This window comes from Strigops habroptila, chromosome 13 (assembly GCF_004027225.2).
Source record: "Strigops habroptila isolate Jane chromosome 13, bStrHab1.2.pri, whole genome shotgun sequence".
NCBI classification, from domain to species: domain Eukaryota; kingdom Metazoa; phylum Chordata; class Aves; order Psittaciformes; family Psittacidae; genus Strigops; species Strigops habroptila.
The window spans coordinates 7,099,930-7,242,067 of record NC_044289.2 but is presented as its reverse complement, the minus strand read 5'-3'; the positions used below and the strand labels follow the sequence as shown (position 1 = coordinate 7,242,067).

The following is a 142,138-nucleotide window of genomic DNA, read 5'->3' as shown; positions in this document are numbered from 1 at the left end:
GTTGAAGCTCAATGGCCTTTAGCCAAGAGTGTTCACACCTGCTTGCCCCACAGCCTGCGCTTTAGAGTGAAGAACGCTTTGCTGATGCTGGTGACAGTACACCCATTCATATTTTAGCTCATTTTTCAACTGCTTACAAAATATTTCATGCAAAATTCTAGTACTCTTTCAGTTCTCACCCATGCTGCATCCAGCGATGCACCCTAAAACTAAAAAAGTTAAAACCCCACATTAGTGAAAACATGACAACTTTTATATTTACTCCTCTGTGACACAAGATGGCACCAGACACTTCCTTAATTTCAGGCTATCAAAAAAGTGATATCAAAGCAGTTTAAATTTGAAGGGCCACAGATAAGGGTTTAAATGAGATAGTGGTTTAAATGAGATAAGTCAGAATATGATGGACTCTGTAGGGGCTGTGTCCAGGGTGTGCACCAGCTCACGTGACTGGCTGGGGCTCAGCACAGGAAAGCAGTAAATGCTGAAAGATTTGAAATTGCAAGAAATTGGGTGAGGAATCAAAAGGAGACCAGAAGCAATCCTGGCCTTTTATAGCCTCTGAGGGCAACAGTGAGGTTGTTTTTCTAAAAGCTGTGGAACACGGCTGCACCACCCATATAATGATGTGTAAAAGGATTGGGAAGAAAAGGTCCTCCATGGATAGCCTTTTCATCCTATAGGCAGCTCTATGACAAAAGGATGCATCTTCTCCTGTAACCTCCATTTGAAACTTAAATCTTTATTTCAATCAAAAGAGGTATTTTGGTTTTGTCAAAAGCCAATATTAAAAAAGATTAAAATAGATGGCAGCTGCTTCCTCACTGTCCCCACACTTCGTTCTGGCCAATGCACCACGTGCAGGGACAGCCTAAATATGGTCACATCCTCTGTTTTCATTGTTAGTCAGTGAATCACAGGGAAAAAATAAATCAAGAGGCTTCCACAGACAGCCACCGTTAAGTGATTGTTGTTGGCTGAAACCATGCAGGCAGCTGTCTATCTGTTCTGCGCACACATTTAGTGTCGTTGCAGGCTTTAAACAGGAGCGTTGAAAATATAACTAAGTGCTCACTAAAATCCTCACCTTCTATAAACATGTAGTGGTGTAATTTCAAGCTCAAGCAAGGCAGTTAATCACCAAAACTTCAGCAAGCACATCTGAAAGCCCAGCTTTTCTGAAGAGGGGGCTATTATTATCAGTAACTAAAACAAGTAAGCACAAGCCAGATTCCTAGATGCTGGCTTTAAAAATAACTAATAAATCTGGTGCTCAAATGTGGCTTTGGGCAGCCTCTTTTGGCACCGTCTCTGAAAGCGCATCACCGAGAAAACAGACCTGCAGGCAGTGCCCTGAGAGGCAGCAGCAAAAAACTCAAGAGCTGAAAGGAGCTCCTGTCCTGACAATTTTCTCTCCAGAAAGTATTCGTCATTTCCTCTGTTTTACCATATAGGGCGCACTCAGCTACACTCTCTTCTGTAATTTTAGCTACAGCTGTTATATAGAAACAACAGCCACCAATGTTTGCCGTGGCAGGTTATTACTAAAAGCCTTTTTAAATTCCAGCCTGGGTGTTACCACGTTATTCATCATCAGGCCATTTGCTGTGCAGTGGAAAGAGCAAGGGGGAGTCTGCAGAGCTTGGCCATATTCAGTCACTGCTGTCCACCTAATACAGAAAATGAAGGAAGAGGTTTCAAGAAAAATAGCTACTCTGCTATAGAGAAGAAAACACAAACCTGAGACTCACAGACTGAATTAGCTTACTTCTCTGCTTTTCACAGTGAGACGGAATATAAAGCTACTTCTGGAAAGAAAAGTGTCTTGTGGTTAAGATACAGCAATGAGGTACTTGTAGCATTAAATCTTATATCTCCACTGCAAATAGGCAAAAGCAGTATTTTATTCCCATTCCTACTCTGACATTTAATTAGCCAGTGAAAGAAAAATAACTCACTGGGCAGCGATGTGTATTTCTCGCAGTGACAGATCTCTGGGCAACCTGTTAGCACATAGTCTCCCCAGATGATCCACACAAGCCTTTCAAGTTGCTATTATTTGGAGTAGGAAAGGCAGCATTGGCTCACATAAAAAAACCCTTAGAAATATTATACCTATAATATTATGGACACTATATATATATATAAATGAATTAATGACAACCAGTCCATAAGACAAAAGGAACACTAGGGCAGAGATTAAACGTGAGTGGAAGCACTGGAAGTAGGAAGGGTTTAATGTTCTCTCTGCCTCTCTGCAAATGTTTGTCCGGCAGCCACAAATATCCTTTAAATGTCATTGGAAGAGGGAGGTTCATTGGTTTTTTAGTGTTCCAGCACCTGCATTCTCTGGGACACTGGCCTAGAAGAGCAAGGTTACAAAATTTCTGAGTAGTTTCTATCAGTCAACAAAAATATCCTTGGTGAATTCAGCTGAAATTTTATTATTTCTGCCATCAGTTGTTGTTCAAGATGAACAATAGGTGTAATCCTTTCGTTACAACAAGTTGTGAATATTGTCACAATATTCAGGAAAACAAAAACTTAATCTTCGCTTATCTTAAGCCAGATGGGAAAATGTGCTATTCAGAAACACCTAAAAATATGTTATTTTTAAAATACAAAGAAAGATGGGTAAATAACTTGCTGCACTTGAACTGAATAAGAAAAAAGAAGCAATAAATCTATGAGACTAAATGGTTGTCACTTCTCTTTCCTATAATAGAAAATTTCATGAACATTTGCTTTCCAAATATACTTTACTTTCAAAAATCAAGAAGATTCTGTTTTTAACAGAAAATATTCAATAATCACAGTGTATTTTAACATTACTTGAAAAAAAAACTGGCTCATATGGCAAATTTCAGAATCTAGAAAAGGGAATTTCTCTAACCCTGATAAGCCTTTATGTCCCATTTATTTTCTATTGAAGGGCAACAACTCCAAGCTCAAAAACGGCCTTTGCTGTTGTTTCTAGTTACCCCAAAATACGAGGTGTTTGCCTCTGCTCTAGGAATCATTTGCAAAAATCAATGTTGATAAAGCACTGCTGCAGATTTTTTTTCAACCATAAGACAGTATCTTTCAAACCCAAAAAGACTACAAAAGAACAAGGCAAAAGTAATAATAATTAACATAACAGGATAGGTTCCAACATTCTTATCACTGTCTTCACTGAGAGAGAGGAAACCACTTAGCAGATGGACTTTCCCAGGGATTTCAGGAAAACCCCATATGTTGAAATGGGAAATAACAACCAAGTAAATACTTGTGGGACGTTTTCCCCCACTTTCTTTATCCATTTTTTTTTTTTTTTTTGCTCTAAGATGGCTTAGCCAGCCAAGAATATTTCTTTTGCAGTCTTCAAGGGGAGCCATACACAGATGGGCAGATACACAAATAGACATTTTAAACTGCCTGAAAATGGTACTGCTTCATGCGTAGGAGTGGCTGGCGACAGACACAGCATACAGTCCATCTCTAGTATGGGAGGAGCGGCAGCATCAGGGGAGGAAAAAATGCTTCAGTTTTTCTGGTTGTGGGTTTTTCTTATACGAGCATTTTTTTCTGCAAGGAAGCAACATCAGACTCGAAGTGCAGCAACAAGCTAAGGTGCTTTAAACATTAGCAGAACAATCTGTGTCAGTATCCATTCACCCACAGCAGCTCAAGTAAAAGCATCTTTAAATGCTGGTCTTCAAAGTCTTCCAGTTATCTACAGTGCCAGGAATGAGGTCAGGCAGGATTAGGTTATTAGGCATTAAAAGGCCAAATGCATCCACTGCTCTGCCCTGGTGCTGCAGGGCAGTGAGGTTTATTAAGATGAGAGCTTCCAGGAGATGAGGAAGATATTCCAAGGATACTTGGCAATGATGAAGCTGAATAGCATAACGCAGCTGGCTTAATCACGTCTGCTTGTCTCTCCACTCTGTAAATGAGACGACAAAACTGATACTTTGTGTTATTCTCAAGCCCTTAAAATCTCTGAATATGACAAAACACCTGCAGGTGCTGGTAAGTGATTTGCAATCAGGTCTGCTTTGTCTCCTACTACCCTTTCATGAAAAGGAAAATCGTATAAAATATCCAAAAGTTAAGTCTGTTTAAATTAACCTTTTAACTGGCTGAAATTATAGAAACATTCATCTGAAAGCCATCTCATCACAATCACTATTTCATCTTCTTTTTCCTCATCACAACGCTGTCTCTTCATTTTCAGTAATGGTGTTTTTTGCTCCAGCCAGGTTTGAAAGAATATTCAGCAGGTCACAACCTAAATAATGCAAACTGCTCATGCTATTGCCTTCTAAAGGGTTTCAGATGGTTTTGTCAGGTGAGGAACTACTCTTCCAATTGAAAATCTTTTCCAGTATTCTGGAACAGACATACACATCTTCCATTGACCTCAGCTGTTGCTAGATTACCTATGGACACAATTGTGAAGTGGATGAACTACAGTGTCTTAAAAGAACACTGTTCTCTCCAATATTGCTTCTGATATCGAGTACCATAAGTGATTCTGCAGTCTTTGAATCTGACAGTGCTGAAAGTGCTCTCAGAAAGACATTCAAGAAAAAAACATTTTAGTAGAAAGCGCTTAACCATCTGAAACAGCCATGGTGAAGTGCCCAGATGGAGAATTCAAGGACATGTTTGCAGGTATTTCCAAATCAAAGCTTGTAAAATAAAGGGCACCCCAAAAACGTGCACAAAATTCAAAACCAGTGTACTTTGCATTGCTAAGATAGAATATTTTTCTGTCAAAAAAAAGAGCAGAGGTCTCCAAAAGCATTTCATTCACCGTTTTGGCTACTTGGAAGTGCAGGACAGTAATAATCACCTGCTGTGTAAGAGCAACCAACTCTTCACTCTTCTCTAAATTCTGCTAAAATTTTCATTTTTTTCTGGCAAAAACTAGTGTTAAAAAAACTGAAAATAAAGGAAAATTATAGTCATTTATCAGCTATTACCCTGACGTGTTAAAAAAGCTCTTTCATTGAAAAATATCACAACGGAATTCTCTCTAGAAAACTCTATTATCTACATGTATCAGTAGAAGTTACTCTTTTTAACTTTCCCTGAAGATTAGATAGTTCAAGTATTAAAGAAACAACTGAACAATAATATTTTAAAAAAATCTTACAATATTATCTTCTTTGTAAAACATGACTAAAGTTTTTACCAGTTAAACTGGTTCATTTCTGCAGGTAGTTAAAGCAGCTAGAACTTTGACTTCATCACAGCAAATATTTCATTAATTGTGCTTTATTTCTTAGAAAGGGACTTATTTTAGGGTAAAATAATGAGATAAACAACGTGAGACATCTAGATATACTGAATTCCTACTTTTTACCCTTTTATGTTTTTGCTTGGGGTGTGTTGCCCTGGCGTGTTAGAAAGGGCTGCTTATGATCCTCCTAAGGCTAAATCTGCTTGAAGTGAAATATGTGTATCATCCATTAGCAGTGTATTGATTAGATAATATTTTTATGTTTGTAAGCCTCTAACAGGGAAGGACAGCCACTGGCAGACAAGCAAAACTGATGGCAATTGTGTACTAGAGAATACTTTTAAGAAATGGTCTGCTAGTTCAGAAAGTTTTATGCTGCCCAGAATTTGAATGCAAATCTCTGACAAATACAGGCTTAAATTATGAAAGCATGCATCTGAAGATAAACTTTTTCATCTTTTCAGGCAAACGAAGAAAAGGAAAATACGTCTTGCACATGCTGGGCCAGAGCTGTAATCTGTAGAATACAAAAAATGCTTTTTCCCCTGAACCCCTTTCAAAAGGAGGTGGCCACTGCTAAATATTGTCAAATCTGGCCACAGTTAAAAGAGTGTAGCACTTGTAGGTGTCAGTCCAGTAGGCACAAAATGCTGGTATCTGTGTAAAGAACCAACTCAAATTTTGAACTCTACGTGCATTCAAAAGATTTCTATTGCTCACGCAAGCCAGACCCGGAAGACTACCTCCACAATCCACCTCCAGTAAATCACTGGGGGCTGAAGAGCACTGCTGTATAATCAGAGCACAGGAGGTTAAGTTCTCAACTAAAACACAAAGTAAAACAAGCATAAAATTCATCCCTTGCCTTTATAAAATTTGGGGGTGTGAAGATTCATCATAAGAAAATACATTAACAAAAACTGTCAGAAAAAGAGAAGGATAATTCTGGAATCCAAAACCACAAATATTTCTTACCATCTATTTGATCATTAAAATACAATAGTCTAAATGAATCAAAGTCACACCCACTTGGTGAAAGAGATTCCTCATCATCTATGAGGAAAACTATAGTTCAGGGATTTGGGACTGAAGGCTGAAAGAGTAAAATATGAGAAAAAGGTAATATATTTACCAACGAGAGCTGACAGAGCAAGGGACTAAACTCAATGCTGCAAGAGATATTTTCCCTTCCCACGAACTTATTCTCCCCTGACCTGTGGCCCCAGCTGCTGTGTGACTTGAACAAGTCATCAGAAACAGAGAGTAGATGAGTTGCATAGCAACTACAGGGAGAGAAACAGCACACGGCAAGATTAAAAAACAATGTTGACAATTACAACTGTGAGTTTCTTTTGTAAGTCCCAGGAATAACGGAACACTGCAGAGAGATGACACTTCCCTCTGGGTATCAAATAAACATACTCTCACAACATTTGCAGTGAAGGCTATATAATGTAACATTACTCATGGACTGTAAAGCCCAAAACAAGAGGTGAGAAGGGAACTTTACTCACCAATTAAGAAAAATATCACTTTCTGACTATTTATGGAATAGCAATGAAACAAAGATCCAAAACCTTCACTAGTCCCACTCAACCCGCATGATTTCCGTCACATACCTCCCCTGAATAACAGTCCTGAGCACAGCCCAGGCACAGTTTGTTTCCCCCTCAAGGACTTGAGTATAAGAGACAGGAACAGCTAAGCAAAAGGAAAAATTTGGCATGTACACCCACTCACTTCATATCTCTTCAAACTTTCTCTTCACCAGGTTTTGGTGGAGGGAAGAACGAGACCAGGAATTATTTCATTTTAAGTGCTCTGGGTAGCAAAAAATTGCCATGGTTTTGCTTCCCTACCCAAAAGAAGTGGACTTCGCTCTCCAGCAGATTGAGGATGTGAATGTCTTTTTTTAACATTTAATAAGTTGCCACCCCGCAGAAGTAATAGAGAAATTGCCAAGAAGCAAATTCACTGCACCACTGAGGTGGATATCAGAGCAACCTGTCTAGTTTGCACTGCAATAGACACTATCAGTAACTATATCTCTGGAAACGAAGCAGGAAATGGCAGCTGAGGGGCAGCAACTTATTGTACACTGCTGCAAAATTTCAGATCACTTAGGTTTTCCAACACTGAGCAGAGAAATCTTTTCATACTTTTGGAAAACAACACCTATCTTGTTGCTGTCTTTTGTGCGACCACAGCTTCTTGTCATTTTTGCAAAGACCTTACAGTAAATTTGAAATTGCAACCACATACATGAGGCTTTAGCCCACTATTTTTAGCACTTAATGGCAAAGCTACTAGTGCCATTAATCCACTTCAGGCTATAACGTTCAATTTCTACTTCAAATTGCATCTCAGTGCAAATGGTGGCTCGATTTCTGCTGCCGGATACATTCAGAAACTCATATTTAATGCTTCTGATTCTCAGATTCAGCTGAAACCCAGGGAAATCTGTACCAGTCTTTAGAAACTGTGGCAACAAAGAATGGAGCACTCTGAAATCTGTATTTAGAAGATTAATACAGTGTATGGCTGAGACTAGTCAGATCGGAAGACAGGACTGAAAAGTAGATCATTCTCATGAGCTGGTAAACATGTGAGGGCCTAAAAAGCGGAGCCACTCCATCAGCAGGTAATGCAGAACCAAACCAGAGGATGCTATTCCTCCATTGTGAGGTCTCCTGCATGAATGGGACATGAATGGGAGTTCTGCCTTTGGTCCTGTCCTCATCCTGGGAGGATAAAACCTCCACATGCCTCTTCAGAGGACAGAACTCAAAGACAGAGCTGTCAGGGAAACACATGTGCCCAGCCTTTTAATCACAGGCTCCTCCTCGGATGGAAAGACAACTTTTACAAAGCCAATGATAGTCATTATGTCTTGAAATCACTATTTGGCATGCACTCTGTCAGTTCGAGAAAGCTGTCATTAGGCACTGCATGGGAGAGACATAGATTGCTCTTTTAAGCTGTCTGCTTTAAAGTATATCACTGTGAATTGAGGGAGAGACTTCGAGAAACAAATCAAGATCTTTAAAATTTTAAGTGGACAACTTGGTGGGCACGCCCCCAGCTATTTTTTTCGCATTAAAATTACTGAACTGGATATTGTCCTTGCAAATTAGCATCTGGAGTCTGAATCTGAGTTTTGTTGCCTCTTGATATTGACTTGTGGGTGCATGATAATAATTTTGCTCAAAGTACATCTGGAAAATATTTATGACTTTGTAATTTAAGAAACTTGTATTAGAAATGCTGTACATTAGCACACATTGCACTGTGTGATTTTGATTCTAAAGTACTTCTGCAATAACATGAGTCATGAAGTATACAGCAAGCACTTTCAGAACCAAAAGTCAAGGTAAATTCACTACAGATACATAGTCTGAGTTAATTATGTGCAAGAAAAAGCTACCTTATGCTTCCTGTTAATATATGATAACTGAAAACCAGCCTCTTCCTGCATAGGCTTCAAATCAGCGCAATTCCAGTAATGATCAGTTATCACAGGGGGGGCTCCTGTGAGAAAGAGCAGCTGCCAGGGAGAAAGATTAACTTTGAAAGAGTAAATAAATGAGGAAAGGGCACATGGAAACATATTTCATTTCTCCAGCATAGGTTTCTAGCTGCTCAGCAATTCTATTACTGTTGCTGAAGGATATATTGGCCTGCTGAAACACTGGAGACAGACCCAGCAACCCGATAACACGCTGGGACAGAAAAACTCATCCCACAGCTCTGTGTCTACATAAACTGCCCAGGAAGATTACAAGAACCTTTGTCAAAATAAGTCTGATATTGGAGCACTACCACAAACCCATCATTTACTCTTAGGAATAAAGGACTTTTCGGAGATTTAAGGGAAAATGTTCAAGAGCAGTTAGTTCAGAAGGCTTCAGGCTGTTGCAGGTGCTACTGAGAAACCTAGGCCAACATTAGGAGTCCATTCTCATTAGCTGAGTGACAGTATTTAAAAAGTAATAAAATAAGAAAAGAAGTTTAACTATGGCACTTGACCTCGAAGAATTCTGCCCCTGAGGCCAGAGCTGCCAGAGATGGTTTAGAAGTTCGGTTAAAAATAATTTGCATTTAACTTCCATGTAATTGGTCTAATAACCAGCTTAAGCTCTGGCTCTCCTGGGATGGCCCTTCTTTGCCAGTACAGCAGTTCACACTTGTGCAGGCAGGGAGAATGGGAGGCAGAGGAGGATCAACTTGCCAGAGCTTGTTAAGGCTTTAGGCTGGCTGACATCCTTCCGTAGAGCTGGAGCTTCATGGCACACCCACCCTTTGCTTCACTGGTGAGCAAGCAAAATAAACAAACAAAACCCAAAGCATTTGTGGGTAAGAAATGAAACCTCTGGGAGCTCATCTCTGATAAAACCAGTATGACCTAGCTGAAGACAACCTTCAGAGCATCACAGCAACTAGGCGTATTATTTGCACCCGCACCCAATCTGTGCTACAGCTTGCCCTCAAGCTGTTTTTATCACAAGGTCAAAGCCTGAGTGAGGCCAGGACAGCCTCAAGAGACGCTTTTATGGACTCAGCTCAGTGCTCAGCCAGCTCATTTGAGCCAGGCAAGAAGAGCTCTGGCTCCAGGCAGGAGAGAATCCGTGGGACAGAAGCCAGAACAGCGTGCAGGCACTCCAGACACAGAGCACCCTTAGCTGTCTGACAAAATAGGCAGGACCCACCTGTCCAAAACAGCCATAAAGTTCTGCATAAAAATCCCGTTCTTCTTGCCAATCTAAAGGTAAATCCATTCTTTTCGGTATCTGCAGAGGGCGCCAGATATTTTCGTATCTGTTGGAGCCAGCGGTGGGGATGCTTTACCTGGTGCTTGTAGCTGTCAGTCAGAAAGGTGCTTGCTCTCTAATGGCCAATGCTCTGCACTGAGGATTAAGTAGGAGTTGTTTTTTGCTTTCATGCACGTATAAATCCCCTAGTTCTCTGTCCCTTTCTTGACACTGCAAAAGCAAGAGATATTTCACTGAGCTGCAACTTACTGACAACAGATATGCACTAGTCCCAGCAGACAATACCAGATGAGAAACCTCCCCTGCTTTTGATCATCAGAAGAGCTAGAAACAGCAATGTGCTTCTGATTTTTCCCTTCAGAGAAAACTGATGTCTGCAAGATTTGAAGCTTACTTTCTTATAAAGAAGAGCGGCCTATGACTGACACAAAACTCATTGTGAATGCAGATTTTTGTGTTTCTGCTAGTATGAGCAACTAAGGAAAACTCCTGCGTGACTTCGTCCCATGTGCACAGCAACAGCTGAGGATTTCTTTTCCGTTTTCTCTTTCTCCACCCTTTTTCCTTTTTCAACCTGTGCTCTAAGTCCTTAATCACCTGTGAATTCCACTCCTTTGCTGAAAATGAATGCCACACACTTTGCATTTTCATTTCAGCCTATGCTGTTTAATGTCACTGAAGAATTCAATGACTCAATGCTGAACAGAAGTAGCGATGGATTTTGTGAGCAGGTCTTCATAAAAGCAGAGGTCTTCTTGACTTTAGGGATCATCAGCCTCCTGGAAAACATCCTTGTAATTCTTGCAGTGCTGAAGAATGGAAACCTACATTCTCCCATGTATTTCTTCCTTTGTAGCTTGGCTGTTGCAGATATGTTAGTGAGCATGTCAAATGCTTTGGAGACTATCATGATTGCAATCCTAAGCAACGGCTATTTGATCATTGATGACCACTTTATTCAGCATATGGACAATGTTTTTGACTCAATGATTTGTATTTCTTTGGTAGCCTCAATTTGCAGCCTCTTGGTTATAGCCATTGACAGGTACATAACTATTTTCTATGCTCTCCGTTACCATAGCATCATGACTGTTAAGAAAGCTTTAACTCTGATTGTGGTCATTTGGATTGCTTGTATAATCTGTGGTATCATTTTCATTGCCTACTCAGAAAGCAAAACTGTCATTATCTGTCTCATCACCATGTTCTTTACAATGCTCTTTCTCATGGCTTCCCTTTATGTCCACATGTTCTTGTTTGCACGCCTGCACGTTAAGCGGATTGCAGCCCTCCCTGTTGACGGTGTGCCCTACCAGCGTACCTGCATGAAGGGAGCCATCACCATCACTATCCTACTTGGTGTCTTCATCGTTTGCTGGGCACCTTTCTTCCTTCACCTCATTCTCATAATTTCCTGCCCAATGAATCCATACTGTATTTGCTACACTTCACATTTCAATACCTATCTTGTCTTGATAATGTGCAACTCAGTAATTGATCCACTCATTTATGCTTTCCGGAGCATGGAGATGAGAAAGACTTTCAAAGAAATAGTGTGTTGCTGTTATGGCATGAGTATGGGACAGTGCATGCTGTAAACATCCAGCTCTGTGTTGAGAAGAGAGAGGATACACACAATAGGTTTATGAATATACATATGTATCTAGATATGTATCTATATACATAGATATTTCTGGCTTAAAAGCATTGCCTGAAGGAAAAGCAAAGGATAAAAACAAAAAAACCCAACTAAATACATTGATTCATACTTTTCGAAATGAAAGCCAGATTCGACCAAGTTATTTGAAACTATTTAAATAACAGAAGACAATCTGAAGTGGCTTACAAAATAGCTTAAGAAACTCGCCTGAAAGTGAATAGTACCTTATAGAGAATGAAATAATATTCTCTCTGCCATTGATTTGTACCTGTAGCTTTATCTCGCTGCTATTATCAACAGGTCAGTGTTTGTAAAAGATTCCATTAGTAACCTCTGTGGAAAGCTTTACACTCGCAGGACAAACCAAAACAGCAGCAAGTAACAGCATTGCTTTACACATCCGACCCTGCCTCCACGTTTTATTAAAAGAATAGTTTGACATAAATCTTGCTTGCTATAAAACAACCTGAGTAAAATTTTTGACATGTGAAAATGAACCTCCGTCTTTTACTGAAATATGTTTTCAGTAGAAATCAGTTAAGTGAAAAGGACCAGCTAATGTATCAGTTATAGTGTGACTGAAACAGCTGCCTGATAGATGTGCCTCTTATGAAGAGGGCATTTACATAATTTATTGTGACTCAGGAGGATCACATCCTCAACTTTAGATTTATTTTTTTAAACTGGAACCACTGATACATGCTGTATTTGATATGTTAATAAAATGAAGTCACAGAAAAGTCCTTTTGATAAATTTTCATAAATGAGACCCATCCCTAGGAAACTTTGAAGACTAAACAGACCTGACCATAAGGAATAGGGAAAAGGAAAATCATTCTAATTTAGCTTTGTGTAAAAGCTACAGGAAGGTATCCATTTGTTTAAGTTAGGTTTGTGGAAGAAATAAGATATATATGGCAGATATGTGCATTGAGAAATATATATCACCTGTTAGTCTCTTTTTACTTCAAGAGCTTTACACGGAGATGATGGACACTCCTGTACTGGGAAGAAGAAAGCAACATGCTGTTGCAATCATTTTCAAAGCCTGTGTGCAAATTGGTGGCATATAAAGCATGCAGTAATTTAGTCTTTGCTTCTGTTTTTTATAGGAATAAACCATGCAAGTGGCCTTCAAATAGCATAATCTGTTGCAACTGAGCACAGGCTGATGTGATTTGTATATAATACAAATTATAGGCAGTACCACAGATAATGCCAGGCTAAGAAAACTCTCAGCTTTTCTGAAGTTACTTAGCAGCTTTCTGGTATCTCACTTTTAGGAGGGGCAGTAACCTGAAGTCTTCAGGGTTGTCTAATGCTTTCTAACACCCAAAGGATCTCATTTGACTAACAGCTTGTTATGGGGTTTTTTTCCATTTGAGTGCAATTTCTAGTTTGTTGTCATTTGTGGGTCTCCTCTCTGTCAGTTTAGGAACTCCAGACCAGGGACTTCCCATTACTCTGCCTAGAAGGTCTGCATTCACACATTATTCATAGCACAAGGTCCCTCTGTAGCATGTGGCAGAACAGGCAGCTATAAAATTCTCCCAAATTTCAGATACACACCAGAGAAAACCCCAGCAAATGGCAAATCCGAGTGCTTTCAACATTATCTGCATATTGGTTGTACCCATATCTGTTCTGTTAGCTTAGCCTGTCTTATTCTGAATCACTTGCTGTGTTGCATTAAGATGAACCGAAACAAATCAGCATAGAAAAACACACAACTGGCCCACATTATTCACTCGACTGTAACTACTTGTAAAGAAATCTCTACCTGTTTTTAGTGTTCTGTAACTTTATATTCTGGATCATATTTTGCTATGATATTCTGCCTCAGGTTATTGTGTATTTAGCTTTAATTGCACCTAATGTTCTACTTATTTATATTTTTAAAAGTGATTTTAGTTGTCACAGATTCATACTATGCTTTGCCTTTAAGCAAAACATATATCTGTTGAATAAAACAATCTGAAGATATCACTGTGAATCATGTTTGCTTCTCTCAGAGCACTATGCCACGTCAAATTACAGTCATGATCATCTGGATCACAAAACTAGAAATAAATAAAGTGTAACAGAGCTCAAAAATCATCTAATTTTGCAGGGCTGTACTCTAAGTAAACACCACTGCAATCACTTTCTGTGGAACTGATCTTAAGACATCACTAGGAGGGGAGTCCTGGTTCTGGCATTCAGACATCCTCAGTCCTCAGGGACAGGGCTGAGGCTCAAGTCGGGACTCAAAGAGAAACAAGAAGACTGAGGCATCAGCAGAAGCCCCCCCCAAAGATTATAATTTTCCCAGCAGCACACCCTGTACACATGTACATAGAGCAGAAGAAAGATATCACAGCAACACACACTAGTACAGGGAAGCAGTCCTTAACGGATGCTGGTACCCAAGAGCAACATTTCTATCTGCTGAGAATCTTCCCTGTTTGTAATTGCACTGAAAAGTGAAGCCTTTGAGTTTTTACTATTAAGCTAATATACAATCTGTTTATAGGAAAAAACGTATCTTCCTTGGTAAGCGTGCTGGGCTGAACAAGATATCTGCAATTTCCCCTAGATAATATGAGAAAAGGCAGACCGAGCTAATATCCTTTTCATAGAAAGGTGTCATTTATATAGATTTATTGATTCATATTTCTGCAAGAAAATTAGGCAGTTCATGAACACTGTGGGATTACCATTTGCTCAAGACTTGTAAGAAAATCCTCCTATATTCAGAAAAATATTTGAATTTCCAGTAGCATGTTTTATCCTGCTGAGTCAATTCAACACTATAAATCTGCAAATTGCAGCCAGATTTGCATCTTTTGTAAAATATTCTGCACAATGCAGGCAATTTTCCCGTCAATTAGTGTCTAAATATTTTATGATTGAAAGCATTTGCCCTGATGGATAAATAGCAAAATTCAGCAGAGAATTCTGAAGTCAACCATGGTCATCAGTAAGGCCATTAGTACAAATACTTCATTACCTCTTCACAGGTATAAGGTTGCTTCTATTTGTTGAAGTTGGAGTGGGACAAGAGTTAGCTACTTTTTTGGTATCTATACCTAAAACATGACAGTGATTTTAAAGTTCACTCACAAAGGAATATGGCTTCAAAAAGTACACTGGAAGCCCATGTGCTGGGCAACACATCCCAATCCATGTTCCAGACCTCCAAGACAGTATGAGAGAAATATGGTAGCCTGGGCACTGCATGGTTACAGCAGATGCAACAGTTCCAGAAGAGCTTTTTCCTTCCTCTCTCCACCATCCAAGAGCAGAGGTAAGCGGCACTCAGACCAATTGATGATCCCTTCTGAATAAGATATAGAAATGTGGACAACATTCAGTGGGCTACAGGCTGCAGAGCAGGGGCTTACATAGCTTGTATTAGCAATCTGAAAGTCAGCTCCAGATATCACTGCAAATGTTGCTACCAAGTCACAACAGGGCTCAGTGGTATTCCCTCCTCAGGAGTGCTCTGGGTTCTGGTATGGACTTAGGTTTTTATCACAACTATAACACAATGTTCAACAGGTTTCCAGGAGGAAGGAAGAAAGCATAGCTTTCAAAAAACACTTATAAAGAATAATAAAAAGAATCTATATCCATATATATCTCTGAAGAACATTCAAATGATGCTGTTCTGTTCATTTTTGAAAGTTAAAACTTAAAAGGTTAAAACAGAGCCTTGTTTTTAAGTGATTCAATCAATAATGTACACTAAGTGGACAAAGTCATTGAGGAAGGAAGATAAAGCAGATTCTTATGGCCAGAGCTACACAAGAAGCCCATTTGCACTGGGGAAGCTCAATACAACTGAGTAGCACAGCATCAGAGCTGCACATTTCATTGTGTTCTTCCCTAGGCTGCCACATAAAAGAATCACAACTCAAGTCAGGCTTTCCTCTGATGAATGAAAATAAGCTCCATCAGATTCATTTCAAAGAGTAAAACAATGCTTTTGTCGGTTTAAATCGACTTGGGAAACATGCAATTTTTTTATTCTTCTTGCTTAAAATTAATATTTTAAATTTTTTTCCAGAAATAGGCATAGGGAAGCTTGCTCCAAATCTATTTTCATAACCATCCACCAACTTAAAGTCACCATTATATATTTCATAAGTAATTTAAATCGTAGCACAAGATTATGATTATTTATCACAATCATAACATGCTTCTTAGAGTCAACCTAAAATCACTGATTAAGGTACCAACACAGGACCTTACTGCTGACACCAGTGCTGATTTGAGCAAAAGGCATATTTCCATAACACTCACTGCTTCAGCGCTATGCAGAATAGCCATAAGCTGCCGGATATGGGGAAGCCGATATATCACAGGTGCATTGGAAATATCTCAGAAATGATAAAAACTGGAATGCAGTAAATTTAATGGTTTTGCAGTGATGCATTGGTCAATGGGGCAGAAGTCCAGATGCATGTACTTAATTAGGAAGTCTTGAACCTGGACATTTAAGTGTTACGTCAAATTTATGTAATAATCCCATTATTCTGAAAGCACTAGTGACAAAATAGATCTAATCTTTATTCTTACCTTTTTAAATGACTGTGCACAAGAAGAGAACGCTTCCTTTTTCTGGGATGGAAATCTGTTTAATATCTGCTATTTTGCTGGCATGATTAGTCATAACGGCAGAGTTATCATTATCTACCCTAACATTTATGAATTTCCAAGGTCTTTGTGTCTTGTTTTACATATTTCTTTGCATATGAAAACCACACAGCTAGTCCTTTCATGATTACAAAAAAAGCAGAAGTGCTTGGTTATTTTCTTAAAGAATCCATAAATACATGAATTTACTTCTCAGACTGTCTCCTTTAATAACTAAGAGTCAGTATTCACTTTGAAGCCTAAGTGGTACAATTTTGGCTTGTTCGATATCTATTATTGAGTCAAGAACAGAAACAAACAGAAATAAAAAAAGGAGAGAGCAGTCCTCATCCACTGTAATGGGTACAATAAAAAGCACAACACTTTCAATACATTACTGATATAATCACTACAGTTGTAAGACCACACACTGGGAGCAAGCTGCAACTCAACTACAAACCCAGAAGACGAACACGATGGACTTGACACTACTCTGTACTAACATATAAATATTATAAACATGTATTAATTGCGGTAACAATAAATATTAATTTAAACAGGATGAAGACTTGCTTTTTTAAAAATGAACACCTATACACTTCAGAAACACTTCTAGCTATTCAAATTCACTAACTTACATTGAATTAACACGGAAGCAGAGGTAAACCTGCAGATATGGCAATGAACATTTTTCAGACATGCATTTTTGCACAGGTATAAAAAAACTGTAGGTGAGGCAGAAAAACTGCAGACCATCCATATGCACCTGATATTACACGTGTTCCCTTTCAGATTTGCTCACTCAACACAAGACCATTTTTTACAAGAAGTTGGGTAGCAATTGCAATGCTCTTCATTTTCAAAAACTATGCTGCTGAATCAAGCAAACCAAAGGGGCCATTATACTGAGTGAGTTGATAATCAAAGCAGTGAAAAGGTGCGGCCTGGAGAATCACTCTAAGCAGCTATTTCATGTGATGGAATAAGCAGTGAAGGCCTATTAATATTAGGGGTCCATATCACATCTTCACGCAGTTTTGCGATTTTCTGTGTATGACCGAAAGCTGCATCAGAAAAGCATTCAATTGCAATTCAGAATAAGTGCATTAAGAAACAGATTACGTCTCTGCCATTAGCATTCAGCTGTGAGGGTCATCTCAGCACTTCGTCTCTAAGTGTATTTAATTCTTCTCATTATAATATCTTACCTCATGGTGGTGAGTATTCCTAAAGGCTAATGTTGTAGGAAAACAGTTGCTCTGCAAAGAGTTGCTGAAGAACATGATTCTCTCTTACACACTCTCTAGAATGAGGACACGGATTCACCATACCTATGCCAGGATCAACTTTCTTCTTCAGCGACAGAGGGAGAGCTAATGGGGACTGTTAAAACATTGTGCTCTAAATGTTTTTACCTAATTACTAGTTTTTTCAAGATAAGCAGCCATGAAAAAATTTATATTCAAGGACAAACAGAGAAGGAGCATGATTTTTTGAAATAACTTGCTTTGGGATCTAAAGATTCTTTTTACCTCAAATTCAGTTAAAGACAGTGATTTTCCATTCAACATTGTAGACCTTGACCTTCCCAAAATAAAAATGAAATCATGAAAACTTTACAAGTTATCCTTATAAAAAATCTTCAAAAGATGGACAAAGTCAGAGTGAAGTATCTCTATCCCTTTCCGTTATGCCATTGCTCTGAGATCATAGAGAAAACCTGGTTCTGAGATTGATCAAACACTGGAAGACCTGGAGTTCCAGCACTGCAAGGAGGCAGGAGTCCCAGCATGCAGTGAGAAAATTCCATGAGTCATTGCAATTCAGCTGTTCCTCACCACCATGACCAAGGCCTTTAAGAAAATATTAGGAAAAAGCAAGAGACAAGCAAAAGCTGGGGAATTATATTCTGAACAGTTGTGCAAAACAGCTACTGGAGGCATGTAGTGACATTCAAGACACAGGAGAAGGCAAGATCTGAGGATCTGATACCTTTGGTGCCTATCAACAGACAAGAAACAATACCTGTTAAATCAACAGTTAATACAGATTTTTGTCTGTATCATTTTTGCTGTCTTGCTTCACAAAGCCTTCATGCTACTCTTTTTGTGAGCTTTTAAGAACAAAGCACCTCTTCACATAACACTTGTCTCTCAAGATGAGGCAGAAATTACTCCGCATTTTAGCAAAACACCAGATCAGTCCTTGTAGCCTTTCACTGCCTGCCTCTTCATTGCAGTCAACTACACGGTACCTGTAAAACGATTTTGCATTTAGTTATCTTAAAATCGTACAGCACGTACTTGGAAAAGTGCTCTAAATCAAGGACTCATCATTTATAGTTCTGAAGTGGTTTATGACAGTAAATAAAGATAATATTTTCAAATTCTCTGCATGAAAACAATTTAGGTAGACTTGAGAATTCAAAACTTCTAGTAAAACCAATCAGGAAGCAGGATTGAACATGAGGCATGCAGTAAAATTATCTTCATATGTATGAAAGCAATTAATTTATTTACATATGCAGTTGATGTTAAAAAGTTAAACCAAACAATGCGCTACTCTCGTAACAAAGTGTACTGCATTATATTTTTATATTTAGGTACTAGGCCATCTATTTAATCAGAAAGGCATATTATATAATGCAAAAGTTATTCTGTAACATATAGAGAAGCTCCTAAACTGTTAATATACTACCACACTTGCAGCCAGATATGAGGTGGGTGGCCTTAGTTTTTGCCTATGTGACCATACAAGTTTTCATTTCCTTCTGGGTCAAGAATGTGTAAATCAGTGGCTGTGATCATGTATTCCACAACAGCTATCACAGGCACCATTAACCACATTCATATCCCTCATTTGAGAAACCATCTGTCACAAATCTAATACAATTCCAGTAATGAAATCCATTTGCATAGAAAGTCAAATGCTTAAACAAGTTTAAAGAGTATTAATCATCCAGTTTTTCTAAGAGATCATGGGCAAAGTAAATCAAGGTGGAATTTAATTTATGGTGATGGCCTATGTAAATTGCATGAAGTAAAATACCAAGAAGAAAATTTGGGTATGCCTGGCACAAGTTTTTGAATACCCAAACAGATAGTGCATATGTTAATAAATGAATTTACTAATTATTGGGGACGGGGAGGGATTTTCAAAAAAAGCTTTTCGCTGACTAGTAGGGTCCTGGCATATTTCATTCAGGAGTCAGAGCATACCACATAAATTTGTCTTGGCACAGAGTCCAAAGCTCTTCCCATTTTAACCAGATATCTGTAAGCATAGCCTGTTTCTTCTGAAAGACAGAAGTGACTGCCTCAATACCAAAATCATAAAATAGGTGCTACTTAAAAGCACAAAACAAGGGAGAACACTCACTCTGCATTACGCAATGACCTGACAACTAGGTTCCAGGGAAGGGGAAAAGCAAAGACAGGAAGAGTGCCCATCAGCAGACACCAAAGCAGTGTTAAAACTTTTTTTTTAAGCAGAATCATCTAAAATTCTCTGAAATCAACCTTCCTCTATCAAGGGACACCACACTGCTCCCTGTAACATCTATCGCAGCAGGCAGTCACAAACAAAAGCTGACTACAAGATGCTCTTATGGTCATTTGATTGCTACTCTCTGTCTCTTTGCTGGCCATGTCGGTGTATACAACCTTCTGCATCAAATGCAGTCATCGCAATTACCCTTTTCTCTGTAGTGATGGCTATTGTTACTCAAATGATTAACAGCTGAACAGACAAATAATTCACCTGATTTCCTAAGTACTATTTGACACTACTCTTTTTGCAATGCGTAGAAAATGGGAACTTCACAGAATGAGGGCTAAGCAGAAAGAAAATCAATAATCCATGTACACAACTGGCATAAACCTGCCATTTCTATAAATAAACAGACGACTGTGAGGCTAAAGTTCATGTGCTGATAGTAATTTGCACCCAAAGTAGCAGGTTCAGGTGCAGGAGTAATTCTGAGACACTTCATACAGGCTGATATACAGTGGAGAGTACAGTAGTCAACATTTTAAGTCAAATCAGGTAAATGCAATTAGTCACTAAAACATCACATTGAATTATTTATGGTATCAAAGAAGTTCTCATTGACTAAAATTAGACTAGATGAAGCAGAAAAAAGAGCAGTGAGAATTTGTAACAGGAGTATATTTCAATAGTAAAAGTCTTTAAATAATGAGTTATTTTTCTGTCCTGCTAATTGGATTTAGATCAGAAAACATGGGATTTTTTTATTTGACCAGGCAAGCTATGTTGAAACTGAAATTATATAGAGGCATATACATCTGAGAGCATATATGATTTGATTTGTGGGTGTAATAACAATGCAATATTGTTTCCACTACAGATCCATATCATTTATTCTCATTAACAGATGACCTAGCATGCAATTTGATAATTCTATCACATTGTTATTGCCTAAAATGCAAATATTTTTTGTTGTCAAAAAAAGTATCTTAAATTTATAAACCAGATACGTCATAAATTCTGTTAAAGATAATAATTATGAAAAACTAAATTTTAAATCAAAAGTTAGAAGAAACGATAGACATTGGGAAAAAAAGCAATAAGGCAGTGATTCTCTATGAAGAGAAAAGAAATAGTGTTCCTTTTTCTTTTTTCCCCAAAATTTTTACACATAATTAGTTACAGAATCTGTTGAAATAAAATTAGATGGTGCACAGATAAGTTACTGAATATTCTTTTTGACAATGAGTTCACCAATTAGAAAAATATGATGTTCTCAGAGTTTCAATTCATCGTTTTTTCTTCTCATCTCAAATAACATTAAACTTGTTTAGATTAGATGTCTACCACCTCTGATCATTTATTGCGTAGTGTCACTAGGAGCTGATATGTCATGTAAAGATTTTTTCTCTTGTATTAAAATACCTATCTCTGCATTTATACATATATATGTACAAGCCATACATTCATTTTCCTTATGAAGGCACATATTGAATCAGCCACTGACCACTCATAGAAAATCTGGAAATAATTGTTTTTTGCAGTCATGTTTGGTCTTTGCATTTGTTATTTGTTTATGTTCTTTTAGTAAGAATTTAAGCACTCCCTGTTCTGCTGCCTGTCTTTAGCTAGTTTGAATTAAAATGTGAAAAATAAACGAGATCCACAGATTTGCCATGAGCATTTTAAACCAAACTGGCACAAAGCAATCTAAAATTTACTTAGGAAGATTAACACTACCTACTTCTTGTGGGAAGCTTAAATCTCAATGATTCTCTTCTAGACTCTCTGTCAACTTACTCTAACTGCTATTTCAATTTTTATCACCTTATTTTGTAGAGCTAAAAAATACAACTATTCTATGTGATAAATTGGGAAACAACACTTATTTCTTTTTTATTTTAAAAGCATGCTGTGGCCTTCAGATTGCTGGGAACATTGAGTTCTGGAAGAGTACAGGATTTTAACTATAAGCACCACAAAATGTGGACTGGTGTGTGACCCCTGAGCAAATACAGCCAAAGTGTCATTGCAGATCTAACTCAGCATTTCTGAAGAGCTCAACGTCCTGTGCAAAGCATTTCAAGTAGCTCGGTACTGCTACATGGCAGAGCAAAAACCTGCAGTTTAAGCTCAGTGGGATGACTTGTGCAAGCCAGAGAACATGATCTAGCTTTTGTTATGCATTACATCTGCAGAGAGTTTGCACATCTTTTCCCCAGATCCTCACATATCACGCCGTTCACAGATGGCCACCACTATCAGTTTAATGCTTACAAGCAGCTTGCTGTGCCGCAGCATGTGTAAGATCAGAAGCACTCAGCAAAAGCACTATCCTACAGGAGTGCCTGACTTTGAACAGATCTAATCAGCAGTTCAGACAGGGCTGCCTTCTCCACCTGGCCGGAAGTGTTTATAGAAAAACAATATGTTAGCATTTCCCTGACATTCATGCTAATAAACTGTGGAAGGAAATCAAGCATCAGGAAGCAAAACAACACGTAATTGCCATAGACAAGTACTGCAAAACAGCCAATTTGTCTGTGATTCAAATGAAAAATTACTATTACCCTGCCTTGATTTGCTATCTTCTGCATCAGAACCTGTAATTAACCATATTCCCAGTCCAGACGTTAGAAATAGTACAGTTTAATACTCAAGAGGAAGTGGGAATATTGACATAATAACTAAAGTCTATATATACTTTTTAATATTTGCTTCCTTTCAAGGGAGGAAAATTATAATCATGAATTCAAATCTGACAAAAACCTCAGGTTTAAACAGTTAGATATTACCATGGGAAGGGTCACTCAAGTCGAAAAAGATAATCATTGAATGCACCTATATACATTAAATGACAATTAGAGAAGCTTCTTATTAAAACAAAACACAAAAGGCTTTCTTGACACCATACTGTAAGATACTGGCAGGTTTTTTCTCTATTCTGTATAAGCAAATGCTTCAAGTCCTGACTGATTACACTGGCCAACTACAGACTTCCAAATAACCTTCAACAAGAGTAAAAGAAAAAATTGAGAATGTCACCTAATCTGAATGGGGTGAATTATTAATGAAGGAATCGTTGGGATTTTGCCTAATGATAAAAAAAAATCCTCTATGGAAAAATTATCGTCAGTGCTTTTGTACCTGGTTGTCAGGGGCCTCTCCATCATATTGCCAAAGAATCTTGTTAAACAAGGTAGTTCTTGTTCAACAGCGGGAGTGGGACCACCTTGAAGACACTACAGCAGTACAGGAGGCCCATTCCCTTAAAGACTCTTCTGAATTTGGCTGACAAAATGCAAGCTTTTACAACCACTTTCTCAGAATAAAACTAAACTTCCTGCAGTTGATGGCCAAGTATTTTGAAGGAAGTGATCATGGAGAATAAACGAGAGCAAAGACATCTTCAGAGCATCAGCATTTCTTACACCCATCAGTATTTTCTTTCAATGCAGCTTTTATTCGTTTATACCAATTTTACCTTTCATGTCATTTTTTTCAGGAAGCAAAGATTTGTGCATTGGTTGTCTCCTGGCTGCTCTTGTTTATAACATGTTGCCATAATTCCAGATTCCTGCTTCTACTTCTAGTATTCTTGTTAGAAAAGGTGTGACTTTTTTACAATAGATATTCTCTTTGGGGTGCTCCTACAAAGCAAAAAAAACCAGGCATGAGGTTCAAGATTTTATTGCTGAACAACAAGAAATGGTCATCCAAGCTGACTCCAGTGTACTCACACTACGCCCATCTCTGATGTGCTGTCTCTTAAAGGTTTGCCATAATGCACTTGATTGGAATTTTTTTTCTCCAACATAATTAAAGGAAGAAAGCCTGGAAAGATACTGCCCTCTCTGCAGACAAAACAACCTACACTGTTTCCTGAGTTACATGACTCTCTTTAAAATAGAAAATGCAGAAGGACTTTCTGACTACTGCTACAAAGAAGTAATGAATGCTTGAGAACAGTGTTAGCATGAGGAGATCAGCAGAACTGCCAGGTGGGTGTGCAGGATCTGGCCTTCAGGACACTGGTAATTTAAGAGAGGAAGGCCTGTGTCATTGATGGTGAATATTTCATGCTAAATTTTTTTCTAAAGAGACCTGTTTTTCTCAATATCTCATTCCAACTGCTATTTCACAATAAAGGAAAAAGCTAAAATGCATGCAGAGTTTTGATGTCCTAATGACATTATTTGATAGATTGATCAGCTAGAGATCAGCCCTATTTGATTATCAGCCTTCTCCATAAGGGTTCAAGCAAGCTCATTTAAGAGGAACTGCAGGAGAGGCACAAAGCAACAGGCCTCTCTAGCCTAACTGAAGAATTATCCAGCTTACCGCACCTTCCCCATGCTTTTGATTGCCTTTGATGTCATAAGCTCCATCATAAGCTGTGGTTCCAATGGGATATGTTCTATTTGGAAAGCACAACTGTTCCCAGTCTAATATTGATGGTGTATTTCATGTCAAAGCTCATGTCATGACATCACACAGCTCATGTCAAAGACCAGCAGTTATTATATCAGCACTCATATAGCAGCACGCCACAGATCATGAAAGGCACATACAGGCTCTTGTACTAGACTTATTGCTTCCCTTTCTTCACATTCTGTTTCCTTCTCACCCAGGGGATAAAATAAATGTTTTATGAAATTAATGGTTCATGAAGATATTTCTGCACTACAGGGATAAGGAGATAACTACAGAGTAGTCAAGAAAGGCAAAAAATTCAAAGAAGAACCATGAAAACTTGGTTCCCTTCTTTTCTAGGACCTACTGAAGCAAAATCCTGGAGCCGTTTGATTTTAACACCTCTACAATCACTGGAAAAGATCTTTCTCCCAGAACTGTCAGCAGTAGGAGGTAATTGAAGGACTTTTAATATAGTAGTGTTTTCAAGGAAAACTTGTTTTCAGATACCTGCTGAGCAGCATAAATATATTCATTCTGGTTATGCTGACACAGTCAGCCAAGCACAGACCTCCAACAGGGACTGTTCTCACTCACTGTTGCTGAGGATGCTTTTATCATCTTTGAGTATAACTCAATAAAAACATTTCTGATTTGCTACAGTCCCAGAAAAAATTGGTTTGGAGAGTCCACCTGCAGCCAGATTGCAGAGTTCACTACAAGCATGTAGGAAATAAATAGAAACCAGCAAAGAAAAATCATCTGTGTAGGTTTTTTTTTCATTATGGTGAAAAAGTTATTCTTCATGGCAGCTTTAAGTGAGGCACTACAATAATCATGTTAACACTAGAGATGGCTAAATATTTGCAGCCATTTAGTTGTGTGGCACAGCAAAAGTAATTGATCTTCACAATAAGAAAATCAGGTAGACACTCAAAACCCATCAAAGTAAAATGCATTGAAAACATTCTGACGACCAGCTCTGGATAACCTCTTCCAAACTGTGCCAGAGCTTGGTTTTGGTGGAGCTCTGGAATGTGTTTGGAAATATTTTGCAGAGTGTATCTAGGCAGTATATGAGTCATTCTTTAACAAAGAAAATGGTGGTTATGTTTTTCCTATTGCTCTGAAAACCTTCCAGCTTCTCTTGCATCAGCAGATGCTTCAACAATAAAATAGCTTTGTGGCCTTGTCACTTATGTGAGTCCCATTCTTTGAAGACTTTGGCAACATGGAGGAGTCCTTGTCCTTCTTTGTCTTCCAGTGACGTGCCTCATCACCATAAAGTGACACTATAGTGTAAAAGTCGAAAGCTAGGCCTTCCCGGTGTCTTTTAGATGAATGGAAACATTTCAGACAATAACACTTTTTGTTTCCTGTGCTGATGGCGTAGATGTTATGGCAGACTGCAATCTAAGCCACTTGCAGTAACCATTTAATGCTTTAATTTTTTTCCATTATATGTAATTTGGGACTCCTGGACAGGGAATTAGGGAGTGCATGGATAACCAACATAGCTAAAAGCTTTGCAATTAGCCCAGTACATAGTTCAGTGCAATTAACATTAGTTTGTATCTACAGTTTTTTAAACCAGATCCTAAAAGACCAAGCAGTACTTCTCTTTTAAAATAATTTAAGCATCACAATAGTCTCAAAATTCCCATTGCAATGGAGAAACTCTGAAGTAGGTTTCTTTCCACAAGCATCACTGCAATTAGAGCTGCCCTGATACTGCTGCAGCAAGTGTGGGGAGAAGAATGTGGACTTTTGTGACCTGCCCATTTGAAACCAAGGTCAAGTTATGAGGCCCTTTCTCCCTCTAAAATTCTCAGGGAATTAAGAATTTTTATGAGAAAAGTGAAGTAAGATAACATAGACTTTTTAATCATCTGACCCTCTACCCTGTGCCACACACAGAGATAAAAGTCTTAAGAAGAAAAGAAGTTATGGCATCCACATGGCATGGTGGAACATATATACACATCCTCTGGGCACACTCCTACCTGAGATTTCCTTCAAGGTGGTTCTGTATCCAGGATGCTGGCTCCATCAGGCAAGATAGCAAAACTCCTTGTACGGCATGTGGGAAAACTAGGTCTCTAAACAGGCCTGCGGATTCTCCTACAGGAGCCCTGTAATTTCTGAACTCACACAGAAATGAAAGACCATCCTTTTTTGTTACTGAGGCTGACCAGTCCAGCTAAAAGCAAAAAAAGTTATCAGCAAAACTTTTAAAAGAAATGCTAGATACTGTTTAAATATTTTGCAGTATTAATTAGGGGGAAAAAAGGCAAAAGTTCATGAAATGTCATGGCCCAGTTATAAAAATGAAGAAATACACAAAGATCCAACACTCACATAGCTCATAACAGAAATTTCTGTGTCCTCATTCTGAGCTTAACATGAGATCCATGTGAGTTGTATAAAATTCCTTTTTTCCAACTTGCCACAGCATCCCACTCTAATTCTCTTTGCAATACAATTGATTGCTCAGCTGTAGCTGATGCTCTGCTTTTACGTGCTGTCCCCCAGCTGCTGCAGCCTTCTCTTTTCCCTACAGAGCATCCTTAATTAAATTACTCTGCATTATACCCAGACTGCAAAGGGATCGGGAGCTAAAGCTAGTGCACAGCTTCAAGCATTCAAGCAAGAGAAGTCAGAAAAAAAGACTGGTTTGTCTGGAGAATGGTGCAACCCCCATGCAGTAGGCATGGGTCCTCCTGTGGAAGAAGACAGCCTACAACCTGTGTACAAGAGTACACAGGAGACAGAGCGATTACGAACTAGCAGAACATCAATCTCAGGAAATGTGTCATAATGGAACATAAAAATCCTTGGAAAAGACCTTTTCCAGATTTAGTAAGGACCAGCTGGAAGAAGGCAGTGATTACAGGGTGGCTGTTACCACAAGCAAGTTTGTCTGTTATCTCAACCCATTTATTGGACTTCTATTTATTACCCAAAACCTAAACTAACCCATTTATTGGGTGCAAAGCTGAACTGCTTTGCATTGATTCACATTAACTTCTTGAGTAATGCCCAAACACACTTGGGAAGTTCAGTCCTATGACCGAAAACATCGTGTCCCATTCTCTTCCTTTTCCCAGTTTCCAGTTACTGCTCTTGCAAAAAATAGGACTGTATTGCTTGAATTTTAGTGGGAGGCTTCTCAAAGTGGACACCTCTGCAGATTAAAAGGTTTCTCAATGAAATGAGAATGGAGATAAATAAGCATAAACTCATCAACTTAATCAAAATAATAATTTCCCCCTATTACAATACAGACAGAAATAACTTCCAGTGTCTGAAGCAGTAAATAATTAGAATCACAGAACCTGCTTCCCTCATGTGGCACCAGGGGAGGTTTAGTTTGGATATCAAGAAAACAGGAAGCAGTGGAGTCCCCTGGAGGTATTTAAAAGACATGTAGTTTGGGGACACAATTTAGTGGTAGAGTTGGCAGTGTTGGGTTAATGGTTGGACTCGATAGTCTTAAAGGTCTTTTCTAACTTAAGCGATTCTATGACTCTATGATCTACAAAATATAATGTTTACAAAGGGTGTTCTAAACAGCAATAAAAGCAATCCTGCGTATTTTTTAAAGAGCAGGGGAGAAGAGAGAAGAAATAAATTCATCAGAACAAAGATGAACTTACCATACACATAAAATAAACTTCACAATATGATCATCACATAAGATTCATCACAATGGAAAAAATAATTAAGCCAATGTGCATATCAGATTCTGAATCAAGCAATTTTGCTGGACTAAGCCTAGAATAAAAATGATCTTGTCTGTGTGTGACTAAAGGTTACTGCTCTTACAATTCAAATGGAAAAATGTATTCATCAAAAGCATATCTATTAGCTTCACAATAGTAAGCACTCTGTGAATCTAAAGAAGTTTCTTAAGGAACAGGTAATGCAGAAGGCTTACCCAGAAACTAGGTAGCTGCCAATTTTCAGAAACAATTACTCAATTTGCTAGCAAACATTTCTTCCTCCAGTGCTTTGGAAAAGAGTCTTGGTTGTAGTCACTCACTAATGTCTATATTTGCAACTCTATATACTTAGGTATTTTTAATTTTCTGGTAACTTCTCTTGATATAATTTTAGAGATTCTATTAAGTATTTCATATAGCAACCCATTGTAAGTCAATCTCCAACATAATGTACTATTATTTCACATACATCTTTTTCTTCAGCTCAAAAGCATTTCAATAAAGCTCTACTGCACTGGCAAAGACAATACACTGTGTTGTGCATCACCATGGTAATGCTTCAGACAACCGCTTTGATTTGGGGTCAGAAAGATCAAACATAATAGATTGAAAGCACAGAGTTCACCTTGATAAAACCTAAAACTATCATGCTTTAACTACCATGTTCTCATTTTTGAAATGTGCACAAAAAAGCAAGATTCAGGCAAGAAGAATGCTGGTAGATGTTAAAGGGATTCAGACCTTGAGTAACAGGACACATTCAGAAAGTCCAAGAGTAAGGGTAAGGTCCAGTTTAGCAGAGCCAGGCTTTTGAAGTTTAAGCCAACCTATATCAAAAGGCAGGATTATCTTTCAAAAGAATAAATTCTTATGGATCATCTGTTGCTTCATGTATTAGTCCTTCACTTAATCCTCAAGCTATATAACTGGACTATTTTAAGTGATTATAGTAAAATCTATCCCTACAGCTAAGTAAACTAAGAGAACAGAAGTTGTTAACATTTCTCTCAAGAGTGAAACCTGGATAAGAACTTTCATTCATAAACTTGTGTAACTCCCGGTGGCCAGCCTTGCCCTAAACATTGCCATACTGAGCTGGCACAGCACTAGCTCCAGCTTCCTGCTGTGTTTTAGCTAGCAAAGCCCTGACCCAGAGCTGGGATAACTAGATCACCAGGCATACAGGCAGCTTCGAGTCCTGCTAGCTCAGAGGAGCCTGGTGCAAATGATCCTACACTCACAGTTAACATAACCAGGGATATCTCATGCCTATCTGCTCCTACCAATGTTGATATATCTTCAGTCCTGAATCCAGAATCCCACACAGATGGAAAACAGCTTTGGGATTGGATCTTTTGTAGTGCTTCCTGTCTCTACACCCAGTCTCAACGACAAAGCCAAGCCTTTATTCTTTAATTTCAATAAGCCCCCAGCACCCACCTGTGTTATCTAACAACATGGTAAATTTTCAGAGGACATTCTTTGAGTGGGTAAAATTTCAAAAGACAAACACAAACAGCAAAAGTAAATAGTGTACTATAACCTAATTGGGGATCAAACTGGGCATTTCATTTTGAGAAGTGTTTATGATACATGTTTTAACTCACTGTAAATCCATACAGGTTTATGATTTATTTTGTTTTCCTGTGCTGGTGTTTCTAGTCTCATTAGCTGTAACTCAAAATTGGGTGATTCACTGTCTTTACTATGGATCTATACGTACTTCAAGAAAGCTGCTTAGCCTTTATTTGCTTCTCCATCTGTAAAAGAGGGTCAAAGATTTTACCCATTTTTGAAGAGTGCTTTCAGCATTACAGGTGGAAAGGCTATTAAATGTTGATAATAAGTACAGTTACGGGAGAGGGCTGTGAAACGGTACTTGCTTTTTGTGAAAGTCATCTTCCTCCCTTAGAAAATAACGTTATATTTGAAACTTCTGTCATTCAGTTTAAACAAAGAGTTTCTTGATCAAGAACAGTCTTGTTTTGCACAGTTTGCTTAATATCCGTCGCCCTTTCCTCTCAGTCCCGCTAGTGAGCTTCTCCACCTGGTGGAATAGAAGAGAGTGACAACTATGGCTGGCTGCAGTACAAGAAAGCTGGGCTTTTTCTTTTTAGCATCCAAGATTTGACAGAGAAAAATTACACCATTATTATCACAAATTGTTTCTCTGGCTACCTTACAAATTGAGGGAACCACAGCATAAAAGTCTAGTGTATCTTGCAGACCTCTACATTAAGGAATGAATTTAGTCTTGCTGCCAAATTAGCTAAGCAATTATATGGCAATACATCATGTCTTAGAGGACTACAAAGTTATTTATATGACTGTAACAACATGATGCGCAATGTTCAACTAAACAACAAATAAAATTTCTTAACTAACCTCCTCTACTAAAAAAACCACTTTGTTGTTGTTATCCCTTCCTAAGTCTGAGATTAACCATGCAGCTGAAAACTTAGGGGAGATATATGTGGGTTTGGGAATTTGGAAGGCTGAATCGCAGAAGCATTCAGACAGGAATCTGCTCAGGAGAGGGAACTGGATGGACCAGAAACCACATCCAGGCTCTGCCCAGGCCACAACATGACTGTTTACAACAGCCAGGGCCTACCCGGAGAGGTGTGGTCAAGAGGTGACAAGAGTGGGTAAAAAGAATGAAAACATAGCTGCTAAATGGCTCAGTGCTGCAGTCAGTATATGCACAGAACATAGCAGCAAAGTAAGTGTTTTGGTAGAGAGGATTAGTTGAGTTTTGTTTCTTGTTTTGTTGTAGGTTGTTGGTTGTTTGTTTTTTTAAATTACAGATTATTTCTAAAAAGGAAAGCACAAAACCAAACTAACCAACCGTTGGTGGGGTCACGGTGGGTGGAAGAAATCCAGAGATTATTTCTTTCTTCTTTCCCCCTCATCTCTTAAGGTAACTTCACCCCTTGATTCAAAGAAACAGACATCGTTTCAAGTTTAATGAAATTCCTCCCTTCTCTCTCCATGGCCATTGACTGGTTTCTCTTCATGGGAAAGATCCCACTTCAAAACAACTTCTGATTCTTCAATGCCATGTCCAGGGCACCAAACACCAGTGTGCCCCAGCATCAAGTGTCTGTTGTTCTGTGCAGACGGGTTGGTAATCAAGGAGTCACTGGCACAAATTTCTCTCTAGTTAGTCATACAAGTGATTTTTAAGCAGACCTGGCACACTGCTGAGGTCAGTTTTGTCATCACAAGTGTACACAAGTACAGGCAGCACAGAAAATGGAAGAAGTGTAAAAAAAATGGATGTGGAGAAGCCAGGGAGTCATCTTCAACAGTTATATCCCATTTCTGTGTTCTTTTACGGCTGGTTAAATTAAAACCTATGAAAGATATGAAGTGAGAAGAATCTTCTGTTTATGGTAGTTTGGTACTGGGATAATTGCCCTTAGAGAACTAGTGGAAATTTTCATCCATGCAAGATGAAAATCAAACTCAATAGACAAAGGAAAAACCGATCTACAAGTGAGACAAGGGATAAATCATTAGTAAATATTTAACTTTGCCTTAAGGGTGATTCAGATTCAGAATACATAAAAGACAGATGTCAAGTCAGAAAAAAAAATTACATAACAATAATCACTGGTTCTTCCAAAAGCTTACAAATTTTCTCATTAATTAATTCTTTATAAGTTAAAAACCCCAAGCCCTAATGTGATAAGAATTACAGTATGTAAAGCCAGGAAATAGAAGTAGTTTTAACAGCACTTCCCAGGCTACATTCTCATCCAGATACATCAAATGAAACATGAGGTTTCTCACTCATTAATAGCTCTGGAGGACAATGATTTTTTAATGCTCTACAAGACTATGACTTCTTCATGGAAAAGTTAGGACCTGATATGAGCTCTGCTGTGAAGACAGCTGCAGGAGCAGACAACTTGTTTCCTCCCGCAAGATATTTTACGTGCACCAAATATTAGTAAACTACTACTTCGCCTTACTTATTCCACTATAAATGAGTGGTTGGTTGTCTGGTTTCTGACAGTATGGGAATGCTGACAAATCCGCTAAATAAAACATTTCTATCTAAAGCCAAAAGGGAAAGAAAGAAATCATCATTAGTGAGAGATCCTTGAAAATAAATGTCAGGGTCTCCAGCCATGTAAATCTGGTTATTTCCAAACAATGCTTTTGGGCTGGCTCACAGATTTTGCTAACCACCCTCAGCACTCAGGCTACCAGCTCTCTCTTCTCCTTGATTTATTGAATGTTAGAACCCTGAGATTTTACAAGACTTAAGTTCTAATATCAAATATCAGAAGATGCCATTTTAATCAGGATAGAACTGATGAAACAAAAACAAAATTTAAAATCAGCAGATGTCAAGCCACGTAAGTGAGCATCAGCTCATTTTGAACATTAAAACATATCCAAGAAATGTTCATTCCTTTATTACTATTTTCTGAAGGGAAAAAAGGGGAAAAGTTAGGTTAAAACTAACAGCCAGATACACCAGCCTCAGCCTGCTACTTTGCATTCAGTTAACAAAGAAGCTGGAAAGCCCACTTAAATGCATGGTAAAGCAGGTATCCTTCTGCTTTGCATCCACTGAGCAGTCCAAAGCAGACAGGGTTTTTTTATTTTCGAAACGCTTCAATTAACTTAAAATACTTTTCTCATTCCTGAGTGAAGTCCTCTCTGTTGTAGAACATTGGTTTTTTGTCTTCAACTCACTTTTTTTAAATAATGCAGCTAAAGACCATCTCATAACAAAAGAGCCACCACTTGGTCATTAGCAACTGTTTCTCCTAAAGTTCGCATTGAATTTCAAATTAGTCCTTTCAAATACAATTCATCAAAATTAATCATAAAGGAAATTGACATTTTTCTCCTTCACCTTCCAGGCCAGGTACTAACACAAGTGTGCATGTGCAAAGCCAGGACATCAACAGAAAAAAAAAGTGTGAAGGTGTCACCTGCCTTCCACAGAGGCCTGAGTCAAAAGCCTGAAGGTAGAGTCAGGCATCCGAGGCTCAGTCACTACCAGGTAATTCGTCTTTAATTAAAGTTCAGAATCTACATATTGAATTAATTCCCTGAAGCAAGTGGCCAGCAAGAAACTGCCCCACATCCCCAAGTTAAAACAGCAGTGTGAGAGCAACTCAGCACGATAAACAGCCCAGAGTTCACATTATAAAGCCAACTTGTTTTTTTAAAATAAGAATAAAATTTTATATGATGAGAAAGCAACTAAGTTCAAAATATAACAGTGGACAAGTATTGTTTCTCTTTTTACAGACCCCCAAATACTGCTGTAAAGTACTTGCTCACCAATTCTTTTTATATTATATGCTTTAGGAAATGTACAAAAAGTTATCAAATTCTTCTGAGGTGCAATGAAACATCTGCCTGAGAACACACAGTAGTCTTATACTATGGTTTAAGAAAGAAAGTGAAGAAGAAATCAGAAGAAGACAAATATGTTAATCAGACTTCTTCCCATAGTCACTCAAAAAAAACGCAATATTCATGATCTTCAACAAATTTCCAGGAAGTTGACTATCTTCCCTGTTGGACATTCCTTTACCCTCTGTGCTGGGTACAGCTGTAGCAGTCATTTTTCTCTTCCCTAGCAGCTGGTGCAGTGCTGTGTTTTTGACTTTAGCCTGAGAACAGTTCTGGTAACACACCGATATTTTTAGTTCTTGCTAAGTAATGTTTATTCTGTTCAAGGACTTTTCAGTCTCATGCTCCACAAGTGAGGTGGGGCACAGGAAGCCGGGAGGAAGCAGAGACAGGACACCTGACCCAAACTAGCCAAAGGGGTATTCCATACCACAGCACGTCATGCCCAGTATATAAACGGGGCAAGTTACCTGGAAGGCCCAGATCACTACTCAGGTCGGGCTGGGTATCAGTTGGCAGGTGGTGAGCAATTATATTGTGCATCACTTTTGTTTATTGTTTTCCTTTCCTTTTCCCCTTTTAGTTTTATATTCTCTCACCTTGTTATTTCTCTTATTATCGGTGGTAGTAGTGGTTTTGTATTATACTTTAGTTACTGGACTGTCCTTATCTCAACCTGTGGGATTTACATGCTTTCGCTTCCCCCCCCGGGTCAGGGGGAAGAAGAGGGGGAGCGAGAGAGTGGCTGCATGGTTCTGAGTTACAGGCTGGACTTAAACCATGACACCCTCTTAATATACGAATGCTCCAACTCCAATATAAAGTTGATACCTGGTAGTCTACAGCAGGAAAAAGCAAGCTGGACAACGTGGGATTTTTTTAATTATCATTAAGTATTTTTCCTAATAGCAAAGTTTCCCTCCTTCATTTGGAGCACTGCTAACTGTAAAAATAAAAGCATGCAACACAGGTTCTAATTTGTGAACACATCTGGTGGCTGCCTCAGAAATGTATTTCAGATGTTGGTAACACATTAAAAATAATGTAAGTTACAGAGGAAATAATTATTTAAAATTTTATCTTCAGTCAGTTCCATGTAGAAGATTTCAAGAGATATTATTTTTAAGCATTTTTTTGTAAGATCCAGGGACTTATGCAAGAGCTCCTATTCTTAACCTAGATGGAAACCATTTTCCTAGCTAGCATTTTACATCATTAATAAAAAAATCTATGGCTGAGCATGAATATAGAGGTTAGAATTTCAATTTGATTGGTATTGTCCATTGAAGTACATCCTGTGAACTGATTATGACCTTATTCCTCTAAATAAAGATCTGAAAGGTCCCGAGATTTTTAAGCATCTCCCGCAGTACACGCTGAGTTTGCCACAGGGCCAATTTCCCTGTTTGGCAACAACCCATACCTAGGCAATGGTAGTATATGCTCCAAGGGTCACAGTTTTATATCTGTTCCATTGTAAAAGAGAAACTTCTGAACTGAGCTAATTCTTGGCAGAGCTCCAGCCAGGTGGTCATGTTCAATACAGCACAGGTCAAACAAGCAAGCAGGGGATGCTGCTTGCGTGGCTGGGCGCATGGATGGAAGCTGGGCACAGCCAAAGCTGCATCTCTGCAGTGGCAGTCCTGAACCTGTACCCTCTGATGCCTAGGGAAAACATCCTATTCCAAGGGAAACAGCTGTAAGAGGACGGGGTATCATAAACTCACGACTATTTCTTTCCAATCTCACATGTGCAAAGTTGTTTGTAGGTGGTTCAGAAAATGTGTTAGGTAAGTTATTGATCTGGGGTCTATCAGCTCCTAAAACTCAGTGTCTGCCAATGGTGTGTGAGAAACTCTATTCAGGCATCACAGCTGGATGATGTTGTCTCAAGGAGTAAAAGACAGCAGAGCTGGTTCATAATTAACATTCTAAGTTTCTATTAGTTTCAACATATTCAGCATTGATGCAAAAGATGATATTGCACTGGAGCAAAAGTGACCCAGTTCAAAATGACACCAACAAGGCAACTTTCAGATCTTGTTGAATTAATCATTTACATTTTCTGCTAAACACTTTTCTGGCAGCCTGTAAGAGGATTCTACTTCTCAGATCGATTCTGCCACCTGTTCCCACCGCACAGGCTGGTTTGCTCCTGTTTGTTCACTGCTGGTTTACATGCCAGTTTGTTATTCTAGGATATCTGTGACTGCTGAATACCCTGGTTTGCTACTCCAGTGCCATGGCCTCAACTTCAAAAAAGATCAAAGAGTTTATCTTTTCTTTTCCTCCCAAATTCCTGACTTTACACTGATAACAAAAAGGAAGGAAATAATCTGAACTAAGCCTGAGCTCATTTTGCTCACTGAGAATTAAATAGAAATGTTACATACTCACTTAGGAAAGACTGCCGTGTGCATCAATACAGTTCCTCCACACATAAAGTGAAAACAGAGCAGAATTATAAATGTTCATATAACTTCTGTCTGCAAAGTGTTCACCTGTCACAAGTACTTATAAACACTTCCCCCCTAACAAAATCAGAATTAAACATCTCTGTGCACCATTGTGTCAGTGTGTGAACTGCTTCACACTAGCTTTTAGGATCAATTATTTCGTAGTAAATCTAAAGATGCATTCATTTTTCTTTCATTCTTTAAATAGCTTTTAATGCTATTCCCATGGAAACTGCTTACAACCACCTGCCTAATGTTTGTAGGTTCAAGCATTTTCCAGGTACAACCCCACAACCCATAGGCTGCATCAAAAACCTGAATTCGAAAGGACCATTTCCGGCAATTGATAAACACTGGTATTCATTTACTTCATGAGCCAGTACGAAACAGAGCTGCTTAACATAGGAAGTGTTTAGCAGACAATGCATATTGTTAGATCATTCTCTCCAATGCAATTACTTTGCCTGCACTACTGTGAGAGGCAAGATGAAGGCTTTTCTAATAATAGGTAAAATTAAGTTTTATAACCACAAAAATGAGAAATAGCTTATTTTCAAACCAGAAAAATTCAGTTCCACTTTGGCAGCAGAGCACCTTCCCCAAAACCATAGTCTCTTGGTTGTCTGGAATGCACGTTGCATCCATCTGATACTTCACAAACAACTAAGAACAAAGCAGGTGTTGATAGTTTCTGATTACTAGCAAAACCGTCAAGATTCTCAAGGGTTCAATATGTCTGACCTCCAATTAGAAGCAAAATGTTCTACCAATTTATTATTTTTCTCAATTATCTATTTCTAGAAGGCAGAAGGCCTATTAGTATGTGGGGGATGATGTACCATGGAAGCCTCTGAGAGTTTCCATAGGCCTGAATCTCTTGTTATGGCAGACTGATAATAAAGGTGCAGATCACTCTTTGATTTATGGCAGTTTTATACTACTGCGAACACTATTCACCTCACTGAATTGCATCCAGTGTTATCAGGTTGAGTTTCTTTAAGGAGCTTTTGTAATCAGGTTATATTTTAAAACTCATCCAGGCTTCTGGAATAAGAGGATCTGTTCATAGACAGCTTTTCTTCTAATCTTCCCCTTTCTTTATAGCTTTTTGTTTGTTTGTTTATTTTTTCTTTGAATGCTTAAAAACCTTTGTACAACATCCAAGATCTTTACTGTTTTCAATTTTTCAGCTCTCCTTTTTGATTCCCTGTTTAGATTCACATTGCTGGATCTCCTTCTCTCCCATTTTACAAACTCTGGGTTTACAACAGTGTAATTAAGAATTGCCTCAGAAAGCTCAGAAGAGAAGCAGTCTATAATAAACAAATAAACTTGCTAAATCCGTGAATAATAAGTGAATTCTCGTGTACTATCCCATAGGACAACAAATAATGAGGAATGTCTTATTCATTATTAATAGGAAATAATGAATAATGGGACTTTATAATAGAGTGGAATGGCTTTCCTCCCTCTTTCCCTAGTGCTGAGGATACCTTCTTAGCTCTCCATCCTCTAGACTTGCTACTGTAGCAGATTTTATACCATGCTTCTTGAAAGCATATTTTGGCAACTGGCTGCACATCTGAGAACAAGAACTTTCTGTAGCAGTAAAAAAACATTCAGCAATTTAGTTTGTATCTCTCCATATTCTCAGGAGACATGGTCATACTTGGCAGCAGCTCCAAGTTTTATTAGAAGCCAGGTAACCACATTTGCATGGCATTGGGCCCAAAATAATACAGCTTTTTTCTCAGCAGAGCTCATTAGCTGAGCACAGAACAGTTACATGACTTCTGGTTATCTTGGAGCCCAAGCAGCTTGGACTTCTCCCAGTAAAATGTGCTGTAGGCCTTCTCAATGGAAAAAACCCCACTCCGTTTTCCGTACCCACACAGGATGAGGTGCAAGCATGCCTTTTTCCTAAAGAGAACTAGAGAGTGATGAATGAGGACTGGCTGGGGACTGTTATATTTCCCTAATAGAATTCTTCAGTGGCCAACAAGCTCTACACCCTCTTCGTTCCAGGGCAGCTGGCTGCATGACTACTATTGAATTAACCACTTTGCAATAGCAAGTTTTCAGTCATGGTTTAAACCAAACAACATCATCACTGCATTGCACAAGCCAGCTCCCCAAACCAGCCCAGCTGTGAAAAGTCAGCACTGCCATCCATTGACTAAACTTTGTAAGGCATGTGCTTGGCAGGGGAGAAACATCTATCAGTGAACTAGCAACATCCCTCTGTGCTGCCTCCTTGCTATTTCAGATAATTTCCCAAAGAAAGTCTTCATAGATTGGACTCTGGCCCCAAACAAGTTCCTACAATGCCTGCTCTCAAGCAACAGCTGCCAGACATGTCAAAAGACTTCACTCATGCAGACAGAATATCTGCAATCACAGTTGCTGAGTCGTGACAGATGGGTGCTTCTGCCAGCTAACTAGTGTCACAGGGTCACACCATGTCGCAGGGTGACCCCATGCCCAGAGCCAAAGAACAGGCTCTTTTCTCCTATTGAGATCATATAACAAAGCACCACCATAATGCAAGATCAGAACCAGGTAAGATCACAAAACTGACAACCCTTTACAAATGACCCTGTTTATAATGGTCCTACTTTACCAAATCACACTCAAAAATATGACATAAATCTTTTATAAGTGATAGGTTAGATGCTTTAAACGAATATTCTCCATTGTTAGGGATTGTTAGAAAGGTCAGCAGACCAAAAGGCTGCTTATAACTACGGTTTGTAATCTACAATGCTCTCTAGATATGAGCTCATATTATAAGCTACTCACATCTATTAATGCGAATTATTAATTATTTTACCAAAAATATTACTTTTATTTAAGGTTTGGTCATTCAAAATAGTTACAATTTTGGATGTATCTCAAATTCTGGCTGAAAATAAAGCAGAAGACACCAAGTGAAGGAACGCTCTCCCCTCCTGCCTCTGCTCCTCTTCTGGTCTCAGGAAACTTATTGATGCAATTCTTTTGATGCAAGAACAGAGATAAGGTACCAGCATGGGGACCTACCCTTCAGGAAAAGGCTTGCTTGTTGCACTGCTCCTGAGTGCTGGCTCTGTAGAGCAGGCAGGAGGTAGGGACCACTTTAGCCACACTCTGAAGGAATCATGGAATCATAGAATAGTTAAGGTTGGAAAGGACCCCAAGATCATCTAGTTCCAACCCCCCTGCCATGGGCAGGGACACCTCGCACTCAACCATGTCGCTCAAGGCTCTGTCCAACCTGGCCTTGATCACCACCAGGGATGGAGCATTCACAACTTCCTTGGGCAACCCCATTCCAGTGCCTCACCACCCTCACAGTAAAGAACTTCTTCCTTATATCTAATCTAAACTTCCCCTGTTTAAGTTTGAACTCATCACCCCTTGTCCTATCGCTACAGTCCCTAATGAAGACTCCCTCCCCAGCATCCTTATAGGCCCCCTTCAGATACTGGAAGGCTGCTATGAGGTCTCCACGCAGCTTCTCTTCTCCAGGCTGAACAGCCCCAACTCTCTCAGCCTGTCTTCATACGGGAGGTGCTCCAGCTCCCTTATCATCCTTGTGGCCTCCTCTGGACTTGCTCCAACAGCTCCATGTCCTTTTTATGTTGAGGACACCAGAACTGTACACAGTGCTCCAGGTGAGGTCTCATGAGAGCAGAGTACAGGGGCAGGATCATCTCCTTCGTCCTGCTGGTCACGCTTCTTTTGATGCAGCCCAGGATACGGTTGGCTTTCTGGGCTGCGAGCGCACACTGAAGCCAGCTCATATTCAGCTTCTCATCAACCAACACCCCCAAGTCCTTCTCTGCAGGGCTGATCTGAATCTTTTCTCCGCCCAACCTGTAGCTGTGCCTGGGATTGCCCCGACCCAGGTGTAGGACCTTGCACTTGGCTTGGCTAAACTTCATGAGGTTGGCATTGGCCCACCTCTCAAGCATGTCAAGGTCCCTCTGGATGGCATCCCTTCCCTCCAGTATATCAACCAAACACACAAGCTTGGTGTCGTCGGCAAACTTGCTGAGGGCACACTCAATTCCGCTGTCCATGTCGCTGACAAAGATGTTGAAAAGACAGGTCCCAACACAATCCCTGAGGGACACCACTTGTTACTGTTTTCCAACTGAACATTGAGCCATTTACCACAACTCTTTGAGTTCCCAGAAGGTTGTTTTTTTCCTTATGGCCAGTCATATCAGAACCTCTTTGTCAAACTAAAGGTTTATAATCAAAAAGCTTCAAGGTAAACTCACTTGCACATATTGAGTATGGACCGGGTGCGTCACTCACTTTAGAAAGATGTGCCCCAACACAGCAGCATAACCACCTGAAAGATGTGGGAACAATTTCCAGTAACCTCATACAAATAGGGGCTAATGACTGTGTTTAGTAATTCACATTAGCCTTTTCTGGGAACACTGCAGACTGAATATTGCATTGCACTGAGTCGTTTGGCCAGAATCTCATTATGGCATTATGCAGTGAGAGGTAGAAAAGAGGGAATATGGCCTTGGCTGTTATTTGTTCCGTCTAAATTGGCTTACAATTTGTTTTATAGCAATATTGGTAGGGAGCAAAGGGCAGGAAAAGCTGCACTTGAGAATCTGAGTCATGGGCCTCTACAGCAGAATGTTATCAACTATTTACATGGCTTTTAAGCCTCAAGGGGAAGAGGACAACTGGCTTTTTCATTTGAGAAAACAATTTGAAATTGCTGAACATTTAGAAAAACAAACATAAAACATGTCTTTTGCTTAATTTTTCCTAAGTTTTCATGAAGCGAATTATGATCAGCACATAATTCACTCAGTAGTGAGTCAACTCAAAAAATAAATCTAAAGGAGTCTGTAGAGATTTGAAGGGCCATGGGAATCAAAAGAAGTGTAAAATAGCTTGAAGAGGCAAAGCTTCCAAATTTGTCCCCCTAATTTTTGACTTCACAAAAAACTTTACCTATTTTTAATAGCAGCAGATATTAAAAAGAATTCACTAAACAACATCATTTTCTACCCCTTTCTGTGTTATATTCATCAGCACAAGGCATTGCACGTCTGCTGGGCTAGCTGACTTCATCTGGTTTAAAAGTTTGATAGCTTTTTTCCAGAGGTATCGGTCTAAAGCAGACACCTTTCCTTGGAGTGGGCTGCACTGAATGATAAATTAAACAGCCATCTGAAATCTTACCTAAGTGCCAAACCCCAGGTGCCTGAATGAATTGTTTTCAATTCACTGCAAAATAAATATCAATCTAAGGGTAGAAGATAGCAAATCCTTCACAGACGTGAGGAGTGGAAACTTTGCTAAATACTCAAAAAGGTGACTTGAGTTACATGGTAAAGCCTGGCTTTCAAACTGTGAGTAGGTATGTGATAACATGTTTCAAGGAACTAACAGTGGGTACAGGAACTATTGCTGCTTCAAATGTAACCCAGGTTAATAATTACCAAAAGGTGAGGACAGCCAGTGACGTTCATGAAGTCAGTTGTGTGTCCTCAGGGCACCGTTATCACGCAGAGACAGGGCAAGAAAGGGCAAGAGCTGTTTGGAAATGGAGACTGAGTTACCCTCCATGTTAGGGTGAAACACATTAGTGGGTGCCAGGGAAGCTGCTTCTGCCGCCACTCTCTTTAGTTTATCTGTTCTGTGAAAAAATAAACTTCTTGCTTTGCCACCTTCTTGCTTTTCCCACACCCAGCAGGAGACATTGGATGGGATATTTCACTCACACACATCCAAATGGCTGTATATCACACCATCCAAATGAGAAAACATCTCATCAGATTACTGGAGAAGACTCTTGCGGAGAGTAGAATTAATGCTGCTGATTTGTTGTGTCAACTAAGGCACCAGTGTCCTGAAAAAACTACGCTTCCTCCATGAGGAAGAGTGGGACCTTCACTGCTCAACAGCAACAGTCTGCTCACACATGTGCATGCCAAGGATGGGCACATGAAATCAGCAGCAGATCACATAAATACAAGCAATATGGATGTTTTCACTTCTATTTTTTTCTCTTTTTACTTCACAACCCTTTTTTCTCAACAAGAATGGGGTCAAAGAGCAAGATCTGCTTAGTAATTGAAATTCATCTTTGTGCAGAGGCTCCCACGAGTCATCACATAAATGGAAAGATTAGCTTTTAGAAGAGGAGCTGAAGCCACACTTCCCCTTGCTCTGACAACCAAAGCTCTGAATGAAAGTTGCACATATATCCAGGGACCTGAAATGAAACAGGGCCACACGGCCCCATTTTTAAAGGATTTTAAGGTAAATAAAGCAAATAATTCCGCCTTTGCTGTCTTGTTTGGAGATTTTTCTCACCCTAAATTCCCCTCACAGAAAAATATCTGGGCTGGCTTCCTTCGGATTTAGCCACCCTAGTAGCGCAGGCTTCTCACATTGGAATAAAAGATACCAAGTTTTAATGATTTTCCAGTGGTTTAGCTTGAGAAGGAAGATGTCCCTGAAAGGTTAGTATGTACTTGAGCATTCGTAACCCAGAAATTTCCTACTATGTTTGTAAATTGCCTATGGATTCCTCAAATAACAAACAGGCATTGTGTTATACTTTGCACAGGTACAAATTCTAATTTCAAGGAAATAAAATTTCCTGATATTCCTTTCCTGATATCACTTTAATTCAAAGTCATCTTATCAACTACCCACACTATCTCATCTTTGTAATTTAAACACCCTTGGAACACAATGTGAAAAATCCAATGTACTAAAGAACTAGGCCACTTAAAACTTGTTCACATGCCATGCCTTTAATTTACTATAGAAAAAAGTTAGCTTCTTAATGAGGTTCATGATCAGTTCCCAACTTCTCTCATTATATTTATGTACGTGTTATTACTAGATTTGTAATAATACTAAACAACATAGCTTCCATCATGCATAAGCAATCACCTACCACTCTCATACAGGAACCAATTCCTACTTGTCCATTAGATGGCATTCTATTTTGGAACTACCACATGCACGATCCCTGAATTATTTATAGACTAAATGATTTGAAAAATGTGTAATGAATTTCTCTTGTGCAATTTATAAAACTTAGAAGACTTCTAAGATTTATTCACCATCAAAATATCATTGTAGTTTGACTAAGACATTATCAAAAGTAGGCTGTTACGGAATTACTAATCACATTTTTCCTTACCAATGTATTTAACTCCTGAACTAGCTCACTGCAGGGTCCCACAACCAGCACTTTTGACAAACCACAGATTGAACAACTCTGCAAGATGGATTTCTAGTTACAGAAATCACACACAACTGTAGCATATTGTCACTGTGCCTATAGCACTGTGAAACCAAGAGAGATTTTAACTTCAAAAAGTCATATTATGGAAGGGAACATATTATATAAGGGGTTTATAATAGATAACTCAATAAAGGGTATCCCCTGTGCTACTTCATTATAAGTGTTCTGATAAAGCATGAAAACATTTCTGACAAATTTTATGAGAATGGTCATTGTGTAAAAATCTTTGTCTCCTGGTGACAGCTTACTTACTGCCACTTTGGCAATCTCTCATCTTAATTCACAGCTTTACTCTCACTGACAATAAACAGCAACTATGCAATAATAACATGTTTAACACAAAACCAGAGCAGCATTATCTGGTTTTTGGAAAATTACAAAAGGGAAATAATAGAAAATCTACATAGCAACAGGCTGAGAGAGGAAGCAGTGGTTCAGACAGGATGCAAATGCAGTAGATGAAGTACATTGTCAATCTCAATCTATTTTTAAATAATAGATCCTGAAGACATCTTGATTTGTGAATTTTGGGTTTCACATCTTGACACACTGTGCTCTTGTTTGAGAACTGCTGACAACTCTTTTGAGATCTGTAAGTATTTTGGCATTTTGCAGCACCCTTTTTTTTACCAGTGTATCTTATATGTAGCAGAGATACTAAAACATTTTGATGCAACTGCTTGTAAGAAAATGAATGACAGAGAAAGAAGTACATTTATATGCAATAAATTATTAAAGTATTACTTGAAAATGGATGTATTATAAAGATTTATATTCTAATTATCAAACATAAATAGGACAATTTGAGGTAATTTTAGAAAAAGGAAAATTACTAGTCAGTCCTGCTCACTAACAATAACAATCATCTCTACTGACATGAAAGATAAATGCACTGTGTGAATGAATGTAAGTGAATGTGTGAATGAATGTAAGAGAGAAATTCAGTAACCAAAAAGTGAATTTCTCCTTCACATTCAACTGCTTTGCACCCCCTCTGGTGGACACAGGGCTATGTCCTCCCATGGGATCTAGTAAAGACAAGTTACTAGTTACAGCTAGTAAATACAAATTCAAGGTAGTTATTTGTTAGGCCTAAAGTCTTGTTCTCCCACTTCTGCCACAAATTAAGTTAACAAATGTGGTGCCCATCTACAAGAAGAGGTGGAAAGAAGATTCAGGGAACTACAGGCCTGTCAGCCTGGTCTCAGTGCCAGGGAGGGTTATGGAGCAGATTCACTTGAGTGCCATCACGCAGCACATACAGGATAACGAGGAGATCAGGCCCAGCCACCGTGGGTTTACGAAAGGCAGGTCCTGCCTGACTAACTTGGTCTCCTTCTGTGACAAAGTGACCCACTGAGTGGGTGAGGGTAAGGCTGTGGATATTGTCTACTTAGACTTTAGTAAAGGCCCCTTTGACACTGTTTCCCACAGCAGTCTCCTGGAGAAGCTGGCTGCTCATGGCCTGGACAGGTGTACTGTTCACTAGCTGGATGGCCAGGTCCAAAGAGTGGTAGTGAATGGAGTTCAATCCTATAGGTGGCTGGTCACAAGTGGTATTCCCCAGATCTCAGTGTTGTTCTGCTTGTTATCTTTATCAATTATGTGGATGAGGGAATTGAAGGTATCCTCAGTAAATTTGCAGATGACAGTAAGTTGGGTGGGAGTGTTGATCTGCTTGAGGGTAGGAAGGCTCTACAGAGGGATCTGGAAAAGCTGGATTGGTGGGCTGAGGCTAATTGTATGAGGTTCTCCCTGCACTTGCGAACAATCTTCACGTTAAGGTATCTTAAGCCCAGGTGTTTGCTTGGTTTTCAATGAGTTTGTATCATTTGACATTTATGGCATTGTTCCTTCTTGCTTCTAAGCAAAATCTCCCACTGAGATTTTGGAGACAGCAGCCAGCAATATAAAACTGCCAACCATAATGCTTTTATGCCTTGTTAACTGACCTCCTGATCTTTTCTGCATTTGCCCAGGATTTCTAGACAGCCAGCAGCAGCATAACACATATGTCACAGGAGAGCAGCTCTGTGTTCTCTACCATGTGGTGGCTCTAACGGGTCTGCCAGACAAACACAGGGAGTGTCCAGTGTCTGTGTGCAGAGCCCAGTGGTGGTCCATATCAGCAGAACTCAACTGGCATCTCCCTTACTGAGAACAAAATTAACTCCTGCGATTTTTCTATAATTCATTAAAAAAAAATGACAAAATTGGAGTGTGACATTAGAGCATTGCTATGTTAATATCATCTGCCTGCTCAGGTGGTGCTGGTGTATAAATTGTCACTGAAAACACATCAGCAAATTGTTTTGGAACAGTAATAAACATAAATACGTGAACATGACTATGTGAAATTGTGTTCCAAGGAGCTATAAAGCACTCAGAGAGAGACTGGATTTATGAAGCAAGAAACTAAAGGAAGTGTAAAACCCTAGAACTGGCAGTGCTGTTTATTATGGCCAGAATAGACTCTCTTTTAACGCATGCAAAGCTCTCTCCCTCTCTTCCTCCAAGATACTCCCTGAAACCCATCTGTTCCATGGCACATTGCACTTAACAAGAGCCACCCACCATGCCGTTTCAGCATTGTGCATTCAGTGTTGTCCTGTGCGGTTCCAGCTTGAGCTCCTAAACTGCAAGCTCTTCTGCAGGAAAAACCTTCTATTCATCTGACACAGCACTCCTATTGTACTCAGTGCTGTATGCTTACATCACTGCAAAAACAACATGCCTGAAGAGGAAAGGCTTTTATTGCTGGAGCTCAGCATTCAGATGCATTTTTTCAGTACATTAATGCAGTATTTACCCTCCTCACCACAGTGAGCAGCCTTCTCTGTGATGACAAGCCGCGATTTCAGAAAACTGCAGCCATTGCAGTTATGAAATCCTGGCATTGTGAAGGACGAGGAGCAGTGGCCATGAACTAAAACATGAGAAGTTTCATACCAACATGAGGAAGAACTTATTTACGCTGAGGGTGGCAGAGCACTTGAACAGGCTGCCCAGGGAGTTGTGGAGTCTCCCTCTCTGAAGCCACCCCAAACCCACCTGGACATGTTCCCGTCTGTGTGACCTGCTCTAGGTGGCCCTGCCTTGGCAGGGAGTTGGACTAGATGATCTCCAGAGATCCCTTCCACCACTAATGATTCTGTGAACCACAGATATTAACCACAGTGCAGGTCAGTCTTTCCTCCCAAAAAACAAGTGACAGGATGAGAGGGAACGGCCTCAAGTTGTGCCAGGGGAGGTTTAGATTGGATATTATGAAAAATTTCTTCACCAAAAGGGTTGTCAAGCACTGGAACAGGCTGCCCAGGGAAGCAGTGGAGTCCCCATCCCTGGAGGTATTTAACAGACATGTTGATGTGGCACTTGGGGACATGGTTTAGCGACGGAGTTGGCAATGCTGGGTTAATGGTTGGACTCAATGATCTTAAAGATCCTTTCCAACTTAAACAATTCTATGATTCTATGTTCAGTAGCATTAACACTGAAGAGTTGGAACCCTGCAAAAGGTCTGGAAATCGCAGTTATCCTCTGATCCTGAAAATTACCCACCAACCAAAGTGCTGCTCATTGCAATAGAGCTCCTCAGGGCACCAGGATTCACCTGCCAGGAACATCCCCCCTCTCCACCTAACATCTACAGTTCTCCCAGAATAATGTTACATTTCAGCAGTATTTTTAATTCATACTTCATAAATGTGAGACCTTCTCAGTGTTTGTTGGAAGCTTCTTCTGGTCTCAGAGATGCTATGAACCCTTTGGAGCTGGATAAGCTCTATGTCTGCACTCTGCCCTGCACCATGAAGTCTTGGCAAATTACTAGAGCTCCTCAAGATAAAGCCAGTAATTAAATAGACTGCTTGCACTGTGAGCCCATGCACCAGACCTGCAGCAGCAATGACACCTTAACCACCTCTCCACTTCAACGTACACACAGACTTCGGGAGCACCCTGAAAAAAAGACAGGCACCGCCTCCCCTTCACGCTTACAGGACTAAACACTACCGAGGGGGCTGAAAAGGCGATTTTCCCCGTCTAGCGAGCTACCTGCAAAGCCACGCCGCAAAGCTGCAGTGGTCACCCCCATACAGCTCCCTCCTGAAGGGCTGGAAAGTGTTTAGCCAGCGAAGGTGGGGCAGGGCACTGCCACACACCCTCCCAAGGGGCAGCCTTTGGAGACCTTTTTCCTCTCAGACTACAAGCAAGCAGCACTCACTCCCCTCAGCCAGCGCCAACCCTCTACAATCACCATCCCACCCAGCGGCGGACGCCCTCCTCCTTAAAGGGATGGCGCCCTTCAGCACGCTCCGCCCGGCAGGCGGGGCGGGTGTTCGGCTTGTCATGGCTGCCCGCCTGCCGTGTCCGACGCGCTGAGCTGGGGCTGCGGCGCGACCGCGCCGTTGTTATGTACCGTCTGCTGCGCTTGGGCCCGCTGCGGCCGCCGGCGGTCCCGCGCAGCGTCCCCCTGCTCGCTGCCGCCGCCCCCCGCGTCCTGGGCTGCGGTCCCCGCCTCGCCTGGGCCGGCCTCAGCCCGCCGCTGGTAACGCCGCGATCCGCCGCCGGCAGCGCCGCCAAGGTAGGTGGGCGGGGAGGGGGTTCGCTTGGGTCCCCGTGTCCTGAGGTACTGTCCTGTGTGAGGGGGCAGCGCGGCCCAAGGCCCGCCTCTGGAGGGGAGATATCTCGGTGAGGAGCGGAGCTTTGATTAAAGCACAAAGTTGTCCTGGCCTGGAAGTGTTTTCCGGCTTTTTGGGGATGTCTTCAGGATTAGGGGTTCAGCTGGCCTGCAGCACCCCGGCGTGTTTTCCCTGGGAGCTGCAGAGTTTAAGCACTTCAGGTGAGTCATGAGGAAATAAGGGAGTTTCAGCAGTTCACGCAGACACAGGGCAGGCGGGTGTTCCCAGTGGCGGTGGCTGAAAGGGTTTTCTGACAGCGCTCTGAAAGCGGCGGCGGGTCCCCAGCCTGTCTGTGCGCCTTTTCATCAGCTGAGAGGTAAAACACGAACGTGCACCCCGTTAATGATGTGTTTCACTGTGCTTTCAACATCCAGTTGATTTTTTGGAGGTGGGAAAGGAAAAATAATTTCTACCATTATAGAATCACAAAATGGTTTGGGTTGGAGAGGACCTTAAGATCATCCAGTTCCAACCCCCTGCCATGGGTCACGCCAGACTATGTTGCCCAAGGCTCTGCCCAACCTGGCCTTTGAACACTGTCAGGGATGGAGCAATTAGCACTTCCTTGGGCAGCCTGTTCCAGTGCCTCAGCACCCTCACGGTGAAGAACTTCTTCGTTATATCTAACCTGAACTTCTGTTTAAGCCCATTGCCCCTTATCCTACCACTACAGTCCCTGATGAAGAGTCCCTCTCTGGTTTCCCTGAAAGCCTCTTTCATGTACTGGAAAGCTGCTTTCATTGCGTTCATTGTTTGTTGGGGTTTTTTTAATTTGAATTTACTCAGTATAAAAAATTACATGCAACTTTTTTCCAGTTCAGTAGGTTTTTAAATCATACTGTATTTCAGTAGGATATAGGGACCTGCTTGACACCTGCTTGTGAATGTATGCTTTCGATACAGTGCTTCATGTACAGTTTAATTTCCATAGCTTAATTTTCAGGTTAATTTCAGTAGCCTCGTTACAAAGCATAACATGATGTTTCAAATTTGTTTTCATGCCTTAGTTTGTCCAGAAGCTGAATCTTTGCCTAAATGATGTGAACAGAATTGGCTTTCTAGCAGAAATATTTTAGCAGAATTATATGGAAAATGGGTAACTTTCCTTGCTAAGTTGTACATTGTTGAGGACACAACTGTAGTGGGTAGTCCAAATAATGTCTGCCAAAGTGACACTTTTTTTTTTCACCTCACCTCAATACCATGCAGAAATTGCCTGGCTTGTGAGCCTGAGAGCATGAGTGAATTGAAATGTACTTGGAGGATGAGAACAAGCTATTCTTCAGTCCTTATGATCCATCTTGCAATTGTGGCTGTGAGACACAGAGTTTCCCTGAGGCTTATGTATCTCTGCAGATTTGTCAGCTCCTATTTTCATGGCAGCTGTGTGAAGGAAATCCTCATGTTTGGCTGCTTAAATTAATAATAATCATCTTTGGATGAAAAATTCACTGTAAGCTGTTAAGTCTTAAACTACCATTCAAACCATGCTTGGCTTTTGAGAAAATCATACTGTTGAATAAATGAGCATTCTTGGCTAAGCACATGCTGTTGGTTGAATTGTTAGGACAGCTTTTGGCAGAAGGTACCGTGAGACTGTTTTGTTCAGTTCAGCTCATGAGCCAAAAACCCCCCAAAAACTAACATTATCCATTATGGTTAAAATTTTTAAAGATACGAGAATCAGAATAAATTGAGCTGCACAATTCCCTAAATACATATTTAGAGAAAAAGAGAAAGCAGCAGCAAACATAGGCTTTTTTGGGGAGTGGTGTGGTTGGTATGTTTGAAATCACAGATTAAAGCCAGTTCATCCTACCATGAATGTTGTAGGAGCAGCCTGTCTTGTGTATCCTAATTTGCAATCTCACTGAGTGCAAGGATTAATCAAAAGTAATTTTCTTCTAATTTGTGTGCCTTGAAAGCAACCTACAGCAAGCCAAGGTGCTGCCAGGCACTCAGTAGCTGTAGCTGTCCTGTGGGTTTCCTGGAGCGTGTTTGATAGGTTGTCATGACTGCTGCTGAATTCAGCTGGAAAGAAAGGACTCTTCTAATCTTTCCTGACAGCTGCTCACTAATTAGAGAAAAATCCTGATGTCTTTGTGGAAACGTTTTCTTTCTCCAGTTTATATTTCTTCTATGGCAAGTATGAGGAGGTATCCAAGGGCTGTCTTCTTTACTAGCCCTTCTTTGCCTGCATCACACTAACAAATTGCTTTGGGGTTTATTTTAGTGTGAAGTTCTGCACTTTAAATTTACCCAGACAAAAAGCTGTCAATAAATTTTACTATGACAAATGTTTTCAGTGAAGTTGGGCTATTTACACCAGCACTGGCATGTCTGTGTAGCTATTGTCTACACTGTGGCAACAGTATTGCTCATGGCTGCCAACTGCAGCAGTTCCCTGGTTCTTCCTTTTTTCAGCTGATCTACAGAGTGTGATTTATAGGAACTTACATGTTGAACTTCTATCAGGAAGTTGTTAGTAAGCCAGCATCAGTTGGTATCATGTTGGCTTCCAGTGCCATGAGCAGCTCAGCTCTTGAACAAAAAGCTGTTACAAGAATTGGCTGTATAAAGCTGAGCAGTGGGTGTAAGCAAAGATCTCTTTGGCACTTCAGTCTCATCTCTCAAGTGACTGCTATACTGATGTGAAAGAGCAAAAATGTGTTACTACCTTCCCAAAGCATTCTGAGCAGTGCTGTATGCAAGCCACTTATTTCATTATTTCAGATCTGCTCAACTGACTGGAATATGATATTGTGCTTAATGCTAATAAATATTTTTGTTTTCTTTTTAGGATGCAAGTGGATCCTCTGAAAAGGCAGCCACAGATCCCAGTGGTGAAAACAAGAAACTCAACAAATCCCAGCAGCTGAAACAAGTGTTTAAAGAATATGGTGCTATAGGGGTTTCATTCCATGTTGGAATTTCATTAGTATCTTTAGGTATCTTCTACCTGGCTGTGTCAAGGTGAGGTTTTTACAGTTGTCTGTAGCCGCTAGGTAACGCTTTAGCCAAGAAAAATATCTTACCATTGTACTTATTTCTGCAAGGGGACATTTACTCTGTGCCCATTTGATTTATACACAGTAATCTTCTGTATTTTGAGTTTAGATGGATCTGTAAGTGGATCTAATCTCCCATCAGGCATGAGAGAAGTTAGATGTACATGGTATTTTTGCATAGGTTCAAGGTCCATGGTGGGCAGGTGAAAACAGCAGAGTGGAGACTGCACCAGAGTAACTAAACAGATGAGAGAATTAATTTTTGTTCTGGAGAGATATCTTTTGTTCTCATGCAGTAGCATGGTCTGTAGAGATAGAGCCATACAAAAGTGCTGGTGCTTAGAGATATGTTTGTTTTTCTGGGTGTTGAACTCTTTTTTGCAGTTGAACTGCAGAAGGTAACAGCCACTAAAACAGGATTAGGATAAAAAAGAAAATACTGCATAACCATATAGGAGTCAGGTGGGAAACTGTCTTTGGCTCCTGGTGGGAATGCCTCAGTTATAAATACATCTGTTGAGCATGAGGTATTCCAGCTGAGGAGACAGGGAAACATGCTATTTCTTAAAATATTCCCTGCTGCTTACTCTTGCCTTCAGTGGAGGTATGCGAATGCTGATTTCTCTCATTTAGTACATCGTGGCACACACAGGGTGACAAGGAATTTTTTTTTCCTTCAGGTATGATTTAATAGCTTACTTTGGAAAATTACTCCAAATGTAGGAACCTTGATGAAAGCTGTTACGTCTGTAAAGAATTAAAATATTAATGGATTTGGTGGATAACACTGATTTGAGATCCATAATACTTCCTTCACTTGCTTGATTTTAGATAAGATACTTGTCATTTTCTTAGCTTTTGCTCCTCTGTTAGAACACCCTAAGCCTAGCAACAGGTGCTTTATTTGGTTTGGGTCAATCTATATTAATGTGATAAATTCATCAAGACACAAAGAGGCTTTATTGTAAATCTTGGGAAGATGAATTTCCAGGACCAGTTCACAAATTTCTAACTTTTTTAAAATTCAGAAGTAGAGAAGCAGATTCTTTTCTCTCTGAAGGTTGAACATGGGGCTGAGTATTCTCCATGCACATGCTGCAGCTATACAGTTGTAAAACTAAGAGCATATTTGACTGCGCAGTAACTTGTCCTTATATTTAAGGGGAAAAAAGTATATTTGGTAATATTGCATGTGTTGTTGCTACAGAAGTAACTTAAGCTGTTACTCCTGAACTAATTCATTGAGTTTCTTATTTAACAATATCTAATTTATAAATAAATTTATAATAAATTCCAGTTGGAAGGGTGCCATGTAAAATTCCCTGGAAAAGAAAAAATATCATTTTATATTCTTTTAGCATGCAACCTTAAAATAAACTAAAGAGATCTTGTGTTCTTTTTCCCCAGTGGAGTGGATATGACTGCAGTTCTCTTCAAACTTGGTTTCAGTGAATCATCGTTGCAATCTAAAATGGCAGCTGGCACAAGCACTTTTGTGCTGGCATATGCCATTCACAAGTTGTTTGCTCCAGTAAGAATCAGCATTACCGTAGTTTCTGTGCCATTTATTGTCCGATACTGCCGGAAGATTGGTTTCTTCAAACCTCCTACCCCGAATCCATGAGGATTTCTTACTGGTTTTTACTCTCTCTTTTGTTTTTAATGCTCTATGTTCATGTAGCTTTTCAGATTGTTAAATTTCTTTAAAAGACTTGTTTGGATCCATGTAAATGCTGATCTCTTGCATTTCTTACTTGTTCTTTCAGGTGAATGGTGGTGAATGGTACACTGTGAAAAGTGCTGTCCTTCTTTCCATTTTGCCACCTCTTCTTTAGAAAAACCTGTTAAAATGGTTCTCACTGCAAGTGGTAATATAAATTCTTGACAATGAGCAATCTCTTTAGAACATACAGTTCTAGGACTTTATAATCTAGCTTTTGGGGCCTTAATTTTTTTTCTTGTCGAAATAGAGTGTCAGCATTGGTTTGTGTCTCTGTATTTGGGAAACAGAGTAAGATTCTCCTCCTAACAGGCTGTGGGATTAACAATATCCTACTATATGAATAGTTCCTTTGGTAAGGGTATATACTGGAATCTAAAGTGGTAGGTGGGTGTTTCTTTGGTTGTAAAAGACATACACCATGACCACAGTCTTGCAGCACAACACTCATGCTGAGTTAACTTAGGCAGGAGTACGCCCATGCTTAATCATTGCACAGTGATAATTGTTTTAGCCAGGACAGGCGATGCACTGTTCTGAAACTACAGCTCCTTTGAGGTGCTTCCATGTTTCAAGATTTTATTTGAAAATGGGTTTTACATATAGGCTGGGAGCTGGCCTTACTAAAGTCCTTTTTGTGTCGGTGTTTTGTTTTATGCCTATAGACTCAAGGAATCCTGAGTCTACTGAAATCAGTGTAACCAGAATTACCTCCCATGGGAACATACTCCAAAGATTATCAAGTCAGAGGCAGGGTATCTTCGGGTTTTTAATGTATTGAGATCTGGCTTTGTACTAGACACACATTTTTTTAATCTGGAAACTTATCCTAGCAGCTTTCTGCTTCTGTGGATGAAACTCAAATCTCCACCTGAAGTCCAGACATTGTAATTCATAGCTTTTCAAGAGCAATTCTTGTGCTTTTGTCTGGCAGACTGTTGAATGTACCGATTAGAGGTGCTTTTCAATCTTATTTGGGCACTATTCCTGTTAGAATACAGCTGCACGTGCGTATATTCACGTACCACTTTTCAGTTAACCTAAAGACTGGATCCTAAAACTGGATCCAGTTTTACCACAATGTAACATTGTGGTAAACCTGGGTTTCAGACTTAGGACTGTGCTGCTGTGAGATAGCTTGAGCCAAATCTGTCAGACTTTAGGACCTGTTCCTCCTTCCAGGTCTGCTCTTTTACATTGGCCTCTGTGTTTATACTTACCCCAAGGTGGCTCTGACACAATCTGTTCATTCAGGAATCTGATTAAAGTAAAATAGCAGGAAATTACCCTGAAATTTAGTGAACTGAGAGAAAGGGAAAACTGTAGAAGAGGTAGTTTACTTCCTTTGCCCTGTGGAAGCAAGCTGATACTAGAGACTGCCACCTGAAAACAAGGAACCCCTTGGTCTGTGGGGCTGTGCTGTTAGCCCAGTTGAGGGGTTAGTGTCTTAGGGTGGAAACAGTTCCTGCAGTGAGCAGATACACATGCTGGAGGCTTAATGTATAATGCAGACATAGCTATCCATGGCACATGTGTAAAGGTGCATTACACTGGTATTTTGTGCAGTGTTTAACAGCCACAGGAGCAGGGCATACTGAGAATTAGCCTTGCAGTGTGGCCTGTGGGAGCTGTAAGCTGTGTCACCTAAGAGAACTTATGTCACGCACAGTTGCTTGGCTTGCTTGTTAGAATATGGAGCCAATGCTGTGGTGCTTCACATACCTATCTGTGGGGGAGGAATGGCTGTCATTAATTTGAACTAGCTGCTTATTCCCCCAAAAGAGACAAAATTCAGCTGGCTTGTTCCTGTTGCATGCCTGTTTGCATGACTGCTGGAATTGGCAGCTCGGCCAGGGCACTAGCTTCAACTTGCCAGCTCTAATTAGAGCATAAGGAAGCTCTGCCTTTACCCCTGACTAATCTGTGTGATTATACCTGTTATGTGGATGGAAGCTTAGTGCAGTTCTTACCTATCAAACACTGCACTATCTACACCACAGTTGAAGGGTTACCATGGTATGACAATGCGCAACCAACTTTCTATGATCTGCTACATTCTAGAACAGGTAGTGTCTGTTTTAACTTTCAAGTGGGCAGTCATTATTTCTTAAGAGTAAGTTTTACTTTGGCTTTTTTTCTCTCCTGGTCACAGAAGCCTTTGTGTTTTGGGTTTTTTTCTGCATGTTGTCTCTGTTTGTATCAGTTCAGGGCAATGTTCTGTTAACAAGGATAACAGAATTCCAGAATAAACATGTGGCAGCCTTGTTTTACTTATTCAGTCATTTCTGATTAGTATGGTTTGTCCAAAAGTTGATAGAAAAGGAATATGCAAGCTTTTTCTTTTTCTAAAGTCCCTCAAAGCAGGAATCATTTAAAGCAGATGCACCTAAAAGTTATTAGTGCTGGTACTTCTAACTCAAGACTTTCTTGCAGTAAAGAACCAGCTTCATTTAAATTATGAGCAGGATTCAGATGACCTATTCAGATAAACATGGTTGTATAAACTACTGCCAATTTTAGATGAAGTTTTTTTTTGGGTTTTTGGTTTTTTTTGGGGTTTTTTTGGGGGTTTTTTTGGGTTTTTTTTTTTGGTTTTTTTTTCAAAGTATTAATTTGAGAGTGTATTTTGAATTCTAGAATCCTTGTTGTAAAAAGATTGGTTTGTTAAAGGGTTTGTAAAATCGTGAAGATGACCTTAAAGCCTTATAATGAAAATACAGTAAATTGCTTTCTCTTCATTTACCTGGAGTGTTTTATTGGAAAATACTTGATTAGTATGCTTTGGTGGCGAGTGGCCTGACCCTTGCTACATTTTAGGGAATAACATCTTACAACACCAGATGTTAACATTAGTTCCTATTACATATCCCATTTGAAAACAGTACTTTCCAGACCTTTCTCCCAGAAGTGCTTTCAGACTGTGTTATCTTTGAATAACTGCATTTAAAAAAAAAGAAGCCTAGGTTCAGTGGTTGTAGAAAAGCCACAAAAGGTAAGTGGCAACATGTTTGGTACTTACCTTGTAATCCTGTGTGGTAATGGTAGAATAGGGAGTGACCATACCTGCACTTTGAGCAAGAACTTTATACCAGCTTCCTTTTTGACAGAGGTGGGAAGTAAACTTAGTGATCACAGCCAAAGAATCAAGCTGTCCTGATGGTGAAGACAAGTGATTAGACACAGCCAGTGGAAGTGATAATGCCATCAGGAGCCTTACCATGCTGGTAGCAGTATACAAGTCTTTATTTAAAAGTTGAGTGCTCACATTTAAGATAAAAAGTAGAGATAAAAATAACACACACATCATTTTTAGGACATTTAGAGAAATGCATTCACCTCGCTCAGTTTCAGATTACACCACAGTTATGATACCCTTAGCAGCCCAGTAAATTCAGAGGCAGGTATCTGTAGGATATTGCACTGTTCAATAACCTAAAACAACTTCCTCTTGTTGTTGGACTAATGGACCTTTACGAGGACAGACCACATCCTAAGAGCCTTGAACAGCTTAATTCTTACATCAACAAACCTGGCCCAAACATGACAAGATTTCAAGTATACCATTAAGTATTCCACAACCTCCAGCTAGAAGTCAAATAACTTTACACTGCGATTAGAGTTTACTAAGACAGCCAACCCAAAGACTTGCATTCCAATTGCCATTAGATTCCAAGATCTGCTTTTTGTATTGTAGGCATTACAGTAGTTACAGTACAAGACTCATTGATGCCATGAGGTTACCCCTGCTAAGACTGTGTTCTAGATGAGGCAGCAGCATCACTTTTTCTGCTACTGGGCACCTTTGTAGAGTTTGCTGTAATCCAGGGATGAAGTAGTACATCCTTCAGGGGCAGTCGATAGAACGGGCTATGCTTCAGAAGCTTTGAAATTAAATCCCTTGCACCTTCTGTTACAAATGGAGGAAACTTGAATTCCACCTAAGGAAAAAGAAGGACACTAAAAGATGATGCAAAAGTTCTTTGACAATAACCAAACTAGAGAGACAAAGGGCTCTATCCTCTGATGTAGATCTAGAAAGGCTGAGTCAGCCTTAGGCTATGCACCTTATGCCTGTTGAGACAAGATTAAGTAATTTCATCATAATCCTGAAGAAATCAAGGTTCTCAGAAGTGAAGCTAGTATATCGGTTCAATGTACTTCAGGTTAGTTTGCTGGAAGAACCTTTCTAGGGTAAGCAACAGGAAAGGTTAAGCTTACTTGTTTTTAGTGACACACTGAATGTTAAATACTCATTTTATAAGTTAGAAAAAGGAAAGAGGTGGAGAAGATTAGTTGCTTCATAAAGAGGTAGAAGTTCAGATGCAGGCAGAAACAGAGCAGAACCAAGTACATAAGGCAAGGTATCTTTAAGGGCTCATTCTACTGAATGAGCGAATACTGTTTTAGTGATTTAGTTTTATGCATATCATTATGTCTTTCTACAGTTCTAGTTGAAATACATGCCCTTCTCCAAAATGACCATTTGTTACACCTCAATAAGACAACAGAACTGAAAGACAGCACAATTCATCTGCCTCAGTCCAAATAAGCATGGCACATACCCTGGAGATAGCTCTGTAGGTTTCCTGGTATGTTTCTGATTCAAAAGGTGGTTTCCCTACAAGGAATTCATAGCACAGAACTCCCAGGCTCCAAATATCCACCTTTTCATCATGTGTTCTTCCCTCAATCATTTCAGGAGGTAGGTAGTCAAGTGTCCCACAGAGAGTTGTTCTCCTGAAGAAAAGGCAAAGTTAATCATTTACTGATTAACAATTGTAAGATCCATTTAAAGAGCCAGATAAAAGCTAATGCTGGCAATCATCTGTACTTCAGTGCTGTCTACCCTGGATAGACTCTGCATCACCATAATGCTTTGTAAAGAAGTGCTAGCAGTAATTTTTCCAATTTTGCTTTAAAGCATTCCAATCACTGCAGTCAGTCTGATCCCTCCTTTCCTTATCCCATTTGCCAGATCAAATACAGTATATTCCTTTGTCAGGCACAATTCACACTAACTAGGAAATGTCTTAAGTATATTGCTAGTGATATTTGAACACAAGTGCTGGCCTGTGCTCTTGGGGACTGCTATAACCCTAACAACAGTACACCAACATTCTTCACTTCCAGGTTTAGGAAGTTTTCAACTATACAAGTTGAAAAAGCAGGCTAATGCTCCCTCTTTGCTACACCAATTGACTATTAAGAACTTTGCTGCAGTGGCCCAGTTCTTAAAGGATTTTTTCCCCCCTATTTTGGGAAGTTCACATTTACTTCCATTCCACAACTGTAAGAGTGACAAGAAAGCTAACATTTTCATTACAGAAGTCTTTCACTGCACAAGATATGTACTGCATTCTCACCTAGAAGATGGAGCATGCACAGACCATCCAAAGTCAGCAATTTTTAATTCTCCATTTGAACCAAGCAGCAAGTTTTCTGGCTTGATGTCTCGATGAATCACATTCTTTGAATGACAGTATGATAGAGCATCTGCTAGTTCTGTGATGTACTAGTATTTAGAAAGAGAACAAGACTTTAAATTCAGTGTCACTCTAGTTTGTCTGGCTACAATATAGCCTTTTCTAGACATAATTAGAAGTTTAAGTTACAGCCATTATTCCTCAAACCCTTGGAAGTCTGACAATACAGGCTCTGCCTGAAATGACCAAGCACTTACAACTATCTTCAGCATTGCTGAATGTCAACTCAGTGCTGTGCAGTAACACCTTCCCAGTTTCTTTCTTTCTTGTTGCAAGTACATGAACAAACTATCATCTAAGGAATCAGTTGCACACAACAGAATACAGAACTTTATCTGAAGAGCTAGCTTTATGCTGCAAATACTCCAAATATGAAGAGCAAGTGACACATAAGAAGCTAGAACAACCTACAGTAGCAGTTCTTTGCTCATCAAACTTGGTAAGCTTCTGAAGTTCTTTGTAGACTTCTCCACGCGGTGCATACTCTAGGATAAGGTAGACCCTTGTAACATCATGGAAGTAGCCATATAATCTGAGAATATTGGGGTGCCTGCAAAAAGATTTCAGTATTTTTCTGAACAAGGTATATTTGTCCATACAACTTTAATGTCCCTTTCCTGCCTCCCCCCTTTCAATGCAATCTTGTAAGTGTTCCTTCAGCTCACAACATACCAACTGAGAGCTTCATAGCAGATAGATGGTGTTTATCAAAGCAGCAGCTTAGATTCCCTGCTAGCAAGCAGCTAGTCAAAAGTTTAGCTAATTCAGATCTTCTTGTCCGTACCCTTCTACAGCAAGTGGAAGGCTAATGACCATTGAAGGTACCAATTCCTATGTGTTTTGGAATTTAAGTGTAAACACTTTCTGTGAAAGCTAGTTTCTTCAAGTTGAGCTTATTTTCCAAGAAGTAAAATGCCAGAAAGAAACTCAGACTTTGAGAAAAACCTGTTACCCACATAAATCCAAGCAACAGGTAAGGGCACTTTTTTATTTTTTAAAACAGGAAGATGTTCCCAGAGGTTGCTTCATTGCAAGGTAGACAAAAATAAATCTCCGTGCAGAAAGGCAAGAATCCTAACTAGCAATTTCAAGGTGTCATGCACTTGAAAAGAAACTTCTCTTCTTCAGCAGGTTATGTTATCATAAACAAGCTTACTTTGTTTATTTGAATGCAAACAAAGAACTTAACTGGTCATGAAATTTTACCTAAGATGAGACTGTATTTCAACTTCTCTTCGTAGTTGATGTTCTACACCAGCCTCCTCAAGTTGTGTTTTAAAGAGCACTTTCAGTGCCAGAATAAATTTACTCTGCTTCTCACGTGCCAGGTACACATTTCCAAATTTTCCTTTCCCCAGAGGACGACCAATTTCAAAATCATCAAGACACCATTGCCTTCTGTAAAAAGAAAGAGCAAGTTACAAAACCTAGATACTTGAGTGGGCTTCGACTCCCAGGTTTACAGTCTATAGTGTTCCTGTTCAATATATACTTAGTGATCTGAACTAGATTTTAGTCTTTACAAGAACACCAAGAGGATAAAATATGCCTTGAGACTTTTCAAAAGAAAGTTCTGAAAGCTTGTCTCTTCCTTCCTAAAGTTTACACACAGACATACTAGTGTCAACCACACTACTGCAAAATACCAAGCCAGGCTCACTTCAGTACACTTAATACAGACCTATCACTAGAGCATTTCAGAGCTATTTAAAATAGCCATACTACAGGTCTAACTCCATGCTTGAACTCCAGCCTGTTGCACATATGACAGAGGCTTTGTTTTCAAGTGTACATCTTGTGACTGGAGCAGTGGCTATCAGTGTTCTCTCATGGGAAGAGCTATTACGCATTTAGCCAAAAGTTTTCTTTAGATTACAGGAAGTCCTTGTTCCTGAGAATTATCAGGTCAAAGTAAGCTTTCCTAGTTTCATCTGCTGTCTCTATGAAGTGTAGGGCCACCAGTCTCCACAACAAAGAGGCTCAAGTAGCCTTCAGCTTAGCTGCAACTAAGTTGCAGCATGAAGTCCCAGAAGTCAAAAACCAGCTGAATCCAACAGGGCTCAGTTAGCTAAAAAAATTTAGGTATAAGACTTACTTTTTAGTCTCTTCATTTTCCTTCTTAGCAGTCTCTTGTTTTTTCTCTTTAGAGGTGCTTTCTGCTTCAGAACTTTTTGCTATGTATAGAGAAGTAGATCAATTTTATGTATCAGACCCAGAACCACAACACAAAAATTCACATGGGAGCAAATCTCTGTGCAGTATCTCAAGCAGTTCTTAAAATACATTCAATGGCATTTTCAACAACTTACTACTGGCAAAGCAGCATAGCAGTTACCAGTGCTATCAACATGTAATTTTAAAAGCTTTCTCAAAATTAAAAAAAAAAAAAAAAAAAAAAAAAGGCTTTACCCCCAAAAATACAGTATTCTTGTATACAAGAGATTAACATGAATACTGGAAAAACTGATGTATGAGTACCAATTACATTAACTCATAGCTGAATGAGCATCTGGAAATTCTTAAACACCCATATCGGCCCTGGCAGAAAGGAGAATGCAGTAACATCTAAGCTGAAGTGTGTGCTGCTGTTCTGTTTTGGGGCACAACCAAGTGCTTCTCTACAAGGCTGTCCCACATAATCAACATCAGCTTTAGTTGTTCTGCGCTCCACTCTGCTTCATCGAACAGAAGTATCCCGAGTGTCATAACTGTACAAACACATATACATCACCTTCAGAATTACCAGGTACTGGAGCCTGGTGAGGTTTTTCATTGTTCTTGCTTGGAACTTGAGGCCTAGCAGTCGCTTGGACTGGTAATTTTGGTCTGGGCTGCTGCGTTATCCGGTGGTTAGACAGTTTTTGGTTTGACAGTATAGGCTTTCGTGGTTGTACTGGAACTCGCTGGGCAAAGTTTGAAGAGCAAGGAATACGTTGTGCTTGAACGCTACTTTTCAGTAACTGACTCTGGGCAGAATGCTGAGACATAGGGACACGCTTCGGGCCATCCCCAAAGGAATTAGCAATCTTCAAAAAGAAAATATTATGTATTACTTGTAGAATAGCATACTACAACCTTTATGGCCACATTCAGAAAGCAGGAGAACACCACAAAGTACATTAACAGGAAATGTTAGTGTAGCGTGATCTGTTTTATGAACAAAAGCATTCTTAAATTTCTACACTGACAAGAAAGTTAAGTTTTCTACAACAGCAAACATTGCTAGCAGAACTTTTCCACACACATCTGAAGAACATCAGCCAAAGGCATTAAGACAGCAGATCCTTACCATAAAAATATACCCTGCTTTGAGTCATTGCTTCCTTTAATGCTGTTCATCTTAACATACCTTGCACTGCAATGGGAGTTCCACAGAACAAAGCAATATTCACTCAATAAAAGCAGACAGCTGAACCTTAATCTTTTGCTTCCAGTAAGGGAAAGTAGTTTAGGTTTATGTTTAAAAAAATTCTTAGTTCACAATCGGGTTTGAGGTGGAAGGGACCTTAAAGCTCATCCAGTTCCAACCTCCTGCCACGGGCAGGGACACCTTCTACTATACCAGGTTGCTCCAAGCCCCATCCAACCTGGCCTTGAACACTGCCAGGGATGGGGCAGCCATCTGAGCTGCCCCATTCTCTGAGCAACCTAGTTGTTCTAGGATACTTAGTCTACAGTTAAGTTCAAAAGCTAACGATTAGCTTCAACAATTTTGGCAATTGTTTCCTGCACATGTTTCCTGAAACTATTGTTTCAAGACAGCTTTTCCCCTTTTACTATTTACTACAGTTGATAATTACTACAGTTTAGAACCTGTAACTCTTGTGTTATCGGGATAAACGCACCCACCAACCTAATGAGTCATTTACCTTTGTAGTGCGGCTGGGGTACCCAGAGTGGTTCTCTTTTGTATTCTGGTCCATAGCGCCCGTGAACAGCAACTAGACAGAGCTTAGCCTACAGACAGGATGTGGCAAACAGAGATCAGCTCCACAGAAAACACCACGCCGCGGGTCTCCCCAGCCCACTACGCGAGCGCCAGGAGGCCCCGAGGCCTGGCGCTCCACCACCTCAGGCCACCACCACCCTGCGCTCGCAGCCTCTCACCGGCCGGGTCTGCCCCGTCCAGCACCCACGGTGTCCACGGCCTAGCGGGCCGGGTCCTCAACCACCTCCACCACGCAGCGCGGAACCCCGGTGGCCGCTCACCCACAGGCTCCACTACCTCCGGCCGCCACGACTGTTTGAATTCAAACCGCCCTCCCTTAAATATCCTTTAAACCACCGCCTCTCGCGCCCGCTGATTGGCTGCTTTTCAACCAGGCCGCCCGCCGATTGGCTCTCCGCACGCTCCGCTCGTTGCGAGGCCGAGCCTGGCCGCCGAGAGCCTCTGGGGCGCATGCGCAACGGCAGCCTGCTGCGTACCCCGCGCGGGCCCGCCCCGCCCGCCCCGAGGGCGGTGTTTGCGCTACATGCGTATTTTACGTACCGTCTCTCCGCCACTGGTTCCTTCCGTACTCCAACTGCGTGGACCGGCGCCGCTCGCACACTTTGCTCCGTTAAGTCTCTGCCTGCTCGGGTCTTCCGCTACGTAAATCGCGTACACCCAGACCACCCACCTGTGGCAACGCTACAACTACCGTCCCCTCCTCACAGCCACCGAGGCCTCGGAGCCTGCCGCCGCCGCGGGGGGAAGGGCGCCAGGTTCGTCCCGCATCCCGCGAGGTACCAGCCGCTTCTCTCTCCTCCTCCAACACACGCACCCGCCGGCCCGGGGCGAGGGAGAGGCGGTGCTGCCACCTCGCGTGGAGCCGAGCGCGAGTGGGGCCGGGGGCCATTGTGTGCAGCCGGTGAGGTAGGTGCCTCGGTGGCAGCTAGCAGCCCCGAGGGGCGGGAGGACGGGCAGAGGGGTGAAACAGGCCTCAGCCTTGCGCTTGCTGGGACGCGCGGCCCGGGGCAGTGCTCCACGTGCCGCCAGCTGCTGAGGACAAGTGCGAAGGGTTCCCCCGCCTCGGCCCAGCACAGCGCGACAGGGGGCGCCTGCCCTGAGGTGACTCCACCGGCCCGCGGACCCCTCGTGTCACAGCAGCGGTGACCCGCCGCCAGTGGCAGTACCCAAAACCGCACGGGTTCTCGAGGAGACGCCGAGCGGCAGCGGACAATCAGCAAGTGCGATTTGCAAGTAGCAGCATAACAGGAGCGTGAGGCTGCTGTGCTGTCTCAGCTGCCCCTGTGGTCCTGCTCACGCCTGTGAGGGGGACCTTGGCTGCCGAGTGACAAGCGGCAGCTGAAGCTAGGTTCAGTACTTCAGGTCTCTAAAGAACCGCGATCGAAGGCAACTTTTAACTGTCTCTGCGGCGCTGAAAACAAGCGCGGAGGCGAGCCAGTTGCGTGTGTTGGTGTTTACAAGTGGTACAGGATAGGTAAAAAGAAGATGTCGGGTCGCCGTGTCGCTGCAGCATGTGATAGACGTCAGCTGCCACGGGGCATGGGTAGCATGGCATCTCCCCTCCTCGACCCGCGCCCGCTTCGACTGCCGTTTCTTGAGGCTGACGTGAGTAGCACTTTTGGGAGGGGGGGGCGTGCTCTCGGGGCGGGCTACAGCCTGCGGGGTCTGAGCGGTCCGGCAGCGGGAGGTGCTTGCGGCCGCATAGACCAGGTGCGGGACTGTCGGGGCGGCCTGCAGCGCCGGGCAGCGATGTCAGCACTTGCTGTTTCACAGCCCGCTCACGTCCCCGTGGTTGGGATCGCGGTGTCTCAGCGGAAGCAGCGTTTCGGAGCTTTACGGCTGAGACACAAAAGCACCCGGCCCCTTCCTCCCGCCAGCAGCCGCCCTCCTGCTGCGAGCCGGATTCCGGGGCCTGCCGCCTGCGTCCCGCCCTGAGCACGGCCGTGCCGGCTCGGGCCAAGGCGCCGGCCTCCCGGGCAGGAGAGCGGGAAGGGGACGTGGTTTGGGACCCCAGGCGCGGCCGCTGCCGCCCCGCCGCTCGGGGGCTCCCTCGGCGCGTCACCCGTCACGTGACATCGGGACCTGTTGGCGCCCGGTCGCGCGCGCGTAGTGTCACGGTCATGTGATACTGCGATTCTCTCATTCAAGAGTCGCCTCCAATCGATCTGCGGGCGCTCGATGCAGCAGCCTTCGCGGAGGAGCATTCTTCGGTCCCGGCCGCCGCCGCCGCCTCCTCCCCTGCCGCCGCCGCCCCCCATCGATGCGCTCAGGGCTCCGGTCGCCATTTTAGGGGGAGAGCGAGGGAGGCAGAAGGAAGGGTCGGTAGGTACCGGCGCCGCGCTGTCCCCCGGCTTCGGCTTCGCTGCCCGGGCCGGGCCTCGCCCTGCGCAGCCCCCGCCCGAAGCTGCCCGCCCCTCCCCCGGCGCTGGAAGCCCGCGTACTGTGGCCCCAGGGCTCCGGCTAAGCACTCCCCGCCGTCATTCAGCCCCTTTTCCCCCACGCCCCCTCGCTGCCCGGTTATTGGTCCCCTGAGCCGGTTACGGGCCGAGCCGCCCGGGGCTGCGAGAGGGTTTGCGGGGAGGATGCGGTGTCCCGGGATGGGGGGAGAGGGAGGGAGCGGGTCGGGGCGGCGGGAGGGTGCCAGCGGTGGGCAGCCCTGCATGGTTTGGGTCGATCCCCTCCCTAGTGCCCGGGGCCGCCTTCTGGCGGGGCTCAGTGAAAGGTCCTGACAGAATCATTCTGCTAACTAATGCCGCATTATTTCTGCCTCTTCTATTGCTTCTTAATATACAGTTCATGTGCTGTTTATTGGCGAGATTTTCATTTCTACAGACAAGTGCAACAGGTTTTTCCTTCTTTTTCTTTTTTTTTTTTTCCTTCAGTTTAATGTCTCTGATTCTTACCTGAAATAAAGGTATCTGCACTGAAACTGGGCAGGATGTGCTTTATTTGAAGGTTGTGCCTGTTTCGTGAAACTCTTCTGTATGTGATTTTTCTTCTTTATTTCAGGCCCCTCCAAGGCATTCCTTGCTCACAATGTATAGAACAAAAGTCAGTTTGAAAGACCGTCAGCAACTTTATAAACTGATAATTAGTCAGCTGCTATATGATGGATACATAAATATTGCTAATGGCTTGATAAATGAGATAAAACCACAATCAGTCTGTGCACCATCTGAACAACTGCTGCACCTAATTAAGTTAGGTAAGCTGCAATAAAAAGCTAACATAAAAGTCTAGTTCTAAATCTCTAGCTTAAATCCTTGTGAATTAAGAGGTTAGAGTTACTGACAATATGTCAAAAGACGTATTGCATAAAAATGCAATGGTTATGTCTAGTAATAGCGTAACACTTCACATACTTAGATAAAGCCTTTGCCTCTGCGGCTTTTTTGAAGGGCATTCTAGCTCTGTGTTACATTGTTTAGTATGCATTAAAAGCAAGACATCACTAAGTGTAGTCAAAATCTGTTTGTTTGCACTTGCGTAACACATAAGAATACTTGCTCAGGGTCCTGGGTGACTGACAACCTTCTAAAAGCACGTTCCAGTAAACAGGATCACTGAGTCCACAGACCTAATAGAAAATTGACCCACACAGTTCTGTGCCAACTTTAGAAATATTTTCTATGTGATTCTTCCTGACAGTGTTGGAAAGGGAGCAAGCCCTTCCATTGGCAGTCTTTGCTACCATTTATATATCAGTCTCAAGAAAATAAGCTTCCCAATCTAGGGTCTCAGCAAAGGTATTGCCTGTTCTCTCTCTGTGTATTTTTCTCTCTGAAAGTACATCTGTGCCACAGCATGTAGTCACAACACCAGAGCTGCTATTGAAACAAGCTAAGAGCCTGGAAGAGATCTAGCCATACCATCATGTCTTCTTGTATTGTAACTGAACTGGTTCTGCTGCCTGAACTAGTCGACTTCCGAGGGTATAAATATGTGAAGCCCTGTGCCTGAAATAAGAATGCTAGACTTGCAATTTGTAGATGAAAGCAAGAAAAACTTGAATTCGATGGATAGATGATCAAAGTTGGGTTCATAGCTGGAAATTCTTGTGTCTGCCCTGTTACCACTTCCAGTGCTGAACTGTCTTTGTAGATGCATCCTGGAAATAAATAAAATATAGGATGGGTGTGAAGAGGTGTAAAAATTTTCATTTGCGATGCTGCAGTAGTTGTTGGAGTAGAGGTTTTTTTCCTTCAATGCAATGAAACAGAAAGGAGAAGAATTGGTAAATGCTTCAGTCTTTTATTTTAAATCTCATGTAACAGTGCTGGGGCTTGTTTTTCTCTCTGAAAAGCTGCCAGTGGCTTCAGTGACTCGATTGTCAGTGCATTTGTCAGTACTTGACATTCTACAGTATTTGCTGGTCATATTTTCACAGTTAATTTTAAGAGCTGTATTCTGCTCTAGAGTAGCCAAATTACCTTTCATTTTTCATAAGTACTGCTGTGTCTCTAAATCTGCTCTGCTAGCTTAGCCTTGTTCAACAGGAGCTGTTACCAAAGCCTTTAGCATAGATCCAGCCGCAGCCTATCTGTTTAAGAAGGTTAACCTGATTTAAGTGCATCAACTTCTCTTTTTCAGGAATGGAGAATGATGACAGTGCTGTTCAGTATGCAATTGGACGGTCAGATACAGTAGCTCCAGGCACAGGAATTGACTTGGAATTTGATGCAGATGTACAGACCATGTCTCCCGAGGCTTCTGAATATGAGACTTGTTATGTCACATCTCACAAAGGGCCGTGTCGTGTAGCTACATATAGCAGAGATGGACAGTTAATAGCTACAGGATCTGCTGATGCCTCAATAAAAATTCTTGATACAGAGAGAATGTTGGCCAAAAGTGCTATGCCTATTGAGGTAAAATATGATTTGAACCGTAACCACTGTGTGAATTCTTGAGGTGCTGTCTGTTTCATGCCATGTCTGTCTTGTGGCCGGCTCAGTGGGTTCTGTCTCGCCATATTTCCTGCTCCAACAGCAGCTCATAAAGTACCCTTGAAAAGGAAGAAGAAATAGGGCAAGTATACCTGTGTAACTTCTGGCAGCAGTCTTGAGAATTGAGCCAGAAATTGCTTCTAATAGATGCTGATAATTGCTATATTGTATGAACACAGTTCATTTTTGAGCCCACTTATACCTTTGGCCTCCACAGCCTCCATGGCTGTGTTTCAGAACTGTTTCACAGAATGCATGTTTATTTGCTTCATTTTTTTTTCTCCAATATGGTTACCAGGTAGCAGTTTAAAAGTGGGTGAGTTAGAGTGGTTTTGCACAGAGTGCACACCAAATTCTCAGCAGTATCCTGTGAGTAAAAGTTGCAGTTTTCCCAGTTGGTACAGTGTACCTTAATGCTTACAGCAATACAGTATTTTGGTTTGGACTGTTTATGAAAGTGGTATGTTTGCTTGCACCCATTCTGTACTGCTGAAACTAGCTTGTCCTTCAGCAAGTCAGTTGACCTTTTTAAAGATACAGGGATTTTATGTGATAACAGTATCTGATGGCCCTTCAAATAATTGAGATGATGGTGATGATGTGCCTAGGCATATGTCAGAAAGGTAGTTGTTTGGCTGCTCTGGCAAGCATAAAACCTACTTTCTCTGTTAAAAGTGTGTCTGCTTTCTAACACTGACTTGTTGAATGTTCTTTGTAGGTAATGATGAATGAGACAGCACAGCAAAACATGGAAAATCATCCTGTTATTCGGACTCTGTACGATCATGTGGATGAAGTTACGTGTTTAGCTTTTCACCCAACAGAACAGATCCTAGCATCTGGTTCAAGGGACTATACACTTAAATTGTTTGATTATTCAAAACCTTCTGCCAAAAGAGCCTTCAAATACATACAGGTTAGATATGATACCAGTTCAGAGCAACCAAAGCTTGAATGTATATGTACTTGAGGTATCAGAAACCTGAATTGTGTCTGCGATTATAAGTGCTTAGGTATGTAGGAGTATGCAGATATAAAATGTGGAGACATTATGGTAATTACGTGTTAAGAGTTCATGCATAATGGATACCTGCATTCCTTAGATCTAGTGCCTGTCTGCTTTTTGTTAATTTAGATCAAATCTGATCTGGGTAACTCTGAGGTCAATTATATTATCTTTGTTTTGGAGGAGTTTGGGATTGTATGGTGGTGGGATTTGGGGTTTGTGACTGGCTGACACAGCCTCTTGTCACTCGTGCAATATCCCAAAAATGAGCAGGCACTGCAAGCTGCTTCAGGACAAAAACTAAGGCAGCCTGTCATTTTAATCCTATGGGAAGCATTTTCTATTTTGAAAAAAACAGAACACATTGTGCTAGCTGATAATTTAACCAGTTTTTTAGCACTTTAATGCCGCCAGAATTGACACTTCCATTTCAGACTTTTCTTCTTTTCTTACACCAATTATGTATTTTTGATCAAACAGGAGGCAGAGATGTTGCGCTCGATTTCTTTTCACCCTTCGGGAGATTTCATACTTGTTGGTACCCAGCACCCTACTTTACGACTGTATGATATCAATACTTTCCAGTGTTTTGTGTCTTGCAATCCTCAAGATCAGCACACTGATGCTATATGTTCAGTAAATTACAACGCAAGTGCAAACATGTATGTGACGGGAAGTAAGGATGGATGCATCAAACTGTGGGATGGTGTTTCAAATCGCTGCATCACTACTTTTGAGAAGGCACATGATGGAGCTGAAGTCTGCTCTGCTATTTTTTCCAAAAACTCAAAGTATATCTTGTCAAGTGGAAAAGACTCTGTAGCTAAACTATGGGAGATATCCACTGGTCGAACACTGGTCAAATACACAGGTATGTGGCAGGTGACCTTCCAAGTACCTTCTCTTTCAGGTACTGACCCACAGCAGGGGTAGTAATATTGTCAGAAGAACAGTAATTCTTAAAGGCACTGGGAGACTGCTGCTTTGAGGTTAAATTGCCCCAAACTTTTGAAAACATTTAAGTAGACTAATTCTGGAAGAGAAGCTGTGGTTCTTGTATGTCAGTCAGTGTAAATGTATTTAGTTTGAGTACATTTTGGAGACTCTTCTGACACTGTTACTCCATTGCTTTGGAGGGAAGTTGTGACTAAATTAGGGGGAAGTAAAAAGGAACGCTGCCCTGAGGACCAGGACACTTGTGGAGAGAGTTTAGAAACAGCGATTATTAAAAATACATCATCACTTTTCCGGCTAGAGTAGGGCCACAGTTTAAACTGGAAGGGTCAAAACTAACACCTAATTTATTTCTGGCTAGAGTAGGCCACATTCCCTCAGAGCACCCACTCAGGCAGGGATAATTGAACCTACTTTGCGGCAGTTCATTTAACCATTAGACTCTTGTACAAAAGATGGCTCTGGTAAGCCATGGCAGTATTCTAAAATAGCTACAGCTGCTTGGTTTCCTTCCCCCCTCTGCCCCCTTTTTTTCCCCCCCCCATTTATTTGAAGGATTCAGTTGTATTCAAGGTGTCCTACTCAGAGCATTCTGGCAATACCATGCTTTGATCTCTGCAGGACTTAAATGGTGAAGGATGCAGAAGCTTTGCATACAATAGCAGCTAAGTAACAGGGAAGCTTGAGTCAAGCAGTAACGTGCTTAGCGTTAGGAGTCATGGCATAAAAGGCGAGAGGATGTTGAAAACGCTTTATACCAGCTTTTGGAACGTTTATGGTCCTTTTCTGTATGCTAGCTGTATCTGCTCTCAACCAGCAGAGTGCAGTACCTCCTTCATAAACTTTGGCAACATACCAGGTAGGATGCAGGTGTGTGCGTTCCAGAGTAAATGCCTATATAGGAAACACATTTTATTTGAAGGGTATGGAGGGGAAGTATGGCCAATTTAGGTCATACAATGTGCCATATGATGTATACATTAAAACCAAAAGTTCTCATTGGTACTGAGAATCTATGTATTCGACTGACTGTGGTATTTCCCCTTAGTTACAGCTGTAAGCCTCATACAAAAAATATAAGGCAAAAGTGCTTTTAAAGTTAAGTGACTGCACCCATAGCGCTTGACTGGCACAGCTGGAGTAGTTAATTTTTCTGTTCTTTAAGAAATCTTAGAATATACCATGTATATTAACTACAAAAGCACGTTCATTATTGACTCACCTGTTTTATGTGGAAGCAGTAGACTGAGAAAATAAGGCTCCTTTGTAGACTGCAGAAATTGATGCTTACAGGAGGTTTGTTCTTAAGTCTTTGGAAACTTCCTAAAACTGATCCTATTTGGGTTAATGCTTTGCTGCATGTATTTAGGAGCTGGTTTGAGTGGACGGCAGGTACACAGGACCCAGGCTGTCTTCAACCACACAGAAGATTATGTGCTGCTTCCAGACGAAAGGACCATAAGTCTCTGCTGCTGGGACTCAAGAACTGCTGAACGGAGAAATCTTCTTTCTCTGGGGCACAACAGCATTGTCCGTTGCATTGTGCATTCTCCTACCAATCCTGGCTTCATGACCTGCAGTGACGACTACAGGGCTAGATTTTGGTACAGAAGGTCAACGACAGACTAAGGAGTACTTTATAAAACAGTGATGCTCCAGATTCATTCTATCATCTTGTATTGATTGTACTGCCGACAGATGCCTACATGAGAGCCGTGCTGTGTGTGGTCTTTCATTCTGTCAGGTGTGGCAGAAACAATATCAAAATACTGAGACTAAGTTTTGCCCCATGCTAATTTTTTTTATTAGTGTGTGTGGCATCAATTTTTGTCAGTCATCTCCAATTGTACTCAAGGAGGGGGGAAGGGGGGCAGAGAATAAAATGATCCTTGCAGGAAGGATTAAAATTGTTCTCCTGTCTTTCTAAATCCCACAAAACAATAATGTGACTGTATCTTGCACAAACTGAGCAGTGTGAGCCAGTTTTGCTCTGTGTTGTATCTGTGCAATCCCACTGAAGTCTGTTTAAAGAATGGATTACACAAGTAACAGCAGAACTTGGCACATACTTTAATGAAGCCTTAAGCTGCCTTTAGTTCTGATCATTCTTTGTAAAGCTGTTTTGTATCTTTTAGTCTGGGGGGGGGGGGGGTTTGGTGGATTTTTTTTCTTTTTAATTATTTGGCCAAGTGGCCCTTCAGTTCTGAGCCAGTTTTGTGCCATAAGAACTTGAAACAGGATTTTAAACTGTTGAGATGAATTCCAGAAATGGTGTTCTAGTTCTGGTATTAAAGCTCAGACTTAAAATCTGGTCGTCTTTTGAATTTATCTTGACAAGTGGGATCTCAAAGTGAATTCATGGTATTTTCAAGAAATACCCACATTGCAAATGTAAAATGTGCTGTGGCATGTGAAAATGAGAATAATTTTGCCATAGAGGCCTTTAGTATCCTCTCCCAGAAGCTGTTGTGCATATTAATTTTTGTATATGTACCTCAGAAATGTCATTTTGCTTCGTTTTATTGAGAAGTTTTCATTCTGTCTGTTACACAGCACTTGAATTACATTTTTTCTTAATTATTCAGAAACCCAGACTCAGTGTTTCTTCTCCTTATTACCCCTAATAGTCCAAGTTTCCCAGACTTCGTCCCATTCAGCAGGAGTACAGATCATTAAGAAACTGTGCTTAAACCTTTCTGTAAGTTTGAAAACTCACTACTTATTTTTACACTTGCCTGTGCAAAGCTTTAAACGTGTTGGTTGAGGCATCTTTGCACAGTGCTCTTGGGCTTCATGTTTGGGAGGCTTCCTCTAGTCAAAAGTCCAGCACTTGCTTTCATGAGGATTTTTAAATGTAAGATTGTTCTTACTGCTGGGTTAACTCCCCATTCCCACTGATGAAATGTGTCATCGAGGGCTGACGAGGGTACAGGTTTTGTCTGTATTTAAATAAAAATTACCTTTTAAAAAGTTATTTAATATATAAAGGAAACATACTAGTTTTCTATATAACGAAGGAATTAATAGTAGAAAGCTGTGTCTTTGGGGACATGTTAAAGCTTGATGAATTTATTTATTGTGTTACATCTGAATCAGACTCGACTGTACATTTGCAGTATATGGGGTTGTTTTTTAAAAGAGAGAATGCAATTTTTTCTCTTAAAAGCTACTGCTCCGGAAATGTGCCTTAGGCTCAGCAATCCTCTTTGCTCCTCCTTTGCTTTCCTTCAAGTTTCTAAAACTTCAGAAAAATGGGAGGCATGAGATAGCAGTTCTGGTGGCTCTTTTCGTGGAGAAAACAAGGAGAACCAGAGCTTGGTGGGAGGGAAAAGGGAAGTCCTGACAAACAGTGCTTGGGGCACTCTGTGCTCATGCAGTGACAGCCTCTCTCCTCTGTTGCAGCCTGCCTGCTAAGCTGATAGCAGTGACAGGGTTGAGGGGAATGCCGCATTCGTGTCAGCTCTGCTAAAGAGGCTGTCCCTAAGTAATACATCTATTACTGATGTTTGGACTCTTTCTATTTTAAGAACACTATTTAAAATAGTAGTTGTAGAATGTAGAAATGTAGTTGTAAAATGTAGAAATAGTTCTATTCATTTAACACAAGAACATCCTGCCACTGGCACCTTTCTTGCTTTTCATATCTATATCATCTTGCCTTAGGCCAGAAGTTTGGGGTTTTCTGTTTAAGGAATAAGGGCTGGAAGAAACTTACACTCATCCTCTTTAGGTAGATAATGCAATCCTGGAGTGAAATGGTCTAGTGCTACAGCATCCCAGTGGTGGTCTGGTAGCTGAAGGTGGCTGGCAGGGGCAAGGCTGCTATACAGCACTGGGAGCAAGCAAGGGTGTAAGTGAAGAGGAGCTATAGCTGCCTGGTGAAGAACAAGGTTGCGCACACACGTAGTCACCCTGTTTGATCTGCACTTGCTTGGAGGGAATACATCCTTCTGCTGTGCGAGTCTGGAAGTATCTCAGTAAACGTTCTTCATGTGATCATACTGCTACTGTCAGCAAACCTTCAAACCCAGCAGCTGTATTCATCAATTGAAACTCCAGTGCAGCCACTTGCCCTTCATGAGTTTTGCAGTCTGTGCCTCTCAGTAGCTACATCCCAGAGCAGCACTGTCGTACTCGGGATTTACCACCTCAAGAAAGCCTCCATCACCTGCCTAAAGGTCTGTTGTGTCTGTCTGACCTGTAACCTCCTCTTGCTTCTCCTCGGAAGAACCTGTCATGGAAGTGTGGCGAGGTGGTGTCACAGCTAACACGTTCAGCCAGAGAGCCGTGCTGGCGTGAAAGCAGCTTTGAAGGCAACCATAACTATGGATTTGTATCTCTCGGCCTTCAGCATTCCTCAGCACACTGACTTGGCACTGATTGGCACCCAGCTCTAGGAAAAGTCTTTCCTATAGGGCTCCTTCTGGAATTAGGCTAATTTGCCACCCTTTTAAACAGATTTTATACTGAAGAGGAGGTTCTGTGCTGGGATGAATATTTCTCATTTCCTGGACAGAGAGGCTGGCTTTCTGTGAGAGCTGCCTATGAGACTGAATCCCAGGAGAAAATGAAATGCATAAAGGAAAAGTAGTAACAATGGTTGTAGCTCAGGTTAGGAAGTTCTCTGGCTGGCTGTAAGGGACCCTTCAAACTTGCTGCAGCACAACTGCTCTACTCACTGAGCAGATGCTGCAAGCCAGGAGCCGAATGCGTTCCCTTGTCGTATGTGTTTGAGCCTTGGTGCAGCCGGGGAGGAGTCTTTCACACAGCATTCACCCGAGGAGTGGATGGTAACAGGTAAGGTTTTCCCAAAGCCCCTTTGTAAAAAAACCCCTATCAGTGTCTTAAAAGTTGAGAAAATGTGAAAGGCATAAAAACTGCTGTCTTCAAAATCCTGAATTGATACTGCTGTAGCAGTCCTATTTCCATCAAGCATTGTGCAGCCCCTTGTGGTATGTATTATTCTTGTGTTCATTCCATTTCTAAAAGAGGAAATACAGGAACATGTAGCAAACCCAAAGGGTGAAACTTCTGACTGCGGTTAATTGCGACAAGTTGGTGACAGTGAGATCAAGGAAAATTCCACTTGCAGACAGGCTCTTTTTCTTGCTTGTAGATGGTAACGGGGCTTTTCTGGTTTGTTTTCTGCTCTTTGTAATCTTGGCTGTTGTCACAGAAATTATCTTTCATGAGAATCTTTTCTACAAGTTCCTAAATGCAGACGTGCTTTCTTGAGACGTAGCTCCTAACACACTGAGACTGGGCAACGCCAGAGTCTCTCCCTCCTGCCGTGGTTATCTGTATTGCTCCAAGTGATGTGAATGACAGCAATGGATAAAAACGTGACAATCGACAGAACTGCAAAGGTAGGTCTGGTTTTCTGAGTACAGCATATAAACAATTAAGACAAAAGGGCCTAGAGGAGGGTTTGATGTTTGAATTCAGCGTGATGCTTCATGATGTGGGCAATGTTTAGTGTTCTCTTGAGCTGCACAGAAAGCTCTTTACAATGCCCATGTACCTACTGTCACAAAACCATTTTTTGTTGCTACAAAACTATTAACCAGAAGGAATGTCTTCTTGGGGAGGGCTCTGAATAAAGCAGGATTCCCAAGCAGCAAATATCTGTGGATAAACACATTTGTGAAATAATAAATATTTAACTTCAAGGTTCCAACAGTTTTACTCTATCCTGTAGTAATGTTAGAGACGTTATGCTGTCAGAGACTTTCAGTGACAGTCCAGGTAACTTGTCGTGTGATAGATAATTTCCCTATGTTACACACAAACCATTTTGAATACTGTATTTGTATATTTTGAAAGACTGGAACTAGCTTACAAGGGGTTTTGCTTTTATTTGTGTATTCATACTGCATCTGCTATAATTTTATGTATATATACATAGACAAAATACCCTGCTGCAGCTATAAGGGTTAGAGAACGCTGAAGTCTTGATTCAAAGTCAGTGCCTTGATTGTGCTATTCTCTGCAAGTCTAATGAGCAGTGTAGTGGAATTATTTTTTTCATCCTGAATTATGATCTCAGTGTTCATTGTAAATAAACTGCATTCCTGGAAATTTCATACAAAATATAGTAGGGGGGAAAAAGCTCAGTACCGGCACAGTGAGTCATTTTTTTGCACTCAAAATTTTCCATTGAGGCATGTAAAGCTAAGAGGACTATTCTTCATGTGAAGTCAGCAGAAATTACATTTTTAATGTCATAGAATCATATGATTTCTATACAGAGAATAGAGTTTCTATTTCTAAGAATGATATTTTCAGTTTTCTTAAATGGCTAAAGAAATGTAATGGTGGTAGCAAGATCATTTCCCGTCTTGCTGTGTGGTCTTTAGACATGGCCCCAGCACACCCTGTCAAATTCAGCTGAGTAACAACTGAAAAAGTCAAATTTATTTCCACTATATATTTTATTAACTGTTTATAAGATTCCTACTCCCCTGGCAGTACTGTTTATTGTAATAGTTGAATGTTACACTTAATACACAAACATTAGGGATATGTTTTTTCTGCTAGCTGGACTTGAAGCACCACGTGCCAACCATCAGTAGCTTTGGTGGGACAGGTAACGCTCTGCAGTTATCACCATGCCCAAACTATTCCACATTCACAAGGAAAACTGTTTCTGAAAATGAACCCAGGACACAAGCGCAGCTGGAGAAATGATGTAACTTCTTTCTTGTTGCACATACACCTGCAACACAGTCTGCACAGGAAATGTTGCACCTCGTGGTGCAGTTTAAAACACAGTTCATGTGAGGGGCCGCGCTTGGGAAATAGTTCTCATACTGTTTGACAACATTTTCTGTTGCCAAAGAAAAATAGGAGAGGGTTTTTAAACACACATTACGTTGACAGGAGGTTTTCTCCCCCTCCCAAATGCCCAGTTCACATGTTCCCATCCTGTCCACAAATAAGTGCGTGAAGAACAACGTGCAATGTGGTTACGTGGGTGATGTGCAATCGCACAGCCCCGGGTGCAGGTCATCACCCCCCAGACTCCATCTCCACCACCTGGGGGCAAATAATGTGATTCAAAATAGGATTTGCCAAAGCTGATACACTGAACAAGGCGTTACTTAGCCAAGAGGAAATACTGGAGAGTCTCGTCAGAGAATATGTCTGGGGCTATTCTCAGGGAAGCAGTTGAGTGGAAGTGGACTCAGTGCCCAGCTTTCCTGGGGAAATCTTACAGGTAAAACTTCAGTCGTGCCATGGACGAAACAATTCTGACCTAGGGACTTTTAATCTCATGTAATTTATGCCAGTTAATACAAACTTCTAATCACTGGTGTGGGTGATTGAGGAAGAACCATGGACAATTAAGCAAGCACTTAAGTAAACACCTTCTGGGCAGGGGGATACACTCTGTCCACCCCACCTTATAGAATCCCAGACTAGTTTGGGGGGAAGCGACCTTAAAGCTCATCCAGTTCCAATCCCCTGCCACGGGCAGGGACACCTTCCACTAGAGCAGGTTGCTCCAAGCCCCTGTGTCCAACCTGGCCTTGAACACTGCCAGAGATGGGGCAGCCACAGCTTCTCTGGGTACCCTGTGCCAGCGCCTCAGCACCCTCACAGGGCAGAAGAGAACATTTAATTGTATCTGGAAGTACCTTTGTGGCCACAGGTTGCAGCTTTGTTACTTGTATTTCTGGATCATTTCTAATGCTGGTGACATATGAAAAATTCCGGATCAGTCACTGAATGGCTGCTCTTTATTTTCTGCATGGAGTGTGCAAACCAGTAATACTGCTGGTTGTGATATTAAAGAAAGAAAAGCAAAGCCTCAGAAGCATTGAAATGAGCTGCTTTGTGCCAGGAATCCTTTCTCGTGCGGACAAGGGCATCAGCTGCTGGTCTGCCCCATGTAGATTTTGTTGAGAAAGCATTTTCAATGCAGCATTTCCTATTCAAGATGCATGGCTTTTCTAGCTGCATGATTGTGGGTTTGGAAGCGAGTGCCTAATTTCATCTTGAACTACCATGGAAAGAGGAAGGAAAAGACTTTTGCCAGAGCAAAGGCAGCACGTACAAAGGCAAAGCCAGCAAAAGTTTGCAAACCCCAAGATATTCACAAGTGCAGAGTGGTAAAACTTGTGCATTTGCATAAGTGTGACCCAGGCAGAGCTGTTGCTGAGCAAATAGCAACTATGAATAATTTCAAATAACTGTTATTTAATAATATTACAGATTTATTTTAATAATAATCAAAGGAACAACCCCCTTCGGCTGCAGTCACTGTTCAGCTTTCTTCCTCAGGTTTTCTGCCTCTGAAGAAAGAGATTATTTTGCAGGGATTATCTATAACAACAGAGAACTGCTCAGTTTTCCGGGGACCCGAACACCGAAATCTAAAAGCCAAACCCCTTGTAAAAGTTCAACAAACCAAGAGATAAGGACGATGCTTCAAACAATGCTTCAAACCCCGGCCCGCTGCCCTGCTCAGCCCCACCGCCCCGCGGGTCCCTACTCGGATGCGGTTGTGAAGCACAAAGGCGCTCCCTGGGGCGCCTGCCGGAGGGAGGGAGGGAGGGAGGGAGGGACGGACGCTGTGTGTGTGTCCCGCACGGCCCCGCAGCAGCTGCCGGCCGCTGGAGATAACTCTGCTTCGTGATTAGCTCCCTCTGTTCCCAATCGCTGCGCTGCTCCGGGGCTGCCCGTGAGCGCCCCAGGGCTGGAGCGGGGATTCCAGCCAGACCCGCCGCTGCGCCTGCCTAATCTGCTTGGGCTTGGAGAGGAAGGGCTGGGGGAGATCTCATCATCATCCTCCTCAGGTGATGGAGTAACAGGGAGGTAGGAGACAACAAAATGAAGGTCAGTGTAAGTACTGATTTATTGTATTTCTGTTGCAGTTAATGGCTGTACTTATTTCATTTGGAGTGGAAGTGTGTACAGTGTAAAACCTGTATCTGTCAGGATCCCTGTTCAAAGCGTGCTGCTGATCCTATTTGCACATTGCTCACAAAGCATGTGGTCTTAGTTTTTAAAATACAATCCAAAGCAAGCTGAAAAAAAAAGCTTTATCAAGAACAACGGTGTGGTTAAAAAGGGTGAGGTTTTGTGTATCCTGCACAGGAGGCAATAATACATCTTGTTAAAGTGTTACCACGAATGGTCCCGGCTGGTCATTAGGATGTCTCTTGCTTTGCATATTTTCTTGGAAATAATGAGCTTAAACGATTATCACTTGAGCCATACTTTATAAATATATATATTTGGGGGGTTTTGCACTGGTTACTAGAAAACAGGCAATGGAAATGTGTCAACAACTCGAGTCACTCTTTGAAGAAGAAAATGTCAAAATGAGTTGTGCAAGCCTGGGAAGGTCTGTTCATTCTAGGATAACACTGCAATGCTCTTTACAAAGAGAACTGAAGCTCAAAAGAGGAAAGGAACAGTGGTGGTGTTCACTGTTAGGGAATACTGCCCTGGGATGGAAGGAGGGGGGAAAAAGTGGATGCATCAAAAATATGACTACAAAATGGTTTATACAGTCATATGTTAATGGTTTTGCCCAAACTTCCAGCCCAGCACACGCAGGTTCCTGGAATCATCCTGCTTTGTGCTAAGGAGCATTTCTTTGGCTGTGAACCGAGGTGGATCTTTCAGCGTGATGTACAGCTGATCTCTGGCAGCTGTGACTCGGACAGGGTCTGTGCAGTCCCCTTGTGCCCGCTTTTAATGACAGGGGAAGGGACAACGTTCAGCTGCTGGCTGGAGCCATGATGCACGCTGGGGACCGGGGCAGGAGAAAACCCTCCCGCATCCTTGCCCAGGGAAACATTAACATTTCGGATAAAGGCTGCTTGGTCCCAAAGGTAGTCTTAAGCAGGAATACCATTTTGGGACAGATAACTGCACTGGGAGAGCTGGAGGAAGCCGCAGCATTTGGGAGTTGTGGTGTCGCCGCTGACTCATTATGAATCAGAGAACACCCACCCCTGAGCTGCTGCCCCTGTGCTGCTGTCATTTCTGATGCATCCGGGGAATCAGTGGGTCAGATGGGATGTGGGGCACATCCTGTCCCGCCTGTGCATCCAGAGCAGGGATGTACAGCAGTGCCTGCAAAGAGAAAACGTACAGTTTGCTCTTGATAACCCATCCTAGCAATTGTTTGCTTGTTCCCTGGGTAGGCAGAGGAAGGGGAGGAAGGACCCTGCTCTAATGATTCTCTGAAGCATCTATTGCTTAGGATGCAGACAGAGAAAACTTGTACGCATCAGAACGTTCTGGCTGTTTAAATTCACATTTGAAAATAAATGTTGTAGCAAAACGTAATTAAGATACTAAAAGTAATTTGGTGCATATGGGCAAAACCCTTAGGATTGTGGGAGGAACCAAACCCCATAAGTACATATTCTGGTTTTTAAATATCAGGAAGTAGCAGTTTGTTTTTCCTTAAGCTTAGGCATGAGACCACACATGCAAAAGTGCTGTGAATGGGAACGAAATCCTGATTGCACTGAAACAGGGAGAGGAGAGGTCTGTTGGTTCTAACACAGCTGGAATGTGATTAACTGAATTTGCAGAGAAAATTAATAGAACTGACTTGTAATTCCCACCTCTGCAGCACTGACTAACGTGAAGCTGCACAAGTTCTGTCTCTCAGTGGTTCTGCCTGAATTGTTAAACTGGTTCTTCTTTATTGCGTCAAAAACTGATTTGACCATTCAGAATTTCAAATCTGCTGATTAGCAGCTGGCTCCACTCTCAAAAAAATGACCACTGAATAGGCAATAAAAGCAAGCCCTGGCACCCGTTTCTTGTTGAAGCTCATGCAAAAAGGTCTGAAACTTCTGTATGATCAGAGCACTCATTTTCCAAAACACACAAACACAAAAGCACAGTCCAAGGACCTTCTGCAAGTCACGGAAGATGTTGCGCATCAAATGGGATGTGAGTAGAAGGAAGGCACACCACATGCAGGTGGAGAAAAAGATGAGCATTCAAGATAGATTCTTCTTTCTTCAATGGGATGTTGAAGATAGGAACTCTGTCTACAATTAAATGAATTGGGCAAAACTTCAATCGACTCAGCCTGGTGTGCTGTTTAAAAGGGGCTTCTCTGGAAAGCCTGTTCCCAGCTCATGGGGCAATGGAGAATGTTTATTTCTTCAGCTTTGTTGGGGATTAACTGGATTAACTGGAAACAGTTCTGTAAACATGTCAGAGGGTGCCACTGATGCATGAACATCAGTTTAGCAAACACAACCTCCTGCCTGTAGTTGTATCTTCTCCTTCTTCTCAAATATGTCAAATCCCGTTTTCCTGCAGTAAAAGTGCTTACAGATGGTTTTTTATGTGTGAAATGCAGCTGAAAAATATTTGTCTTCATCCACAAAAACTCCCGTGATTAAAACTATCTCTTTTTTGAGATTACTTTAATAGTTTTTTTTAAGAAGCAAATATAAGACAGTATACAAAAAAAAATGTTATTTTTCATTTTAAACGCTGTGAGATACTACAGTACCTCTGTATCATGTGAAATAGTGTGTAGTAGCGAAGTGATGTTCCAAACACAAACTGAGTGGGAAGGGGAGGGGTAGAGACATTATTTTGGCAGACTTGCAGGCAGGATGCTCAAATATCACTTGATAATCATGAAGGATTTTTATGCAACATTTGCATGTATTTTATAAGGACTAAAAGGACTTCTCTTTTCTGTTGTATAGGCTGAGGATAGGGCTTGGGAAAAGAGAGGGATCAGGAGAACTTAGTGGGGTTTTTTTGCCTTAGCAAAAGCAGATATTTACCATGTATATAAAGCACAGATGTCAGTCTGCGAGTACTGAATTTTGTATTGCAGAATTGTACAATTATCAGCTTTACTGAGTCCTAATTAAAATTTTCCTTCTCTTCATTAATAAACATGAGTTAACAGCTTTCATTGTGAAGACTCCCAAGGGCTGTTAGGTTTTATAGTGAGAGCACTGCTTGGTAAGGATATGCAAACAATAAAGATGTAAAAAGTCTGAGTTGCAGGGAGAATTGCTGTCTTAACATCTGATTTACACTCCAGTAAAGGGAGACACCCTTCCAGCTACAGGAGAATTCTTCTGCATGCCTAAATTAACTGAACCTGTGTTAGCAGAGGTCTTGCACTGTAAATCCGTTCAGTATGGTCTAGTGTGAGGCATCTCTGCCCATGGCAGGGGTTGGAACTAGATGATCTTAAGGTCCTTTCCAACCTTAACTATTCTATGATTCTATGTAACTATGCATCACTCCAACATGGTTGTGGACTGTGTGTGAGAGAACAGTGTCTTGGTAAGAGGGTGGAGATGCAGCCTCAGTTTTCTAGGTCTGTGCTCTGTCATTGTCTTGTTAGAATCTGCTCAGCGAGAGAAGAGTACCAGCACTGTCTGCGGGTGCTTTCTCATGGGGCGAGAGACTGGCTTTTAAGATGTTCTTTGTCTTGGGAGATTTCTTTCAGGGCTGCTGATGGGAAGAAGCAGCAAACATCAAAGAAGGAAAACCAATTTGATCTCATCTGTGCTGCTTTAGCACTTACCACATGTTGCTTATTGTAAAGACACATTAATGAGGTTGCATAAAATAGCAAAGAGCTGTACATAGCTGGCCCTCAATGGCATTTTGTGGGTGATAGCGTTAGATAGCCTGTTTCCGCTTCTCTGGCAGTAAAGAAAAAGTGCAGATCCCATTGGCCCCACAGCACAGCTTCCTCCCAGCTACACATCCCGTAAGGTCTCTGTGATCCTGGGAATGCAGTACTTGTTTATGGTTAACAGCAGTTCAGAGATGCTTCTGCTTACATGATAGAAAAGGGCTGCCACAGTGATTCCTTACATATGTCCTGGATAGCTGAAAGTGTAGATAGGGCCCGATTCCTGACTAACAGCCCCACACTGGATGAGCCAGAGCCTGTACTAGAAATAACCTCACACCACGTTACTTGGTAGACCTCAGCTATCTGTGCTATTAGGTCAAGCACTCACCCCATAAACCTCCTGTAACTTTTGCCTATAAAATTACTCCCAGTGATTGTGATCACAGAATCAATTGGGATGAGTTCTCTGAGTCTCAACAAATCAGATTTCTTTGGAAAGCAAATTGGAACAGATTTGGCATCTGGTGGCTCCTCAGTAATTCACTTTCTTCACATGATCAGATGCCCTAGCAGGCTGTGGGCAGCAGGGGACAGGGCACAGGTAGAGTGGTGGCTCCTTCCCCAGCCCCACCATGCTTTGGTTTCCTCAGCATGGCTGTACCCTCCTCACAGGAGTCTTGCAGGGGTTTAGTTTCAGTGGAACATTGATATATCAATCTAGCTTTCACAACTGACCCAGCTCAGTGGCTCCTGCCGGTTTTTCTAGTGTCACAGGATTCAGTGCCACCTGAAACTCCACTAGAAAATCAACTACCTATAGCAAACTCCTTGCTGACAGAGCTCCAGCACTTGTCGGTACCAAAGCTTGCTAGTTCAACACTTGCTTGCATGTATATCCTATAAAACAGCTAACCACATCAGCGCCTGTGATGCTAGTCATTGCTGTGAGCTTGTTACAGTTGGTTTTACCAGTATTAGGCTGATCCTCAACATCTACTTCAGCATCCTGGGCTAATACTTGTTGAATCCAAAGCTGGAGCCCCTAAAAACTAATGGAGCTTATACAAACAGTATTGCCTACATTCCTTTGGAGATAACACTGCACAGAACCGCTTCCACATCAGCCCTGGTGCAGTCAGGTCCTGAGAGGCTGGGTGAGCAACCAGAATGCTTGGAAAGGAAATGAGAAATAAAGGGGACTTACTAGTCCTGTAAATAGAGGAGCGAAGGAGAAGACAGAGCAAAATACAAAGGCAGACCTGCTTGACCTGTTGTTTTTACACCTTGTGAAAATGTTCTTTCTTCTCCATTTTTATGGAAATTAGAATTCAGCAGAAATTACTTACTTCTGTGGTGTGGTGCTGATTGTATTGTTTTTTTCAATCTAATGCTGCAACTTTTCTGCTAGGCTGTGGGCGCACAAGAGTCTGTTCAAGGAAGATGTTGGCAGGGTTTTTTTGTTTTGTCTTAGTGGTTTGGATGGTTTAGGGGATTTTTGCATCCTCATATTGCACTGTGACAAGAGGATGTCTTCTGAAAGAGTTTTGCATGGGACTGCTAGTTACTAATATCCTCTGTGTTTAAATGTTTCTACTTTTTATAAATTCATTCAGAGACTAGTTCCAAGTCAAAAGGATAAAAAACCTTCATTAAAATACCTTCCTAAGTTTCTCTACCCTTTTCAAAATGCACTGAAAAATGTCATGAAGAGCTGCAAGCCAGTTGGGTCACTGTCACCTGGAACTGTGTCTGCTCCAGTGGCTGTCCTGTTGTGCCAGTGATGGGCTGATTCCACTGAGAGAAAAGCATAAAGAACTGAATTGTATCGCTATGCACTTGTGCAATACTGAAACAGAGTGGATGGAAAAGATTTGCTCTCCAGCTCTATAGTTGTGTCCTGAACCATGTGTCCTGAACCTTGAAATCTAATTTAGCACTGCCTTACATAGAAGAACCTTTGGAAAGGTTCAGAGGTCTGACAATCTTCCAGTTTGTTCATGTTCTATAGTCTGGAGGTTCGGGCCTGTCTCCATCCCTTTGGTTCCAGCCCTATGGATGGGATATGAGATGATCTATGAACAGATTTGTTGTTCCAGCTATGTCAGGTTTTCCAAAGTGCCCTATGATTTTTTAATTTTTATTTGTTTAATCCCCTGCTTGGCTTGCCATTGAGATGGTCTTGAGGGTTCCTGGGTATTTGTGCTGCCTACAGATGTGAGCCCACATGCCCTACTTTGAGCTCCACAGGTCAGAGACCACCTTTCAAAGTCTGAACCACTGTGTTCTGCTTTGAAGGTACCTTGCTGTGGGTACCTACTCGCCCTTGGATGTTGTCACAGCTTTATTGTGCTGTGCTTCACGAGAAGGGACCCCTCTGCTGAAAAAGTTTGTGACTTTCATGGTGTAAGTTTAAAATTTAACTCTTCATTGAGTGTGAGTGCCCCTGAGTATATCATCTGCCTTTGCCAAATGACAAGGTGGTCAGTTGAGTTTTGGCAACCTGTCTGTGGAATAGCTTGGCTGTTGAACAGAGTTTAGACCTCCCTGTTGCTTTCACTGACCTGGCAGTTCTCTTGCTTCACTTGTTTTGCGGCAAAGCAGATCCAGCAGTGTCTGGAGAAAGAAATGAGAGAATAGTTGGAATAATTTATCCTGCCAGTACCTGCTGCAGTCATGTTTGAGTATTGCTAAATAGGAAGAATCTCCTCACTCCGTGTGACTTACTTAGGTTCCAGTCTACAGGTACTATTTGCAGAAATTCTCACTGGTGCGTACAGGCCAAATTCTGACCTGCTGAAAATCAGCATATTTAAAACAAATGAGATTTGAGAATAGATTAGTGTAGTTTCAATACATTGGTTGATTAAAGAATTAGAACCAACAATGTGTTTAGTATGCTATTTCCACAAGACCTGGCTGGGGAAATGTCACATTTAGATGCCATTTAAAACCATACTGTAAACCTCTTATTTGTGTTGGTGCAGCTAGGAAAGACAGCCTCATTGTCTAGTGCACTCGACAGGGTCCCAGTTCCTGCGTTCAGGCTTCCTGGCTCTGCCACTGATTGCCTGCATGCGCCTGGATAAGGCTCTTCACATTTCAGTTGCCTTGTTACAAAAGGGGGAGAGTGTTCCTCTGCCTGTCCTCTTCGGGTCAGAAGAAGGGGGTCTTGTCTTTTAGTGTGTCTGTACAGCATTCAACAACGAGGGATCTAGAAGTGTTGCTGATGAGTAACAGGAAAAGTTGCCTGGTTTCCTCTTTATTTCTACAACCGCAACAACGCGTGAAGCCCAAGCCCAGCCTGGACTGTGCTCTGTGGTGGGACTCCTGGAGGCCTGCCTTCAACACAGGTGGTTCAGAGCATTTGGCATGGTCCAAATAGAAAGTGGACTCCCATGTTCAAGGCAAGAATGCTGTTTTAACAAGGCTAGGATGCAAGGTAAATGGGGCTGTTGTCCATCTCTGGCAGCTGCGGATGGACAAGCCCATGCATCATAAAAAGGCCATTGTTCATGGCCACCCTGACCAAGAAATGCATGCTGCTAACAACAGGCCATTTTCATCAGCTGAGCTGACAAATTGCTTTTTTCCTGCTGCAACTTCAAGCCAGCTGTTGCTTTACAGCAAATGCTCTGGGCAAAAATACAAGGCATCACGTTTCCTGTTTGGGTACTATCTCTTTGGACACTACTTGCATGTTCTTATAAGAAACTAATGCTTACAAACAGCCAGTGCCCCACTGACTGAGAAGCAGTCAGTCTCGGTTTAAAGCTGAAAGCAAATGGTATCTTGTACTGCAAAACACTACGGCCACAGCTCGCTCTACCTTTTGCACAAATGCCTTGGGTGCATCAAACTACATGCTCCTACCCTTTTTATTCTTTTAACTGTCATCTTGTGCAGAGTAGGCAAATACCCCAGCAAATATGATAAAAATAAAACATGATGATCTACACACTCACAAGTGCCAGAAATTTATGGGCTTCAGCTGAGAGAGGTAGGGCTGCTCAGCAGTGAAGAAGCTGGGAAAGATGAATATTTGCTATCTCACAGTTTCTGAGATCTCAGGATCTCTTGCTTATTCTTCCTTGGTTTCCTCTCTAAAAGAGCACTCTATGAACATGCTGCAAGATATGTTGGAGACAGAGGTATTCAGATACAGGTAATGTCTGTGCAATGGAGAGAAACACAGACACTGTTTCAGGTGTGCTTACCTGAAGAAATGCTCACGAGTACCCTGACCAGCCATGAAGATTTAGCAGCCAGCAGAGCTGTTTGTCTGGTGTCACTGTGTGCATAATTAGGTTTCTCCCTCAGCTGATGTGTCACATAAGTCATTAGCCTTGGATGCTCTGAATCAGTATGATCCAACTCTGCAGTCGGGGGTGGATGTTGACACAGCCAGCTGAGTCTGAGTCTTCACAACACCATAGCTCTCCAGCAGTATTTCTGCCACTGGTGTTGCCACTGGGCGCTTATTAATCCCCTTAGCACTGATGTTGCTGAGAGATCTGCCTTTATAAGACTGAGAAAAGACAAAGTTTAAAGGAAAACAAGCAAGGTGAGGATGTTTTTGATGTTTGGTTGTGGAGGGCTTTTTTGGGAGGGTAGATAAAAATAATCAGCCTTTTCCAGGTACAGTTGAAGTCCTCGGATGAGCTGGGTAGCAGGCAGCAAGGCATGAGGTTTCGTTTTGGATGGTTGATGTGTTTTTTCTGTAACTTCCAACAAAGAATTCACAGAATAGCAATAGGAAACACTTGGTTTTCATACGGAGGTGTGCATAAGTAATGAGTCTAAGTAATGAACATTAGCAGTGTTCATTTCCATTCCATTTCCATTTCCTCCAATGCCTTGGAGGAAAAAGGTAGAGAACAAATATATTGCTATATTATTATTATGTATTTCTTTACTGCATGAAGAACAGCAGACACAGGCTGCAAATGTTAAACTCTCTGAAACCAATGCACTGAGAAATGGTGTTTTATGCAAAAATGGGTGGACTTGAATTAAATTGAATTAAATCTCTTCATCATGGATTGTAGCAATAGGATAAGAGGTTATGGGTTCAAACTGAAACAGGGAAAGTTCAGGTTAGATATAAGGAAGAAGTTCTTTACTGTGAGGGTGGTGAGGTGCTGCAACAGGTTGCCCTGTTGTAAGAAGTGGTAAATGTTCCACCTCTGGCAGTGTTCAAGGCTAGGCTGGACAGAGCCTTGGATGACATGGTCTAGTGTGACCCATGCCAGGGGGTTGGAACTAGATGATCTTAAGGTCCTTTCCAACCCAAATTCTATGATTCTATGAAATTAAGGCAGAGATAAACACCAAACCAGAAATGAATCAACGCTTCTGCTAGTGCAGTAGAGCAGTGCTGGTGTGTTTTCTCTCTCTAGAATACCTTGGCAAAGGCGCTTTATGACAACAAGGCAGAGTGCTCGGATGAGCTGGCTTTCCGCAAAGGAGACATCCTGACAGTTCTGGACCAAAACGTCATTGGCAGCGAGGGCTGGTGGAGATGCTCCCTCCACGGCAGGCAGGGCCTGGCCCCCGCTAACCGCCTGCAGCTACTCACTGCCTCGCAGGCTGCCCTGCTGCCTCCTTCCACCCGGAGCGGCACCTCAGAGTCACCACGCGGCCAGCAAAACATCTACCAGGTTCCCTTCGTCCCCAAGCCCACCGTGCTGTCGTCTACCTATGAAAAGATGGAGGGGTGGGTTAAATCTCCGTCGAGGACCTCCACCCTACCTGCCCAAGCAATATATCAGGTACCAGCCTTGGCTGCACAGCTGCTCAGTGAAAGGACACAAAGCTCAACAAGCCAGGTAAGAACATAGGCACCTATAAAAGTAGTAAGTGTTATTATTAAAACAATCATTGGGAGCAGGAAAATAATAACTGCTGTTGGCCTGAACGTCTCAGCGGAATTCACAGCAAAGCCACTCAAATAAATGGTGTTTAAGAAACTTCCATCGATTCTGCTACAGGTCATAGCATTGCGTGAGAAATGCTGCTCTGGGCAACATATAGTAGTCTCTATATTCTGTAGTCCCTCAGTTTTTTGACAGTTTAAAGAGGCTGTAAAATAGGGCAGGAAGGAAAGAATATACCATTTGTTTGGAAGAATATAGAAATGGTTTACAAACCTACCCCAAAGTTAAAATAACAAGACACAGAACTTTCTCCTCTGTTGGTCTACAGCATCCAGAGTCCTTTGGGCACACGTGGGGTCTTTGCACCTATCTGCACAGGAACATGATTTGTAATAAAAAAAGCCACCCTTTGCTGTGTGATTGATGTCTTTGGTCTAGTTTTACTATTTCCAGCACCTCAGCAAGTGCTGTGATCTGATTTCTCCACATTCCTAACCCTAAAGAAGCCATTTGCAAATTGAGTGTGAGATTGATACAAATTGTTCATGTTGTGCCAGCAAAACAGGCTGAAAAATGTCATTTATTATTCTTGATCTGAATGAACAGCCCAACAGAAGATCTCCTTGGCTATTCCTGTGTCTCTGTCATTTCATGAGTTTATATACCCAAGCCTTGTTTACTCTAACAGAGAAAGAAAAAACAACATCTTTGGCTGCTTTTAAGAAGTTCAGATTTGCCTGAGCTGCTTCTTGCACAATGTCCCAGCTGTTACTACACCAACTGTACCGCGGTGGTCACCGATGCACAAGGAGGCTCAGGGGTGAACAGGCTCTGTGAGGGCAGAGCGAACTGCAGCACTCTGGACTGTCCCGTGTAGATCCTATGGGACAACTGGCAAAGTTCCTGGCATACTCAGCTGCCCTCTGAGCAGCTGTGTAAAGCCACTGTAAGTCTTCAAGGGAGCTGATTGAAAGCAATATAACACAACAAAATCCCTCAAAGCCTGTATGCTTTCACCCTATAGAAAAAGCCTTGTCAGTTCTGCCTAACATCAAGGCACCTTCTTGCTTTACTGTGACTGAAAGTACTTTAAGAAATAGCAAGATGAGATACTCGGTTTCGTTTCCTTTTTGCTGTATACTGAGCAAGATTCATCCATCTGAAAACAGACCTGGGCTAAGGATGCCTTTCCTTTTACCCTTTCAGCTCAGGAAAGTCTCTTCTTCTATGCCTCTGTTTGCAAGCAAGTTGGCTTATGTCACCAAGCACTAAGGGGATTTGTGTTCACCCCTCACTCCTTTCCTTCATGAAGCAGGCAGCTGTAAAGCTGGAGCCTTGTTCCTCTACCATATTTCCCCTAAATTCAGTGGCTACACCACTTACATGGTGGGGAGCACTACCTCCAATATTAAATAATTTACTGTGATGTCTCTTTTCCAGCAGTGTTTCTGTGGGTCAGTAATGTGTAGAAATCCATTTACGAACTATTTGTGGAAAGCTAGGCTAAACCCATGCTGAACTAACAAAATTCAGTGGTTTGGAAGTTGATTTTTAAAAATGTCCTTTCCAAACATTCATACTTTGGCACCTTAACTCACTGTCCCACCAGTCATGGCTCTTCAAATTACATTTTAAGCAAACAGGAGAATTAGTCTGTAATTGACCTCATGTAATTCTCATATCAGACTTCTCTATTCATGGAGCTGGACAGGACATCAAGGTTACTCCTTCCAAATGAGTCAGTCTTTCATAAATACAGAATAATGTGTCTCAGCCCACACCTTTTTGCTGCTCTTACTTCCACTAAATATGACTTGACCTGATGGCTCTGTGGGCCTGGAGAAGTAGAAATTCCCCCACGTTCTTTATTTAGTGGTTCTGCTTTTGGATAGTCTAAAGATTTAAGTGATAAGCTGGGTTTTCTCTAAATCTTTTCCTTCCCATGGCTAGTAAGGCAGATCGCCTTTGCTTTCTATGTGCCAATTCTTATCTGAAATAAAGCAGAAATGCTGGCAAAGGAGAATTCTGGGGGAAAAAACACCATGCAGACTTGTAAGGTCAGTTCCTGTCTATCGCCATCAGTGAAAAGCTGGAAGGTTTTTAATCACTTAAGAGTGATTACTCCGACAGTGGCCTATTCAACTAACTTGAGTTTCCAAAGATGTCCTGAGCTTAGTGCTCGCTGCAGCTCTCTCACTGTTGTTTTTTCTCCCCCTCTAAGCATCTGTTTACTCTCCCAAGAGCGTGCCGGGCTTCAGTCCCAAATATCAGGAGTGAGGTATATGATGTTCCATCCACACAGCGCCGGGAGTCCTTGCTCATGCAGGTGAGTCCAGCCATGGTCCCTCCTGCAGCTCTGACTCTGCAGGACCTCAGAATAGAGTTTAAGGTAAATTCTGGTGTTTTCCTGTTCACTTTTTGTAGAATTTGGCAGAAAATAATCTATTTTTAGGGAAGTTCAAGATGTAAAGCAGTTCTCTTTTGAGTTTGGTAGACATTTAGAGAAATGTATCTTAAATCTGGTATGTTTCTAAGAAACACTTCTTGTTTTACCATTACTGAGTTCCAGGGCACAGATGAATTCTCAGTATCAGAGTGTAAGCCCCTCTGCCTTGGTTTATCCATCAGGAAATATGCTTTGTCTCTGTGTCATTTGATCACGAAGATTTCAAGATGTTTATAGAGGAGTCACTAGTGCATGTACAAAAAGAAACTATATGTCACCCACACCACTTGCCTCCTGAGCAAGAAAATGCAAGGGATTAGGCATACTCAGGGTAAGGGCAACATGTTGATTGCATCTACTGCTGAAGCCTCCTGTTACACGATCTTGCTCTTGATAACATGCTGGGGAGAGCAAATGTCACCGTATTGCCTCTACGTCTCACTGCAGCCTGTGCACGTCACCAGGATGGGACAGATGCCAGGTCCCATCCAATCATCTACCACGCGAAGGTGCGTGTGGGACTGGAGCATGTCCACAGAGCCTCCCCACACACCTTATGCTCCTGACACTGCAGGGTTGAACCCACTCTAATTCATTTATTGTCAGGTTATCCACAAACTCCTTTGGGTTACCCACTTTGTACAGTGATCCCTTCTCAGACCCAAAGTTAGGCAATTAGGTGGTGGCTGCCTTGCGCCATTCAGTATATGACCTGAAAGCCTTTGATTCTGTACCAGTCTTCAGTGGGGTCTCAACAGGGTTGAAGTCAACCTGCTTTTTATTCCCTTTGACCAGAGTGGTGCCACTCTGCCCCCCGCACGAAAGGGCTCTGTGCCAGTCAGATCCACCGAGTGTTTCCAGGAGGAGCAGAAGCAGCTTTACAACATCCTGTCCAGCCCAGAAAAGGCAGGAGGTGTTACCCAGAAAGACTCACCAGTGGGCAACGTAAGTAAGGCTTGCTGGACACAAGAGAATAATCTCTCATTACTGTGATGTTGCACACATGTGCTCCCTCAAGGCGATGGCAGGGGTAAGACCAGCACATCTTCAGTATAGTGCTTTGTCCTTCCTATTAAAGAGACAAATGCTGCCTGGCCCCTGGATAGTCATGGTACCTACCAGGACTAAGGCTACCTCTGTGATTGTGTTTGCTTTTTAGATTGCAGGCAGCAACATCTCTTGCCTTGACTTCTTTTTATGACAGTGTGACAAGCAAATTCAGTACCTTACATTCTTGAATGTCTGTAATGTTTAAGCAAATAGAAACGAATGGTCCCTATTCCATGCAGCACTCTCCTGACACCTTTTTTGGGAGTGGAGCACACCTGGTTTTGAGGGGTGGCTCAGGCTTCCCATCTCTTCCCTCCCCACCGTTTGACAAGTACCATCCTTGAAAAAAGGGCTGATCTGAAATTTCACAACAAAGAAAATGCCTCAATGGAAAACTCTTTATTAGTTGAGTGCCAAATACTTCAGGTTTCCTGAATAGTTTTAAGATCCAGGAGAATTTTTACAGGCTCCTTAGCACACATGCCCAGCGCTAAGATACGGGATCTTGGGGCAGACTACCCCAGCACAGGAAATCCGAGGCTTCCTGGTCTTGTGGATTTAAAGAGAAATGCTGCAGGTTCATGGCTGCCTCACGACTAGAGAAACCAGCTTTGCGCAGAACCCGTTCAGCTGTGACAGTAGGACTGGTGCTACCCAGAACTGGGGTGCTGGCATATGGGCAATTGCTCACTAAAGCTGACATTCCTGATACTTTCATGGCTGTTAGCAACTGTACCCACCAGCTGCAACAGCCTGGGAGCAGATTTCCTTCCAGAGACACAGTTTATCGCTGCTTCCAAAATCAAATTTTCTTAGAATTCTTTGTTTGTGGGCAATTTGGAAAATTCTGGCTTTGGTCTGAAACACCTGTGTCTGGGTTGCCCTCTCACACACATCTTCTGCAAATGGGGAAGCCTGACCTGGCCAGTTCTTTCTAAAATATTTATTACAGATCAGTTCCTTCAGATATTTATTGTTGCACAGACCTATAGCTCCTTGCACTCGCTCGTGCTTGTGCTTCACGTGTGTAAAGCATCCAGGTACAATCTCACCTGAAGTGCCTGTTAGTATTAGTCTGGATTTTCTTACACAAGAAGTGGTCCTGCATTCACGTTTTCCAACTTAGACTTCAGCTGTACACAGACATTTTTCAAGGCATGGGGCAAGTTCTGTCCCCATCTTAGCAAACCTGTATTGCTTATTGCAGTTATTTGAGAGTTGCACACCTTTACATGCTCTAAAAATTTAGTTTTGTTTCTTGTTTCAAACCACGGTTTATAACTCCTGTGTGCTCTGTTGCAGTTATATGATGTCCCTCCCAAAAGAGAAAGTGATGTTTCAGAAAATGAATCTCAGAAAAAGTGCTGGGGCCATTACAATACTTTGCCAAATCCTCGGAAGTCAGAATGGATTTATGATATTCCAGTATCACCTGAAAACATAGGATTAAAACAAAACCCTTCTGGCCACTCCCTGGAGAACCAGGTGCTGTATGACATACCACCAGCCAGGTACAAGGCGCTAACAACAAATACTGAAGCCAAAGTTGTAAATCCACAGTTATATAATATTCCACCAACACAACGGAAATTAACATTTCCAGATATCCATCTTTATGATGTTCCATCCTCACGGGACGTGCTCCTTTTGCCACAAAACGGTAGCTGTGATGTTCCCCCAGTTCTCCTGGCTCCAAAGGCTGAGAATCAGATCTCTGAAGAGAACGTTTACGATATTCCAAAAAGTCTGCCCACTGCTGTGGAGTCCAAGAAAGAGCTGGAAAAAAGCAGCGATAGTTCTGGAGACCAAGCATACAGTGCTCCTCCACAGCTTTCAAGAGATGCTAAATTAGAACAAGACAGATTATCTGTTTCTAGTGTGGACAGCAGAACCAGCACAGTCTCTACATCCTCAAACTCTTCTGGTGAGTCTTTTTCTATCTCATCATCAGAAGAGCCTGCCAAAGAAATTAAACTGGACCTCGAGGTAGCCATAGAGACCCTGACTAGATTGCAGCACAGTGTATCCAGCTCAGTTGCAAGTTTAATGATCTTTGTGAGTAGTAAATGGAGGTTACAAGAACATCTAGAGAAAAGCATTGAGGAAATCCATAGAGCAGTCGATCATGTAAAAGTATCGCTGGGAGAATTCTTGGCCTTTGCTCAACTTGTAAAAGTAAATGCCTCTTACCTCACTGATAACAAACTTCAGACCAGAATTAAAAAACAGCTAGAAATTCTTACAAACTCCTTCAAAATTTTAACAGAAACAAGAGAAGCTCTAAACAACTGCAACTGGTCACTAGAGGCTTTGGTCCTCAGGAAACCTCAGAACAACCCAGATGATCTTGATCGCTTTGTTATGGTAGCCCGCACGATTCCAGATGATATCAAGAGGTTTGTATCCATCATCATTGCCAATGGAAAGCTCCTCTTCAGCAAGAATGAGAAGGAACAAGAAATGAAACAATCAAAAGCAATCCCAGAATACAAAATGGCAAAACAAATCACAGTGCCAAGAAGAACAGAAATTGATTCCCTTCAAACAAATACTCCTGATAAATCCAACCAAAGTCAGGTCTCTTCTGAGAAGCCAAAAGAAAACGCCACTGAGGACTGTGATTATGTTCAGTTACAGGTTAGTATAACCGGATTTTACTAGCTAGCTACATTCTTCATGGTTTGCAAGCATTAAGCTATTAGCACTATTATATCTTTGTGTTAATGCCAAATTCAGTTTGAACTACTTCTATTTTCCAGACTTCACATGAATTCGGGATTTTGTTAGAGTGCTGGATGGCACATGTAGAATGATCATTTGAAATGGCATTTGAGAATTTAGTCAGGCAGCCAGCACTAAGAAATGATTTTTAGCTTCTAGCTGGGGATTGCCAATTTGCTGCTTCTAACTACTAGTTCTCTTCTTGCCAGTATGTTTTGTTTGACTCTGCCATGACACTACAGGAGATGTTCACGTTCTAACTTGAGGTATATTGGAAAACATGCTTTAGTAGAAGGTTTTGCTTTAACAAATTAAACTCTTACTGTGAATTATGAGATTTATTTGTTACGAGCATTTTGGATGTTTATTAGAATCATTCCCCTTACAATTAATGAAATGTCTACAAGAATGTAACTTTCTTGGTTTCACAAAACAATGCTGGCCCTTCCTTAGAATTTCAGAAATGTTATGTTTTGTCAGTGTTGGTTTCAGTCTTAGCTCTTGCTGGATCAGACATGAAATTTTTAGTAGGAAAAACCCTATAGTCGCTTCTAATAAACATACTATTTTTGTTGCAACATGAAGGCTGCATAGCAAGTAGTTGTTCCGCACTGAAAGAAGAGGAAAAACACATTTATGTTTAAATATTTTATGTAAATCGTTTCAAATTTGCTTTCGTTTTGATTTGTAACAGGCACAGAAAATCATTTCAGGTAAAGAAGTAGCAAAGAAGAGTACAGATTCGAAACCAAAGGTATTTCTGATTTTGAAAACTATTACTTACGAGGACTCCCTGCCCCTGATTCCTGTGCTTGCTAAAATTCAAAGTAATTTGCGTTTGGACACGCATATTTATACACACAGATCAAGTTGGTTTCTCCTAGTTAATTTTTCCAGAACTAGTTCTTAGAATTACTGCTGAAAACCTGTGGAAAATATTTATTTTCCTCAAATGGAATGAACCACTATAGTTTAAAGTTATACTATTTATTTGCTTGCCTTTGTGTATCATATGGGATAGGGCTGTGAGAGTAGTTCAAAATACCTTGTATACCATTGGTATAAGGATTGACTCTGCTGTTGTACAGTTTTAATCATTCATAGCCCTCATGAAGTCAGCACCATTAAAGATCAAGTCTGAGTGTTTTGTGCTATCAGAAACCCTGAAGTCCAGACCGTATAAAGGATTGATGTTTCACTACAGCACTTTGTGTGCTATCCATTATTAAAACTGTGTTCAGTGACAATCAGGAGAAAATACCACTTTGAAGTTGAGTACGTTATGGAAAGAGAAATGATTGTAAAAGACTCCTGGGATGGGGCAATTTGGAGACTATTAACTAACAAAACTCCCTGCAAGTGAAGGATATCAGACAGAGTAAATAAACAATCGGTGTGCCACCAAGCTGAGTCTTTTCTTTTTTATTTTTAACCCTTTTTCCAGGTTTTGCCATCTGCAAAGAAGACTGTGATTCAAAGCAAGCAGGACTCTGGAAAGAAAATAGCTCTCCCCGAGCACTGCAGGCTGTGTTTCAGTGCACTTCACAAAGCAATTGGTGTATTTACTATGAGTCTGAACAACAATCAGCCACCCGAAGTTTTCATATCCCACAGCAAATTGATCATTATGGTGGGACAAAAGTTAGTGGATTCTCTGTGCCAGGAGACTCAAGACAGGGATGCTCGGAACGACGTTCTCCACAGCAGCAGCCGATTCTGCAGCCTCTTGAAGAATCTGGCTCTCGCCACTAAAAATGCTGCAATACAATATCCAAATGCAGATGCCATGAGGGAACTTCAGGACCAAACTGAGGAGCTGTCTAAATACACACAGCAGTTTAGAGCAATGATGGAGTGAAATACACTGCTGTTTTTACAGATTCTCCATTGTTGCTGCTTCTCTGGCATGTGGCAGCCAAGGCAGGCAAAAGCAGCTCAATGACACTAACTTTCAGTCACCTCTAAGAACTCCTGCCGGGCAGTTCCCTGGGTGCTGGTGCACTTTTAGCAGGTGGAGATCCACACAGCAGCAGATGCAGATGATTTGTAGAATTAAATCTGTATTTTCTTCACCATTGTTCAGATCCTGCCTGAAAATGTCATCTTAGTGGCTGGGCAGGAACGTTTGTTGTGTATTAGAGCAAAATTATTTTATCATCTGGCTGATTTCTTATTTTTTAATTTCTATATAGGTCAGATAAATATTTTTTCCTTTTTTTTTTATTTTCTTATTCAGGTACGTAAAGTCTCTTTTTAAATTTGCTGCACAATGTTCTGTTATTTATAATATCCCATCATCGTTTCCTGAAGACTTTACTCACTATCTCTAATTACAATAATTTTTTTTCAAACAGCAGAGATAATTTTATTTTTTTTTTTTTTAATACACGAATGTGATGAATGTATTCTAGGCCAAAATCTGGCAGGTACTACACATATCCTAGATGTTAATGGGAAATGCTCCAGCTGGTAGCTGAGCACAGAGGAGAGTAGATTTGGAGGAGTCCTGGCTCCTGGTAAATCTACAGGGAGCTACATATCAGCATAGAATCATAGAACACCAGGTTGGAAGGGACCTCAAGGATCATCTGGTCCAACCTTCCTAGGCAAAGCATAACCTAGACAGGATGTCCCAACACCCTGTCCAGCTGAGTATTAACAATGTCCAGGTTGGGGAATCCACCACTTCTCTGGGGAGATTCAGGCTGATCATTTTCATCGAGAAATACTTCCCTCTTGTGTTCCGTTGTAATCTCCTCAGGAGTGACTTGTCCCCATCACCTCTTGCCTTTTCCATGTGACTCCTGGTAAAAAGGGAGCCTCTCCTTCTTCTTTGTAGCTACCCTTTAATTCCTGGAACAGTCGTCCTGCCGCAGCCTGACACTGTTCAGAGCATTGCTCCAGCTGAAACAACAATTTTAGTCACTGAACAAGCAGAGGCTTTGGACCAAAGCCTTGCAAATGGGAAAGAAGATGCTAGGGCTCTCAGAGCAGCCTGTACTATGTTGGTCTGTGCAACTTGTCACACTTTATCCCCAGACAGACTGGATCTGAACTACAACAGTGCTCCTGTGTTATTTGTGATGTTCCCGACTAATTTATTTTAAAGGTTTTATCTGAAATTTCAAAGCCAGGCCTTTCTTGGCAGTGCTGTACCTGTGTCTTTGCCCTGGACAATTATTTTTGTGAGCAGTTACAGCGAATTGGCACTGCTGCGGTGCACACGCTGTGGAAATCCAGCTCCTCATCTTCCTCCGCTTCACCTTCAGTTGGCAGCCGCCACAGTTTATACCGTTATTTAAGCGCCGGTATTTGTCAACAGCGCTGTTTGCACAGCTCGCTGCGGTAACCGCACCGCAACCCGGCTCTGCCCGTTCCTACCGCACTCGCCCCTGCCGTGCTCCGTCACCGCCGCTCCTGGCTCAGCGGCCCGGGCAGGGCTGAGGCGAGCAGGGGCACCCCGCGGCCCACCCGCTGCAACACCTCGTTTGGCCATAAATCCCCCAAAATAGGTGTCTGATGGCGGGTTTCCTCACAACAAAGGGGGAATCCCGCTGCGGTGAGGTGCGGGCAGGGAGGAGCCGCCGGGCGACCCACCCCATGAGGAGCCATTGCACCCCTCCTGCGCGCGGTGGTACGTCCCGCTCCCCTTCGCCACCGCCCCATGGACTCGCCCGCCCCGCCCCCCCCCGCCTCCTTGGCTGTGGCCACGCCCCCAGCCGGCTGGTTGCTATGGAGCAGCGATGACACTCTCCGCGCGCGCCGGAAGTGCTTCTCAGCTCCGGACGTGTTTACGCTGTGAGGAAGCGAAGGCGGAAGCGCGGTGCTGCGGGGAGCGAGATGGGGTGTGATGGCGGCACCATCCCCAAGCGCCATGAGCTGGTCAAGGGCCCCCGCAAAGTCGAGAAGGTTCGAGGGGGCGGCGGGGAGCGCGGCCGGGAGCGCGGCCGGGGCCGTCGGACCGGCTTTGTGAGCCTGGGCCCGGCCCGCGGCGGAAGAGGCCCCGCTTGGGCCTGGTTAGTGCCGCCCGTCCCGCTGGGGCTGGCAGCGGTGCGGAAAGTGCCTGTGTGTGGGTACCGCTTCGGGAGCTGCGTCTGTGGTGCTAGTGGCAGCTATAGCGGAGATCTCTGGCTCTCCTGGAGGTCTTTCCGGCCACAGGGTATTCTGCCTTCACCTAGGGGCGTGGGGTCTGATGGTAGTGCTTTTAGTAGATCGTTTAATAGTGTGGCCAGACCATGGGCCATTTCAGCATTCCATCTGCCCGCATTCTGAAGGGTGCTTGGGCTCTTTTTTGGGGGATATTTTAAAGTAATGGATATACAGTGGTATCCTGTGTGTGTATAGGTGGATGAAGGTTGGGGGAAATCTCAGAAGAAGCATCAGAAAACTTAGATAAACTGCATGTGCTTGTCTAAAATAAGTAAATAAAATCCTCTTCCTCTCCACACCAGACTATCAGAGTAGCTGTGAGCCTCAGCCTTTCTGTTGTGGCCTGATCTGTTAAAAAATTCATGGATTTAGACTGGAGGATCAGGTAGCAGCCTGATATGCCCATATTTGCTTTTTTTCTTATCTTAATCCTTACAGGGAGTGGATCTGGTGGTTGTCTCAGGCAGGGGGGAGATGCAGAACAAGAGGGAAGAGAGCAATGGAGAATATGTGAAGAGCAAAATAGAATAGAGGGAAAGGAACAGGTGGAAGTGGCAAAAAAAAAAGAAAACTGAGTCACATGTGGGAGATAGGTCCCCAGTCCCATAATGCAGAAAAAGTTAATAGAGGTAGACCCTCAAAGCTGATAATGAATTTTGCTAAAAAGTTTTAGTAAAGCTATTTAATGGGTAAGCTTTGAGTGTAGAAAGTAGGTTTGATAAGATACCTGGGTATTTGATTAATGGTCCAAGTATTACTTGATTTTTATGGTTAAGTAATTTGCAAATACAAAAGCTATTTTTAAATCACAAGTATTGTTTTTCCTTCAGGTTGACAAAAATGCTGAATTGGTGGCAAAATGGCACTACTGTGCTCTGAGTCAGGAGAAGTTGTGTCGGCCAATCGTGGCCTGTGAGCTGGGCAGGTATGAATGTTTCCTTATAGACCACTGTAATAAAAGGTACTAATTTATTGTTAAAAGAATATTATGAGAATCAAATGTGTTTACTAAAATTGTTTTATATTACAGGTTGTATAATAAAGATGCCATCATTGAATTTTTGTTGGATAAGTCAGCTGATAAAACTCCTATGAAAGCTGCATCACATATCAAGAGCATCAAGGTAAACAGGTTGTGTCAGATACTGAAGAGTGTCATGAAAGTTAAAACATGCAACAAGGCCTCAGTTTGCTCGTCTTCTTACTGTACACTAAAAGTGTTAAAAATAGCAAATCACACTGAAAAAATCTCAGGGAATGTTATCGTGGCTTAAGAATGATTATTAAACAGCCTGAGACTTGCATTTTTGTTTTTCAGAATGTAACAGAACTAAAGCTTGCAGATAATCCAGCTTGGAGTGGTGATAAAGAGAGTATAAAAGGTGACAAATATGATGACATGCAGTCTGCACGCTTTATATGCCCAGTGGTGGGATTGGAAATGAATGGAAGGCATAGGTCAGTATTGAAGTTTCTGGATTTTGTTTTAAAAGTGATTACTGTGCTAAACAGAATATAGAGCACGTAAAAATGTTTGAATCAGTAGTGTTGCAAATCACATATGTGCTCAAGCCGTTGTGGGGAATGTTTGTCTTCCTTTCAAAAGGAGGGAGTTGGCACTGCTAAGTGTTCTTTCATTTCATATTCAAGAGGAAAGATAAAAAGTTAACCCTTTCCTAAATTAATTTATACAAGTAATAAAGGAATACAGAGGGCAATGTTTGCAGAGAAAAAGTGACTAAAAGTTGTTTGGGGGCTTTACTGTGTGTATCAACTAAAATTTTAGGTGCTTATAATGTATTTTTTTTGTTGTTTTTCTGTGGAAACTTGCATAAATCTGAAAAACCCTGAAGGTTTTTAAAAAGAACTTAAAACATTGTTTAAAATTAAATAAAAGGTTTGGAAACCAGATTTTACTCACATAAGAAATTGAAAAAATTTTGTCTTTATAGAACAAAGGAAGTAACAGAAGACTATCTGGTGCTGAAATTCTCTTTACTTCTTAGTATTTGATGCCTGAGATACCTTTTTTCATTAAAGGAGAGGAATATATATACACACGTAATAGGAAGGGCTTGTTATGTGAGTGGGAGATAATAAACACTTGAGTCCAGGTACTGGATGTACTGGATTCTGTACTGTGAAGATGGTGAGTCACTGGCACAGGTTGCCCAGAGAAGCTGTGGCTGCCCCATCCCTGGCAGTGTTCAAGGCCAGGTTGGACAGAGGGGCTTGGAGCAACCTGGTCTGGTGGAAGGTGTCCCTGCCCATGGCAGGGGGTTGGAACTGGTTGAGCTTCAAGGTCCCTTCTAACCCAAACTATCTGTGATTCTGTGACCTATATCGACCTATAGCAAATGTACAAAAACATCTCGAAGAGCATTTGTCTTGCTAAGCTCCATTTGAGAGATTGTTGTAAACCTATGATGAGTTACACAAAAAATGAAATAACAAAATATATGTTATGGTTTAATCTACTTAAAGATGCTGATACTTTGATTAGCTGCAAGAATTTGTAAAGAAGTTAGCTGTGTCCTGCTAGCACATTGCTATGTTGTTTCTGTGTTAAATCAGCACTGCACAGGGCTTCTTAAAAACAATTGTATGTCTTCTTTTCTTTGAAGGTTTTGCTTCTTGAGAAACTGTGGCTGTGTGTTCTCTGAACGTGCTCTCAAAGAAATTAAATCAGAAGTTTGTCATAAGGTGAGTTTTTCCTCAGCTTTAGTAGCAGTAGGGTCACGTCTGACCTCCACAGATACATAGGTACATACATATGAGTGTATGTGTGTATACATATATATACACACACATACACAACTGCTTTCACATCCACTATTGTAAAGCTTGTTTTTTTTAATCTGAATATGAAAACTGAAATGGAACTTGTAAAAGTTGTGTTCTGTGATGGCTTGAAGTATGGCCCTTTTTTATAAAAATGCATTTCTAAGTAGTTGTGGAAATTTGTATTTTTGTTCTTGGAGACAGTTTGATTTTTGCAGTAACTTCTTTAGAAATTCAATTATTTCATTATTTTAATTTAGTTATTTAATTATATTTACTTGGTTGTAATTTTGGTTTTTAAAAGGGTGATTGGTTTTGATGGAGGGTGTTTGGCTCGCTTTGTTAGGTTTTGGTTTTTTGGTGTTTGGTTGGGGTTTTTTTTTCCCTGAATGTATGTGGTTTGTGTTTGTCAGTGTATTTGGATCCTTGTATTTTTAAAGGATGTTTGCTGTTGTCTTTTTTTGGGGAGGGGGCAAGTCTTCATAGAATTCTCAGCAGTCGCATGACTTACTGTAGAAAATACTGACTGCATTTCATTTTCCGGTGCTGGTTTGATTTCATATAGGTTTCTTTGTAACTGGGGCAATGATAAAATTTGCAAATACTCTCTTTTTTTCCTGTCACTACTTTTATTATCAGTGAGATTTGTAATGTTGCCAAATTTAGTTAGAGATTTTTTTCAGCAAACACCCTGATATTGGATAAAACATATTTGTATTAAACAACACCTGTGAAGGAGAAGTTTTCTTGGTGAGTTGTTGCAGGTGGTATGGAATATTGTTAGGTTTAGCCTCATATTGCTGCATTCTGTGCTAATTTTGTTGTAGAATACTGGTTTAGCCTTAATGGCTTTGCTTTCCTAGTGGCATATATTAATTTATTTTTAATGAGGTTTTTTTGAATGCATCTAAGTTTTTGTTGATGGATGGATGTAACTTGATTATTAAATGCAGGAATTAGATAGTTTGGCCATGGTTTGGCCAGTCTGATGATCTTATAAAAACTAAATTAATCCCACATGTTTTCTGGATTTCTTTAATAGGCAGTATTCAGCACAGCCTCATGTTTGCATGTAAATGTTTTCACACACATGTGGATTCTTCACAATATTCAGAAGGATGCTTCTAGAAATAGTGAAGTGGATAGAATATAACCTAATCTGTCATCTTTTCATTACCGGGCTTTGGTGCACAGGGACAATGCTAACCAGTGAGGAGAACATGTTGTAGTCCACATTTCCTTTGGGCAAAGTCAAAGAGGGATTTGGTAGATTTTTTTATATATATACTGACAATGTTCTCATTCTGCATTCGGAATTAAGAAGGGACCAGAACTTTTCTAAATAGGATCATGGGGAACTGGTTTGCTGTGTGTTCTGATAACTAACAGTTTGTTAATATCCAAAGTGCTAATTAGCAGCATTCCCCCAGCACATTCTATCTTTATGCAGCAATGGGGCATATAGTAAATGAACTGGAACTAAGGAAGAAAAAAAAAATGTGTATTGTGCATATGCTAGAATTAGAATTTTTTAAATTAATAAACAGAATCCTCTTCTGATTCATACTCCTTCAAAGCACAAAAAAAAGTAAATACAGAATGTTTGAATGTTATAGATTGCTAGACATATGTTTTTACTGGTCCTAACTGCTGTATTTTAAGAATTGCAATATCGTTTTTGAAATGAAAAGCAACCTGAGATCCATGTGGGCTACAGGATTACTTTTTTCTTTACGGCCTTGCCACCTTCTGTCTGCCAGTGTGTGCCCAGATGCCCAGCCCTGGGTGCCCCTGCCACGTCTGTGGACATGGAGGCGTTATGTGACTTCAGAGAGCAACAGGACGAGAGTAGTTCAAAAAGAATAACCCTGTATTTGGTTGTTTACGCTGTGGTTTCAGTTCTTTTCAGCTAGCAGAATCTATGTTTTCACTTCATCCCACGGGATGAGGTTTATAGCATCAATATAAACTGGAGAAGTGTCAGTCGAAGAGCTGTGTGCCAGTTCTCCACTATGGGAAAGCTCTTTCAAAACAAAATATTCTTGTGTATTAATTTTGTCTGTGAGCCTACAGAGCAGTCCTGATAGTCTGCTAAATTGTAAACAGCAAGTTTCCCAAAGGACTCTGTCAAACAGATGCTGTAGTGATGCAATGAAAACATTCACCAGAGAATACAAATATCCAGCAGCCCAAACAACAGTTCTGTTCATATACCTTAAACTAGATCATCTGAACAAGATAACAAGCATTTATTTACATGCTACAAGATGCATGTCACAAAATGTTGTGCTTTGTGAAACTAGCAAATTACTTTCCTGTGCTCAGAGCAGAGGGTTGCCTCCTTTGCAGGCTGCTTGGCTTCACTCATGGGAATGCTTACCACTTTGTGGGAAGCCCCACAGACCAGACAGTTTTCTCGCTGCTCAGTTTTCTTCTCAGGACTTTTTCTGTTGCAGCTCATACTAGAAATAGAGCAATCTGTTTGCCCAGTGGTATGCAGGTCACAAAATAAGTGTTCAGGAAAAAGCTGAATTCATATAAACATTTTGTCTCATTCAAGGAAATGGAAGACACCAGGATGAAGAATTCAGCATTTCTGTAGTACTAGCTTTGAAAGGCCTTATGGAGTCTAGGTACAGGGAGCATGAAGCAGTCTCTCTATTGGAGTTCTCTTTCAAAAAACCATATTTTGCCTCCATAGTAACTTACATGAAGAGCTGACAACATTAAATACATGTATTTATCTGCTTTTACTGGAATTGTTAAAAAGAGTGTACTCGTACTAGGGCATGGCACAAGAACGTGTGAGGAAACTGTCATGGATGGAGGACTTTTAGTAAGGCAGCTGTAGTTGTGTGAGGCCTTTTTCTAAGTGACTTACCTCCCTTGGAAGTAAACGGTTCTTTCTTGCTTCACATCTTAAGTAGCAGTATACTGAAGGATTCAAGTTTAAAAAATAACATTAAAGTGTGAAACTTTAAGGCAAGCAAACAGTCAGACACTGTAGCAGTGTTGAGGGAGGCTTTGAAAGGTCTTGCAAAAATATAAGACTCCCTGGCCAAAGACTTTTTGAAAGAGCAATGAGAATTTTTTTGTGGTGGTTTATGTTGGAGAGTGAGCTTCTTAGATGAAGTGCGTGCTTGGGACAAATTCTGAAGCTTCTAACTATTTCGGCTGAAAAAGAGCTTTTTCTAAAACACAGCAACTTATGACTAGAAAGAAAATATAATACCTGTTTACACATAAGCGTAGTTTGTTTGAGTCATGTTTCTGAGGTTTTGTACAGTAAGAAGGAAAAATGTAAACTCAATACCAAGTCAGATGGTAAAATGTGCAGGACAGGACTTCTTATCAGCAGAGAGGGAAACAACTTTGATTCCAGATAACAGAGTTTGGTGATATATATTCTACACAGACGCCCTGAAGATCAGGAGTTTTCTGCTGCCTCTTGCTTCCTCTTCTTCAGGAAGAATTACATGCGACATGGAAATTGATTTACAAGTTTAAAACTTGTACTTTTGAATAGAACATTCTTACCTATTGTTAATTCTCCAACAGACTACCAAATGAAAAACACAAGCCAGACTGTTTCTACTCACTCTTTTTGTATTTGATGGGATCTTGAAGACTATAAGATAGTGCTAATCTCTGTTGGTTTATTGATTTTGGTGGGGCCCAAAGTAATTAAGTGTTTTAGAATTTCCGTTCTAACTGGCTTCCTGATTCTTGCATGGACAATCTTTGATGCCTGCTTGTTTGGAAGTCTGCTATTCGACAAAGTTGTGTTTTTAGAAATGATGCAATAAAAGAAGTACCTAGGAGTGTATGGCATCTATTTAACCTCATTTTTGGGGGTTCGAAAAAGACACTGTTGGCAATTGTTGATGTTGAGTCTCCTAAGAAGTTACTATTGCTGTATGCTAGAGGTAGTTTGGAGATGGGACAGTGGTTATTGAATCTGCAGTGGAAGTCCTTTGCGAGTCACTCTGGAAGTTAAGGACAAAATTACATTTTAAAATATAATTTCTTACATCACTTTAAAACTTATTTTGGAATTGTTTTCGGAGTCGACAGACTCTTAATACACACTTGAAATAGTACCCTAACTATTAAAGTCTGCCATATAAAACACTTAATCACATGTTTAACTTAGATACAGAGCTATTGAACATGTGCTTTTTGAAACAGAAATAATGTATGCATCGTTCCGATAGAGAGTTAATGTGTGTGCAGTATGTTACAGAGCACAGTGTTTCATTGAACAAAGTCACTTTGACACTGCTCTTAGATCAACAAAAGTTAGTCACCAAAAGTTAGTAAACATTGGCTGCTGAGATCTAAAAGTTGATTGATTTACTCATAACACCTACAGAACTTAGCGAATGGTTTTTATGGATGTTTAAATGTTTTCAGCTTTTGACAGTTTTATTACTAAATTTTTTACCATTGTTAGAAGTAAAAAATATCTCAAGACTATAATGTGGTCATAGTCACTCAGGTTAATGTGCAGAATACTGCTTCTTAATGATTGCCAATGGGGTGGTTCAATTACGGATTTCCTGGGGGGTTTATATATGTAAAATTCTGTCTAAGATATAAAATCCTTTAGGAAATGTGGATCACACTCTAATGATTTTCCTGGATTGACCTGGGCAAAGTCATACCTGAATTACATTTTAAGAGGGCTATTTGTGCAGATGTTTTTTCCCAGTTTGGCTCATTCAGTTTCTGCAAAACAAGCCCATGTTATAGAACGCCTTGTTATTGACTTTATCCTTCTAATTCAGTTCAGAAGTGATACACAGCACTTGTTCTGTGTGATGATGACGAAAGGTAAAAGCTAGATACTGCATTTGCTGCACTTTAAAAGACAACACGGAGTGGATTAATGCTGGCAGTGCCCTTCAGTGGATTGGGAGTGGTTTGGATATTAATTATGAATATTGCTATGATTAATACATGCCAGATACCCATTAGCTTCACTAATGTTTTTCAGAGAGGCTCTCCACAAGCTCAGTGTGAGCATGCTGCCTGGCTCTTTTTTGCCTTTCTTTTTTATCCCTTGTATTTCCCGCCATAAAAAAGGCATCTCCAGCAGTATTTAGCAACAAAAGAAGTCCTGAATTATACATGAAACTGAGTACAGGCCTTTGGGTTGAGTTTGTAAGTTTTTGTAACTAACTAGATTTATTTATTCTAGATAAATAGAAAGACCAGATGGTCTTTCTTTAGGTTAAAGTTCATTTGAAAGAAATTTATGTTTCTGGGAAATTCATGTGGGAAAATGAGCAGTACAGTTCCAGGAACCTGGGAATAAGTTTGTAGTAAGAAACTTTCATGTTCTATTGTTGGGTTATTTGTTGATTAATTTGATTTTTTTGGAAAAATGCTTGATCTGTAAGTCAGTTTTCTTGTAAAAATTGACTGATATTTTGGGTGCATGTTGAAGCTTACATTTAAATTGCTCCTAGACATTTATTAATAACTTGTATTTTCTAATCAAGTGAGCTTATAAGTAACAGGCTATATTTTATTCGTTGCCATCAGAGTTCAAGCAAAATAACTAGTAGTTTATTTGGATTTGCTGGAATGATACTTCCATCTGCATTCTTGCCAAAATACTTGTAAAGGTAGATGAACAGTTTGAAACAACTTCTCACAATTCAGGTTTCTCCTAGTCTCTTTCTGTCAGTATCTCTAAACTAAAGACCTTTGGAGTCAGGGTGTACAGACGGTCTTGTAAGACTTTTAATCCTGTGGAAGAGTTGTCATATTGTAGAAAAGACTACCACCTATATCCTCTCTGTTTCCTTATATTCCCTAATCTTTTTGGTTTGGTGTCTTTAAGAGTCTTGAAGAGGCAGGAGCAACTCTTGCCTGGAAAAGGGCTCATCCCTGTTTGTTACTGTTCCTGGTTTTGCGTGTTGTGTATTGGTTTTGTGTATTGAAAGGCACTTCCTTAGGATAGACCAGCGAGTGCTACATTTGGTCTGCCGAGGGTTTGGGAAACGAAATGCTTGTCCCAGTTGCTGCTAGGTGTTATCTCCAATTGTTGCAGACTGTTGCAAGGTCAGGGAAGTTTCATTTCCCTCAGGTACACCGGGTTGAAAGATGGCTTTCACTCCGTTTTCCTTTGTTCCCTGGCCTCAGCTTTCCCATGTCTACTTGCCCTAAACCCCTGCAGAGCTTCAGAAACAGGAACTTAAACAATTGCAGGATCTCTACTACTGTTCCTGGCACACACCCCCTTTAAATTAGGAGGAAAGCCTGACTAGGGCAGGAGTGATGTTGCCATGCTACACAATGAAATTAGAGATGCAGCTGGCCATGGAAAAAAGAAAAGGGAGGGGAGAGAGAGACACAAACCAACAAAAAATCCTCAGTGAAATGGACTGTGTCTGAAAGTGGTTGTCACTTGCTTATCTACAAGCTCTGAAATTTTAGTGTGAACTTCATTATTAAAAATAATCTATTTCATAATACATACAATAGACATGACTTTAACTTGTGCTTTTCATTTTATCTTTGTTCAGTCTTGCATCCATTTTATTATTTTCATATTGGTTAGTCCTTTTTTTGCTAAGGACACAAGGAACACACATTTTTCCAGTTAAATAAGTCACTTAAAAGATTATGAACTTCTCCCTTGTCTTTAGTAAATTACAGATTTAGACATGTCATTTTCTTTGAGAATTAACCCATTAGTTGTGGCTGTTTATCTTACTGTAATAAATAACTGTTTATTTCACTGGCAAGCTGGTAGTACAGTAGTGTACTTATCCTCATGCTATAATGCACAGAGTGAAGTCTATGGCTAAGAATGTTAACATTTCTGTCAGTATTTTGAACACTTGTTCAGGTGTTAGTTAGCTCAAACATTCAGCTTCATGTTGAAGTAGTTCTCTTCCTGAAAACGCCAGTGATCTTCAATGGGGACTTCTGCCTGGTGCAGTACTTTAAGCCTGTAGCGTCTCTCTAAGCAGTCCACAACAAGTGGGTATGTTGCAGGCTCAAATTTGTTGGCAAACAGATGAGGCGACTCTATAATCCACTGCAAATCCCCTAGTCCGTAGACACAAATGTCTCTGATGTAATGACCTGCAAAGACAAATTGAAGTTATCTGAAAGCAGCAGAAAGCTGAACAGAATAGCAGCATTGCTCTGTAGTGTTATTAACAAAACTTACTTTTTGATTTCACATAGGCCATCCCTAAAATATATCTGTAGGATAACGCGAGATCTTAAACATAGAGGCAAGGGTTTGGTTTTGTATTTTACACAAATGGGTACGTTACCACCAGCTGCTTCACTGACGTGTTGCTCTGCTTAATATTGTGTTTCGTAGTTGGACATGCTGACGTTCTTATCTACTTCTATTTGGATACCTGTTTAACCACACAGTACTTCACTGTGCCGAGTTGAGACAGTTAAACATTTTGTGGTTTTGCATGTGCTCAGCACTATTCTTTCTTATTATTGTTCAAACTGAAGAAGATTTAGCCCAGTGTTGATGAAAACGTGTGACAAACATGCCTGTCAGGAAAACCCCTATCCTTCACTGAAAACTGGTCAGTCAAGTTAATGCATTGGTAATCGAAGGTTGAAAAAAAGTTGTCTGTATATGGATACTATGACAGTCTTTGCAAGAATATGTCAGAAGCTATTTAGATTGGATACAGTGGAGTAAGGTGGCTTTCAGTTTTATTTGATACTTCCAAAATAATTTATATGTGACCAGTGAGGCACATGTAATAGCTAATTTAAAGCATAATGTGTAATTTGCCGTTAATGCTGGTCAGTGAGTCAAATTTGAGTTCATTACCAAAATTCACATTACCTTTGCAGCCTTTGTGTACGGTTCCTTCTTGATCTCTCCATTTAATGGCTCGTATGTTTCCTTCCCAGTCTGCATGTGGTGTAGCCCCTGGAGCATCTTTAAAAACATAAGGTTCTGATAAGATTTCTTTCCACTTATTAGAGGGAAAATTCTCACTGCTGAAGACTTAACTGTAGTCATGTTCAGTATTTATTTACAGATGTTTGCATCATATGAACAGGTATTGTTCTCAGTTTTATTAATTTTAATTCCTTGAGAGCATGAGCTTTCACCTAACAAAAAACCCTTCCTTTTTAATCAACATTATTCTAGTTAACGGTCTGCACCTTAAGTAATACTTTTCTGGAATCAGATTTTGTTTCTTGGCTGTCAGATGTGACTTTTTGAAAGGGCAGCATCAAGGCTGAAGAAATTACCATGTTTATGTTTGTCATGGTTTGAGCCCAGCCGGTAACTCGGAACCACGCAGCCGCTCGCTCACTCTCCCCCTTTCTTCCTCCCTCCGCTCCTGAAGCGATGGGGAGGAGAATCGGAAGAATGTAACTCCCACGGGTTGAGATAAGAGCAGCCCGGTAACTAAGGTATAATACAAACCACTGCTGCTACCACCAATGATAATAATGATTAGTGGAATAACAAGGGGAGAGGATACAATTGCTCACCACGTGCCGACTAATACCCAGCCCGACCCAAGCAGCAATCTGGCCTTCCGGGTAACTCCCCCCAGTTTATATACTGGGCATGACGTGCCATGGTATGGAATACCCCTTTGGCCAGTTTGGGTCAGGTGTCCTGTCTCTGCTTCTTCCCGGCTTCCCCTCCTCCCTGGCAGAGCATGAGACTGAGAAAGTCCTTGGTCGGAGTAAACATTACTTAGCAAGAACTAAAATCGTCGGTGTTATCAGCGTTGTTCCCAGGCTGAAAGTTAAAAAACACAGCACTGCACCAGCTACTAAGAAGGAGAAAAATGACTGCTATAGCTGAACCCAGGACAATGTTTATGCAATGTGACTCAGTTAAGCAGTGTTCTAAAGCTCTGAATTGGAGCTCACTAGCTCTCCATATCAGAGGCCTTACAATGCTGTTGCTCCAGGGATTATACATAGTAGATATAACATTCATCTTACCATTTAAACGATTCAGTGTGACCCAGTAGTGTTCATCCGGGCTGTATGTGTCTCTTGACCATTCAAGCAAATCTTTTGCACGTGCATCAGTCAATGTAAACTCTACAAATTCTTTAGTGAGTATGTAGTAGGCACTACCAAAATATATAGTCAAATTATATGGAGGTTTAGCTTTTATATTCTTTGTTGGATACACATATGACATTCCAGAATGTACATACTCCTTGTAACTAATCTGTGTCCTGTGTTTCATATGAAGTGGTTGGACTACCCCAGGAGTCATATTTTTACCATTCCATTTACTTTTGATGTATTGTATAATGTCTTTGTTTGTTTTAATGGGATAATCTTGACCGCATAGATTAATAACATAATTCCACTGAATTTTGGAATGAACTAGATCTTTCATGCAGTTAATATCAGCTTGTAATCTTGAAAATCCTGCATAAACAACATTTTCTCTTTTTGAGGAAATAAAAATATTTTCAAAACAATTGACGATGTTTTGTACAGCAGCTTTGTAATCCTGTGGTGACTTTTCATCAACATGTATGCAGTAAATATTCTGAGGCATATAAATAGCTCTTAGCAGCTTTACAAACATTTCCAGCTCCTTGTGAATTGTAATAATGTATGCCAAGGAGAAATTCCCTTCTTCATCTGACAGCGGTCTTGTGATAAAATGCAGAGTCTTCAAAACCATGGAGCAGTTGCACGAAGTCTGAACGCAGCTGAGTGTTTTAGGTTGGTAGGTATTCTGACAAGAGTTTCCAATTTTAAAGGCAGCAGTTTTCCCCACAAAAAGAGCTGAACAAAGCTCATCTGGGTAAAAACCACACTCTGCTATATTTACATTAAATTTTTGTTCATTTGGCTCTTCAGAAACTGTATCCTTTAGGTAGATGAAAGTGTAGATGAACATGCAGACAGCAATGCACAGTAAAAATCCTGATTTTGTTGCATCAAGTGGGTTCATCTTTTATTTTCCAGATACTGTCTTCTCATTGTAGTTGAATTAAGTGTTCAGGTTATCTGAAAGGAAAAATGAGATAGAAAGAGGGAGAGAACCTTTTATAATTTATTAATAGATGACATGTTAGTGATGTATCTAAATGTTGAGATTACTCTTTCCAGTCACTAGGAGGAACTCTCTGTGCGCTTGCTCATGCTGCAGTGTACTCAGCCCTTGGATATGGTACTTGCACAGCCATAAAGCAGTCTTTCTAGGACAAACAAAATTATCCAAAGAACTCAAAATGGCTTTTTATGCTTCATTAGTTGATCAAGGAGGGCTAACCCATTGGATACAACCTTCTCCTCTGAGGCCGTGTATGTGTCAGTAGGCGAGTCCGGTGCCGTGGGTTGGTCAAGGTCTAGCTTTAGAATAGGGCAGATGTGTGAACACTGTGTGCTGGGGACGGCTGCTGCTGAGATTTCCTGAAGGCCTAGGAAACCTTAAGTTCTCCCAGAGGACCAGAATTAAGTAAATGAAATCAGCAGAAAATTTATTAAACAAACCAAAGGAAGAGACTAAAACGTAATCCACAAAATACACTGGGTTTTATCGTTATGCAGGCAGCAAATGTTTCTAACTCTTTGAGAGATTTTTTTTTTTTTCTCTGACATCTTTATATTAGTGCTTTGGAAAACAGAACATGCAGACAATCATTTCTTATTTTTAGCATATGTGCATATCCAGAGATAAGTACATCACTGCCAGGGTTAGCGTTGAGATAACTAATTTACATCAGTATAGGCACAGGAGTTTTTCCATTGTGATTTTTTTTCTCCTGTTTACCTTATTGAAAGTCAGAAGAATGAGAGTGCAGCAGACCTGAATCCCACAGCAATTACATGGAGGCTTTATCCTTGAAGCATTTGGTATAGAACTTCCTAGAGAAAATACCAGGGGTGGAGGAAGGGTCCGTTGACTATCGTTAATCATAAGAGTTAAATTAAGAAATTAGTTTCCTTTATTCAATGAATTTGTTTAATAAAATTTGTATTTCACCTGTAAATATTTCATGCTTTGCAGCTGTCAACATCACAACATACTTGGTTTTACATAGGGAGAGAGAACAATCTTTGTTTATAAAGAATGCTGTTGTGGTTAGAAAGCTCTAGGGTTTTAATTAGAAAGAAGAAGATAATTCTTTTAATGAAAACTCAGTATACATCAGTCTTAGAAACTTGAAAATAGAGACAGCATTGTAGTTTAAGTAGTAGAAATGAGGCATAGAGTTTTAAAAGCATTAAGAATAGAGTTTGAACCAAGAGAATGGATACTCTATATTACCACAATTTTAAAATCTTATTAGGCTGTTGGGAAAGAATGTATTTATTTAATTGTCCTTACTGGTATGCACTGGATTTCATGCTGGAAGAATGCCTCTTTTCCACTTAGCGTTCCAGAAAGTGGAGTTGTATGTTAGGTGGAAGGTTCATCAATTTTGCCTGTATGTTCTACCAGCAGTGCTCGTCAGTCTGTGTTGGATGAGTAGGCCAAAGAAAAACATCAGGAAATCAGGTCCCAGAAGAATATATTTTTCTTCATGGCTCCCAAGGGATGCGTTTACTGAGTAAACAAGCTTGATGTGAGTCTTTGATCCATTTGAAGAAAAGCTTCAGTAAATCAAATCCATGTCAACCTTTCAGTATTGTGCAGAAAGGAGGAGAAAAGGAATGCCACCAAAAGGTGGAAGCCAGGGGTTTGCAGTAAAAATGAAGTACGCCAGTGCTGCAGCCTGCTACCAGCTGACTGCCAGAGCCGAGGACAGATTTGCATATGGGCTGTTACGTACCCAGCAGCAGAAGTTGGGGAGAGGGAGTGTCTGTTAGGGAAGCACAGATTTTTATGGACCTGGAGTCAGAAAAACTAATTACAGGAGGAGCATTGAGATTGCTCTGAATTCATGAATGTGATGAGATCCCTATGGTATGTCACAAGGAAGGTTCATTCTGGACATAAAAATTACACTGAAGGCACTGGGCAGCTGTAGAAATATCTGGGACTTTATACCTGCTTAGAATATGGAACATCTATACATGATGATATAGATGGTGAGCATGCTCATCAGGTTTTTTCCTTAAATACATCTTTGTGGACAGGTTGCAAAGGATAGTTCCCTGGGGAATCAAGCTGTTTGTGTCATACATTTAGATTTTTATTACCCTTCAGACAATAGCTTCCAGGGATGTTTCAGGTTGTTAAGTGTTTATTATGGATTTTTCCTATTGAACCATGAGGCGTCAAGAAGCTGTGTTTTATATGGCAGCATGAAAGTACACAGACACCCCGTTATCAGGTAAGAAGAAATAATTCCTTCTCCACTGTTAATATGTTTCTGAGGAATGACTAGATGATGAAGCCTTGCCTAAGAGAACAGAACGTGGCATCTTTTATCCTCACGATATATTATAGAATGAAAGCGCTGGCTTTCTGTTAGGATTTTACCAGATCTAGAGCTAGAATTGGCGCTGTTAGTCCTGTTGCATGTGAAATTTGCCACTTAGAAGAATCCTCCAGCCCCTGTGCTATTGTCTCCTGTCAAGGACTACACTACTGTATTTCCTCCTGCCCTTGAAGAGCAAGATGTCATACTGTTGAGAAGATCCACTGTCCAGACGTAACCCAGTCTGTGACTATCTTGCCTTTTAGTTTTATTATGCAAGAGTGCCATTATAGGTATTTATTGTTATCAGAATCTCTCTGAAACTCAACCTTTTCTATGTTACAGACATTTTCTAAATCTGGAGGATGAAGTTGTCTTAATTTTTAGAAGTGCTGAGAGTAGTGTTTGACACTGTAGGGATTTTCAAGCAACTTCGTGGTTGCTGTTATTGATATTACTTAACAGAAAATTGTTGTTGTAAGCTGAAGCTTTTCCATCTCAATTAAAAAGGTAAACTGGAGAAAAATGGAATTACGTTTATGCCTGAAAAGAAGCCCGTGAAATATCATCTCAGTTAATCCAGACCCCATTAGCTATGTACTTTGCTCTGCAATTCACAGTAACGAATCATTTTATAATACACAGTTTCTTCCTGCCATAGTGCTTTGGACTGTATCATTTCACCTGTAAATATTCTATTTTGTCTGTACTCTTTGTATTTGCTTAATATTAAAGCTTAGATTAAAATGTAAGCTTTGTATTTGCTTAATATTAAAGCTTAGATTAAAATATAGTTTGTATAACTTCATAATTCAGTGAACCAAACAATTTGGGAATACATCATCTTTTAATGAAATGGTTAAAAGGTATTAACTCCTCCTTCCCAAATATTTTATGTCTGTTTTTTGTCTGAAAGGGGTTCATGCAGGCATTAGCGTAGACATTTTACGAACAAGTGAATACTAATTCAGTCCTTTAAAAACTAAATGTTAAAAATCAGTGCTTTTAACTGCTTTTTACTTTGCTTTTTTGCTTCAGACTGGGGAAGTTGCTGAGTCTGCTTCTGTGTTGTGACATATCAAGTAAAACAAAATTTCTTCATCAAACCTAATTAACACTGCCTTGGAAATTTAACATTATTCTTCCTTAAAAATACTGTATTGGTGTTTACTGATACACACTCAACAGATTTATAGAGGTTTTTCCTGTCATTTTTTTTTTTTTTCTTGTGTATTTGACTTTATAACAATTCCAAGCAAATACTATGAAAGCTATTTAAACCCTTGAGTTAGAGGGCTGTAAAAAAATGAAGTTGAACAGAGCATAACAAGTATGCCTAAGTATTGTGATTTTTATAATGCAAACAGCAGCAGTAGTAATGACCTCCATCATACAGTACCTCTATGACAAAGTAAAAAAGAAACAAAATATTAACCTTATGGCAGAGTTATTTTAAGTGAAATAATTAAATATTTCTATAAATATAAGAATTAAATATTTCTGAAGTGAAAATATTTGTCACTTTACAAAAATAAAAATGTGTTTTGATAAAGGAATAGTAAAAACCTGAAGCCCTACAATCTAATTTATCCAGTCTTACCTTGTATGAAATTAGCCAGGAGACGGCAGCATCATAAGAATAAATAGAGAGTCCCATTGTCCTTCAGCAGAAGTCAGTCAGCATTCTTCATTCTGTCGCTTGTGTGGAGATCTGGTGTAAGTGAAAGGGGTTAAACATTAACGGGAATGTTTTCATTTAGGGCTTCATCTGGCTTCCCGCAGTGCTTAGCATATTTATTCTGCAGTAATGCTGTTTGGCTTCAGAAATGTCCTCTGCTTCACAGTAATGAGTGAAAACTTGAGCTTCTCTAAATTCTGTTTCCACTCTTTCTCTGACAGCCTTTAAAGGACCGAAATCAGACTTTCAAGTATGTAGAGTACATTGCTGATGATTATAAATAATATTGCCTTACCTCAGAGGCTTTAACCTCTGCACTGCTAACTGAGCATGCTGGCTGATGAGAACCGGGAAAGAAACAACCCTCTCCTCCTCCTCCTCCTCCCCCCAGTTCTTAACTGTTTGCCTGCTGAAACTTTCCAGTTTGCAGCAAATAAGTATAGCAAAGAAATGCCTCTGGTCATTTCTAGTAGTTGGAAGCTTAAAAGATAAATGAGATACCTCATTCTGAAACAGAATAATACTACTTTTTATAAAGATTTTTGATAAGTGAAAGACTTTTAATAAGTGAAAAGTTAGCATCTGACATTTACTGGAATTGGGAAGGTTTGGGGTTCTGAAAACAAGTAAGAAGGCTGGTGTATTTTGGACATGTTCTGATAAAAATGGCATGTTGGTCAAAAATAGAGAGAAAACCTCAAAGTAAATTAAGGCACAGCTGCAGGTGTGGCAGTTACAAAATTATCATTGACTCAAAGGGAAGGTCTGTGAATAGAGGCTTCTGCTTGGACAGTGTTTTTGTAGTAGGTGCTACAACTGCTGCGTGAAAGTTTGCGTTTTGTGAATTAGTATGTAGGAGACTTTCCAGTAATAGAATCATAGAATAGTTAGGGTTGGAAAGGACCTTAAGATCATCTAGTTCCAACCCCCTTGCCATGGGCAGGGACATCTCGCACTAAACCACGTCACCCAGCCTGGCCTTGAACACTGCCCAGAATAGAGCATTTACAACTTCCTTGGGCAAGCCATTCCAGTGCCTCACCACCCTCATGATAAAGAACTTCTTCCTTATAGCTAATCTAAAGTTCCCCTGCTTAAGTTTGAAGCCATTACCCCTTGTCCTACCACTGCAGTCCGTAATGAAGACTCCCTCCGCAGCATCCTTGTAGGCCCCCTTCAGATACGGAAGGCTGCTGTGAGGTCTCCACGCAGCCTTCTCTTCTCCCAAGTTATCATTTACTGTTAGACCCATTGTATGTCTGAGTAGGGTGCCAATGTCAAAAATTGTGTTTGTCAAATATTACACTACTGTAAACATCTAGATATGAAAACATACTTGCCTGTTTATTTGTATTAAGACTGGGGTAGTCATGGATGGAACTACCTCTTAGATGCTGTACCAAAAAACCCTAAGTTCACTGTCAAAAGTAGTTTACCTCAAGAAATAAGGTACAATTATTGTCTTATATAGCTGAAACTTAAGAAGCAAATGTAACCTTTAGAATTCAGGAAATCATCTTAAACTAAGATTTCATTATTGCTAAAAAAAGTTTCATGTTTTATTCTCTAAAAGATAAGAAACTATCCTACCAGATTGAAATGACTTGAAATTTAGGTCTTCATTATTTGAAAAAGTAATTTAGCTATCTCTTTTGCTAGTTTAAGTTTAAAAGATTATATTTATATCAAAGCTAATATGTCTTTTACAGCTCATAATACTTTTAATCTTATAATTTTACATCTTTGGGTTGTTTTCTGTTTACTTTTTTTTTTAAGTTGACATTGTGTGTGTATGTATATACACATGAAATATGTAGGGTACGTAAATTTATGACTGTCATACTTTGAAGACTTTTTGATCATGTTTGCACAGCCTTTAATTCCATGATGTGAGCCTGTTAAGCCATTTAGATATAAACAATTTTGAATGCACTTTTAGAATTGGACTCTGGAAGGCCTTTTAGACAAAAACCTTGCTGCTTGTTCAGCATCTCCTTCAGATAACATCCCACTCTTCTTCAATTACAGATCGAATCTTGCGTTCAGATCTGCAAGCTGCTTGTCTCATGCTTTTGTCCATTCCTGAGTAGTTTCCAAGTTCAGTCTCATTTAGAAATATCTTCTATTCAGGGTGCTACAAAAACATCAAGGAACTACAGCAAGTACCTTCATATATTGCTAATGTCCCAATATAAACAAGGTACAGCAAGGGAGACCCTGTGATATCAAACATATACCCCAGAAGACTTTAACCTGAAGGAACAATCTTTCTAAATTTGCAAAACTGACCACTTGTGTTCAAATTTTTAAACGAATGTGTTCATTTAAATAAATGTGTTTATCACCGCAGACTGCAGTCAAAGTACTGTCCATATGTCCTTTGATTTGTTTAATTCCTACTGCAAACCTTTGTTTAGAAAACAGAAGAGCAATGACAGAGGCAGGATTATTAACTAATCGTCCAGATTAACAGAAAGCTTCTGGATTTAACAAAATAACAAAAAAGAAAAAAAAAAAGAAAAGAAATTGAGATCTTAGAGAACATTATAGTCAATGTACTGGCTTCACCAACTGATTGAAAATGTGCATAGTGAAACATTTCTGTCTTCAACCAGAAAGCAAATGGGGAATTACATGAACCACATTACATGCGTTATCCAGATTAATTATAAATACACTTTGAAACTTGGCAGAGTTTAATAGATCAGATGAATGACAGTGAGATGGCAAGGCTGGCTTAATGATTAATGCTGCTTTTATGACCCCTTTTCATCCCCAGAGTAATTTAAAAAAAAATTTTTAAAATATAAAAAAAATCCAAACAAAACAGGTTTTGCTGCCTAGCTGTTGGGGAGAAAAATTCCCTCGTGCTCTCTGCTCTGCATGTAGGGGAATAACACCTTTGGCATTGTTCCTAGTCAGCGTAAAGAAACTGCTCCTATCAGTTGTTGTTCCTCGTGTTGAGAAGTTGAAAGACAAATCCATGGCATAACACTTAGGTCTTCATGAAATGCATTCATAACTAAAAAATTATGTCGAAGTACTTTAGTGTTTTGGTTTTACCTATGGGGTTCAGAAAATTGAGTAGATTGTAGTTAGGACTACTTTGTTTAATCTAGTCACTGTACATTTAATGCTAGTAAGACAAGGAACCCACGGATGGAATGGGACCTTTCCTTTAAAGAAAAAAATAATAGTTAAAAGTGTTGTGACTGATAATGAAATAAATATGCAATTTTCGTTATTAATGGAATAGGGCTTTGGAGAAGAACAAAATATTTTCTTATATATTTTTCTTATAGAATTTGCTGTGCAGATTGATATGTGAGCTGCTTTTAAATTGGTTATCAAAAGTTCACAATTCACTAGTAAGATGAGTATTTATTCTACTTTTCAAGATCAGTGCTGTCAATTGCTATTATTTTGCTCTGTGTCAATTGCTATTATTTTGCTCTGTGGTAAAATCAGCTGAGATTTTCCCTTGGATGTTTAAGTGAGAAGATGTGTTAGACTGTATTAAAACAGAAAGAACTATCAGAAAAAACACAGCGGCAAGTGGAAGGGCTGGAGATCTCCTTGGAGAGTTTAAACACAGTATTAATTCTAACAAAGGTTAGCCAGCATACAGACCTTAAAAATAATACTAGTTTTGTCCTTTTTTTTTTTTAACCTTGAAGTGTGGTGTTCCCTTTCAAGAGGAAGATGTGATTATCCTTAATGGCAATAAAGAAGATGTGAAAGTATTGAAGAAAAGGATGGAGGATAGAAGACTTAAAAGTAAATTAGAAAAGGTAATATTTTTATATGTTGTTTAAAACAAAATTGAAAGAATTCTTGCCTGTAATGCAATCTGCTCTTAGGTTGCATAGCTTTGCTAACCTTTATGCAGATGGAAGGGTTTACTCAGTGAGCTGTGTTGTACTTCAGTGCTACTTTTAAAAGTAATGGGACTGTGTGCGTATTTTGCTAATAGCTTATTGAAGTTGTATGTACTGAAACTGTCTTTTTACTAGCAAGCAGTGTGTAGTGCTCTGAAGATGGCAGAATTCAATGCCAGCTATACTTCAGGTCTTTCTTGAAACAAAGAGAGCTTGTATTAGTTAATTCTAGTAATGAGCAAAATCTTAACCTGATGGCAGGTTATTAGTTTTTTGATCTCAAAGTATCCTCTGAGGCCAGTGTCAGAAACAATACTGGGGTATGTTCATTCCTGGTCTGATTCTGTAAGACCACTGTTAAGAAATTTTTACATGCTTTGTGGTTCTTACAGTCCTGGGTGATTACTGGTGATGCTACTTCCTACCACAATGTTGAGGTCTTTGCATTTATTTTTGGTTTCAATCTGATGAGGCAAAATGCCATGGAAATAAAGTTGCCAATCTCCTCAATGCTCTACTGTATACTACTCTGTGAAGCAGTAGTTGTTTTGTGGTACTGTACTGTCAAATGAAAGTTCTGTGTAAGGGACTTTTTTCAACATTGCTGTGTTTTTCTGAACTGGCATTGCTACTCTGAAGGATGACAGAGCAAGCAAAAACTTCAGTGTTGACTCGGTCCAGAGCGCAGACAGGTTTGGTTGAATCTCAAGAGCATGAATCTGACACTTTCAGCCATGGAGACTTTAGATGGAGGTTGGTCATCTCACCCCTATTTCTGCACTTGATTTTGCCCACCTGTAGGATTAGATGGCATACAAATGTTTTCCTAGATCGTTTTGAAACGAATACTTGTTTACTTTCCTGTGAGCACATAATTCCTTCTCATCATAGAGTCTTTATACATCAATACAGCCCAGGCCTGAGCAATACAACAAAAGAATGCTTATCCATAGAAATCTTGCTATTCTTTTTCCTCTGTGTTTATAGCCTCTCTATTTAGCATCCTATAGCTTTTGGCATAAAAGCAGTACTGTAAATCTCATGCTGTCTCTTCAGATGTTTGTGGGTTTTTTTTTCCCCAGTACTTTCTAATTAAATGTTTGAAAGAATTTTACAGATAATTTGATGATAGAATATTGGAGATCTCAGTAGATGAGTAATCAGCCCCCAAAGCAGTGGTTGATTGCACTCAATTTTCATTAGGAAGGTAGCCCTAACAAAGCACTATAGCTTTGGTTCAAGTAATTTGGAATAGTCTGAAAGCTGGAACAAAGCTTATGCGCAACAAAGAAGTACCATGTAAGTGTGGTGTCCAGTTATCTTTTACAGTGTTGGCACAGTCACTCATGGTGATAGACAAAAGGAAATCATACTTTGGTCTTGGGGCTCTATATGCCTTGGATGAATAAGCAGATATTTTTTGTGTTGTTCAGTGGAGACTTACGGTACAGGCAGGTACAGTATTTGCAAATCTCTCGGCAGGCCTCTTGCATTTCATCTTCAAGTTCCTGTGATTTTTTGCAATTCTGTTGTGCCTTGCTGCGCAAGCTGATGTTTTTGCATCTAGAACCAGTCTTCTCTGCTGTCACTGGCACCATTCACTTTAATCCAAGATCTGTGAGCTCCAGTCCTGATATTGGAAGACAGTTTCTAGTTTTGGGTCTGTTGGCACTGCTGTTCAGTTATCTTCCTCGATTGCTTCTTTCAGCAAGGAGAGCAGCCTAAGGGAACCAGCTGTATTTGGAGCATGAAGTACAAACTCCTTTTATTCATACTCATGACACAAATTATAAGGAAGGCACAGCTTGCAGTAGTGTAAAAAATTTATTCAAGCTCAACTATGTCATCTCATAATGAAATATAATATATATTACTTCTATATAATATATATGCATACATATATTTAAAAGCATCTCATAATTCAGATGCCAGCTACTGAAGGTAACTTTTCTTTGTAAAGCACTCTGAAAAGAGGTTTTTCATGTGCGCTGGAGGACCAGGAGTTCGCTTTTTAGAATAACAACCCTCTGCCACCACCTTCTGGCTAAGCTTTGCAGCAACGTGTGGTAGAGCATTTTTTTCCTTCTAGCATTAACTATATTCTTGGCAGCATAGGTTCTCCTAATTTTTATAACACATTTAAATTTATTTATTTTCTTTGAGTTTGTGTAGCTTTCTTGAAATACGTACACCATTCTGAATGTATACAGTCATCTTTTGTAATAACAGTGCCAATGACTGCTTTAATACAGCTTTCTTTTTCAGCTTGGCATTTATGTCATCAAAGCTATTAATGGGATTCTTGTTGCTGTTGTTTGGGGTTTTGTGTGTTTTAATCTGGACAAATATAGATTAACTTGGAAAATCTGGTCCACAGATGCTTTTAAAAATTTTAGAATAACTTTTTGCATCTTCCCAAGCAGTCCTACCACTACAGTCCCTAATGAAGAGTCCCTCCCCAGCATCCTTGTAGGCCCCCTTCAGATGCTGGAAGGCTGCTATGAGGTCTCCCCGCAGCTTCTCTTCTCCAGGCTGAACAGCCCCAACTTTCTCAGGCCGTCTTCATACGGGAGGTGCTCCAGCTCCTGATCATCCTCGTGGCCCTCCTCTGGACTTGCTCCAACAGCTCCGTGTCGTTCTTATGTTGTTGTTTCCAGTTAACTATTCTGTTTAATGTTGCGCAATTTACTGTCCTGCCATGTGGGTTCAGAGTATCAGATTATCATAATGGTAACACTCACCCTCCCCAGCAAAACATACGAACCAAAATACTGTATCCAGACAGTTTAGTTTTGGCCTGCACAATATTCTTTAAGGTAACTTCAAGGTTCCTAAGGTGGTTATTTTTTCATATAGAAATAATATCAAAAGTGTGGATCAGTATGGTGGAAGGAAGAATTCCCATGTGCAAGACATAACAATGTAACAACTGAAGTTGTGTGTCTATCAAATACAAGTTTGGAATTGTATATCTTTTCGGTACATTACCAGATTTCTGTTTGTGTTGTTTCAGAAATCAAAGAAATGCAAGTCAGAAGAATCAGCTTCTCAGCAAGATACCACTGAAGGTAAGGTCACAGCTCCAGATTCTGTGGTGCCTTCTCAGTTGTGAAGCAGATTGATGATTTCCTTTTTTTTTTTTTCTTCATAGATTCTCCAGGTCCATCAAGGGCTAAGAATGGAAAGGACTGTATCAATTCCAGCTCTGGGGAAAAGAGGCAGATTATCTTCACCAAAAGTTCAGGTTAGTTTCTTCTTTAATCTAAATTTGAAAAATCTGGGAAAAAAATAGTTCTGCTTTGAAAAAAAATATTGCAGGAGAGATCCTTCTCTGGCCATTCTGTACCATAGCTCGAGAAGCTACCCTCTTGCTTCTTTTATTTTTTATCTTTCTCAGTAATAAAGGGTCAACTCCTGTCTTGAAGGGAGCCATGCTGTCATGGCTCAGTTTTTCAAAGAACCCCCTCTTTCAAAAGCCTGTCCTGAAAGTGTGCCTGTCCAAGCGAGAGTAGGAAGTTGCCTCGTGAGCATGCAAAATCTCCTTGTTCAATAGAAACTGTACTCAATTTAAATCTTTCTTACAGCTTTGCTTTAAAATCTGTGAAATCTACAACACTGACTCTACAGAAAGTGTATAAGGGCTTCTGTTTGTCTGGTTTTCCTTATTCTACACAGTTTGCCTTTGTCCCAGCTGCTGTCTGTCATCCATCCTATACTCTGAGTAAATAATTCACAGAGTAGGGACTGACTGCTTGTTACAGTCCTAACATGGTCTCTGCTCATGATTGTGACTGGCAAGTGCTGTAGTGATGCAGATAACTAATAAAAATAATAAATACTTTTCACCACAGTGTATTTTTTTTTTCCACTGTGAAACCAGCCAGATCTTCTTGTTTATGTCATTCCAATATTGCTTTAAATTGGTGGGAACCAACTTGAATGAATGAGATTAGAGATTCTTACTCACACAGTAATACAGTCGAGGGTTTGGTATATCTGTTTTATTAGCTAGGAGGTAGCGTGAGGAGAATTGGTAGTTTTCCTGAAGTACGAGTGGTCAAAAAATCTGTTATGGCAGTGTATTTTAATGAAATGTATTAAATTATCCCAAGCTGACGGCTTGACTTTTAGTCCTCCGTTTTAGCTGTCAATTTGCAGTGGAATGTAACTTTGGGGTGTACTGATGGACCTATGGCACCTCATAGCTATGAGTAAACTCAACAGTCCTGTAGTCCAAAGGATGGTGCCCTCTCTCAATGATATTACATATATTATGTCATTTAATGTGTTCAACGTTTTCATACAGAACTATTGGAATGGGTACATTTTTAAAGTCAGTATGAGGTTTCCGTGTGGAGTATTCCATCATGTACATAACAGCCAAAGAAAATTTCAATTTGAAGAATCTGAGAATATTTAAACAATGAACTATAGATAAACTATGTGAGAAGCTGGGGGAATTTCCATCAGAAATGCCTTACTTGCCCCCTTCTGTCGGTTCTTAAAAAGGATAGACTTCTAAGAATGTTGCATTCCAGATTATCATAATTGCTCTTGGATATTTAGAAACCTAGTAATTCTAATAATAGTTTATGTATCTTTGTCTTCCAAGAGTATAAAAGAAAAAGTACACCTTTTGAAATGTCAGGACATTGGTTTATGTTTTTGGCAGCAGTTATATTGACCAGCAAGAGGTTAAGAGGAGAGAGGAAAAATAAAGGAAAATCTGCGAATTGAGGAATGCCAGTAGCATAGGAATTAATTTGTGAATATGGCACCCTAAGGTTTCTGGACTTGCAGCATGAATATTCATTCTTTCAAATCCAGTATTTGGTAATTCTTTCCAGACAACTGTTGGTGACATTAAAAGCGGCATTCTCCAAAAATAAAAAGGGTCTGATCTATGATGATTCAGAATTGCGTATACAATTCCTATGACTGCATGCAGAAATCAGAGATAAGTGTGTTTTCAGACAGGCTTCCTGCTAGCTCTTTACATGCTGTTGTGCCAAAGTTGAAGTAAATATGTTGAGTTTCTGCAGACTTTTATGTATTCATTTCTTTGTGCGAGAGATGGCATGTTCTTTTTAAAATACTGTCCTTCAACTTTGGAGAAGATTAAATATTTGTTAAGAAAGAGGTTTGGGGGAGGTTGTAGCAATAGATATAATACACTGAGAGAGATTGTATCAGAAACAGAGAGATGGGCATTTTCCTATCCCAAATATAAAATTATGCAGACCATTGTTATTGATCATAAATGACTCTGCAAAGAATAAAGGGAGGAGATAGATTCCCTGAGGACAGTATGTCGCAAGTCTAGCTTTTGTCATTTGATAGCTAATGTCTAAGCAATACTTCAGGGTGGTGGAATACTTTCATGTTTCTTAAGACGACAGTTCAGAGGCATTTTTCACGTGGAGGAATAAATGTCAATACTGAATTACCGTGCAAGGGATTTACACAAGTAGGGAAGAATTCCTCCCTCTCCAAGATTTCTAAATGCATTTCGAGCATAAATTCTAAACGCTGTGAACATGTTTGCTGTTGAGTACAGTTATGGAGTGTATTTGCAATAGCCCTGAAAAATGTATATACTTAATCTCTGTACGTATTATTTTTTAATACTTTTTTCCATCGTTACTTAAATACTTTTATCAGTTGTAAGCTTTTAAGCCTGCTTCATTCTACTCCTTTTTCTTTATCAGATAATGGAAATTCATCTGTCCCAGGAAAAGTCAATAAGGCTTCTACTACTACTACGAAGAGATCCATTGCAGACAGTGAAGAGAAGTCTGAGGCATACAAATCTATTTTTACATCGCACAGCTCAGCCAAACGTTCAAAGGAAGAGTGTTCCAATTGGGTTACTCACACAGCATACTGCTTCTGAAAAATGATGAGCCTGATTGTAACCTTCATTATTGCTTTTCTTCCCTAAGGCTTTTTCTGTAACTGATAGAGAACTTTTGTTGTAATCTGATGTTATCTGGGATTACTCAGTTTGTAAACTGTTTATAAACTTACGGATAACTAACAAACTTCTTTTAGTTGCAACTTCTGTTAAATAAGAAATAGATCACCAGAATCCATGTTGTATCAGCAGACCTTATTCTAAAATGGGTTGTCTGCACATAAATTTTTCTTCTCCCAGTTGGATGCTGTCATTCTTACAGTAGCTAGTGTCCTCAGTAGTAGGAGTGAGAGGAGGAGGATCTGCCTACTGTCCTCTGCTATTATCACAGAATCAAGGAATGATTTGGATTGGAAGGGACCTTAAAGATCGTCCAGTTCCCACCGCCTGCCACAGGCAGGAACGTCTTTGTCTCTAGACCAGGTTGCTCAAAGCCCAGCTCAGCCAGGCCTTGAACAACTTCTCCGGGCAACCTGTTTCTCGCCACCCTCACAGGAAACAATTTCTGCCTTATATTTGATATTTGCTGCAACTATAATCATAGTTTTCAATGTATTAGTACAGAAATGCACATTTTTTTGAACTTTCTGACACCTAACTTGGTAGAACTAGTATATGTTTCTTAAAGGTTCTGTAAGTATTTTCAAGTAATTTCCCTTTTGATGGAATACATGAAAGGATAATAATGAAAATGTTTGTACAGCATTCTTCTTGTACATTTTATTGTAAGCTGTTTTTAATAACAAAGTATTCCCTTGTAAATCGTTATCTATAAAGATGAGCCTGCGATAGCAAAGGCTGGGTTTTCCCCAGAAAGGTTTTGGGGGTTTTCTTTTTGGGTGTCTGTTTTAAAGTTAGAATTATCAGGTCTGAGCTTTCTTTTTTCAGAGGATCAGAATACAATGGAACAAAAGTATGAGTTTCCTTACTTTTCTGCTGAAACAGTAAGGTTCTGTGTAACTCTGAGAAGCAATTTGCCATTTTGAATTTGACAGCTTACATGAAAATACAAGCATTTGCACAGGGTGAGAGAGAAATGAGTGGTGACAGCACAGGAACAGGCAGATCTTAACTGGCTTTTTAGGGGGAAACAAGTGGGCACCAGTGTCAGAGGAGTCAAATCCACTGGTGACTGATGGAGGGAACCCTGCCAGGCTGGGTTAGCTTTTGCAAACATTTCTCTTGCACTTTGCGGGCAACTGAAATGTGCTGTTTTCATATCTGTAGGACACGTTGGTTTATTTTCTGACATAAAACTCTTACCAGGAAACAATGACTGCTTGTTACAGGAAGATGCTAAGTGTAGTACTCACTCAGTTTTGCTTTTATATTTATGCTTTTGATCCCTGTGATGTTGATTTAAATAAAACTTGCTCTTGTTGTGTGACCATAGTGCTTCATGTTCAGTTGAACTGATAGACAAGTGCTTATTTGGTCAGTGCTACAACAGAATAACTTTTATGGGCTTTCCTTTGCCCCTTGTATTCTTAGCTATTTTCCAAAGACAGGAATTCTTTTAAAATGTTAATGTTCCATAGCAATTCCATAGCAGCTGAATATTTGAATCCAATAATACCGACATGAAATGACCAGAGGAAGGAATGGAACCTTTTCACCTTCCTCTCTTCCTCTATTAAAATATGCTTTTATAATCTTGGCACAAACTAACCAGAATAGAAATGCAGAAAGTAGGAGGCTTGTAAAACCACTGCATGATGTTACATTGTTACCTCTGTGTGTGAAAATAATTAATTATCCTCATAATTTATGTTTAAAACTGTCCCCATTTCTAATTGGCAATAGTGAATTAGAGATTCAAATGCTGTGTTTACAGTTGTGTAGGTGGTCTCCATGATTCAGGTGTGTTGAATGAAACTGCTAGGATTTTATTATTATTTTGATAGGTATAATTAAAAATTGGCTTGTTGCAGAATGTATATGGTGGTAAGCAGTTTTGGTTTCCAAAGATGGGAATGCCTATATATATCACATCAAACAGTTTGAGGTTTACTCAAGCTTCCAGGAAGCACTCAGTCACGCTTTGTGTGCATGTCTAATAATCAGCTTTGTTCTCCTTGTTCTGTATTCTTTTCCACTTCATTATTAACCTTTATTAGTTGTTAGTTGCAGATAATGAAATTACTACACTAAAAGATATACTATAGTAAGGCCTTCATTTGCAGTCTAATTCTGTTTTGACAATATGTGTTAGTCCTATTAGTGCTTTATAGGAATGCATTATTCTTCTATTTAAATCAGTTGTAAATCCTAAGAGGAATTAACTTAATTCTTGTGATCAAGCTATTACTTTGTTAAAGAATACGACACAACGTAATATGCAGTTCTGTTTCCCTTTTCTTGATAATGTGTTAGGCAAAGTCCAGCCTGCTGACTTGGGAACAGGCTTTCCTGCTCGTTGGGGCAGGAAATAATACTGATTTCTTTCTTTCAGTCTGACTGGCTCATCTATTAAAATAAGTTCATGACTAGCATAATTTGGTTAATGTATGGATTGCTCATTCATGCTTGGGTTTATTAACTGGAATTGGTAGTTCGTGCTCTGCCACTTGGATAGGATTTTGTTTGGGAGTTTGCCATCCTGAATGCAGATGGAGTTCTTAAAATGTTTATGGTTTATAGAAGTGTTGTCAGTGACTACTGAGGTCTTTTCCTTCCCTTTACAAAAACCAGCTGTGAAGGAATGTGATATATTGTTGGCATGTAATGCAATTCATTGCCACAGTTGACTTTTGTTAATGTAAAATAGAGGAGCAAAAAACTGACACTTCTGTTGTTGGCAGGCTCAGCCAGGCCGTTGAGACTGGAACGTTGACTTGGCAAGTTTTAATAGATTCAAGCAAATAGTTTGCTGGAGGATGTTTGCTTTGTTGTGGTTTGCTTTTTGTGGGGGAGGGCAATTTAATTTTCTTTTAATATAGGTGAATTTGAATGTTGGTGAAAGTTGAAGACTGCGAAAGTCTTAGAATCTGAAACCTATATTTTCTGAGATGCCACATAAGTCTCCCACAGCATTGCATCCATGTGTCTCTGTTCTGGGGAGTTCGCAGAACAGTTAATTCTGTTTCCATGATGTTCAAGCCTTGGCTTCCCTTCTGAAGAGCTTAAAAAGGATCCAATTAGTGTCAATTGTATAATAGGGGGATTTTTGTGTGTGTGTGTGATGTGGAACCTGCCCACTGGGAACTGGACTGAAATTGAACAACTTCCTTCACATAGCCCAGTAATCAAATGATGGGTGTATACTGTACAGCCATATATCCTGTTACAGTCCTGTGAACTGCCTGTTGTGCTGCACACTTGCTGAGCGTTCAGTCCTTCTGGTATTGGTACCTCTCAATCTGACAATGTGAGGGTGTTCACACATTCACACTTAGCCAAGTCAGCCTGCTGTCCATGTTCACTGCTACAGCTTTGTTCCCTACTTACGCCAAATCAGATGTGAGATTCATGTTGCTCCATGACGTATCCAAAAACTACCCTTTCTCCTTTTCCTCAGTGGTCCATCACAGCACCTGTAGCCTCAGGTGTGGTGGAGCAGCCTCAATGCCCTCCTGCAGCGGACAAACCACCTTGTGCTCTCCTGCACCATGGGCTGACCTGTGAAGAGAAACAGAGGTGCTGGTGCTATGGCTTTTTGCCTTTGCAGAGGACAGTAAGCACTAAACCTTGCATGATGAACGTTCTGAAGCTGACAAAGGTGGGTTTGGGGCAGATTGCTTTTCCCTGGCTCCTGCACACTGCAGTAACAGATGACTTCCCTCCTTCCCTCCCTAACCTCCATTCTTTGCACATCTCCTGGCCTCACCATGTTCTAGTACCGTCAGCTCTGCCCAGTGTGTTTTTACTAGCATTTAGGCTGGAGGTATGTGCTGATCAGCCTGCTGGTGGATAGCGCTGAGCTCTGCAGCCTGTCCCTCTGTAAGGACATTGCTGTTGAAGGCCTCATCTCTCCAGCCATTTATTTCCACAAGACCTCTAAAACCAGTGTGTCTTCAAGGGTATTACATCTCTGAAAATATTAGTTGAAATTAAACAGTCTTTTATAACATTGCTGGTACAAGTAGCAGCCCTGAATCTCTAGAAAATTAGACTAAAATCCTTCAGACAAAAAGCAGTACCCCAACAGCCGTCGGGAAGACTTTTGAAGAGGAGGAACATGTAGTATCTTTTCTGGAAAGACTCAAATTGTGACATCCTGCGGATAAAACTGTAGATAATGAATAGTAAGCTTCAAAGGACAGAGTTTGTTCTGTCAGTATATGTGAAATTTTATTTCCCGGGACTATTTCTTTTTTTTAGAAGTAATCGTAGAACTATCTTCTCTCTAATGGGAATAGAGTTTGGGAGGTGTATGGTGGGAAAATGCATGTCATTTGCTCACATGGTTGGGAAATTTTATTGGACTCTCGGAACCTCTCGGCTTCAGTTTCCAAGGTCCATGCCATGAGATCATCACATGCCTGTGAAATTGACCCAAGAAAAGCTTAACATTCGCTTTAAACATTAAAATATTTCTATTAATGTCCTATTCTTAGCTGAACTGAATGAACACAACTGTCTTTAAGTGTCCTGTCTTGCTTGCTTCGCAGCCCAGATGCCAGTTGCAGTTGGTATATTTTGCTCCAGATTCAGAACTGCAGTGACCCTGCCAAATAGTTTCTTAGTTGCATTTAAAAATAAAAGGGCTGTTTATACATCACAATCCACAGAGGGTCTGAAATCAATGTGTCCAAGATGAATACAAATCATAGACAAGAAGTGTTTTGTTGGAAGGCTTCACAAATATGGAACTGATTACTGCTAGACAGCGCAGATTTCCTTCTGTAAGATGGAACTGATATAATTCCTTCTTGACAGCTAGAAATTATAATTGGGTTGGGTTTTTTTCTGCATTTTAAACTTTACCAACTTTCAAAATGAGCAAGAGGGATGGAATCCTAATCCATCTGCAACTGACGGGAATTCTGCCTGTAAGCCAGGATTTAAATCTAAATATCCATCCAACCGCCCAGTTACTGTGGAGGTACTGCTAACAATTTCGTAGCTGTGGTTTTGTCAAGCATTTAACTTCATGTGGATTAAAATATCTCTTACAGGTCAGTGACAGAATTCAATTTGCAGATTGACCACAGATCTTTTTTTAAGGAAGAGCCGATTTCGTTATGACATTGAGTAAAATGAAATTCTCATTTTAAAATGTTGCCCTACCAGCTCTTTGTAACCCATCCAGCAGAACTCAACCCTTGTGTGGTACTTGTGATATCTCCAAGAGGTTTTCTCAAAAGTTAAGAGTGCGAGTTGGTGAAAAACAACCCCTTCCCCTTGTAGAGCATTTGTCTGTCAGGTTGCACTACTGCTTCTTCCACCCAGTTTTCCCTTTGTTCCTTCTCATTTGCCACCCCTTTTCCACTGCCTACAGGAATCAGACAGAGCTTTGCTTGATGATGATCAGGAGAGCAGGGAATAGGGAATGGTCTGGGTGACGGATGCTCTGGTTTTGCAGCCCTGTTTGCTCTCTGGTGCTAATTTGCTGCTGTTACGCAGCCAGACAGGCTGCCTCACAGCTGAACATTCTCTATCTTCCAGGCCGTGTCCTGAATTTGGTGGCAGTTTGAGTCAGGGTAGGCTCATAACTTGTCACTGTGTGCTTTATTTATTTATTTTCCTCCCTGTGTGGCAGTTTTTAAAGAGCAGAGTTGTATCCGCAGTGGAGAACATATCATAGAATCACAGACTGGTTTGGGTTTGAAGGGAGCTTAAAGCTCATCCAGTTCCAACCCCCTGTCATGGGCAGGGACACCTTCCACTAGAGCAGGTTGCTCCAAGCCTCGTCCAACTTGGCCTTGAACACTGCCAGGGATGGGGCAGCCACAGCTTCTCTGGGGAGCTTGTTCAAAATGTTCAGTCTCTTTCATGCTACTGGTAAGAAGTTGTTTCCCTTCTTCCTTTGGTGATCTTGGACAGATGGCCAATCTTTCCCTCCCTTCTCCCATATAAGTTATCTCCTCCCCTGTATGAGAATCTCTTAAGACTTAATTATTACGTCTGGAGGATGGAAGGTGTCCCTATCAGGGTACAGTGTAATTTGTAAATTGAAGACAAGGAATGCTTTTCTGTGGGCTGTCAAAGGCTGACTCTGGGAAGAAATATGTTGTTAGCCTAAAATAGAAACAATTTGATAGTGTAAGTTTTCCTAATGGATGTCACATTTTTATGCCATGAGTTTCCTCTTTTTTAATTAAAAGTAATTCTGAAGAATCACTGAGTATCCACTTTGCAGTGATAAGTGGGAATGTCTGTATTAGCATGGAAAGGGCTGTGTGGAATGGGATGGGTGTAGCTTTTTCCAACTTGCCTACAAAGCTAAAGAAATGCAAAGCAGCTTATTGCTCAATTATGCTGACTTTAGCAACAAGGCAGGACAAATTAAGAAAAGAAAAAGGGAATATCTAGTCTCAACCTGGGTATTTAATGGGTCCCAAAATGTGCTGAACTCTTTAGTCTAAATGGGCTCTTTAGTGTGGTGTCAAATAAGTTAAAAAGCAAGGGAGCTTCACAAAGCTTCCTTCATTGTTTAAACTTGTTTAACTCATGTTAAAGCTAATGTACATTTATTCAGACTGACAAAGTGCTGAATTTACACAACAGGGATAGTAATAATTAGGTCAGATACTTTTTAAATGGCAGTGGGGGGGTGGGGGTGGGAATACTTGCCTCTCTTATGCTTATGAATGGCAATGATTATTAGCACTGGCCAGGCCAGCGGCAATACCTGCATATGCTCTTCTCATCCTCATCGATTCCCCTTCCCATCCAATGCCAAGTGCCATGTCCCAGCTCCCATCCTGGCTGTTCAAGCATCAGCTGCCAGTCAGGCTTTGCATTGTATGTTACTTGTGAGAAAGTGGTATTCCTAACCTGATTACATGTATTTTTAGTAAGTCCATCACTGTCCTTTGAAGCTGGCCCTCCTCTTCCCTGCTAGGATCTGACTGAGACCAATAAATTAAACTAACAAAGATGAAAACTCAGTCATTAAAACTGCATTGTCTGTCCAAGCTTATGAAGTCGAACTATTTTTTCATGGTATTCACTTCAGACCAACTAATTCTATATTTACTGTAAATGTTTCCCTCGATTCTTGACATCGCTATGGTTTGAGATGAGGTAGCTGTATCTTGCACTTTTCCCGGAGATATTTGGTGCCGGTGATTCCTAGGACTCAATCCTGGATTAGTTAGTCCATGGAGCTGATCCAGCACAGCAGGATTTGTTTCTCCAAGAACGTTTTTTCTTGGCTTTCCTAATATTTGAACAAGGACTCTTGTTTAATTCAGTGAAACAGAATCTGCTAGCATTTGAATTGTGGTCAGCAGCGGGCATGCTGGGCTGGTTGGATCTCTTAAGCTGTAGCCATTTACTTCCCCATTGAGATTTAAGCTACTCATAGCTCATTTGGTTTGCATGTTTCCATTCTTTAAGGAATCATTAAACAGTCTCAAACATCCCCGTCGGACTGGCTGCAGCGGCTGCTGCCAGCTGCGCCGGGCAGGGGCGAGAGGCTCACAAACCGCAGGGAAAAGCTGGAATTTGCCCGAATGGGTGAAGATTTAGTGTCACACACACCCCGACTGCCTGAGCACAAGTACCTGTGAGGGTGCGCTCCTAGTGAATGCAGCCTCCGAAGCAGTGAGAGGGCAGGGGCGCATCTGCAGTATCCCGGGTGCTGTAAGAGCACCCCGGGAGCTGAAGTGGGAGCCGCCAAGTGCAACCGCAGGAGGCTGGGTCGCAGAACTGGATCTATTCCTTCACACTTGGTTGGGTTTTTCTTCCCTCCCTCTCCCCCCACCCCCCCCCCCGCCGCTCTTGGCTTTGCGCGCAGGGACCGAACAGGAGCTGCACTTGGCCGCGTTATCCATGCGGTGGCACCCGAAGTCCAGCGCAGGAAGCGGCCGGGAGCAGCGGGGATGCGGCCCCGGCCTGGAGACAGCCTCGCAAAGCCCGAACTGAGCTTCTTCCCTTCTAAAACTTCCTGCTCCCTTTCTCTGCTGCCCAAAGTTTCTCAAACTCCCTCACTGTGCTGTAAGTAATCTCCGCTTTTCAAGCTTAATAAATGCTACAGGTAAGATCCGAGGGCTGGAGCAGCTCTGCTCTGGGGACAGGCTGAGAGAGCTGGGGTTGTTCAGCCTGGAGAAGAGAAGCCTCCAGGAGACCTTAGAGCAGCTCCAGTGTCTAAAGGGGCTACAAGAAACCTGGAGAGGGGCTTTGGACAAGGGCCTGTAGGGACAGGACAAGGGGAATGGCTTTAACCTGCCAAAGGGGAGATTGAGATGAGCTCTGAGGCAGAAGCTCTTTCCTGTGAGGGTGCTGAGGCGCTGGCACAGGGTGCCCAGAGAAGCTGTGGCTGCCCCATCCCTGGCAGTGTTCAAGGCCAGGTTGGACGAGGCTTGGAGCAACCTGATCTAGTGGAAGGTGTCCTTGCCCATGTCAGGGAGTTGGAACCGGATGAGTTTTAAGGTCCTTCCAACCCAAACCCATCTGTGATTCTATAACAGTAGTGCTAAAGCTTTCCTTTCTGTTACCTACAGAAACACACACTAATTTCCTGTATCTCCATGTAATAGTGAGTAAATGATGTTACAGCACCGCACAGGTGTCCATGCAGCAATAACTGCTGCACGTGGTCTGGATAGTACAGAATTTTGTTCTAGTGCCTGCCTTGAAGATCCTGTGATCACAGGATAAATCTGTGGTCTCTCTATTGTCCTTTCCATCTTTGTTTTTGTATGTATGTAGTTTGTATGCACTTAATATCAGGGACCACATCATAATTGTGAGTGGAGAAATACTAGTGGTAATAAAGAGATGGAGTGTAAAAAGGGGGAAGCTAGTGCAGAGCCAGCGCCTGTCCTTTAATAAGATGACTCTCAAGTGAAAACAGTAGGATTTATTTGACTGTTTAATACATTGATTTTTCAAAGAGACTTGGTCAGAAAATAGAGGTTTTGTTCCACAGAAAATTCCAGTGCTTCAGAGCTTGTTGCCATTCCAGATGAGAATGAAAAGTGCAAACTACTCCCTGAAGTAATGTTCTGTAAAATGTTGTTTTGGGATAGTTGAGCTGTGCCCATCGTTTGAGTTGTTCCAGCTATGTTCAAATACTTTCTTTCTTAAAAACAAGCTACTCACAGAATTAACATTTAATATATCTTAAATTTGAAATGAAATAAAATATTTGGCTCCATCACCCCCTAAACCCACTGCCAATAGCTGTGTGTTTGGGATTTCAATCCTATTTTCTGGCATCTGTATTACATTGAAACGTTTTCAGCAGCTCTCCTTGCAATGTTTAGCACTCCACATTTGATTTGGAGAGATCTCCAAGTCAAGTTGCCTGTAGTTGGAATTTTAAACACAAAAGAGGGAAAGAAAAACTTGTCTTCTATTTTAGGGTCTTGCGGTACTGGAAATGCAACCACCGCAGAGTGAATATTTAACTAGTGCATGAGAATCTAAAAAAGTGCAAAGCAAATGCAATGCAGCAGTCTCTTTGCCTAGTTCAGCTAGAGCAGCATTAAGACATTAAAAATAGGTTTACAGATTTCATAATGTGATTACAACATTCACACAGGTTGGGATTTTTAATTTAACTTTGAACTGGATAATGCAGATTGCATGGAGACCAGAATGGACTATATTCTAATGGGAGAATTTGCCTTATGCAGGATTAACATATCAAAGGCAGAGAAGGATTTTTTGAGGAGATGGCACAATGATCTGGCTTGCTTGCTAGGTCGACATCCTACTCAAGCTGTTGGTTGGCATCAGTGTATGGCTTCAGAGCACTGCAGGCAGTAGGGCATCAGGGAGGCACTTGCTCTGTTTTTATCATGTTCCTTCACGTTGTGAGCTGCAACTGGTAATGGTACAGTCTGGTAAATGTTGCTTCTGTCTTCTCTTGGTGTTAGAGGCCTCAGCAAACAGGTTATGTGGAGGCACAGGGCAGTGCTGGAAGGGCAGCGTGCTCCAGCAGCATGCCAGCCTGGTGGAAGTCATGGTGCCACTGAGAGCACATTGTGCTTTTGCTGGGACAGCCCATGCCTCTCACAGTCAGTGGGCATTAGCTCCCATTCCCATCGCTGTAAGTTGTTTTGTGTTCACTTATACTGAAGACCTTCGTGTCTGGAAGCAGCACTTGATGTGCTTGCTTTTTAGTGCAAGATGTCCCTGCCCATGACAGGGGGGTTGGAACTAGATGATCTTAAGGTCCTTTCCAACTCTAATGATTCTATGATTCTGTGTGAACCCTCTTATGTTTGAGTACATTGTCAGTCTGCTTTGGAAATGGGCTTCAATTGTGATGATTCAGCAGTGAAGTAGGAGTGTGAGATGAGGAGCACTGGTGGATCTCTTCCGATGTTTGCTCTGGGTCTCTCTGGAGCTGTGCCTTTGCACGAGATACTGCTCTTGGAGACAGGCTTGTCAGTGTAGCCGTGCCAGAGATGGACCACTTCTCCACTGCCAAACAACCAGAATAATGAAACCCTTTGCTTTTTCACTCCAGAAGGATCAAACTACCACCGCCTGTACTTAGAAAGGTAGAATACAACTGTGAACCCCCTGCACATGCAAATGTGTCGTTTTGATGGTGCTGTGTCTGTCACATGCTATTTTGCACCCCGACACATGGAAATAGGATGGGATCACACCACCCCCTACCTCCTAAGAAAGTGTATTCATTGGCCCAGCCCCTATCCGTGTTGTAGCAGTATGCCTTATTGTTAGAATCCCCCTCTGAGGTTTATCTCTTTGATAAAAAGTTTTCCTTGACAGCTGAACTCTCAGTATCACACTGGTTAGCTTTTTCCTAGGAGAAGTGGAAGCGGTGTATTTGCAATACTCTGCCCTATATCCCTCTGCACAAAGCCATTGCAACCCTCCTCTGGTGTAGTAAGCTTTGTGTGCTTTTCTAGAATGGTGGCATTTCATGATCACAAGGATTATCCTTGTTCTTCCACAATGTCAGAAAATGGTCCATATGAAAACAACTGAGTGATGGGATGAACGAAAGGAATTATGAAAACTCTATCATTTTGTCTGAGAACTCTGATGCCTTCTGGGAAGTATCATATAATACCCAGCATGAAATACCCCATCAAACATGGACAGCACAGACGTGGAGCAATGTTGAGCAAGCAGTTTGACCGGAGCACTGATTATTGATTTCAAAACATCCCAGTGCTATGTGGCCACAACAATCCAAGACAAAATTGAAGTAGTCAGAGAGAATCAAAGTTGTGCAGACATGCTGCTCACACAACAACTGTTGAAGATCACTTCATGCAGATATGCAACAGCTGCAACAGGTTTCATGCAGAGACATGCCTTTATAGTTAATGTAAGTATAGCATCAGCACTCGCAAGGGAAGGAATGCTGCCTGAAAGTAGTAGTGAGTCTTCTGCATCTGGCACAAGAATTCATATTGAATCATATCAGAAGTGAAGGAGTGGTGAGCAGCCTCAGTGCCGCAGCCTGGACAGAGGGTTGTCCATGAACTGAGCATCTTCAGAAATTAAAAATGAGGTTATGTGGAAACTTGCATTGCTGCTGGTGGTGTGAGAGTTGTCCTGAGGATAAGGATGCTGTCATTTGCCAGAGCACAAATTAAGCCATTGCTTTTACACTTGGCCTTTTCAAATCTACACTGCTGCCTTCCAGCCAGCTCCAGCAGCCTCTGGGGTTCATGGGCTACTTCTACATGACCTGCGTATGGTAACGAAGAAAAATAAACTTTTATTGACTACATGGTGATGCCCAGCATCTGCTGGAAGGTGTAATCACCAAAACTAAACATGCTGAGAACTGTCCCTCCATTAGTAGTTAGATACACTAAAACCAGCAAATGCCTATTTGTGTATTCTAAATGGAGTTTGAACAGTTGTCATCTGAAGGGTGCAGACAATTCTCCAGTGTGGTCATTCTTAACACCAAAGTGTGTTTTTTGATGGCCCAGCAAAATTGTCAAGAAAATCTTGACTTTGAAAATCACTGTGTTTGACGTGATCTCTTTGCCTTATTCCCTCCAAACCACAGCCACCTGGCTGAGGAGTCTGGTCTGTCTTCCTATGATATCAGCAGGCGTTGAGGTCTACCAGTGTGTTGGGTAAAATTCATGGTGGTTGTTACAACTAAAACTTGCTGATTTTTATCTTTTAAAGTTACCTTGTATTTAATGGCATGGGTTTTTTTCTTCTGAAATGAATCTTCAAATTTATCTGAAACAAAGCAGCAAGTGCTTGTGAAATAGGTTCATTCCTCTCTATAAGCTCTGGGTTCAAGATTTGGAGATTACTGAAACTATTTTCACTAATTCAGCTTGGAGCATTCCTGTAGGTTTTTTTTTTTTTAACCTCTGAGGATGTTTCCTTTCATCAGCAGATATTGCAATAGTCTGCAATGACTTTTTCTCCTTTTGGGCAACAAAAGTTAAACAAGAATATATAACATGATTGCAGTAAGATTTCAGAACTGTGCTGTAAAAACACATTGCTATGATCTCACTTGCCTTGAGATTGCAGGTAAATAACACCTCATTGATTTAGTTCAACTTCCCATAGCAAGCTTGGATTATTGAGTTCCAAGTGCGCTTTTTGTTAAGCTTCTCTGAAATGATTTTCAAAGGATGAAAACCCAGGCTTAGCTAGCTCCAGAGTTTAATAGAGCCAAACTGTTACCCATAGTCTTTAAAGAACATGCTGTAACCTTTTTGCTAAACAATCTGCTCTGCTGTTACCAAGTTTTACCCAATATTCAAATGAAACTTATTCCTTTTCAACCTTTGCCAAGCTGAGGTTATTAAGAAAGAGATACAAATTAAAAGGATTAAAAATGCAGCTCTAATTAAACACACAGGAGCAGTTAAAAGTCGGCTCTGCCCTGGTTATCTGTGCGCATAGAAATATCACTCACAATTTAAAACAGCCATAGTCTCCACGAGTGCTTGCTAAGGACACCACCAAACAACATAATAATACTCTGTGCTTTCTCTAGAGCTTCTTCTATGTAGGTCCTAAAAGGTTCTGAAAAATCAGATGAGCCATTGCTATCCCCACTCTCAAAGGAGAAGCAGCTGGGGCAGGGAGCAAGGAAAGGAGCATTTCTCTGCTTGCGTCTTCAACAGACCTGAAGTATGTGGTGGCCTCCTCTGTGCAGAAGAGCTCCTGGTTGTTCCCAAAAGCTGTGGCAGTGTCATTAGGCAGGATGGGGATGACTTGCCTTTCCAAGCAGACCTGATGCTTCTTTTCAGAAGAATGTAAAGTGCAACAAAAACATATCAAGCAATTTTGTCTCTCTATGACAAAACCAAGTTGGTATCTCTTAATAAGTATCTAAACAAGCCCTTGAAGACACATAATCACAAAACAGCATGTGCGATCACAGCTTGGCATTTTAAAGGATTAGTGGGGGATTAGGCCATTTGTAAATTCCTTACCAACCTTTTGTAGAGACGGGATGGAATATTTTTTAAAGAATTCACAAGCAACAACTGTTTGTTAAAAGCCTTTATTCCCTGATTTGTGTTGGGTGTGGATCACTTTGTGATATTTTTTTAAAGGTAGCACAACATAGCTCATCAATCTAGGCTGTGTATAAATCCTGTTTTGTATGATTCCTGATAAGTTTCAAGGGCTTTGTGCTCCCCATGAAGAATGGGAAAACCTCCTTGCACCAGAGTATAACAGGTCGTTTCATTCTCCTGCTGGTGTTGCTGGTTTAACAATACCCACCCGAGGGAATAATATCACCTGGGGAAAAGAAGTGAGTGAATTTTGATCCCCAAGTGATGTTCCAGAAAAGCCACTCATATGCAGTACTTCTGGGACCAATGTATCATGATTGGCTTGAAAAATCACAGTAAATAATCAGTGTTTTTCAGACAGGATAACAGGACTTACCTGCTTTTTCTGGGAATGGGACACAAAGCTGGGCAGGAAAGGAGAGGAACACCCTGCCTCACACCTGCATCCATGTGAGATGATCTGACAGATCATTTGGATATGGTGTGTATTAAACAGGGCTGTTCAAAGCATCCCTCAGGTGAGAAGGAAGAGGGAATACTAGGTAAAAAAAAAAACAAACAAAAAACAAAAAACAAACTATGTTTGCTTGAATGGGTTAATTTTTCAGTATTATTTTTGGCTGCTGGTTGATGGGAGACATTGATGGGAGCAGCTGTGGTTACTGGTAATAACCCACTTGCTTTGAGATGGAGGTGAGACTTTTCTGTGCTCATATCTCTTGCTTTGACCAAGATCATAGCATGGTTTGGGATCATGGATAAAGTTCAGGAATATTGCAAGTAAGGCCACAGGCCAAAGCCGGCAGTGCTGCAGGATCCATGGGTTGTTGTCATCTCACAGCTAAGGATGGAGTTTCTGTGCTGCCCAACTCTACCTGTTTGCAAGCAGTAATCCTTGCCTATTTGCAGGTCTGTCAAGGATGGGTCAACAAAAAAGACTGCAAACTTTGGGCCAAGGTTTTAGCTATTTGTATTTATATCCTGAACATTCAATGCTCTGAACATGGCAATTTCCTCTATATTATCTTACTACTGTTTCTTTAGACAAAATCTAAGCATGACCATGAAAACTACAATGGGATAAGGATGTGAATTTAAAACATCCTATTTAGTCCTTAATAGCCTGTGTATGACCACTTATTACTACTAATCTGCAGACATCTCAGAGTGGTCACCCAGGGAGGTCCTCAGGAACTGACAAGCCTTTCTGGACAACTCTAGACGTGAGCAGACAGCCACAGCAGCTCTGCCTGTAACAGAGGAGGTTCAGGTTAGATATAAGGGAGAAGTTCTTTACTGTGAGGGTGGTGAGGCACTGGAACAGGCTGCGCAGAGAAGTCGTAATTGCTCCATCCCTGGCAGTGTGCAAGGCCAGGCTGGACAGAGCCTTGGGCAACACGGTCTAGTGTGAGGTGTCCCTGCTCATGGTAGAGGGGTTAGAACTAGGTGATCTTAAGGTCCTTTCCAACCCAAACCATTCTGTTATTCTATGAATTGCACACATTCCATAAACTTCTCATTTATTTTTTCTGCATTTACCAAGGTACAATCATAAGGAGTTTTATCTAGAGAAGTTTGAAGACACACATGCACGATTTGCAGGAGGGAGGGAGAGTCACCCAGCCCTTTGCTGTTGTATGAGCTGGTGACTTGAGTATCAATACAAGCAACTGGGCCACAACACAGGTGGCAGCATCCTCTTCCCTGCAAGGAAAAAGGGGGATTCCCACTCCATGTCATCTTGACTGGTTCTTTGCTCCCTTCATTAGCTCCTAAGTATGCTTGGAGTAGTGTTCATTTGCCAGATTCCATGTGGGTAAGTAGGGCATGGGGATGTTAATTTTTGTTGCTACTTGTCCTACAGACATGGCCCACGAGTTCTGGCCCATAGCCATGCTGGAGAGGTGAATGTGTTGCTGGCAACCCTCTAACCAGAGCCAGATTGCACTCGGGTGCTTCTCTCTGTAGAAACACAAACACACTATTTCATATGGTCACCCCTTAGGAAATACAGTAATTCACATTAATTTAATTAACCCGGAAAAGCCATTGTACTGAAATGCAGTCACCTGTAAGGGAGAGCAGAGCAAGCAACCAGTGTTAAATGGGAGAAAGGGCCCAATTTTAAACCAGAAGAGTAGGTGTAAATCTTCCCTTTGGAAGTGGGAAGGATTAGTACACACAGGCCCAGCAGGAGCCCAGTTTATTGCTAATTGCATCTTCACATTTCAGCCGTATTAAAAAAATAATAAATAAAAGAAGATAATCCTTGAATACTTAATGTCCCATTTCTTCATGATAACAGGATTAGTTGGGAAATGGAAGTACCTGGGAGAGAGGAGCAGAGAGCAGAGCAGCATTGGGAGCTGCCATCGGGAGCAGGTGGGAGACAGGTACCTTTCCCTGCTAGGTTGTGCAATGGAGAAGCACTGGCCACCTTAGAAGCTGAGGGGTTTGCTCTTCTTGGCCTGCGCTTCTCCTCCTCCTCCATGTTTTAATAATTCCTGGGTGACTGATACTGACCTCCAGGTCAGGAGTCTCCAGTTAACAACCAGGAAATACCCTTCCCATTGGTCATTATTGCCTAATTATCAACTCGCAATATTTCGCAATCGCTGTCAATGACACTAGATGGCTATTTTGAGGGATGGGGGCTGCAGAGCACTTGGCAGCATTTGCATGTCAAAGGCCAGCACTGAGATGCAGAGGTGGGTGCATGCCTGGGCTCTGCTGCTCCAGGCTCGGGACTGGTGCCTCCAGTATCACACCGAGAAGAAAGTTTTTCACGAGTACAATGGCTAGAAATGGCTGGTTTTAAGGTCAGGTATTTCCAACCAATGCCACGGTGTCAGCAAGAGCTTATAAAAGCTGAGAATGGTGAAACGTGCTCAGAACAGCCCATTCCCTCCCTGTTACCGTTCTGACCGCAGACAATGAATCCTTGGCTTGAATCAACATCAGGCTGGGCTAAGCCAGAGTGTCTTCTTGGTCTGGCAGACACAGGCGCTGTGAGAGCAGGAGCAATCCCCAGTCCTTCACCCACCCTCATCTGCCACCAGCGACGTGCCCTATCTATATAAATCTGTACATATCTGTATGTATACGTACATACATATGTAGTTGGAGATACTCCCTATCCAAGGGAGTTTACAGTGTTTGTGGCATGTTGAAATGTTTCTTTAAGAAGCTTAGTTTTAGAAACAGCCTCCTTCACTATCTAACAATGAAGGTGATGGGAGAGGGAAGTGCATTTTAATGTCCTGGGTGGCTGATGTGGAAAAGCACTGTAGAAACTGCTGTGGAATAGGAAGATTCGAAGGCTGGAGCTAGCTGCTGGGTGTCCGGTCTCCATGGGAGTCCTCCATGGGCCACTCACAAATCTGGCAGAAAACTCACACAACTGAAGCAATGCCTGGAGGGGTCCAACAAGTGCCAGGAGCTGGATCTTGCTTCTGGGAGCCCAAAGGAGGAGAAGGAAGAGATGAAAGAGAAATTATCACCACCACCTTTGGCACTGGTGAGCCAGGTTTGGTGCAGCAGAACCAACAGAACAGCAGCCTGAGGCCACATTCACCATAAGTGAATCTGGATACTGCAGCAGCGTCCGGCATCACACATCCAATGTGCATCAGGAGTGCAAGGTGATGTTTATCTCTGCTGCGATGGAGCACATGGTGTAGCACATACACCAGCACAATGCTTTGTACTGCTCTAGTATGCACTTCACCATTACTCCAAACAATTCACCCCTTGAAAAATGTAACAGAATTGAATCCACAGAGGAAATTTGTTCCAATGGGGACATGGAATTGCTCATCTGGCACCCAGATGCCTTCAGACTGGATTTGGCATCTTCTGGCAGCACAGCCTTACACAGAGAATTAATGTGGAGCAGTCAACTTCCTAGCATGGTAATTTAATGTTAACTTCCATCTGCAGGCACCAAGAGTGTTGTGGTGATGTATCAATAGCAGTATAAACCTATCTCATGTGCCTGTGTAATGAATACAGCTTACACAGCTGCTCCTTATGAAGCTATTGTGGAGGAACCAGAGCAGATGAACCTGGTCTGAGAGCTCAGTAACTGGCCTGTTCCTTCTGGGGAAGGATCACAAGGTGTGTAAATCTTCTCCCATGTTAAACCATCAAACTAAAAATGTCAATCCAAACAGGAATATATCTGGAAAAGTATTTACTACTATAAATGATGCTGAAAATTAATGTGGGTGAAACACAGCTGAACCCTTTTTTAATGCATTTTGCTATTTCTGTTTGTTCACTGGGGGTAGCTGGGCTGCAGCCAATGTCACTGATTCTGTTGGAGAACCAGAGTCCTT

General features: G+C 41.0%; 7 protein-coding genes across 18 annotated transcripts; 5 read left to right on the top strand and 2 right to left on the bottom strand.

Moving 5' to 3' along the window:
- Positions 1–10,232: 10,232 nt before the first annotated feature.
- Positions 10,233–11,916, top strand: MC3R (melanocortin 3 receptor). The gene has a single exon (XM_030503160.1). It carries the CDS (start codon positions 10,623–10,625, stop codon positions 11,595–11,597), a length of 975 nt encoding a protein of 324 aa, XP_030359020.1. The 5' UTR covers positions 10,233–10,622; the 3' UTR covers positions 11,598–11,916.
- A 35,426-nt stretch (positions 11,917–47,342) lies between these two features.
- FAM210B (family with sequence similarity 210 member B) lies at positions 47,343–55,162 on the top strand. Its single transcript, XM_030503368.2, has 3 exons — positions 47,343–47,599; positions 50,497–50,669; positions 52,112–55,162. The coding sequence occupies exons 1-3, from the start codon at positions 47,429–47,431 to the stop codon at positions 52,326–52,328; spliced, it is 561 nt and encodes a 186-aa protein (XP_030359228.1). The 5' UTR covers positions 47,343–47,428; the 3' UTR covers positions 52,329–55,162.
- A 481-nt stretch (positions 55,163–55,643) lies between these two features.
- Positions 55,644–62,305, bottom strand: AURKA (aurora kinase A). 4 transcript variants are annotated; one of them, XM_030503186.1, is made up of 9 exons: positions 62,015–62,305; positions 61,777–61,864; positions 60,639–60,933; positions 60,003–60,081; positions 59,114–59,305; positions 58,319–58,457; positions 57,788–57,936; positions 56,987–57,161; positions 55,644–56,362 (listed from the first exon to the last, which is right to left on the bottom strand). In XM_030503186.1, the coding sequence occupies exons 2-9, from the start codon at positions 61,828–61,830 to the stop codon at positions 56,171–56,173; spliced, it is 1,275 nt and encodes a 424-aa protein (XP_030359046.1). In that variant the 5' UTR covers positions 61,831–61,864; positions 62,015–62,305; the 3' UTR covers positions 55,644–56,170. The 4 variants fall into 4 exon arrangements, with proteins under 4 accessions (XP_030359046.1, XP_030359049.1, XP_030359048.1 ...); XM_030503189.1 differs by having other exon boundaries at positions 57,089–57,161; XM_030503188.1 differs by having other exon boundaries at positions 60,651–60,933.
- Positions 62,306–62,420: 115 nt separating this feature from the next.
- CSTF1 (cleavage stimulation factor subunit 1) lies at positions 62,421–70,630 on the top strand. Its single transcript, XM_030503185.1, has 7 exons — positions 62,421–63,461; positions 64,005–64,178; positions 64,866–65,061; positions 66,447–66,724; positions 67,521–67,718; positions 68,289–68,679; positions 70,132–70,630. Exons 1-7 carry the CDS (start codon positions 63,342–63,344, stop codon positions 70,389–70,391), a joined length of 1,617 nt encoding a protein of 538 aa, XP_030359045.1. The 5' UTR covers positions 62,421–63,341; the 3' UTR covers positions 70,392–70,630.
- A 3,048-nt stretch (positions 70,631–73,678) lies between these two features.
- Positions 73,679–95,790, top strand: CASS4 (Cas scaffold protein family member 4). Of its 5 annotated transcripts, none has more exons than XM_030502705.2 (7): positions 73,679–74,128; positions 86,751–87,179; positions 89,449–89,553; positions 90,469–90,618; positions 92,026–93,360; positions 94,139–94,198; positions 94,889–95,790. In XM_030502705.2, the coding sequence occupies exons 1-7, from the start codon at positions 74,084–74,086 to the stop codon at positions 95,300–95,302; spliced, it is 2,538 nt and encodes an 845-aa protein (XP_030358565.1). In that variant the 5' UTR covers positions 73,679–74,083; the 3' UTR covers positions 95,303–95,790. The 5 variants fall into 5 exon arrangements, with proteins under 5 accessions (XP_030358565.1, XP_030358568.1, XP_030358569.1 ...); XM_030502707.2 differs by lacking the exon at positions 73,679–74,128 and adding an exon at positions 77,298–77,600; XM_030502706.2 differs by lacking the exon at positions 73,679–74,128 and adding an exon at positions 77,298–77,606.
- A 1,360-nt stretch (positions 95,791–97,150) lies between these two features.
- On the top strand, positions 97,151–126,839 carry RTF2 (replication termination factor 2). Its single transcript, XM_030502714.1, has 9 exons — positions 97,151–97,353; positions 98,424–98,518; positions 98,624–98,717; positions 98,912–99,051; positions 100,218–100,296; positions 118,086–118,199; positions 121,300–121,354; positions 121,438–121,530; positions 123,995–126,839. Exons 1-9 carry the CDS (start codon positions 97,285–97,287, stop codon positions 124,177–124,179), a joined length of 924 nt encoding a protein of 307 aa, XP_030358574.1. The 5' UTR covers positions 97,151–97,284; the 3' UTR covers positions 124,180–126,839.
- LOC115615060 (beta-1,3-galactosyl-O-glycosyl-glycoprotein beta-1,6-N-acetylglucosaminyltransferase 7-like) lies at positions 106,874–115,240 on the bottom strand. Of its 5 annotated transcripts, XM_030502710.1 has the most exons (7): positions 114,704–114,751; positions 114,331–114,441; positions 111,695–111,822; positions 111,137–111,231; positions 109,339–110,370; positions 108,212–108,307; positions 106,886–107,472 (listed from the first exon to the last, which is right to left on the bottom strand). In XM_030502710.1, exons 5-7 carry the CDS (start codon positions 110,312–110,314, stop codon positions 107,246–107,248), a joined length of 1,299 nt encoding a protein of 432 aa, XP_030358570.1. In that variant the 5' UTR covers positions 110,315–110,370; positions 111,137–111,231; positions 111,695–111,822; positions 114,331–114,441; positions 114,704–114,751; the 3' UTR covers positions 106,886–107,245. The 5 variants fall into 5 exon arrangements, 4 of the variants coding, with proteins under 4 accessions (XP_030358570.1, XP_030358572.1, XP_030358571.1 ...); XR_003993938.1 differs by having other exon boundaries at positions 106,874–107,472; positions 108,212–108,636; positions 109,214–110,370; positions 114,331–115,240; XM_030502712.1 differs by lacking the exon at positions 111,137–111,231 and having other exon boundaries at positions 114,331–115,240.
- Positions 126,840–142,138: the final 15,299 nt, after the last annotated feature.

What these genes read in the sequence shown, in the direction of transcription:
- MC3R (XM_030503160.1), top strand. Translation starts at nt 10,623, where the DNA reads ATGAATGCCACACACTTTGCATTTTCATTTCAGCCTATGCTGTTTAAT.
- FAM210B (XM_030503368.2), top strand. Translation starts at nt 47,429, where the DNA reads ATGTACCGTCTGCTGCGCTTGGGCCCGCTGCGGCCGCCGGCGGTCCCG. An exon ending in CCGCCGGCAGCGCCGCCAAG is followed by an intron (nt 47,600 to 50,496) that starts GTAGGTGGGCGG and finishes TTTTCTTTTTAG; the next exon opens with GATGCAAGTGGATCCTCTGA. An exon ending in TTCTACCTGGCTGTGTCAAG is followed by an intron (nt 50,670 to 52,111) that starts GTGAGGTTTTTA and finishes CTTTTTCCCCAG; the next exon opens with TGGAGTGGATATGACTGCAG.
- AURKA (XM_030503186.1), bottom strand. Translation starts at nt 61,830, where the DNA reads ATGGACCAGAATACAAAAGAGAACCACTCTGGGTACCCCAGCCGCACT. An exon ending in GAAATACAGTCTCATCTTAG is followed by an intron (nt 58,458 to 59,113) that starts GTAAAATTTCAT and finishes ATCTTTTTGCAG; the next exon opens with GCACCCCAATATTCTCAGAT. An exon ending in CCTACAGAGCTATCTCCAGG is followed by an intron (nt 56,363 to 56,986) that starts GTATGTGCCATG and finishes CTTTTTCCTTAG; the next exon opens with GTGGAATTCAAGTTTCCTCC.
- CSTF1 (XM_030503185.1), top strand. Translation starts at nt 63,342, where the DNA reads ATGTCGGGTCGCCGTGTCGCTGCAGCATGTGATAGACGTCAGCTGCCA. An exon ending in GGAGGCAGAAGGAAGGGTCG is followed by an intron (nt 64,179 to 64,865) that starts GTAGGTACCGGC and finishes TCTTTATTTCAG; the next exon opens with GCCCCTCCAAGGCATTCCTT. An exon ending in AAAGTGCTATGCCTATTGAG is followed by an intron (nt 66,725 to 67,520) that starts GTAAAATATGAT and finishes TGTTCTTTGTAG; the next exon opens with GTAATGATGAATGAGACAGC.
- CASS4 (XM_030502705.2), top strand. Translation starts at nt 74,084, where the DNA reads ATGACAGCAATGGATAAAAACGTGACAATCGACAGAACTGCAAAG. An exon ending in CAATCGACAGAACTGCAAAG is followed by an intron (nt 74,129 to 86,750) that starts GTAGGTCTGGTT and finishes TTCTCTCTCTAG; the next exon opens with AATACCTTGGCAAAGGCGCT. An exon ending in CACAAAGCTCAACAAGCCAG is followed by an intron (nt 87,180 to 89,448) that starts GTAAGAACATAG and finishes TCCCCCTCTAAG; the next exon opens with CATCTGTTTACTCTCCCAAG.
- RTF2 (XM_030502714.1), top strand. Translation starts at nt 97,285, where the DNA reads ATGGGGTGTGATGGCGGCACCATCCCCAAGCGCCATGAGCTGGTCAAG. An exon ending in GCCCCCGCAAAGTCGAGAAG is followed by an intron (nt 97,354 to 98,423) that starts GTTCGAGGGGGC and finishes TTTTTCCTTCAG; the next exon opens with GTTGACAAAAATGCTGAATT. An exon ending in TCAGCAAGATACCACTGAAG is followed by an intron (nt 121,355 to 121,437) that starts GTAAGGTCACAG and finishes TTTTCTTCATAG; the next exon opens with ATTCTCCAGGTCCATCAAGG.
- LOC115615060 (XM_030502712.1), bottom strand. Translation starts at nt 110,314, where the DNA reads ATGAACCCACTTGATGCAACAAAATCAGGATTTTTACTGTGCATTGCT. An exon ending in CACACTGAATCGTTTAAATG is followed by an intron (nt 108,308 to 109,338) that starts GTAAGATGAATG and finishes ATGTTTTTAAAG; the next exon opens with ATGCTCCAGGGGCTACACCA. An exon ending in CGTACACAAAGGCTGCAAAG is followed by an intron (nt 107,473 to 108,211) that starts GTAATGTGAATT and finishes TTGTCTTTGCAG; the next exon opens with GTCATTACATCAGAGACATT.